This window comes from Alexandromys fortis, unplaced genomic scaffold (assembly GCF_014885135.2).
Source record: "Alexandromys fortis isolate MF-2015 unplaced genomic scaffold, M_Fortis_MF-2015_v1.1 scaffold_70, whole genome shotgun sequence".
NCBI lineage: Eukaryota > Metazoa > Chordata > Mammalia > Rodentia > Cricetidae > Alexandromys > Alexandromys fortis.
Window position 1 is genome coordinate 1,432,063 of NW_026067955.1, and position 126,613 is coordinate 1,558,675.

At 50.2% G+C, this 126,613-nt stretch overlaps 3 protein-coding genes across 10 annotated transcripts; 1 reads left to right on the forward strand and 2 right to left on the reverse strand.

The window, feature by feature from the left end:
* Nucleotides 1-34,997: 34,997 nt before the first annotated feature.
* Nucleotides 34,998-35,972, reverse strand: LOC126507508 (collagen alpha-1(X) chain-like). Its single transcript, XM_050152014.1, has 2 exons — nt 35,234-35,972; nt 34,998-35,104 (listed from the first exon to the last, which is right to left on the reverse strand). Exon 1 carries the CDS (start codon nt 35,970-35,972, stop codon nt 35,298-35,300), a length of 675 nt encoding a protein of 224 aa, XP_050007971.1. The 3' UTR covers nt 34,998-35,104; nt 35,234-35,297.
* Insyn1 (inhibitory synaptic factor 1) lies at nt 35,654-47,465 on the forward strand. The gene is made up of 3 exons (XM_050152013.1): nt 35,654-36,757; nt 37,180-37,897; nt 46,659-47,465. Exons 2-3 carry the CDS (start codon nt 37,742-37,744, stop codon nt 47,376-47,378), a joined length of 876 nt encoding a protein of 291 aa, XP_050007970.1. The 5' UTR covers nt 35,654-36,757; nt 37,180-37,741; the 3' UTR covers nt 47,379-47,465.
* Nucleotides 47,466-70,331: 22,866 nt separating this feature from the next.
* Cd276 (CD276 molecule) lies at nt 70,332-111,596 on the reverse strand. Of its 8 annotated transcripts, none has more exons than XM_050151880.1 (8): nt 111,146-111,553; nt 96,241-96,373; nt 92,235-92,573; nt 90,489-90,785; nt 76,525-76,659; nt 74,442-74,483; nt 73,071-73,106; nt 70,332-71,792 (listed from the first exon to the last, which is right to left on the reverse strand). In XM_050151880.1, the coding sequence occupies exons 2-8, from the start codon at nt 96,317-96,319 to the stop codon at nt 71,770-71,772; spliced, it is 951 nt and encodes a 316-aa protein (XP_050007837.1). In that variant the 5' UTR covers nt 96,320-96,373; nt 111,146-111,553; the 3' UTR covers nt 70,332-71,769. The 8 variants fall into 8 exon arrangements, with proteins under 8 accessions (XP_050007837.1, XP_050007834.1, XP_050007833.1 ...); XM_050151877.1 differs by lacking the exons at nt 90,489-90,785; nt 92,235-92,573 and adding exons at nt 80,769-81,065; nt 82,515-82,853 and having other exon boundaries at nt 96,241-96,529; nt 111,146-111,294; XM_050151876.1 differs by lacking the exon at nt 76,525-76,659 and adding an exon at nt 86,245-86,379 and having other exon boundaries at nt 96,241-96,529; nt 111,146-111,294.
* Between the last annotated feature and the right edge of the window lie 15,017 nt (nt 111,597-126,613).

Consider the following 126,613-nt stretch of genomic DNA (forward strand, 5'->3'; position numbering starts at 1 on the left):
ATCCTTGCTCTCTGACAGGATAACCTCTATGCCACTCAATATTAACGGCCTTGCCCCTCATCCCCAGCCTCTCCCTGACACCCACAGCCCTCCCCATCCTTATCATGACCACTGCGATGTCAGGTATTTGTTTTCAGTTCTCCCCGAAAAGGTGGAGAACAGGTGCTCATCTTGTTGGACGGGGCAGGGAGGCCAGGTTGGTGCTTGGAATTCCACGCTCTTGAAAAGCATGTAAATTAGGAAGAGCAGCTGGCTGGAGAATGCCAAAGTCAATTACAGAATCCCAAAGCCGAGGGATTGGAGGGACCTCTGGGAAAGCCTGACACCTGCCTCTGTGGAGTCAGGGCCACGGAGCTGCAAAAGACACTTAAATCTGGGTATTCTCTTCTACTCCTAGCCCTCCTGCCTCCAGCTAAGGTCTCTCAGGACCTGCCAGCATGCAGAGGAAGTGGCCCTCTGGCCATTACTGCAGTGAGCAAGGGCAGCCTTGAGGCTGCGTGACAAGTGGTCAGGCCCAGGGTCTTCCAGCATCTCCTGGACTCCTGCTAGGTATGCACTGGAGCTGGGGTTGAACCCCAGCTTTTCACCTTCATATGCCCTTCCAACCTTCAGGCGCTGCTGTGGTTTATGCAAGCATCTACATAAGCCTTTGTCAGAAGCTTAATCCCCAAGCAGCAATGCTAAGAATGAGGCCTAATGAGAAGTGGTGGGGAGGTGGAAAATCCCGTGTTCATGTAGAAATTAGGCTCTGTCACCGCAGCAGGACTTCCAAGGGAATGGGTTCTTTTTATTACTCTTTTTTTTCTTTCTCCATTTTCCTGTGTGTGTGTGTGTGTGTGTGTGAGAGAGAGATGTGCATGTGTGTGTGTGTATGTTTAATATGTGTGAGTACATGTTAATGTTGACCATGAATCTTCCATAACTCTCCCTTTTTATTCACGAAGGCAGAATCTCTCGACCTAGAGCTCACTGGCATGGCTAGTTTTACTACCAGCTTGTCCTGGGCTTTCTCCACCTCTGCCTTCCAAAGCTGGCATAACCAGCAGGCAGACCCCCATACCACATGACAATTATGTGTGTTTCAGGAGAACCCAGTCCTCACTTGCATGGCCAGGGCTCTAACTGCCGAGCCATCTCTCCAGCTCCTACTGGGTTCCTTTTAAAAGGATAAAATGGGGGCTAGAGTGATGGCTAAGTGGTTAAGAGCAGTGGATGCCATTACGAGGACCTAGGTTCTACTCTCAGCACTCACACAGTGGCTTAAAATAGTCTGTAGCTCTAATAACGGGATCAGTCTCTTCTTCCAGCCTCTCGGGGTACCTGGAATGCATGTACGCAGACATGCATGCAAGTAAAACACTCATACACATAAAATAAAAGAGCAAAATAGATCTTTCTGTCCTCTCCCTCCCTCTCACTTACTGAAATGGGCTATTAATGTAGCTGGAAAAGTCTTGGAGATATCAGACCCTCACTTTTGGATATCACAGCCTTCCAAACTGTTCAAAATTAGTCTCAGAGCAGCACAAAGTAGATCAAGGAAATACATCATCTTCACTTACAGGGAAGCAACTCAAGGTGTGGACTAAGGCTCAGGACACTGCTTATGGTGAAGGCTGGCAAGTGTGAGCCAGGGTCAGTACCCAGTCTGGGCTGCTCCACAGCCCGTGCCCTTGATCAGTGGTTCTCAACCTTCCCGACACTGCGGCCCTTTAATACAGCTCCTCATGCTGTGATGACTTCTAACCATAGAGTTATTTTGTTGCTACTTCATAGCTGTAATTTTGCTAATCTTATGAACACAATGTAAGTGTCTGATACACAGGATATCTGATATGTGACCCCTTTGGGGTCACAACTCATAGGTTGAGAACCACTGTTCTTGAGGACTACTTCCCCATGCTCCAGCAGGCCGTGCTCAAAGCCCTGTAATCTGGCTTTAAGGAAAGTCAGCTCCCTAAAAATGTCAGCTGCTGGTGACAGCTGTGGGCTGACCCCTTACTCTGGGCACACACCGAGCCCTGACAATGGTCTCACAGCAAGCCCTGAACCTGATCACTCACTAAGCCCTGATACTAGTCACATGCTGAGTCCTGATCCTAGTTATATACTGAGCCCTGGTCTCTTACTGAGCCCTAGTTGCCCTGAACCTGATCCTAACCACACATCAAGCAAATATAGTTACCCACTGAGACCTGACCCTGGTCAGTCAGCTGCTGAACCCTGACCCTGGTCACACACTGAGCCCTGACTCTAGCCACACACCGAGCCCTGATCTTGACCACATCCTAAGCCTTGGCATTGGTCACAGAGTGAGTCCCAACAGACTCCCATAGAGAGTCTGAGTCCTGATGAAGTCTACAAGTGAGTCCCAACAGATTCCCATACAGAGTCTGAGTCCTGATGAAGTCTACATTCAAAACCAAGGCATTTCAGTCCCACCATTTGTTGACCAAATAGTTGTCATTAGCCTTCCGAGACAGGCTTAGACCATGACTTCTCCAGTAAAGACTTGGAAAGTTTAGATTACTATGAGATGCTGAGTAGGGGCCATTCAGAGTTTGGATGGAGGCCCAGAATCCATAGGTGCCTCTTCAAGCAGTCAAGCTGTTATTGAGAATACAGGCCCTGGGAACCAAAACGGCATAGCCAGGTTTAGGCTTCTAGCGAGGCTTTTGGCACAGCACAGGAATAGGCAGAAAAAACTGTGTCTACCTGCCATTCTGCCGCCCACCAACTGGACACCCCATTGCATTGGCATAAAGGCAGTGCTGACCCCATGGTTTCTTACCTGGGAGTAAAAAACATAGGTGGGAAGGGGAGGACTATTATACTGAATGCAAGACTCAACCCCGTTCCCTGGAGACTCAGTCACCTTTATAGTTGTTTGTTTTCTTCAGCCATGGCCTCCTTTGTCATCCCAAGGTGGGACCAGCTCTTGGTGGCAGAGGTGACATCCAAGAGGCCCAGTCGGGGGTCCCAACATACTTCTCCAGGAAGTATCTCTTGTTCCTCTGGTCCTCTGAGAGCCCTATCTGGAGAATAGGACTCTGGACTTCTCCCTGAACTGGGTTACATTCTGTCTACTCAGTCAGGCAAATGGATACAGGGAAGTTGTGGGACCCATGAACCTGCTCACACATTTACTCCTGGGTGGCCGGCTAACTGCACAGATGGGGCTTACATCAGTATATCAGGGCTACCTAAAAGGCTTCTCCATCATCCCTAGTGGCCTGGCCTCAGCTGTCCTCTCCATATTCACTGCAGAAGTCAGGCTCAACTCTCTGGACTATGTGCAGCTGTTAATTCACTGTGTGTCCTTGGGAAAGGCGTGTCCATTTCTGTACAGGTCTCTCATGGGAAACTGGAGTAGCTATAGTGTCCACCTCGACGATTTGCTTCAAGGTTTCCAAAGACTACCATGCACATGAGGAGGTCCAGCTGAAGGCCTACCACTTAATAGACTCTGCAGAGACCTTGCTCTTCATCCTAACTACCACCTTCCCTAGGCCCAACTGGCAAGAGTTGGGTGGAGAGGCCGGTTCGGTGGATAAAGCACTGACTTGAGTTCTAATTCCTGTATCCATATAAATGCTGGGCCGGAACGTTAGCCTACCTGTTTAAGCCCAGTTCTCTACCGGGTGTTGGGAAGCAGACAGAGGCTCCCCAGAGCAAGATGGAAAGCTAGACTAACCAAATCCTAACTAAGAAGCTCTGGGTACAAATGAGAGAGACCTTGCCTCAATACATGAGGTAGAGAATAACCAAGATAACTAACACCAACCTCTACCTTCAATACACCTACACTTAAACATACATTCACTCACATGCAAACATGCATGCACACATACATACACACCACATATACATGCAAAAATGAAATTTTAAATATGAAAGAGTTGGGTGGCGACATCCTTGCCTGGCCCAGAGGTCCTTAAAGCCCAACCGCTCATCCCAAATGAGTCTGGGACACCTCCCCACCCCAGCTCCTCCCCTGCAAACTCCTTCCAGCACTTTCTCTACTCTGCCTTCACTCTCATAGTTTCTGGTTTAATGTGCACAATACAATTAAGGCAAAATGAGTTTCCCATCAAACGCCAATGACTTTCTTCTCCTCATCCTACCCCAGCACCACCAGCCAGGCAGTGAGCCCTCCTTCTCCTGGGCTATGAAGATGAATTTCAGAACATGACTCCCTGCAAAAGTCTCCTCCCCTAGAGCCCCTCTCATAACCCAGAGACCCCTCAGAAGCCAGGAACGGGGTGGAAATTTCAGGAAAGGGCTGAGAGAGTATGCATTCTAGCAACTGGCCAAGGTGGAGTGGAAAATGCATTCAGAAGCCCTCTGAGGAGCGTTAGGTTTTAGGCAGAAAGAGAAGAAAGGGAGGAGAAGGGAGGCGCTGACCCAAACTGTCCTACAGGTTAGAAGTTTATTAATGCTGCAGGTGGCAGTGGGGGACAGGGTCTGAAGAATCTCAGTCCCATCAGCCGAGCAGCAGGACTCCTTTTAAAGGTTGCTGGGGGAATGGAAGGTCTCAAGGAAGCAGGCTCGGTTAACACCTCTGTGTTATGTGACAGAGGTAGGGGGAGCAGGGTGTTTGTGACTGAGGCTAGGTGAGGAGAGTCACTCTTTCCCTAGGGAAGGGCATGATGCCTGGCTAATGCGTGACTCACAGTGAAGTGACAATAGTCAGGCTGCCACCGGGATGCTGGATGTGCCGCTGCTTAGAGCCCGATTTGCTACAGGGCTGGAGCTCTCTGACAGGAAGGACACACACTCTGCTCTGTCCCATCCCACCCCACCCCCAAAGGCAGGAGGCTGCAATGATGCCTGCAGTCACGTTCCCCACTCCTTCCCTAGAAGGGAGGGGAGGGCAGGCAAATGCAATGCTGGTGCCCTGCACAGCCAGGCTGCAATTACTTTTGAGTCAGTGCTTCCCTGGCCTTAGACAAGGCCCTGAGGCCTGACGTGACCTGTCTTAAGGTGTGCTTAAGGAGACACTGCCAGCACAAATGGGGCAGTGAAGTCAGGTACAGAGCTTTGTGCTGCTGAGAGCTCACAATGACACGTATACTACAGTGCCTCCCCACTTTGTTGAAGTGGAGATCACAGCCTTCTCCATTGGGACCGTCCTCCTCAGTCAGCGGCTCATCCTTCAAACATTTCCTGAAGCAGGCTGAGTGCTAGGCCCTATGCTGGCCATTGGCCTTGTGAATCAGGCAGGGACTGTTCCTCAAGCACTTTCTAGCCTAGGGAAGAAGACAGAGCCACAACTGAGGGATAGAGTAGAGATTTGTACAAGAAGAGAGAATGGAGTTTAGGGGGGTTGGGGACAGCTTTATGTAGCAGAGAAACAAGCACTATAAGCCTGGGAGGGTGGGTTTACTGAACTAAAACAGGGGTTGTTTAGGTCCGGGTGAAAGGTCAGGCATTAATAAAATAGGTCTTCAGTAGGGCATTTTCATAAGCCCAGAAATGTCCAACTCCTGGTCACAGGGTGATGTAAACTGGTGCCCCAGAGTTTAAAGGCCTATTGGTACAGCTGTAGTCCTGAGTACACACATCTGTATTTGGAGCCCGGCATCACAGTGGCAAGGCCTGGGCAATTTGCTGTCCTTTCTGGCTCTTGTTTCTGCAGACTGAACGATGAGGGTTGCAGGAAATAGCTATGGTGCTCGGTGCACACTTCCAAACACCAGGACTGGGGAGGGCTATGTGAATAGCAGCTATCACTGTCCAATGAATTGTTGTTTCCATTCAAAAGGGACTGTCCAGTTCATCGACCCCGAACAATGCAGGTCACCCAGCCAGGGGACTCACAGAACTACAGGGGCGCTGTGGGTAGACCTGGAGCTGGGCACGAGGAGGTTGTGCTGAAAATTATCCTGGAGGTCTCAGCCTTGGCAAAGAGAGAAGCGGGACAGGCTGGGCTGGGTTCCTATGTTGGCAATTTCCCCTTCAAAACCTCCCGAACTCCGACTCCGTTCATTAGCATGAGAATAGCGCGCCGGCTGGGAGCTGAGGGTCCAAAGGTATTTGTATTCGGTAGCGCTTCCTCCTTTCTGGCTCAAAGTCACCGCTTCCCCTAGCTGGAAGGCTGGGCAGGGATCCAACAGACATTGCGGGCAGCTGAGAAGAGGGGAGCCCGACCCAAGTGGCCGTTCAGTGCACGCCGAGGGGACCACACTCAGAAATGCTGCTAGAAAACCCAGCCCACTGTGAGCCATGGTTATTTGCGGGAGGCTTTCTCCAGTAAGTTCTTAGGTTCCCCCCCCCGCCCCCCCCCAGCCCCCTACAACCCTTGGTTTCTTTGACATTTCCAATCCTGTACGGTAGAAGACAGGAGTCTGACTGAGGCTTGTGGGCTTCTCGCAAAGGAACCTGGAATTTTCAAAGGTGGAAAAAACGCTGCCCAATAGTATTAATAATAATAACCATCATTATAGCTAGCAGTTGGGAGTGCTGCCCCTTGCCAGGCATTATGGTAGGCATTTTACATACATTATCTTTCTCTCTGTCTCTCCTTTTTAAATTCATGCCACAATCCTCAGACACTGTTTCAAGCCTCACTTTATAGATCAAGAAACTATGACTTGGGAGATAAGAGTTAACTTGTCTAGGAATAAGAAAAAGAAAAGAAACAATTCCCTCCTGGCAGTAAGGGCTGCAGTGTTAAGTGTCTGGTCACCTGATTGCCCCCCCCCAGCTGCCCCTTTGGGAAGGAGCAGCATGCTGAAAATGAATGGATAGTTTGAGGAAGTGTGAAGAGGCCCAGGTGTGTGAAGAGAACCACCATCAGGCCCTTCTCCACCGTCCTTCTCCAGGGTGCCCAGGCTTACCCATCCCCTTGGGAATCCGGCGTATAGCCGTGGAACCCAGTACGCCGGCATTTCTAAGGGAAAGGTAGAAAACTCAGGGAGCAGAAAGACACCCTGTGTCACCCTCAAGGAAGAACGCAGAAGCCAGGATGGACCCCACAAGAATGTTCTTCACTGTCTGCCCAAACTTTCCCCCAGCCTCTTCATTGTCAAGCGGACACCTTCTTCTGTCCCTCCCAGCTCCCCTCTTCCTCTTCATCCTTGCCAATAAGAATCTAAGAACACCCCAGTGGCTAACCACTCTGTGAAGTTCCCAAGTCTAGTGATAACGTACTGGAAACTTTGGGGAGCCTCAGTGGGTCTACCAGGGAAATTGGTCCTCTCTCAGGATTCCTAGTCTTATTAATATAAGAACTTAGGAGCAGACTCAGAGCAAAGCTCCAGGGCAATTCCATAAGAGCCTAAAAGAACGCACTGGGTTGAGCAAGCTGGGACTCTGCAACCGCTTGTCCGAGGCAGAGATGCCCTCCTAGGGTGAGAGTGGCAAGCCTCACCACACCCCCTGCAGGATCTCCTCCACAATCTCTGTTCTTAACTTCCCATTCCATCAGTATTTCCAGGTCTCACACAATCCAGAAGGCCTGCTGTCTGCATCTGTCTCTTCGCTTCCCATCTGTCCCAGGACTCCAAGCTGCTGCAGAAGACTCTGACCATCCCTCTACCTTGGGTGGGATTACTCTATGCCGACTCAGTCTCAGACGTGGCGGCATCACACAAGGGCCACAGCTGCCTGGGAGTCCAGAGTCTTGCTCACCCTAAATCCCCAGAGGCTGGATGTAGGGGTGGGAAGGCCAAGTGCTTAGGGCCACAGGGAGAACTGCCTTGCCAAGCTTTCCATTGGCTCCTCATTATCCTCGCCCTCTGCCTGAGAAGGTAATTAAATCTTTCTCCCATCAAAAGCCGGGCCTGGCGTTACCCCAAGGCCTGGCTGGCGTGGCAGGGAAATAATGAGAACTCTCGCCCGGCCTGGAGATGGGGCGGGGCCTATTTGGCTCCACCCTCTGGGAGCTAACATTCAGTTTCCCTGGGCCTAAGAGAGATTCCCAGCCTTCCAGGGCGTGCAGGTGGTGTAGAATAGGGCCCTGGTGTCCTGGCCCTAGGGCTCAGGGCGTCCGGATCCACAACGGGGAAGCTCAAAGAAAGAGTATGGGCCACGAGCTCCTCTTTCAATTAACAGAACACAGGACTGGGATCGGGCTTGCTTTGGGAGCTGGAAAGAAGGTTCCCTTTCTTCTTTCCTTTATTTCGACAAAAGGATGTGAAGATGAAGATGAGGGTTAAGAAGCCGGTGCAGCTCTCTGCGACATGCCCCACTTACAAAATGAACACAGGAAGGCTTCGTGCAAAGGGAACTGTAAAGGACCAGAGAGTGGCAGGAAGTCGCAGAAGAGGAGAGGCAAGGATATGATGGGAAAACAGGGAAGGTGAGGCTGGTGAAGTGGGAGGAGGGCAGCAGGGAGACCTGCAGTGGGTCCCGGAGGTAGTGCGAGCTATTGAAAGCTTAGGAGCCCGTGTTGTAGGGCTAGAGAGAGGGCTCAGTGGCTAAGAGTGCTCGCTGTTGCTACAGAGGACCAGTGTTAGTAGCACCCACACTGGGCCGCTCATAACCTCCTGAAACTCCAGCTCCAGATCCAGCGCCCTCTTCAGGCCTCTGCAGGTACCTGCAAGAATAGTAGACTAGGATGGAGAAAAAAAGGGGGGGGGGTGATATGCAGCCTGGCCAGAACCTTCAAGCCCGTATTCCTGGCTCTGTTTGATTCAAACAAGGAAGGTGATTCCTAGAGCCAAGCAAGGGGAACTCTGCCCAGAGTCATTTGGCTATGGCACTTGACCTCAATAGGCTGCCCTGACTCAGGGATTCAGGAGTACCTCTGTGAGCCTCCACTTTCTTCCCCTGTGAGATGGCAAAGGTGATGATAGTGATGGTGAAGGGTCCTCCACAGACTGGTGAGCATCAAGAGTCATAGCTGTGCCAGAAGAGACTTGCTCTGGTCGCCACAGGTCTCCCCCAACTGCAGGATGCCTGGATGCTCTCCTGCCTTTTGATGGGAACTCTCACAACCCTGGCATGAGCTCACTTTAGTAGGCAGGTTTTGGGCCAACCTCCAGCTTTCAAGTCGCCTGTGAGAGCCCTACTCAATTACCCTTAATCTTCTTGATGAGGTGGAGTCCAGCCAGCCATTGCAAGCCCCAAAACAAGTCCCCAAGCCCTGGTCACAGATTACTTTTCCCTAGCCCTCCGTGTGGCCATCCGTCTAGATGGCCAAGTAGTGGCGTGGACAGCCCAGGAAGATGTGTCCTTCCTACCCCACTGCCTCCTGGGGTGAGGGTGGTGATCAGATCCAAAGTGTGGAAGAGATATTCTGAATCTCAGAGACCTGGCTTGAAATTCCACCATTAGCATTTGGCGAGTGGCCTGAAAGGCCCTTCTTAATCTGCATGTGTCTTCTAGGTGCCCCTGCAAGTCAAGAACCACTTTCTGGAAGAGGGGGTTCCTTAGATCCAAGGGAGCCAGCAGATCTCTGGAAGGAGCAGATCTGCACAGCAGGATTGTGAGGTGGAGGGCACAGAGTGCTGCCAACTAAGCAGGCCAGGCTGTCATCCCAAAGTCAGTGGAGGGTGCTCCTCCCAGCTGCAGCCAGGGTTTAAGTTCTCACTGTAGGAACACCAAGAAGAGGTTCCCTATGAGAAGTCACACACATGGGCACACAGCATGGCACACACCAAAGCAAACAGGGAACCCTTCCTGGGTAGCCGCAATGTCACAGAAATAGACAGACCAGGCCAGGCCTTGCTTGAGTGTACACACTCTCTTTCTTCATATTTTCAGATGTCGCATGGTCACATATGTCCTCCATGTCCTGGTAAGAGGACCAAGTAGGATTAAGCCCTAAGACTGGAAGGCAGATGTGTAATCCTGGCCTTGGGGTGATCTCTTACCACCTACAATAACTAGTACTTTAAAGTCAGTGGACAGGAAGGCTGTCTTTTGTAACATGAGGGCCTGCTTGTTGGGGTCCCATACCACTTTTGTGTTGCAGGGAGATAGGTGTGGGCATGGTGGAAGGGAAGCTGTGTGTGTGTGTGTGTGTGTGTGTGTGTGTGTGTGTGTGTGTAACCTGAGCACTTTGGTTTCAAGCAGTTACTGCCACAAGTTGTCACTAAAGGCCCAGAGAGGTTGACTGACTTGCCCAAGGTCACACTGACTTTCTAAAGTTCCATTCTTGAGCATTTCCTCCTGGACAAAGAAAGGATCTGCTAGGCTTCTGAAATTGGACGGGAGAGTCACAGGCAAGTTCAGAAGAACCTTAACAGCCTTGCTCAGTGACAGGATGGGAAGATAATCACTGGGACCCAAGCCTGGAAGTGGAAGGGTGTGTCCAATGACATCAGTGAAGAGAAAGAGGAGGGCTTAGAGGGGACAAGAGGGACAGGCGTAGTTCTCAGACACTGTGAGGCTAACACAGTTCAGTTCAGCCTATGTGCCCAAGGCCTTCCCAAGTGGCTGCCCACAAACATCTACACACCTCCCTCCAGCCCCTAGAGGAGGCCACTTCAGACATTGGCCTCACAAAGTGGCCAGACCCCCAGTAGCCCTGGTTACAGTCCTTTTCCACCAAGTCAGGAGCAGCACTTGGCACAGCCAGGCCTCTCAGCTGTGTCTACCCAAGGGTCTCTCTGCTCTGGTCTCACTTTCCTCTGCCCGTCTCCAGGGCCCAGTTCATTAATATCTGTTCCATGCCAGATGGAGAGAGGCCTTGGCAGCATGGTAGCCCAGGATTGTCCACCCCGAAGTCAGAGTTATCCTGTTTACTCATGCACATTGGGGGACTTTTTTTAAACACAGACTGAACTCATGGACCATGTGGTCCCCTCCTCCTCTTCAGAAGTGCCTAACTTCTGGCCTAACTCTGTGGACCCTTCAAGACCCAACCCAGAAAGTCGCTTCTATCTTTCACCCCATGGCCAGAATGGGTTAGATACTTTTCTTTTGTGCACCATTTGTTGACCATTTACAGCACTGCTGATGACCAAAGACACAGTGCCAACTGTGTGTCCACCTCTGTCACAAGACGAGCCCCTACCGTATACACTGGAGGGTTAGCATGCTGTCATTGGTCCGCACACCTTTCTCTGGGGTGTGTGAGGGGTTTCCTAGACTTCCCAGTTCGAGGTAGGGTGGCGGGCCTACCTTGACTACCTTGACTCATGGGTCTTCAGAAACGGTCCCCAAAAAGTTGATCTCAGGGTTGAGTTCTATAGCCACATGTCTAGCATGAGGCAGCTTCATGGAGCAGGGGTGAGGATGCGAGCCCCGAGGTTCTCATCTTTACAGTCTGTCTCCTCCCTGTACCTGGCTTGGCCAGTGGCCCATGTCTAGATGGAGTTGATGAAGGTTCCAAGGAGCCAAGGCTTAGCAGCTGCAGAAGTCATCATGAAATTCATGGAGAGCTCCTACAAGACTCAAATATGGGAGCTGTAGACTAAAGGGGAGGCAAGACTAGAGGACGCCCCTCTGGTTGTACCCGGTCAGAGGGCTACTGACCAGAGATTAAACTTCATTGCCAACTTGTCTAGATATAAAACCACTTAGGAGACACCTCTCTGAGTGTGTGAGTGAAGGCATTTCCAAAGAGGTTTGAGTAACTGGGAAGACCCACCCTGAATGTGGGTGACACCATCCCGTGGATGGGGGTCCCAGACTGAATAGAGAACACCAATATCCATCCTTTTGCTGCTGCTGCTGCTGCCTACAGATGCCCTGTGGCCTGCTGCCTCATGCGCCTGTGACCCAAACAGAGCCCCTTTTGCAACACTCCTGCCACTATGAAACAAGACAAGTTCTTCCTTCCTTAAGTTGATTCTGCCAGAGTTGCTGAGCCCAGGAATGTGATTTGGCTTGTCTTACCTACTTCCTGGCTCTCAGAGGTTATATGAGCATGCCCCACCCCCTTATCACAGCATATGGATAGCGATCTGCAGATTTCATTCAGATCTCCTAGGGGCTTTAGAAAGTTTAGGCCTTAAATTCATTAGTGTTTTAGTCAGTCCAGGTTGACATAGCAAAAATGCCATGGATCAAGTTTCCTAAACAAAGACCATAAGTATCTCCCAGTTTGGGGGCAGGGGCAGGAGTTCCTGGTTTGTGTAACAGATGTCTTCATTTGTGGTCACATGACAAAAGCGTCAGGAGAAGGCTCTAGGGTTTCTTTTTCTAACATTCAGTGTGTGTGTTCTGGCATTTGAACACATACGTGATACAGCACATTAGATCCGAAGACAAACGGCAGGAGATGGCTCTCATTTTCCACCATGAGGGACCCAGGAGGAATTGGGTCCTCAGGCTCTGTGATAGGTACCTTTACCCACTGAGCCATCTTGTCATCTCCAAGATTTGAAGTAGGCACTGATCACATTCATTGAGGCCCATGTGTAGAGCTCCCAAAACCCAATCACCTTCCAAAGGCCCCACCTTCTGACACCATCAAAATAGGGCTTAGTAATTCTTAAATTTTTATTTTTAATCATATGTATATGTATGTCTGCCTATGGGTTTATGCATGTGAGTGTGTGTTCCTCCAGAGGTGAAATTATAAGCAGTGGTGAACCACCTGATGAGGGCTCTAGGAATAGAACTTAGGTCCTCTGGAAGAACAGGTCAGTCCTTAATCACTAAGTCACCTCTCCAGCCCCAGGATGAGCATTTTAAAATGTGAATTTTGTAGGGAACACAGACTTCTAGTCTATAACAAATGAGGCTCCGGCTTGCATCCTGGCCCTCTTCAGCTCCAAGGGAGAGAAGTGGCCCTAGGCACCCACGGTGTTCCAGGCACAGAGCAGCTGACCCTATCAACACACAGAGTAAGTACGAATGGTGCCCCCAGTGTCTCTACCCAGTGACACCGCTGGGTAGGAATTCTCACCTTCATGAGAGAAGGAACTTACCAAACAGAAAGAAGAAATAGAAAACAGGAATTACCCCAAAACATGTGAACAGATTAATTTGGGGATTTTTTCATTATTATTATTATTATTGTTGTTGATGTTGTTGTTGTTGTTGTTACTAGTGGTGGTGTTGGTTTTGTTTTGTTTTGCTTTGCTTTGAGAAAGGGTTTCTCTGTGTAGTCTTGGCTGTCCTGGAACTCACACTGCAGAACAGACTGGCCCCAAACTTAGAGCATTCCCTGTTTCAGCCTCCAGGGCACTGGGATTAAAGATGTGTGCCACCACACCCAGCTTCAGATTGAATTAATAAAAAGTCTGCTATTAGGAAATTCTCCAGACTTAGAGGCTTTATCTGACCAATTTTAATTTACAGGAAAAGGAAAGAAAGAAGAAGAAAAAGAAAAGGAAGAAAGACATTTTTGCTAGGAAAGGAGGGAAACTCTAAGTCACCTTGTGAGGCCTGTGACACATTAATCTCCACATCTCACATCTGCACAGTGGGGAAAATAATGGGGTGGCATTGGCACCCTGAGTATATAGCATTTAACATGACTCCTGTGTGTTCCCCATGTGACGTTGTTTCTACACAGCCAAGCCAGGATCAGGCTGAAGCCTCTGCCGCACTGAACCAGGCACCTAGAATGGCGTGCCTAGGACAAAGAAGAGGAAGAAAGAAAAAATTAACTGTGGTGCTTGAATAGAGTCCCCCAACTCCCAGGGGCCACCAGGCAAACTGGATCTCACTGGACCCTCACGAAGACCCTTCAAGGCAGCTGTGCCCATGCAGTTTGCAAACAGGAAAACCGAAGCTCCGAGAGCCTGGGACTGACTGTGGTAAGTCACAACCAGGACCAGCAGAAGACAAAGCTCAAGAAGGGTCTCTGCATTTGCTCATTAGGCAGGCGCAGGAACCAGCTAAACCACAGCCATGGGATGCTTAACCCCAGACACAGGCTGTCTTTTTTTTTCTTTCCTTTTTTTTTTTTAAAAAAAAAATATTTATTTATTTTACATCCTGACCACAACCTCCCCTCCATCTTCTCCTTCCACTCCCTACACTCTCCCCTCTGTCCCTCCAATCCACCCCTCCTCCATATTAGCTCAGAAAAGGGCAGGCCTCCCATCCCCATCAGCAAAGCAGAGCAAATGAAACCAAGCACCTCCCCTTGTATTCAGGCTGAACAAGGCAATCCAGCATGAGGAATAGGTTCCCAAGAGTCAACCAAAGCACCAGGTACAGCCCTGCTCCCATTACCAGGAGTCCCACAAACAGAGCAAGCGACACGACTGTCACATATATGCAAAGGGCTAGGTTCATCTCAGGTAGACTCCCTGGCTGTTGGTTCAGACTCCGCGAGTTTCCATGAGCCAGGCTAGCTGTTTCTGTGGGGTTTCCTCCAATGTCCCTGACACCCCCAGTCCCTCCCTCCCACTCACCCCACCCCCACCCCGGCTCCTTCAGTCCCTCCTCTCTCTCTCCTCAGCAGGAACTCCCCAAGCTCGGCCCAATGTTTGGCCCTGGGTCTCTGAATCTGCCTCTGTCTGAATCTGCCAGTCAGTCACTGGATGAAGGCTCTCCAATGACAACCAGAGTAGTCATCAATCTGAGCACAGGGATGGCCCGTACAGGCTATGTATCCACTGTCACCAGGAGTCTTAGCTGGGGCCAGGCTGTCTTTGGATGTAAGAGTTCCCATCTTTAAAATGGGTAGGGAAACTGCTCTGTGGATCATTGAAGGACAGAGGAAGTACTTGAAGTGACCTGGCCCATAACAGTAACATCTGTCTGAAGAATTTCCCCCTCTGAAGATCACTGCCTACCAAGCCCTACCTGGTACTCATAGAGCCTGGAATCCACCGCCTGTGTATGTTGCTTTCACTGTTTAAGTAAAACACAGATACAGTCTTTTCTAATTGACAAGTTGCCCAAACCCACCTGGGGTAAATCTGCACCCTGACTCACCATATCAGCATCATCTTGAGTTGTTTTGAATGCATGTTCTCCTGCAGATATGGCCCTACAGGCTGCTTACAGTTCACAATCACATACATACTATTCTCTGTGCGTGACATGGTGTGATTCATGTAGGTGTGCTCATAAGTGTAGTCGTCAGAGGTCATTGCCAAGCACCTTCCTCAATCACTCTTCACTTTGTTTTTTGAGACAGGGTCTCTCACTGAATCAGAAGTTTACCGATTAGGTTAGGCTCACCGGGTGGAAACCCCCGGGGATCTTCTGTCTTTGCCTCCCCACAGTCAGGATTATAGGCGTAGGCTGTCACGCCTGGTTTTTATGGGGACTCTGGGGTTCCCAACTCAGGTCCCTGTGCTTGTGCAGCCATCACTGTTCATCATGGTGTCAGGGTGCTGCAGAGAGGCATAAAGGGTCACCGATGACCTGGACTGAAGTCTTGACCCTGGCCTTGGATCTGTGTGACCTGGGACCAGATTCTCAGCCCTCTGAGTCTCGGATTCCCCATCTGGAAATAGCAATGGAAATTCCACATCAGCTTGGTGCAGTGGTTCTCAACCTTCCTAATGCTGTGACCTTTTAATAAAATTATTTCTGTTGTTACTTCATAACTGTAATTTTGCTACTGTTATAAACTGCAGTGTTTATATCTGTATTTCCTGACAGTCTTAGGCGACTCCTGTAAAAGGCTCATGGGAACTACTGGCTTAATTAGCTGGATGTCTCTATGAGCTAGCAAAGAGATACTCAGTGGTGTCAGATACTCAGGCCCCGAGGGAATCTGAGAACTGAGATTTAAGTGGCCTGGAGACTAGGAGTTGACCAGATAGTCCTCACATCTCTGAGCTGTTTCTCCCCTCTTGAGGCAGAAGAGTAGGGAGGAGGACAGCACAGTGTGGCTGCTGGCTTTGGGGCTGCTCAGTCTCTGGAGGAGCTCCAGGGAAAGGATGGTATCCTCAGAGGTGACAGCTGGGGTCCGGCCCCTGCTTTCCCTAAAGCTGGAAGAAACGAGTTGCTTCCAACAACAATGGCTATTGACAGTGTGAGTCCAGCTCCCCGAACTTTTCCCTCCTGTTAGAAGCTGCTTCTTACTGTTTTGAACATGGGGAAACTGCAGGCAGAGAAAGCATCTACATACCATCTAGTCCCGCTCCGTCGTTTGACCTGAAGGGAAGAAGAAGGGCACATAAAGACAGTCCTGACCTCTCTTTACTACAATAATATTCAGGTCCTTGGGAGCAGAGACCAACCAGGTAGGTGTCATCTTCCCCATTCACAAGTCAGAAAACTAGGCAGCTTCCTCAAGGGTGGCCCCGGTTAGAGCCAGACTTAGAACTTCAGGTGTCTCTCACTCATCCGCCCCATACTCAATACTGCATCCCCCCAACCTGGTGGACCCCATCCTCCAGACATACGCCATGGGCTTCAGGCTCCCGGAAGTCACCCTCTCATGCCCACTGCTCTGCTCTACCCACATCTCCAGGACTCCCAAGAATCATTCAAGAAACTGCCTTGTCTACAAGCCAGTGGTCCGCAAGGAGGAATGACCCAGTGTCACTGGGAGCATGCACCCAGCACAGCGCCAGGCACAAACACAGTTGAGTGTGAATGAGACAATTCATGGAGGAATCAATGGAAGGAAGAAGGGAGGGAGGGGTGGGAAAGAGGAAAGATTAGAAGCCCATACTCTCTTCCATAGCTTCTCTCAACAGAGAAACAAGGCTCCAAGTGTCTACCCCACACTAATAAACCTCAACTTTCACCACCACTGCTACACCTGATCCCCAGCTCCCCTGCCACAGGGCCCACAACATTCATGAGCTGCCCTGCCACCCTCAATTCCATTAGGGTACAGAACACTCATCTTAGGCAAGTGACCATACCTTGACCACAGACCAGCAAATGAAGGACTTGGAGGCCAGGCTGGAACCTACAAAACCCTGGAGCAAATGTCACTCTTCCTCAGTCCCATCCCTTGCTAACCGGGAACTGGTGAGGTGCATGCTCCTTCCCTGAGGTGGGGAGGGGGCTGGGGGGGACTCCCAGTGTTTGTCAGCAGAGTATGGTATTGGGGAGGACTGTGTTTCCATGGTTACTAGCCATGGGAGCTGCAGGGAGATGGGGCCATGGTGTACACAGACACAGATCCACACGGACCTGCAAGAAAAATAGCAACAGATTTGCTGAGTCATTGGCCCCACATATTTATAGTCTCTGGCGAAGGCAGACCTGCCTATCAGAGGCTAATAATACTGCAGCAGTGTGTTAATTGCAAAGACGGAGTCTTCAAGCATCCATTCAGACACCCGAGACTGCTCCTTGAATAAAGAGTAAGGCCTCACAATGAGCCAGGCTTCCTTCTGCTTGGTAGTGTGTATAGTTAGGTATAGTTAGGAGAGAGAGAGAAAGAGAGAGAGAGAGAGAGAGAGAGAGAGAGAGAGAGAGAGAGAGAGAGAGATGGCGAGAGAGCAGGTATAAGAAACTGATTCTGGCTTGGCAAAAAAAAGCCGGTGTTACATCAAGCAGACTGAAACCAGCCCACGGCATGGTGTAACAGCACACTCTTCAACCCCCCCCCCCCCCCCCCCCCCCCCCCCCCCGCAAGGGTGTCTAGGATTCACCCACTCTACAGATGGCCAGGGCATGGAAGGGTCCAAAACAGAAGAGATGAGGCTGCCTGGCTACATCCCAGGGATGAGAGGAGAGGCAGGATGTTAACAACCCTTTCCCTGGGGACAGCTATTGTCCTCTAGCTCTATAGCCGGGTAAGTCAAAAGAGAGAGTGAAGGACCTTTATCTTTCAGCAGGACAACTAGCAGGCCAGCTGGTATAGCCAAGATCACACTAGAGCTAGAATATGGCAGGCTGCTGCGAGTCAGGTTCAAATTGTATGAGAGCTGGTATGCCACCTTAATGAGTATGAATTGGCCAAGCTCAGCCCTGGGGAAGAATCTCTGCTTGGACCTCGTGTCTATCCAGACACAGTGACTCTGCCTCAACACTGCCCTATGGTGGCAGCAATTGTGTTTCGCCTCCAAGGAGCTCCGCACGTTCCCAGCACCTGCACACTGAATGGAGCCGAGTAAGCGGTGCTGTAGGTGAAATGGACAGATCCCCCACTCTCTAGTGGCATTAGTCTTAGTGCCCCTGAGTCTTCCGACTGCTGGGCCAAGTATTTGCCTGTCTTGGGTTCAGTTCTAAAGACCCTGTCCCACTTTGGACACATTCCTTCTTATACTAGGCCCCACGAGGCCCCACAGGACAGTTTGGGAACTCATTTAGAGTGTGAGTTCCCAAAAGAACCCCAGCCACTTTGATCCTCCGCCTGCCTGTGGCCTCTGAGCACATACCAACTCTCAGCCTCAGGAGGGCAAGGGTTGCTGACAGCAGCCTTCTCTCATTTTCAGCTGTAAAATCACTTCCAGATCAGACGGTAACCTTCCTGCTCAGCCTACAAGACAGACATGCCCCCCTCAGCTAATACATCTGACCACAGAAAGGCGATGGCCTCCAAAGAAACCAGAGAAAGCAACAGAGCAAGTTCTACAGGAGGAGGGAAGCTGGGCTGGCTGTGTCAGCTGGGCCTCCATCTCACCCACACCAACCCCCAAACAGCTCATGCTCTCGTGACTGAGTCCACAGTATTCCGTGAAAAGAAGGGAGGAGGCGTGGGAAGAGAGGGACATCTCTCCCCTTCTCACATCTTAAGAGAAGGTTGACCGGAGAGCTGTTATTAATAGTAAATTAAATAGTGAGGCTATTCTGAATAATAAAGGACTCTTCTGCTCCGAGTTTCCACAGTCCTCTCTCCAGGGAAACACTTGTGATGGCCTGAGACGTGGCCTCCGTGATTGGCATTTGTAGGGCGAAGCCGGGATGGAACTGTAGCTCAGAAGAGAGTTTTCTTAATACACTGAAGTCCCGTGTTTGACCCACAGTACCACGTAAACCAGGACAGTGAGTCCTGTCAGTCATGCCCATCATTGCAGCATCTGGAATGTGGAGGCAGGAGGATCAGAAGTTCAAGGCCGTCTTCAGCTATACAGCAAGTTTAAGGGCAGCCTGGGCCATAAAAGACCCTTAAAAAAAAAAAAAGATGAAGTTGATGTTCCACTCTTCCCATTCCCAGGCTACCAAGAACTCCCAAAAATGTCTCCAGTGACCCACGTTACCACTGAAAGGTTTGGGTGCTTGTCACTTGCTATGATCCCATCACAGAGCCTGATCTGGGTACATCCAAAGGTACCTCATCAGTGAGGTACCTACCCACAGGGACCCTCATACTCACCCACTGTGTGACCTTGGGAAAACTATGGAGCTACTCCAGTTCCTCATCTCTAAGACGGAATAATGATTGCATCTCCCTGTGCGTTTGTCAGAAGAGTTGAAATTAATACATACTGAATGTTATTGATCATATAAAGTTATTATAATGCAAAGGGCACGTAACTGTGATGGACACTTGCGGGGCACAGGGTAAAGGTTTATTAGACAAATTATCCATGGCTAGCCTGTGCAGAAGAAGAAGCTAAAGACCCAAGGTCTTACGGAGCTGGGGCTTTGAGTCCAATGCTCTTACTCCCAGTGGATGCTCTCTCTGACTTAGGGCCTCACATGGAGGAAAGTACACAGCAACTTCCGCTCCTGCCTCTCCCTAGGCCTCAGTTTCTTCCGTGGAAAGGAGGATGTATGATAAAGCCTGCCTCCCGTGGCCTATATTACAGACCAACAACTAAAGTTAACTGAGCTCCTACTATGTGTCAGGCCCCGTAGTAGGTGCTTTACTGTCACCCGGCCACCTCATGAAACCCTCACAACCTTAGTGGTGGACACCCTGTTCTATAGACGAAGAGACAAGTTCAGGGAGGTAGAAGAAAAGACAAAAGTCCTGCCCAACGTCACATAATGAGGGGTGGGGCTAGAACTGTAACTAAGGTCTAAGTCCATGATCAAAGTTGGTGCCCTTGATGCCATTAAACTTGAGGGTGGGGTCAACAAAGAAGAGGGAGCTGGCCTGAGCTGTGCCTACCCACTCCAGGTTTAGCCACCCAACAGTCCTCCGCTGGTTATCAGCTTGTCCCAAGAACTGAACATGCTCCAGCTAGCTTCTGAGTGATGGCAAAGACAGAAAAGTCTCCATCTGCCTGAAGCTGGATGGAGAAGAAAGGAAACAGGGTGGACCAGACACCAGTCTCTAGAATGTACTGCAAACCTAAAAATTCAGACACAGCCATTATACCCCCTCCTGCTCCTTCCGACATGATCCAGAATCATCTGGTTCCTCCTGGGCCCACTTGCCCCTCCCCCCCGCATCTCCAATGGCAGCAGCTTTGGGGGAACAGTCTCCCCTGGGGCCTGATGCTGTGCTCAGTCGCTGTTTATGAGGAGGAAACAAGGCCGGCTGCGTTTTCTAAAGAGGCTCTAGGGAGCTGCAGCTGCCTGCCAGGGCTTCAGGCCTCCCAGGATCCTCTGCTGCTGTAGCCAAGATAGAGAGCATGGCCAGTCACTGCCCTGTGTACGGGAGGCGAGCAGGATGTGAACAGGATTGGAAACAGTGTGCTCCACTTGGGGCTGGTTGAGCATCTGTCCTGGAGCTGGTTCTGAGCTCAGCAACAGAATTGAGGGATTAGGATAATCCTCAGCTCCCTGGGGTTCCTGAAATACAGGGCCCACCCTACCCAGGGAGACACCAAAGAGGCCTGTGGCACAGGGACTTCGATTCTCTAGGTTGTCCCCTCCTTGCAGTGACAGGAATGAGGGAGGGAAGATATTTCAGCGGGAAGCTTCTCCATAAAAAGGTCAGAGCCTTGGGAGGAGGCTCAGATTTGCCACCTGCCGGGAGGTACTTGGGGGGTGAGATGAGTGAAAAGGCTGTGTGTAAAGGGCCTAGGTAGTGACCAAGAGCTTGGGTCTTCTGTTCAAGGCAGCAAAGAGTCTCTGAAGGAAGTTGCCTGGCCTGGTGAGACTTTAGAAAGATCACTCTGGGACTAACTCTCCCAATCCTGCCCCCCGAGCCCCAAGTCAACGCCATGGGCATTGCAGTGTGCTTTCCTGAGATTCCACTCTGGACCCAGAGGACAGTGCAGCCCCAGGGACTCAGGCATAGCACAGATCCCACCTGAATTCCCTGCCCTGACCCTGGGTCGATGGCTCTCCTCTCCACTGAACAGACATGTGCCAGAAACAATGAGAAAGACATATCAGAAAACAGAGCCGTGTTATTAGTCACATTAATTATCAGAAAGGGAAAGATTATGTGATCATTTTAACAGACACCAGAAATGAATGTAATAGAACTGGCCATCCACTTGGCTAAAACTCAGTAAATACAAATAAAAATTTCCTTGACACAATAAAAAAAATACAACTGCAGCCAACATCAGCATCATTCTTAGTAATAAAACACTATTGGGGGGCCTCATATTTAAGTCACAGTGGGACAAGGAAGCCTGCTATTACCATAATTATGTTACATTGTTCTGGAAGTTTAAGCCAATACATTATTGCATTAAAAGAGAAAAAGAAGCGTAACATTTGAAAAGGAAGAGAAATTGCTATCATTATTTGTACATGATAGGATTGTTTATTCAGAAAACTCATGAGAATCAACCGAAAAACTAATAACAGTAGAGAAGAGGTCAGGAAGATGGCCAGTGTCAAAATAATACACCAGCAAAACCCAGTTGGAAAATGTTAAGAAACGAGAAGAAAGAAGTTCCAGAATGAATAAAGATGTGACTAAAGGGGCATTCAAGGCTCAAGAATAAGCCCTCGGGGCGGGGGTATGGCTCGATGGTGTAGGCTGGAGTACGGCTCAGTGGTGGGGGCTGGGGTACAGCTCAGTGGTGGAGGCTAGGGTACGGCTCAGTGGTGGAGGCTGGGGTATAGCTCAGTGGTGGAGGCTGGGGTACAGTTCAGTGGTGGAGGCTGGGGTACAGCTCAGTGGTGGGAAGCTGGGGTATGGCTCAGTGTCAGAGCCCAGCCTTAGCACAAGCAAGGCCTTGTATTCATCCCAGCACCAAGAGAAAAACGGGAAGAATAAGGACATGGCTCAGTAAGTGAGGTACCTGCCTAGCTTCATGAAGCCCTGAGTTTGAATCCCAACACCCTGTTAAACTGGCATGTTGGCTGAGGAGATAGTTTAGTCAGTGAGGTGCTTGCCTTTTAAGTATGAGGACATGAATTTGATCCCTAGACCCAGTACTATGAGAGAGAGAGAGAGAGAGAGAGAGAGAGAGAGAGAGAGAGAGAGAGAGAGAGAGAGAGAGAATGCTGTGATGGCCCATGTGTTTCTAATCCAGCAGTGAAGAATAGCTAGGTCCCTGGGTCTCGCTACCTAGCCTACTCAGTGAGTTCCACGTAATGAAAAGACCCTGTTTCAAAAAATGTAGATGGTACCTGGGGAACATCACAGGTAAGTGCACACAGAAACATGTAGACGCACAATGGGCATAGGGACACAAACTTGTAATCCCACTGCTCAGAGGACAGAGGCATGAGAAGCAGAAATCCAGGGTCATCCTCAGTTACACTGTGAGTTGGGGCCAGCCTGAGCTACATATGACTTTGTCTAAAATCCGAAAAGAAAGAAAAGAAAGGAGAAGAAGGGTGTCTTGGACCATCTTCCCTGGTCTGACCTGGAGCTACCCTGAGGGAAGGACCTGGGCCTGGTTCCTAGCAGTCCTGACAAACAGCATCTCGGTCCTTGAGACATGGGCAGCAGTTCCAGAAGGTCCATTGAGCCTGGAATCACTGAGGGACAGTTTATACTACTGGGGGCTCTGGTCTATAGGCTGTGATAGGAACTTGTCATCCCCTGCATGGCTCAGACCCCCCAATAACTGAGGTTCCAGCAAAAAAAAAAAAAAAAAGCTGCTTAGAACATTCAGGTGTCAGCCATGAATCCAGAACTTGCTCCCTGGATTCATAGAAGCAGATTTTCCCAAGAGGTCTTTTCCTCTGTAAAGACACATTCAGCCAACATCCAGGCTTCTCTGATGGCAGACACTCACGCCCGGTCCTCTGCCTCCGGGTCCTGGCGGAGGACCCTGATTGGGCAGCATGCCTCTCCTGCCATCAGGGCTGCAAAGAAGCAGCTGCCCAGATCTTAGGGCCCGACTTAGAAAATGAAGTTTGCAGACCTTAACTCACACACAGCCTGCGGCGTGTGACCTGACATGGGCACAAGGCTCTCGCAAGCTGACTGATCCTGGTTTCTATCACTTACCCTCAGAGAGCCCGCAACCTAAGCCATTTCAGCCTGAAAGCTACAAAACACTGAGGAGCAGAAGGGGGCTTCAGAAGCCATCAGGAGGTCATGGCCACCGAGTGGTGTGGAGAGGAGGGAAGGAAAGAAGGGAGGGGTATATTACATCAGGCACTGCCAATGTCCTTATCATGTCCTCATCGCTGTCCTTGCTGACCATGTCCCAGGTAACCCACAACCTCGGGGTGCAGGCAGTGTGCACATCTGGATCAAACCTGGTCACGGGGATGCCACTGCTCAGGTTCCCAAGCTGTTCTTTAGAAAACCCAGCCTGGATAGCCAGTCCCAACCCAAGCAGAGGCCACCCTCCTTGGCTTTTCACACCCCTTCTCTGCTGTTTCCTGCTAGCCTTGCCTTCTCATCTAAGAACCAGCCACTCGTGTTTCTTCCTCTTGGGAGTTGCCCTCTGTAGGTGTCCTGTGGCAGTCAGCTGTTCCTAGGAGGGGCCGCACTCAGCTCCATGACACCACCACAGGGAGTCTTCTGAGAGCATCAGATGGGCACAGTAACAAAGGTGGGCACAGGACTCTTCTGCAGGCCTTTCTCTGAGCCCCAGCCTAGCATGCTCTTATCCCTCTCCTTTTCCCTCAGGCTCCATGATTACAGAGTTCTCCCCAATCCCAGTGTGTAGGATAATACTCCAAAGGCGGTTATTTGACCTATTTCACCAAGTCCCCCTGGATTCTTGGTCTTGTCACCATGGAAACCTTCTGAGGTCACTAGCATCATTAAATGGGAGGGGAAAGACTCTCCCCACCCCAAAATGAACCCCCACTTGGCTCCAGTGGCTTCTGCATGGGAGCAGGGGGGTCTGAGAGGAGCTCCTGAGCTCCATCGCTGGGCACAGAGTAACCCCTTGGTGCCTAGGATGCTGGCCACTCAGACATGTGCCTTCCACATCCTAAAGTTTTCCAGACGTCCTTGCCCGAGGAGGGAGTCCTAGAGCTTTGTGAACACGCGTAGCACACAGCAGGCTTCCTGCTGTACCTGGGGATTCAGAGAAAGAGCTCTTACCAGGCAACGCCATTAAGTGAAGAGACGCAGGGAACTGCTGAGAGGCAGGAGCAGGAGAAGACAGAGGAAGCCAGAGTCTGGACCATGTGCAAGCCCTGGTTCATAGCCACTTTTATACTTCCACAGCATCCCAACACTACCCTCAGGAAGTCTCCCGAGCACCACTGTGCAATGCCCGCCTCCCCACCCCTTTCTCTCTGCCATGGTGACCAGGCAGGCACCATGATTTCTACCTCTTGCTTCTCACTGCATCTCACACCATGGCTAATGGTCCACAGTTGTATCAACACCTCTATCTCTGGCTCCACCTGGTCCACCACCACTGTCACCACTAACAACCTCAACATCTCCATAATTTACCCTCACCAGCATGGCTACATCATAACTGCTAGCTTACCAAGACCACACCTCCTCTCCTTTAGCAATGCCACATTCACCCTTACCATGTCACCATTCAGACTCCATGACCTTGATCATGGTTAGCAACACCACCACCATCACTATCAATGACAATGTTCTTGAGAACTCCACCATGGCTACCTGCTCCTATCTGCCACAGTTAACACCACTATCACCATCATAAATGTCACAACTTCACGAGACCCTGCATCCTTAGGGAATCTCTTACCACTCGCCACTGTTCTATCACAATGGTCATAATGTTCTTCCTTAAAACCTCAGAGTCTGGGCTGAGGCATAGCTAGAGTACATATGTTAGAAGCTGCTCATAAGGGTATACGTTGCCATGGACTTTCTGAGGGAAAAAAAAAAACAATATGGCAAAGCCTCCAGAAAGTGCATTCTTAGAACCTGTACTTCTAAGAACCAAGGAAATAATTAGATAAATGTGCAAAGATGATATGTGGGTGTTACAATAGCAATAATTGGAAACAGCCTAAATGTACAGCAACAAAAGTTTAAAGAAACCACGTGGATTAATATGCAGCCATTAAAACAGAAAGCATAGGTCTATCTATTGACACAGAAGCAAGCTGACTTGATAGTGCTAATGAATACAGGTGCATTTCCCGTGCAAAACATCTATTCCGAAAAATATATACACTCACAAAATAAGGTTAAAATATCTTATCTTAAGAGCTGGCATTAAAATTTCTGCTCCATCTAGAAACTCTTTGGGGGAAAAATAATTCTTGGGTCAACTGTTTAGACGAGATAAGAGGGACTTCTCTTTGCTCCCGAGGAAGGTGGCAGAGAGAGGCAACACCATCGGAGAAGAGAGAAGAGAAACCAAGGTGGATGTCAGGAAACTCCTGGTGGGCTGGGGAGTACAGAGAAGCTTCCAACCCACAGACACCTTCTCGTTCTCAAAAGTTGATTGTGGCCCAGCAGTTGTGGCACACACCTTTAATCCCAGCACTTGGGAGGCAGAGGCAGGCAGATCTCTGTGAGTTCAATACCAGCCTGATCTACATAGCAAGCTCCATCAGGGCCAGTCTGGGCTACACAGTGAGACCCTGTCTTTAATAAAGAAAAGTTAATTGTGTAGCTGAGTATGGCCCATCTCTTGCCCCACACCAAGTTTTAGGTCTATTGAATGCTGAGGTTTTTTTCTTTCTTTCTTTCCCTTCTTTGAGACAGGGCATAGCTGTCCTTCTCTTGCTGTAGCTGAGAATGATCTTGAATTTCCAATCCTCCTACCTCCTTACATACATAAGTATGTACCATCAGGTTCTGGACTTCAAACATGCTAAGTAAGCAACTCTACCAACTAAGCTAAGTCTCCAGCCCCAAGTTCCTGAATGAATGATTTTCCCAAGAGAACTGAGGCATGAGTAGAGTTTCAGATTTAACCCTAAAACTGGCTCCATTAAAACACAATGGAGGAAATTATGGGTTAGATATATATTTTGTATATATGTTAGTTTTATATATTTATAATATATATTAGTTTTACTTATATTTTCTTATTTTCTAAAATAATCATAACACAAGAAGCAAAATCCACGGCCTACTAATTGGACCTTGGTTACAGCATCAGAATACAGAATCTGAATCACAAAGTATGTCTTTTCCTCCCCCACAGACCCCGAAGTCTGCATATTGTGGGTGCCTGCTTTGTTCCCACCACCCAGAAGCACCCAGATAGGTGTCTTAGTCCCTGAAGCCTGAGAAGAATGTTTTGGAAAGACACAGGACTGTCCCTGCTCTGATACTTAATCATGGCCCCGGCTCTGACCTCTCTTCTTGGCATGGCAGCCCCATGCCTCTCGGTGTGGATGACTCTAGGAGAGATGCCCCTTTGAGGTCTTGCCACTCAGAACTTCCACTTGTGAATTCCCACCAGAGAATCATAAGCTAACACTGAAGTGATTGGATCATCATCGTAAAAAAGAGGTGCGAGGTCAAAGTGGTGGTCATTGATGGGACACATCACCCCGGGTCCTCCACTCTGGGTTACCTTCAGATGCTCCCAAAAGGATACAAAGAATAGGAAAGCAGGAGGGGACTGTTTGGGTCCCCTCTCCTGTCACATCCCCCATCTCACAACCCCTGCCTGGTTCATTCACTTGATATTCAATTGAATAATATAGTCAGTAATGAATTTGTTTTGCATTCAGTGGGATAACACTGTTAGTTATGAATTTATAATTTGCAGAGGGATAAGCTTTTTTTTCTTCAAGGCGTCAGAGAAGCTGTTGCTTACAAACTCGTAATTCACCGCTGCAAATCCATCTGTAAATGACACTATTGCAAGCTAGAAAATCTCCCAGGCACAAGGACTACAGCCTCAGAATTAAACTGTGTGTTTGACAAGAACCTGCTGTTCCATCCGGAGGCTCCGGCCCTGATTCCCAGAGTTCTCTTCAGTCTCACTCCTTCCCCCTTTCGATTCATCCCCCGAAACCCCGGCTCCCCAGCAAGCTGGCCCGAAGCCCCTGCTCTTCGTCTTCTCCACCAGAAGGTATAAAGGGCCAGGTGGTCGAGCCCTCTGAGGAAGTGCAAAAGCACAGCCAGGCTCTGCCAGCCCCGGAATAAGCAGACCGTGGTTATCATTTTGAACTCTCACTTGCCCTTTGTTTCCCCATCACGGCTAAGACTTCAGCCCCCTTGGGACTGTTTCCTAGATATGCAACTATGATTTGAGTGAGAACTCTGTTTTTGTGGAGGCAGTGTCTTACGTAGCCCTGCTTGGCCTAAAACTCGCCGTGCAGCAGGGGATGATCTTGACCTGCTGCCCCTCTGGCATCTACCTTTCCGGAGCTGGGATTGCTGGTGCTCGCCTCTCCCTTGGTCTATGCAGTGCTGGACAGTCCATCCCAGCTTCCCCACACCAGGGAAGCACTCTACCAACCGAGGGAGAGCTCCACCTTTACAAGCTCCACCTTAGAAAGGAGGCTTTTTAAGGAGTGGGGTGCCCCAGCCAGGATCCCACAGTGGGAGAGTGGCGAGAACAAGAGTGACTGAAGAGACCAAAGGGCAGAATTGGGTAGGAGCAATAGCCATGGTGACAGAGCCAATCATCTTTGCCTCAATTATTTCTAGCCTCTTAGTTTTTGTTGTTGTTGTTTATTTATTTTGACTTTTCAAGACAGGATTTCTCTGTGAAGCCTTGGCTGTCCTAGAACTCGACCTATAGGCCAGGCTGGACTTGAACTCAGAGAGCTGTCTGCTTCTGCCTGCCAAGTACTGGTATTAAAAGTGTGTGCCACCATAGCCAAGCTTATTTTTTATTAGCATGATTCTTCCTAAGACTTAAGGTGAAATGAAAATTAAAGGAGACATAATTCATAGCTGAGCTAAGGAATTTTATTGGTGTTTGGTAAGAAATTAGATTTGGAAAAGAAGTTGATAGCCTCGTTAACTAAAAGTCAATCAGCACACACCCATGGTCCTCCTTCCCCATTCAGTGCTGATTTCCAAAATGGTACCAAAAGAATGAATAAGACAGTATGGTCCTTGCCTTAACAGGGAAGATGCATCATTGGACAGGCAGCTACAATAAGGAGTAATTACTGTTAATAAAGATACATGCATGTGTGTTAAGAGAGGCACCAAAACTAAAGGTATTTGAAATGAGCCTGCTACAGATGAGCTGTGTGACCTGACCTCAAGCAAGTTGCTTAACCATCCTGAACTTTATCAGTCAGGATCTGTCAGTTCAGCAGGGAAGGTGGTGTCCTTCGTTACAACAGTTAAGACACATGAAGCTGAGAAGAACCAAGGCTGGAGATGTGGGTTTGGAAGGAGCCACACTGCTATCACCAGAGAAGAGGGTGTGGAGGGGAAAAAGAAAGGCGAAGAGAAAAAAATGCAGAGCTGAGCCCTAAACAACCCTAGAGTTCAAAGATGAGCAGGCAGAGAGCCAATTACCTGTGCGCCTGTAGCCAGGGAAACCCAGTAGGTCCAGATGTCCTCCAGCAGATGAAAAGGTGATGGATGACAAGAGCCGTGGGGCCGATTGTCCAAATGCAGCAGGAAGAAAAGTCAAGTGTGGACTCGATGTGTCCTGTGGATGGAGCGCCTTGGAGGTCAAGGTGACCTTAACTTTTCACGTGGTGGAGGTGAGTGGGGACTGCAGAAGGAAGAGGAGCCAGGATAGCAGGGGGAAGGAGAGGCAGAGAAGCAGTGACTCCCTGGCAAGTCTGACTACACAGGAAGCCAAGGACCCCTGGAGAGGCGGTGAGGCTGCAGCTCTAAGATGAAGAGTCTGGAGAGCAGGTTCAAATGCAGATGGAACAGAGCCAGGACCGAGAGACAGACAGACAGAGTGGGAGGTTTAAGTGACAGAACAGTGGAGACAGGAAATAAAGCAGGGAACGAGGGCCCCAGAAGGAGCAAGGATGACAACTCCCCAGCTCCCAGGGCTGCTGGCAGACCGATGGGGCGATGTGTGTGGTTGTGATCCACAGAATACCTTTCCCTTGGAGCATCTGAACATCCCATCTGCAGATGAAGCTGGGGCACAGCAATGTGGAAGAGTTCAGCCCCGGGCTCCCCTAGGATAGGATTCGAACTACAGGATAGGGAAGAGGGGGTCCTCTGAGCTATATACCATGCTTCTGCCTTCCAGCTTTTTCCATCTTAGCTCATCTCAAAAATATATTGTTTAATAAAGATTTAAAACAAACAAATGGGTTAATGGTTCATTCAGTATTCACAAAACATACCTTAAAACTGGCAATAGCCAGCTCAGATCAATTGAGCAATTTGTCTCTCAGATATATTGGATGGAAAAAAGTTGTCTCTAGATATTTGTACATAAACATATTAAAATCAAAAGTCAAAATGTTGTCACAGTTAACAGGAAACTGTGAAAAACTGTGAAAGAGAATGAAAGCGTAGACTTCCCAGGTGCTCATGTCATGTAACTCAGCCAAACAGCCGAGTCCCACGCAAGACCGTGAACTCTGAGGAAAAGTCCTCCAGGAGCATTTGAGGCTTGGGCACAAACACCAATGGGTGACATGAAAAAGAGGTTGGGATCACTATGGCTAATCTGGGGGTTTGGAGAAAGTGGCAGAACCTGACTGAACTATTCATAAAAGCAGGCAGCAAAGCTAGGGTGAAACATTTATCAAATGCTCCCTAGCTGGTTGGTAGGTATCAACCATGATACCCAACCCTTGTATCTCCCTCTCTGGGGAATGAAGGCTAAAACAAGACTCACATGTAGGCAACAGCCTGGACCTACTTGACCAAGAAACAGTAGGTGGCGCACACCTTTAATCCCAGCATTCAGGAGGCAGAGGCAGGTGAATCTCTGTGAGACTGGAGTCAACCTGATCTATATATCAAGTTCCAGACAAACCAGGGCTACATAGCACCCTGTCTCAAACAAGCAAGCAAGCAAACAAACAAACAAACAAAAAGTGAAAAAGGAAATAAGAAAGACAACCAGGTCACACCATGTACTAAGAAGCTAAACTTCTAGGCACTGCAGCGGTCCCTCTCTCTGTGACTTTTCATAAATCAGAAGATAAAGCCGCATTTCCAGGAAAATTCTGATTTTTTTTTCCTACAGAGATTTGACTCACAGCTGCAGAATGTTCAATTGAAGGCCTTGGCTCATGGGGCAAACTGTTCAATGCATCTGCCAACACTGCTGGCCTTTGGGGGAACAGGTGAGCACAATCCAGTACCTGCTTGCAGCAGCTTATGGTCTTGTGGACAGAGTGGATTTGCTGTGCCAGTATGTGACCAACACTGAACTTGTAGTTCCAGGAGGTCCTGATGTATGACCTGGAGAAGAGGGCTGAATTTCAGGCAGAGAGTGAGCAGGGAGCAAGTAGCTCAGTCCTCAGTAGCATGGAGCAAAGGGTGACAGAGGAGTGCCAGCCGAGGGGAAACTCCTGCAGGGCACAGTAGCACACACCTTAATCTCAACACCCAGGAGGCACAAACAGGCAAGTCTCTGTGAGTTTGATGTCTGCCTGGTTCACATAGTAAGGTCCAGGCCAGGAGTACACATGAAATCTTGTCTTTCTTTCTTTCTTTTTTTTTTTTTTTAAATCAAACTCCTGAAAAGACATTGATGCTACCCTAAGGAGATGAACTTACCTTGGATGGACAGGAAAGCCCTGATGTAATAATAAAAGGGCGGGACAGAAAGCTGATGCCAGGAGAATGTAACTCAGCTAATGCTTGACTAACATGCATGAGTCCTGGGTCCAAGTCCCTATATTGCAGACACCAGAGATGGTGGCACACACCTATGATCCCAGGACTAAGGAGGTAAAAACAGAAGAATCATACGTTTAAGGTCATCATTGGCTACATGGGAAGTTCAAGGATAGCCTGGGATATATGAGAGCCTCAGGGGCTAACAGACACAAGACCTGGTCTGCCATCCACAGAGAGACAATGAAAGCAGCTCCAATGCCAAGCACCATTACTAGAGTAGCAGCAACAGGACGGAGTGACTCCATAGATATGAGAAATTGAAGAATAGAAACATCTCAAGTTTGTGGTGCTCATGGAGCAGGAGACATTCTCTGAGATGGTAAGACAGAGAAGGACACATCTAATAGAGAAATAATGGGTTCAGACACGGGCACATTGAGTTGGAAGCAGCCGCAAGTCATCACTACGGAAATGTCCAGTGGGCAGAGACAGCCTCACTGAAAATGCAGTCAAAATCCTGGCTTGGTGGTGCATGCCCTTAATCCCAGCACTCTTGAGGCAGAGGCAGGAAGATCTCTGTGAGTTCAAGGCCAGCCTGATCTACAAGAGCTACTTCCAGGACAGCTAGGGCTGTTGCATAGAGAAACCCTGTCTAGAAAACGGCCTGGATGATTCAGCCCTGAGAAAAATGAGTGGCATGAGAAGAGGACTCAGGGAGAATGCAAAAACCATTGACCTTTGGAGAAGCAGGATGAATGAACAGTAGAGAGGCAGGATGGGAATCAGGAAGGCAGAGCCGTGCCTCTTCCACGGAAGACACGGCTCGGGGAGCAAGCAGAATCTCCAGGCTCAGGAACCACAATGCCATCACCTTGAACAAAAGAAGAAAAATACCTGCTGGTCTTGGCAAGAACAAAATTCTGCTGGGTGAGGCTGACTCCAGTTCTGCAATGCTACAGATGGGTCAGAAGGGCTCGGGAGCAAGCGGGGTGTACAGAGCCAGGGTAGTGGGCTGGGAACTCTTGAGAAGCTAGTTGGGGAGATTATGACGGACAGTAAATGGCGGGAATGTCTTGGGGTGTGCATTTCCCAAAATGAGCCTCACTGTTGTTTAGCCAAAGAGGGCTAGATGGGACCCTGTCAGTCTGAAGACTCATACGTGCCTCTCTCTAAACATTTACCGTAAGTTTGGCGTGGATCCTTTCATTCCCAACATTGTTTTCAGGAAAATTTCCAGATCCCAGTACCAACACCACTAATATGTACTGACTGCACGCTAAGGGCTGTGCTGAGTACTATCCGTGGACTATCTTACTTATTCTCAGAGAGGTTATCAGGAAACTATTGACAAAGAGGGAAACTGGGGCTTGGGAACTGTGATTTGGTCGCACAGTTAATAGAAAGTGGACATTTGGAATGTCATTCCCCTACTTAGAGACGGGGTGCCCACTGGCCTGGCAACCACCCGGTTACACTAGGCTGGCTGCCCAGTGGGCAAATCTCTGCCACTGCAGCATTGGGATTACACATACGAGCCACCATGTCTGGCTTTCGGGTCCTCATGCTCGCATTACAAGCATTTTCAGTACTCTGAGCCATTTCCCCATCCCTACTTTGCCCATTTTATAGACAAAGAAAACCCAGGTCACACAGCTAGCAAATGGAATACCTGGACCCAAACCCAAGGTGGCCTGATACAGTAACTTCCCAAGTCCTCATGCTTCCAGCCATGGCCATAGGCAGCTGCTCCTCGTCCTTTGACCTCAGGAACTTTGGGTGATCCACTAGGTGGGATGAATAATAGAAGTGTTGTAGGAGGGTAAGATGTAGCTTGCAGGAATAAAGAAGAGGGACAAAAGCCAAGGTCATGAGGACCATAGCTTGGAGTCAAGGCTGCCAACACCCTCTCTACACTCCTCTCTCTCGCTCTGCCTGGCTTTCTACAGTGGGTAGGAAAGATGCCCACAGCATCTAGCATGCATCTAAACAGGAAGAAACACTCTTCCTCCTATCATTAACACATACGTGGGAAGGAGTCTGGTTGGTACTATGCCCACACCTTGGACCAATCATTGTGGCTGGAGGATGGAGGTCTATGGTTGGTGTCATCTGAGTCCCATGTCTGCCTGATGGCAGTAGAGCAGGGATGGATAAAATTTTAACTGACAACCTACCATGAATATGTGACAATAGAGAGACATTTCCCAAAGGAAGAGGATGTCAGAAGTGAGGTGATGGAAATCAGGGAAGAGCAGAAGGAGCCACTAGCTGTCACCGTCCATTTGAGAGCCAGGAAGGACACACACAAACATCCCCACGTGGAGTTCACAGCCTTCAAGAGAAACACAGTTACAGACATGACGACATTAATAAGAGCTGATATTATCTACCATCTCTGAGCATCTACAGGGGCCTGGCGCTATCCCGGAAAGTGGGTACTGCTGTTACTCCACTTTTGTCTAAGAGACAGTAAAACAAACAACAATCTCCCCACCCCTCTGCCCTATACTAGGCAATTCAGAAAAATATAAAAATGTTTATGGGTCCCTTATCCCCACTCACAAAGGATAAATGACTTGCTTGGGGTCACACAGCTAGCACACAAAAACATACTGGGAAGTATTTGGTTAAGGGCAAAACAAAGCTACTGTAGACTAAGGATTAGAGAAGACTACCTAGAAGTGGAGGAGGTAGTGGGGGGACCAACGCTGAGCCTGGAGGATGGAACATCTGGCTGAGTATACAGGGAAGTGAGAGCGGTCATCCCCCCAAACTCAGGGAAGCAAGTCTGAACACTCGCACATCTGTCTGGTCCCTCCGTGCTATGGCGGATCTTTCAAGACTTCCACTCAGAAACACCTTCTCTGAGTCTGCTCTTCTCAGTTGACTCCAGTCAGCCCAACCATCTTCACGGGATTTGTACACTGGCCCCTGCATATTCTGTCCTGGTGCCTCCTGTTGAGCCCGGCTATGGATGGGTGCTAGGCATAGTTTGAGCCACAGCAAAGACAAAAGAAATATCACCTCCCCTTTCCCATGCACTGAATTTCCTAATGAGAGCCAAGATCAGTTAGTAGGTATTAATCTGAAACCTCACAGGCTCTCGACACTCCCAAGTCCAGTGCATCACCCCTACTGTGGCCGAATGCAGATAGTTCCAAGCCTAAGATGAGACTCATTTCACTGTTTCGAGCTTAGTTCATCCTTGGTACTGGCTGTCCCCCAGCATCATAGCTTCTGTAGACGCAGGGTTGGGACTGTGTGACTTCCATGCCATGGTCTTGATGTATTGACTCTGGACTCAATGGACTCTAGATAAAATGTCCTTGTGCTACTGAGTGCAGTTTGTCACAAATTTAAGCTTACCTCTTGGGTGAACCTGTCCCCAGCCCAGACAGCTAGGTACCATCAAAAGGCAATAGAGGAGGAACTTCTTGGTGCTTTTTTATATGGGAACATAATATAATCTCTGAGAGGACTCAGAGGCCAAGTTAAACTATTAATACCTATACCACCATAACTGTACTGAAACCTGGATCCCTTGAACCACCTTAAAATTCCATCCAGTTCCCAGCCCTCCCTGCCTCTTTGATTAAGGGCCTCGACTTCCTGTCTGTCCACCTTTTGAAATGTCTTCCTCACCAGCCATTCAGTCTTAAATCCCAACAATTTGGATCTTGTCATTCCCTACTCACCCACCTACACACAGAGCAAATTGTCCCTGCCAGTCACCAATTGCCTCCTAACTGTGAAGGCCAAACAACACTTTCCTTCCTGCCTTCTCATCTTTGACACTGTTGTGTCCAGCCTCTCTGTGCTGGGGAGCTCAGAGCCTCTCTATGAAGGGTCCACAACTCCATTCCCTGGGCTCTGTTCCTACCTCCCTGATTGCTACTTCCCTTTCTCACTCCTGGGCTCTTCCAAGCCACCAGCCTGGTTCTGAAGCTGCTAACGTTTCTTCTGCACAGCTAACCTTCTCTGAGGATGAGCCAAACCCACGACCACAAGCCCAGCACTGTCAAGCCCCAGCCCTTCTAAGAACAGAGATCTATTTTCCTTCTCTGCATGGCCTAAACTTCTGCTCTTCATGCCAGACCACCCAGATATACAACAACCATTGACTCAGCCTCTCCTGAGCCCTTTTTTCCACCCACCTTCCCCCTTGGGTAGCTGATGCCCTCTTCTCCCAGGTCACAGTCACCCAGACTCCTACTTCTCTGTTAAGATTCAGCTCAAGGACTGCTTTCCTGGGAAAACCCTTTAGGGGTGGGGGACGAGGGGCTGGCCTGTGCTTCTTACTCAGCACCCCATACCTGCCACGTTACCAAAGCTTCTAGAACTTGCCTGTGTTCTGCATGCACCACCCTTCGGTTTGCTCAAGAATGCCCTCTTGGGTTACTTTTCTTCCTCAGCAGAGCTAGTAGGGATCAAGGCCCGCTGAAGGCCCTGAAAGAAACAACAACAAAACCAACAAAACAAAACAAATAAACAAAAAACTGTTGAGAACTTGGATGAAGAACAAGGGGAACCGAACCACCAAAAACAAACAAACAAACAAAAACAGTATTTACCAACCCCTTCCTCTCAACCAGGGTGTGACACACAAATAGGCGTTCAGTAAAGGTTGGTTGGATTCTATTTACTGAACTGACACAAGATTTGGGGCAGTTTGCGGTGAGGAATGATGGCAGAGGAGGGAAAGAGACTGAAGGGGAAGCCCGGGGCGCACCGCAGTGGGCGAAGGAGGGCCAAGAGATTGTGTGAAAGAGAGGAGAGGGAACTTGGAGTCAAGTCCCGGGCTCCGTGTGCCCCAGGCTGCGGGCGGCAACCAGGCTAAGCCCTCCTCCAGCCCCGCCAGCGCCCAGTTCTTCCGGCACCCTGGGGTGGCGAGACCCCCCGGCTCGCGCGCTCGGCTCCGGGCGCTGGGAGGCGTGTGTGTCGCTTTAAAAGCTCCCTCCCGGCGCGCGGGGCCGGCCCCTTCCCTGCCAGCGCCGAAGCGAGCGGAGCCGCGCGAGCCCGGCGGCCTTTGAGGGAGCCAGCGCCCGCCCGGGCGGCCAGTCCGGCGGGGCGCGGCGGCGCTCGGGGGAAACCCGCCAGGCCCGCGGAGCCGGGAGGGTAGCGCAGAGTAGGGCGAAAGCGAGGCAGCCCGGGAGAGAGGCCCGAGCCGCCTCGGTCCCTCCTTTGCCCCATCGGCAGCCACCGGGCGCTCGGGGCCGCGAGGCGCGGAGCCGTGAGCGAGCGCGCAGGAGGCGGTGGAGCCTAGCGGAGGCTGCGCGCCCCGTGTGCCCGGCCGGGCCCGCCGCGCCTCCTCCATCGCCTCCCTGGTGCCTCGCTCACCCCCTCTGCTTCCCTTTGCTTCTTCTGCTCAGCCCCGCCGTGCCGAGATCCCTAGACCTCGTGCGCTCATCTCGGCAGTGCTGGACACCGGTCCCCCAGACCACCGCCGCCGCCCCTCCCCCGGGACTCGAAGGAATCCGGACTTTCCTCATCGTGGATCGAGACGACTGCCGGCTAGGCTGAGCGGGTTCTCCGGCCGCTCCGGACGCCGCCCGGGCCGGAGCACAGACATTCTGGGTCCTGACTGAGTGCACCTCGGACGCCTGTCAGTGCCAGCTCGAAAAGGGCAAGGCAAGCCAGGGGCAGGACAGACCCCGGAGGGGCCCCAGACCCGCCGAACTGGACTGGACAGAGAGAATCGAGAACCCTGCGGAGCCCGGGGAATGCCGGGCGTGGGCTGAGGGGATCCCGGCGCCCTCCCCAGCCCTCCGACTTTGGCTCAGTCGCCCGGACCGGACCGGCGTCTCCTCGGCCCGGGTCACCTGTGGCCTCGGGGCCCCCGAGCCCACCGGACCCTTGCAACCCGGAGCCTGGCGGGCGTGGTGGGAGATTTTTCCTGCCCCCTTCCCCGGAGTGCAGAGGCCCCGCCCCCTCCCACCGCCCAGATGTCTCCGGTCACAGCTCGTAGGACCTTCCTGAGGCCAGGAGCCGAAGGGTCCAGAGAGAGAAGTCCGCCCTAGGGGAGCCTTGGGGGCCCCCAACCTCGTCTTGGGGCTCGGCCCCCGACGCTGCTTGGAGGAAAGACCGGTGCCCCCATCCTCTGTAAGTCGGGGAGTCCAGCTTCCGAGGGAAGGCGGGGCTGGGGGAGGAAGAGTCCGCTGGGAAGGAGGGCACCCTGTGGGCATTGAAAGAAGGATGGAGGACTGGAGAGGCCCTGTGCTGAACCAGTCTGGCTAAGCTTGGTTGGTGGCTTGGGGGGGGGGGGGGGTAGAAACGATCATAGCTAGAGTGCCCCAGAGGAGGCTGAAGACTTATGCCTCTAAACCAGGGGCTCCTCCGCTCTTCCTATAGAAGAGGGGTGCGCTAGAAACCATCTGCCTCCACCATCCCTCCCCACAAACAAAAATAAATAAATAAATCTCCAGCGAGGAAGGAGGGTGCAGGCAAGGGAGAAGAGGGAGGCAGCAGCAGCAGGCTGGTGCAGCAGCCTGGGAGGGCTGACGCCAGGCTCGCTCTTTCTGCAGGGGGCTGCCCTCCTCCAATCCAGGTCCCTCTCCAGCGCTGTTCACATCTGGAGCCCCCTCCACATCTGGAAGACCCTGACCACCGTCCCTTTGCAGGTTCAGCTGCGTCTAGAGACCTCTGCCTTTATAACTGCCTAGGAGTTGCGAGGGGATTGCTGCCTTCCCCCATCCCAAGGGCATCTCTTACCCTAGTCCTTGCAGAATCATCCCCCTGCCTCCACACCCAGATTCAGGCAAAGATCAGCTTTGTACACCACAGGCTCTTCAAGTCCTGGAAGCTGTTCTTGGGCCCTAAGGTCCCTCCCCTTGCCCTCTTGTGTCCTCACCTTGACCCCCCCCCATCAGACTCTGTCTCCCTCTGGGTGCTCCATCCCCCACCCAGAGGCAGAGTAGGTCGAGTGGCAGGCTGCAGGGGCTGGGTGAGGGCCGCCCAAGGCCAGGGTAGGCTGGGGGGCCGTTAAAATGTGGAGCTCTGCCCGGCCGAGGGAGGCTCCGTGGAGGCAGGCAAAGCGTGTGCCCCGCTGGGGCGAGTATGGGCAGGCTTGCGGCCACGTGGTGAAGGATGAACATTCGGGGTGCCCCAGACCTCGGGCAGCCCAGTGACAACCCCAACAGTGGTGGAGAGAGAGAGCGGATTCGACAGCGTATGAAGATGGTCATCGGGCAACTTGAAGGCATCCTGAAGGAACTCAAAGAAGTGGCTAAGGAGCTGAGGGAGGTGAGTGAGAGGCAGGGGTGGGGAGGGATGGGGGCACACAGACCTCAGCCCTGTCTGGCTGGGCTCAGCATCAAAACATGTATGTGTGTTTGCGTGTGCAATGCTATGTGCACATGGCATATTCCACAGAGGCCCACCCTTCTCATTCTTTCTTCAAGTCTGTTTTGCTAAAAATCACTGTCCCCAGAGCTGGTGGGGCCTTCGTGTGGTGGTGACTGTTTGAGCAGGTGCCAATGGGCCCAGCTCCATAGTTAGCACTCAGGGTGCCCAATGAGGACTAAATCTGCCCCTCTCCACTCTTAGTGGGACACATTCTTCTAAAACCCAAACTGTCCTTTGACCCCACTACTTACCTCCCAGACTCTAAGCAAGGGCTCTAGGAGCATGTGGATGGCTCACCTTAACTGATCCCCGCTGCTTGAGGCCCAGCTCGAAAAGTATTGCTTCCAGGGCCACACAGATACTCCAAACCTTAATTTCCAAAAGGGGAGAGGGGTTACAAGCAGTTGTGGCCTCCCTGTCTTAGGATGAGGATATGGCTGGAAAATGTGGGGGGATCAGAGGTCCTGTACACTGAAGAAGAGCTCTTTTATGCATATGTGACCCCCCCCCCAAGGCATGCTTCTGGATGGTTTTTGCAAAGACCAGAAAGTCACCAAGAAGCCCTCTCTGGCTTTCTAATCGGAGCCCAGTTTAATTACTGCTTCCCACATTGCTGGAGTAATGAGGTACACATGTCTTCCACCCTGCCCCCTGGGCAGTGTTCAAGTCCAAAATGCATGACCAGCGTTCTGAGCCGCTGGCCTGAATTTGCCCGCTGGGTCCCATTTCAACAGCCAGGTGGGCTTTAGGCAACTTCCAACTCCTTGTAACCAGGGCCCCTGCAGAGACAGAAGCAGAATGGATCATTCTGAGTTATGAGCCCCAGCTTCCCCACCAGCTGCGTATCCCGGGAGAGAGGGCTGTAGAAGGCTATGGAGATGGGGCAGGCTGTGAGCAGTGTGGCTTTCCACCCTGGCCTGAATTCAAGGCATGGAGAGGGGCTCCTTCTTTGAAGAGAGCTGTGACTTGGAGGGTGACAGAGATGCCAGGCCTGTTAGAGTAGACCTTGAGGGTCCAAGGTCTGCCTCATGAGACCTGCCAGGGGGTCCTGTCTCCAGATGTGGGGATGGTGGACGTTTCAGGCAGGCAGAGGTGGTGGTGCTCCTGCCCGTATGCTAGGCTGGTATGGTCTGGACTCCATAATACAATTTGGAAACCAAAGGCCACAGGTCCCTGAACACCCCTTCCTCTGACCTCATGAGTCCAAAGTATTAGGTTGTCCTCTCCTGCCCTGTCTTATTCTGGATCCTCTGTGGTTTAATAGGGGCCTTGAGAACTATCCAAAGTCTTGGCCTCAGGCAGGATCATGGGACCCAACCAGAGCTGGTATTGTGCATAATCCTGGAAGTCAGCCTTGGTACAACTCCCAGTGGGGCAGGCCTTTGCCTCTTCTCCCTTGGCATAATGATCCAGAACTTAAAGGGATCTCACAAGTAGTCCACGCAAACCCTGTCCACTTCCTGTGGAAGAAACTGGGGTCCGGAGAGGAATAGGGGCTTACCCAAGGCTACACAACCCACCCATGACAGAATTGAGTCTGGAACTCAAGATTCCCAGTGCCTATTTGAAGCTTCAGCAGGTGGGCTATTGTGTAATCTCAGCATTTTGACAGGAGCTTCCAAAGATGCTTGATGCTTGTGATTTGACGCCCAAGTGCCAGGGTTAATTTGTGGAGCTTTTAAATGCCCCCATCTTTTCTTTCATACTCACTGATTCCCGCGCCTCTCACCCCAGAGCTCCAGGTGACAGTCTGCACACACCAGAGGTCTGAACCAGGAGAAAGTGATGAGTCCCCTCCCCCACATCTGTAGGCCATGTGTCTCCACCCAAGACTTTGGCAGGTTGCTATGGAAACCAGAGTCTACCCCGTATGCCACTGCCTGCCCGCTGCCAATGGTACCCAGCTGGGTGGGGGGTTGAGCCTCAGAGCTCCCTAGTCCCCCAGAAAGGGGATGTGTACATAGGGTGATAGACAGAGAGGAAGGGAGACCCGAGCAGAAGAGCTGTCATAACCAACTTTCTCTGGGCTGGGGTTTGTTGGGGACAGGAGTATCTGTGGATATCAGGTCCTCGCTTCAAACTTGTGATGTAGCTCTAGGTCCTTCAGAAGGACATAAAGCTGATCTGTCTCTCTCCACTCAGGCCCTTTGTGGTGTTTCGCCATCAGGGCTATGGGGAGGCCCATGGTAAAGTGAACAAGCCCCTATTCCCGCATCATACCCGACTCCCTGGGCAGCACCTGCTCGGTCCCGCCAGCTCAGACCAAATTCTTTAGTATGGAGACTAGAGTTACACACAGGGTTGGCAGGGATGCTGTTCAGGAACCTTGTTGAAGGAGCTAGGCAGCAAAGAGCAGGCTCTGCCATTCTCTGTCCTCCCTTCACCATCCTCCCCCTGCCTGACACCTCTGATCCCAGAAGACACCCCAAACACACACACACACACACACACACACACACACACACTCCTGAGCTCAAAGCCTGAAACTAACCAGAAAATGAAAACCACCAAAGCCTAGGGCTCCCTGAGTCTCCCTTTGCTCCTCTCTGAATGGGGCTGTGGATGGGGAGGATGAGGAGGAGTTATCCCTTCCAGTGATGCTGCAATGTTTTTGGAAGCTTCGCATGAAGGAGGAGGGCCGATACTTTCTCACACTTCCAGAGGATTTGGAGTTCCCTCTCCCCATCCTCCCAGCCCGCACTTCAGCTCCCTGGGTCGGGGGTGGGGACAAAGGGAGGTAAGGATGGCAAACACACTGTGAAAGCTGAAGCTGAGCTGCCCAGGGATGCGGCATGACAGTCAGACATTAATTAGCCCTCATTTCTCCCAGGCTCCCCAATACCACAGGATGCCAGGCCAATCACAGCAGGCTCCCTAAGCTCCCCGGATTCCATGGATCTCAGTTAGAGACATAGACCATCCCAAGGGAAAGGAGCACATGCCAGGCAGCCAGAGATTTCTGGTTCAGTCCTTAGTACAGCTGTCTCCCGAGCTGTGTGAACTTAGGAAAGTTACTTTGCTTCTCTGTGCTTCAGTTGGCTCATCTGTAAGAGGAAGATACCAACTCATTCTATGCTCTCTTTTATACACAAAGCCAGCTCCATATCCTTTTTGTTTTGTTTTTGCTTTGCAAACCTAGGTCCTAATACATGTGAGGCAACCGTTCTCCCATAGAGCTCGGGCTCTGCCACCCACGAGGTATTGTTACTGAATGAGTCTAGCACTTCCCTGCACAGCCTTGTTTTCTAGAGTCACATAAGCTTTTTAGCCAAAAGCATGGGGATGGGGGCCAGATCCTGGCTGCTTGGTAGAAATCTCTAATAGGTCGCCTGCAGAAAGGTAGTCCGTCCCCTGCCCAGAGAGTACTGCAGGGATGGAGGTAGCACTAAGGGGCTCCTCTAGAGTGGTTTTAGAGCCGAGATGCATAGAAATGAGGGACGAGGTCAGCACGCATCTGGGGGGAAGAGCATTGCAGGCGGTGGGAGCTGTGATACCAGGGTCTTGAGGAGGAAGTGTGCCGGATCATCAGGAAGCCAGTAGAAAGTGGAGCAGAGAGGGACAGGGGTCTAGGGGTGGGGCAAGGGAGGGTGTCCCATGGAGCCTGTGCATCCGAGTGTGGAACTCAAGTTTGCTGAAAGTGAGAAGCCCACACACTTTTAATACATCTTGGTTACGTTTCTGACGAAACTGCCTTCCTACCGTTCCCACTGCTGCCCACAGACTCAGCTCCCACAGGCATGGTGAAGGTTCCTCATCCTTGGCCCATCAGATTTTGAGCTCCCCTTGAACATGTACTTGTTTCTTCCTGGTCCATAGGGGTTCAGAAGTGATCCTTTATTGAACCTCTGTACCCCCGCATCATCAGTGAGTCTCGACTAGAATCTAACTTAAAGACGCTGTCACCTCTATATGCCAAAAACCTCAGGAGAAAGGGGTAGGCACAGCCTGTTCACGGACTGAGGTGGCGGTGGAGGGTCCTGCAACCTGGTTTGCATAGAAATCAGGCTCTGTGGCAGCCTGTTTCCCAGCTGTCCATCAGCCAGGTTCCATGTGTAAAGGTGGCAGGGAAAGCCACAGACCTTGCTAGTAAGAGCTAAGTAAGTGTGGCCTACCAGGAAGCAGCTGGAGCAGGAAAATCTGGGGACCACAGGGTTGCACCAAAGTGGGTCAGCTCGGTACCCGCAGCTCAGTACAACTTGGGTGGATTTTTTTCCTTATTATTTTTTTTTCATGCCTTCCTTTCCTCCCTTTTCCCTTTGCCTTCTCCTCCTCTGGACAGATTCATAGAGGCTCCCTAGCCAATTAGGCCAAATTGCAGGATGAGAGCCATGAATCATGGTCAGCTCACTCCCCATCTCCCCAATGCCACAGCCCCCCAGGAAGATAATAAACAATGTAATCACAGAATTAAAAAATAATCAGTGGTCATAAATAATGCAGGATCCCCAGTTATGTAACCAGCTGCCCAGGGAGTTAAGAAAGAGGGAAGGAAGGAGAGGGAACACTGGATCTGGGACTCTGGGTCCCTCAGCACTGGCTGTTGGGCCTCAGGGGATGTGCACCCATTCATGCACACACGCACATATGCACACATGTGCTCATGTATACACGCACGCACTCGACACAAGCATGTATGCATGCATTCATCTGAATGGAGTTCAGCCAGTGTTGGTGGTCCAGGTCTGTAACAAAGAGGCCTCCCAGGCTTCTTTCAGGTGATCTGTAGCTGTGTTTATAGAGTGGGCCAGAATCTGGGCCACAATAGTAGATGAAACAGACCCAGCCTTGCCCTCTCTTAGGGTGACTGTCTAGTAGGGAGGCTGACATCAACTGCATCACAACATACATGCATAGAAGTATAGCTGTGACCAACATCGCCCTCAGCTGGGTTCTTCGAGGAAGTGAGGATGGATGGTGGGAGGGAGGGCACACCAGGTGAGCCCAGTGGCAGCTGGAGCTCCAGCTCTGTAAAATGTGCAGAGAGATGAGGGGGAGGCCACTTGCTGGAGGGGAAAGGGGGTGGCGTTTGGAAGGCTCAGAAGTTTGGGAAACAGGGAAGGGTTGGAGGCAGAGGGGTGATGTGGTCCTGATGCTGATCGGGAAATCTGTTGCAGAGCATGGAGCAGGCACTGGTGGGAAGTTCCTGTTGGTGGGCAAGGCTGAGATCAAGACAGAGGCTGGCGACACTCTTGGAACAGGAGTTAGGTTCTGGCTCAGCCCTGCCCTCCCTCCCAGGCACTCACTCTTGGCCCCTCTGAAACAGATTAGTCTTGTTTATAAGACGCCAGTCCCAGGAGTCAGGACTCCACTTCAGGCTTTAACTCAGCTCTTTCCAGGTGCTGGGCCTCAGTTTCCCTGTCTGCAAGCGCAATAGCACAGGTAGTGTCTCTCTAGTTACCCCCCCCATCTTAGAGATTTTCCTGGTTCTTTCTCCTTTCTCCCCCTCTTTTCTTCTGTGTATATAATTATTTCTCTGCACTCCAAGACAATCCCAAATTACATGTAGGCAAAATGATTATTAAATCTCGGAGAGAAATCACAGATTTCAAGACAGCCAGAGCAGAGAGGCAGGTAGCACGGGCCTGTACCATACTTGCTCTGCACATTGACCTGTGAAACTAGACACCAGGGAAGGATTAGCGGGTTTATGAGCTGATCACGGCCCTACACAGAAGCTGGACACTGTGGGCACATGGCTTCTCTTTCTCGCTCTCACTTCTGTCATTTATCAAGTCACTGGGAAACCAGAGCTGCCTGTGAGCCTCACAGCCTCAGGCCTCATGGGGCCCCTTCAAGTTCTGTTCTGAATGGACACACCCACACTTCAGGCAAAATGGGCAGTATTGGCACATGGGGCCACGGAAGGCACACCTACCATATCCTGGCATCATTTTGAACAGGTATCGAAAGCTGCCCATCAGTGCGGCATTCCTTAGGTGAAAACCTGTCTCCCATCTGCTCTTGGGCCTGGGTGTGTGCTTACGCTCACTGGTGTGAGATAGATGCTGCTCTTCTCACTGTTCTGCGTGCTTTCCTGGGGGCATTAGGTTCAGTCATCACCGTGGCTCTCAAGCAGAGAGAATTCTCTGATGAAGAAGCAGAGGCTAAAGGCAGAGTAACTTGGTTAAGGCTGCACAGCCCATAAGTAGTGAAGTCAGGGTTGGAGTCCAGCATCGGCTTCAGAGCCCAGGTATGGACAGGTTTGGCTGTCCTGACACTGTAGTTTAAAATACAGTGATATCTCTTCCATCTTCATCTCCCTGGACAAGGAGAGGGGTGTCAGAGTTAGAGACCACAGCTGGGAAGTGAATTATCACCTGCCTTCAGTTCCACTGCCAGGAGGGGGCAGACGTGAGACCCAGAAACCCGCTCCTTCGCTCTTCCTCCACATCCTGTGCAGAACCAAAGGAGGATGCTAAAGAAGAAGGGAAGGGACCCAATGAGAAGGCCTCTAGAACAGGCTAGCCAGGGCTTCCTCAGTGGAAGGAACACGTCTGGCCTCCCAAGCTTCTAGGCTCCTGTTGGGCATGCCTGGGATATCCCTGCTATCTATCCCTTAGGCCTGGGGCCTGACAGTGCTCATTCCTACTGAGCTTTTGGAAGCCAGAAAGCTCTGCTCAGCCTGGTCTCTGCTGAGTCTGTGAGATCTCAACTCCAGCTTCCTCCTGGCGCCCCTAGCCTGGGGCTGTAGCAGCTGAGGACAGTTTTTCCCCTTCTTAGGTTGCCCCAGCACCCAGGCTACCAGGCTAGTGCCTCTGAAAACAAGAGGCAGCCACTGGGAACATTATGATCTCATGAGTGTAGAGTAGAAAGCCTGATATGTCGTCGTAGGTCATCCGAGGTATGAAATGTCACTTTGACCCCCGGGCTCCTGAGTCCTCCTACCATCAGTACTGCTGCCTGCAAAGCTCTAATGATTTTGGCCAGGCACTCAGTGACAAATGATTTTGAGTTCCAGCAATCTTATGTGACTTGCCCAATTTCTGTCCCCGTGTGTCCTGACTCCTCCAGTTTGCTGCAGACCTCAGCAAAGAATTTCTTCGATCCCTGACTTAGGGCAGCCACCACCTAAACACTTTCCCATGCTGACTCTTACAGACACAGATTCCTAGAATCTCCCTTAGAAGTAAACCAATTCACCCACTCAGAGGTAGAGAAACAGACCTTAAGAGGGATAGGGACAGGTCACTTGCAACTAGAGCCCAGCTCCCACTGACCCAGAAGCTGTTGCAGGCAGCGTCTTTCTCTTTTACCTCAGGGCACTTGCCACCTACCCTTCCCCATGCATGGAATAACGGCTCTTGCTAGCAGTTCCCGGAAATGAGATCAGGTTAAGGCTTGCTTAGTTACCTTATTGACTGACTGACCGCCCTGAGCCCAGGCAGATAATGCCAGCCAGATGCAGGGAGCTGAATACAGTTCCTGATATCTTTGTCCCCGAGTCTCTGTGTCTTAGACACTTGTCCCCCCTCTGCTTTTTATTGTTTTATGTTTGAGTCTTGGCCTGACTCCGCTCTCTTCATCCTCATGTCTGTCCTCCACGTAGGCCTCCACCTAGTCTGCCTCCCTCTCTCGCAGCGTTCTACCCTGATATATGTGCAGATAGCCACAGGCAAGTGTATATCTGCAGGCAGAGCCACCTGCTCAGAGGCCAAGGGCTTCCCTTTGGGTCACTGGGAGGCGGGCAGGCAGAGAAGGGTACAGTGACCTCCACAGATGAGCTGCCTGCCCCATGGAGTGGTTTTTAATAATCATCCCCGGGCCAGGGCGGATGGTCTCTTTATTGCTTCCCAAAGAATTCTGGCTTTTTTTCCTTTTCCCAACAAGCTGAGATTGCTCTCCATTCATCAGTAGGCAGGGAAGGCAAGGCAGGCAGGTGGGGGTTCCAGAGCTTGAGGGTAGCCGGGGAGGGTGACTCAGCCAGTGCCGCACACCTGTTGTTCCAGTCCCCGGGGTTGGAAAGAGATCCCTGAGTGAGTCACTCACTGATGGGTCTGGAAGGCTTTAGTGAGGCTGGGCAGGGTCTTCTTTCTCTCCTGGCTTCCGGTCCAGCTACCACGTTATAGAGTCAGCAGCCGGGAGGCCCCCCGGGCTTGCTGGAGTCCCTCTACCCCTTCTATCCGACCCCCTCTCAATCAGTACAAGCATAAGCCCTGTTCATGACACTGTCCTCCCTACAAACGGCAGCTGTGTTGAGAGAGAAGAATGTGTGAATGAACAGGGTGCCTGGGGGGAGGCAGTGCCCCTCCCTCCAGGGGACAGCACAAGCTGTCCATCCTCGTCCAACCTGGCCTTGTGTGTTTGAGACTGAGTCTCTCACAGGCCTGGAACTTGCCAAGTAGGCTTGGCTGGCTGGCCAGAAAGCCCCAGGGATCCTCCTGTCTCCACTTCCCTGGGGCTAGGGTTATAAGCATGCACCACCATATCCAGCTTTGGATGGGTTCTAGGACTCGAACCCAAGTCCTCATGCTTACACAGCAAGCTCTTTACCAACCGAGCTGTCTTCTCAGCCCTAATTTGGGCTCTTAACAGTGCAAACAAACCTGTGATTTCTGTTCAGCCACCGTCTTCCAGAGTCACCTGCCAGGAGGTCTCCAGGGCAGGGGCAGAGGCACACACGCACCCAGCCGCTCTCACCTCCTCTCCCTTCCCTGGCCAGGTGGTGAGTCAGATCGACAAGCTCACCTCTGACTTTGACTTTGAACTGGAGCCAGACGACTGGACCACGGCCACTGTGAGCAGCACCTCCAGCAGTGACAAGGCGGGTGTGGGCGGCCCCTTTGACACGGGCCACCTGGACTTCATGACAGCCGATATCCTCTCAGACAGCTGGGAGTTCTGTTCCTTCCTGGACGTCTCCACCCCATCGGACTCCGTGGATGGCCCTGAGGCACCACGGCCAGGCACCGGCCCTGACTACCAGCTCATGAATGGTGGTTTGCCCATCCCCAACGGGCCGCGAGTGGAGACGCCAGATTCCTCCAGCGAAGAGGCCTTCAGTGCTGGCCCTGCGAAGGGTCAGGGACCCCAGCGGACCCCAGGGACGAGGGAAAGGGTGCGGTTCAGTGACAAAGTGCTCTACCACGCTCTGTGCTGTGATGATGAAGAGGGCGATGGGGAGGAGGAGGCGGAGGAGGAGGCAGGCCTGACCCCAGAGCTGCCCCACGTGGAGCCACACACAGGCCCCCTCAAGCCCTCCCCAGCCCCCCAAAAAACCAGGCGCTCTCCGTTGACTACCCGACGCCTGGGCCCCACGTTGGCTCCAGAACAGACCCGGAGGGTCACAAGGAACAGCAGCACCCAGACAGTATCAGACAAGAGCACGCAGACAGTGCTGCCCTATACGGCCACCAAACAGAAAACCAAGGGCAAGAACTAGGGGCTGGGGAGGGGGGAATGCATAGAGCTATAAATATATATATATATATATTTAAACAAACAGTCATAATAAAATTCATAAATACTAAGGATCCGGGCCCACAGGCCCCAAAGCCTCAAGAAAGCTCATCGTAAAACAATCAGATGTCCAGAGTTTACCCTCTCCTTCAGATGGCAGGGTCCTAAGGGAGCTGAACCCTGCTGTGCCCACTGCAAGCCCCCAGCACCACAGAGGTCTCTGACTGCTGGCCTGGGCCGTGTCCTAGAGACAAGCTAAGAGAAGAGTATCCCAGGGCAGGGATATAAGGACTTAAAACCCCCAAAGGACTCCATCCTCCTGCTCAGAGCTCCGTGGAGAGACAGCCCCACCTCACACCCCTCCCCCACCGTGCATTTTAGGATTGCCCGCAACACTGAGAGGGATACCCTGCCCTGGGAGAGGCTGGCAGCCACAGAGCAAATCTGAGAGCCCAATCCTCTCTGGTTCAGCTCCCAGTCTCAGCTCTGGAGTTCAGAATTCTCTGAGTGGTTCCAAGGTTTGTGGATTGTGATGGCAGCCATCACAGAGCTGGGAACCAAGATACAGATGTACTTGATCATCCACACTAGGCAGGCGGTAGGGAGGGGGACCCAGTGTATCCACCTGACTCCTACTTCTTCACACCCAGCCCCTTAGCTCACCTTAATACATCCTGAATAACAACAGAGCTTCCTCTGTAACTGCTCCCCCCAGTAACAGCACCCAAAAGTCCTGAGGGTGATAATGTTAGTCACTGTTCCCTTTATTGCAGGCCACTGTGCTGAATACACCGTATAGCATTATCTTACTGCCCCACTTTTCAGATGAGAAGGCTGAGGTTCAGAGAAGTGAAATAAGTGGCCCAAGGTCACTGCGCCTCTGCTTTCCTGCCCCCAAGAACAAAGAGTTTCCAGGCTACGCCCGTCCCTGTTATACAGCAGCCATATCACCTTGGGCAAATCCATTTGCCTTTTTGAACCTTTCTACTTCAGCTGTAAAATGGGTCTGGTAGTCTTTACCACCTCCGTAGCTGGCACAGGGATCCAGTAATTGGTGAGTGTACACACTGGAGATGATTTGGAGGCACTACATGCCTACTGTGGTCTGTGGGCCAGCCCACATCTCCGGTGACTTCCAGGGTAGAGGGGCCGAGTGGAAGCGATTTCCACGGGGTCAAGAGCCATCCTGAATTAAAAGTATCACATGGTTTTGCCCCTACAAACAACTTGAGGCCAGAAGATGGCCACATCGTGACTTACCCCGCCTGGAGCAGAGGGGTAAGGTTGGTTCACTGCGGAGAGCCTTGGTCCTGAGGCCTTCCTGGGACACATTTCTGTTAATGCAAAACCACCCCACCAGGAGGGGCCTTAGAATCTGATAGCACCTGCTGCTCCTGCAGAGTGGGGACTAACCAGCTAGTTTAGGGGGAATACCAGGGCATGGTTGGAGACTCTGGCAGACCTACAGTATCACAGGATGAAACCTGTCCCACCTGAGGTGAGGTCAGAGCCCTTCCAAGTCAGTGTGGTGCAGCCACCAGCGTCGAAGTCCAGTGGTGGGTGGCCAGCTGGGGCTAGCTCATGCCAGTGGGCCAGCAAGGTCCTGGCCTTCCTGAGCGGAACATTTCCTATACATCCCGTTCTCCCTCTGAGACTGGTTTTTCCCTCAGCAGTGGTAAGACCGTTTTTTCTCATCTTTGCAACCATTGTGGAGATTAAATCTACAGAACAGTTCTCATTTCACAGGGGAAGAAAGAGGCCCAGGGCCAGGGTCTCTGAGAGCCCTGAGTGAGGGATTTTTCCCCCTTCTTAAATCCCTCCTGTGACCCAGGTTCATATGACTACTTTAGGTCACAGATAACCTCCACCACTTGTGCCCAGGTGGGTGTATAGAGTGAGTGTGTCCTGGCTTTAGATATAGGTTCACCGTGGTGAAGGTCCACAAAGCTTTTGGCCTGCTCACCAGATCCGGACCTCATTGACAGAGGGATAGGATTGCCAAGGGCTTAAGACTTGAAACCCCCCCCCCCCCCGACCCTGCGCACCCAGGGAGAAAAGGCATCCTTAGAGTACACAAAGCCATCCTGGGCCCCTCCTCCACCAATCAGCTGTGTCTCCTGCTCCTCCCTGCCTCCAGGCCTGGCTGGTGTCTGGCTCTCTCCTGGGGAGAGGTCTGCTCCAGCAAGTAGGATTTCGCCTGGTAGCTGCTGTGTGCACTTTCTTGTGCTGTGGGTGCTCTGGCTGAAGTGGGAGGGATCCAAGCCAGAGAGGAGGCTAAGCATGATAAATAACTCCATTTAATGAGCACATACTATGCACTGGGATTGTGTAAGCATGTGCCTTTTATCATTCCTTGCTCACAGAAATTCCAAAGTATGTCATTTTAACTTGTGCCTGTTTCCATACTGGGAAACTGAGGTTCCGAGAAATCAAGTCACCTACTAAAGGACATGCAATTTGAGTTAGGGACCCAGTATTCAACCCCAGACGCAGCTTCTTAGCACTCAGATATGTGCTGGCATAAGGATATACATTAGGAGGCCCAAGAACACTGTGAGTCTCGGAGGGTAAGAAATGTGTTGGAAGGAGGAAGCTGATGAACCTTCTGTTTGGGGAGAACTTGGCTGCTGTCAACCTGTATGTCAGAGGCCCTGTCTCAGCCTGAAACTGAATGGATCATAGATTTGATAAATATTTGTCAAGTGTATTAATGAGCCCCCCCCCCTTTTGCAGCAGGGACATCCACTGTGTATTCATTCAGTCAGCCCACATTGAAGATGTTGCCAGATCTCATGTTGCTTGTGTGTGTGTGCATGTACAGTCATGCACCTGCATACACTCCCACGTTAACTCTCTCTCTCTCTCTCTCTCTCTCTGCCCTATAAGAGTCTCCCCTGTGGGGTGTCTGGAAGTTGGACAGGAATGAAGAATGTGAAGCTTCAGCCTTGACAAGTCACAGGTGTATGCCAGGATGCATAGGGGGAGAAAATGTCAGAAGCCAGGGGAGCCAGTTTGGTGAGGAAACCATTCAGAACCACGTCCTCAGGGCTGGAGGCTCCTCCAGCGGACACCACCTCAGTGGATAGGCACACCACAGTGTCCTTGAGTGCCTGTGGATAAGGAAGATCCTTGTCTCTGTTGTTGTGGGAACAGGGAGTCAACTATGGAGCTGGCAAGAGGTGGTTTGAAGAAACCAGGGGCAGAAAGCTGGGCACACCATTCAGAGACAACAACAGACAGAGCCGGGCCATGTTAACACAGGGGAAGGGGCTAAGGGTGGGAATCCAAGAAGCAGCAGGTCTAGCCCTCCACACCCCCTCTTGAATCCCCACCTCGGTCCTCCACCTCTCCCACCTCCACCTATTACCCGTTTCTCCTTACAGAACCGAGACTTGTGTAAGAAAACCGGCATTTATTGACAAGCTGGTGCATGCCAGGCACCAGGCCATGTCTGTTAACCAACACTAAATAACAGATCCAGTTGGGCCCTGTACGGAACAGGTTGTTCAATACGTATTTATTGAGCAAATGGATTAACTACAACCATCATTTTACAGGTCAGGCAGGAAACGAATGAACAAAGGACCTTTCAAAGCTACAAAGCAGGAACTTGGTGTTACTATAGTTTGTGAAACCTATGAGAACAGTGTTTATGGCCCTTCCTTTGGAATGGGGTACCCCTGGGCACCTAGAAAGGGGGATGACGGTCATTTGGAGCTGCTGGGACTTGAAAACAAAGATGGCTGGAGTGACCACATGCTAGGTAACAGAGTAAGGTCTTACTGAAACAGAGAGTAAATGTTGGAGCAAAAATGGGGCAAAATGCAAAAGCTGAGGGGCACAAAATGGAAAAACTGTTAGGAACTTCAGACCCCCCCCAAGCTCTCACCAATCTTCTCCATCCTCTTGGCAAGGGTTCAGGCAGGGAGGGAGAGCACCTGCTTAGTCTGAGATGGAGAGGCCATCTTTAAGACAAGTGTCCAGCAGATTATCGTGATAGTCTGGATTCATTCAATGCATAAATGGAAACGGCACAGTTAGTGCCTTGGAATTGTGGGTATACCAAAGCCCTGGAAAACCACTGCATTCTATCTTTCTGCCACACAGGCCAGCTAGGCAGGATGCTGAGCTGTGTTCTTGTGATACACATGAGCCAGCTGGGATTTTCATGGGGCCTGACTCCGCCCACCTGCCTGCCCTGCACCTCAGCCACCGTTCCTTTTACCTCTCCTCCTTCTCTGGTCACCAGTGAGGAGGTGGTGGGGTCTTGGTTGACCTCAGGCCAACACTGCTTAAGGCCTGGGCCCCATGCTGATTGGATCTGACTCCCTGCCAGGAATATTTAAGCTCACATACCTGCCTGAAGCTCTGCTGTCACTCCTGGCTCTGCTGGGACCTGCAAGGGTCAGGAGTTCTGTGCTCACCTTGTGACAGGGACTCACCATCTGTCCTTCCTGCAGTCATCTCAGACATGCCACAGAAACCCAATCTCAAGGGCTGCTCCGCCACCTTCTGCTTCCCGGAAGAAAGGGCCCATGGGGCTCAGGACAAGGTACAACCCACGGAAGAGGTTTGGACGGAGGTCTGGGGCCTGGTGCCTTTTGGTTCTTTCTCATTTCGTTTTTTAAAAAATTCTTATTAACATGTTAATTATACATAATAGTGGATTCCATTATGACATTGTATACATATATAATGTATTTTGATTAATATATATAATGTATTAAGCCCTTGGTACCCTCTATTGGCCCCTCCTCCTGCTAATCCCCTTACCCATCTCAACTAATCCTCCTTCTGTCGTGCCTTTTCTTTTCTTCCTTCCTTCCTTCCTTCCTTCCTTCCTTCCTTCCTTCCTTCCTTCCTTCCTTCCGTGTGTGTGTGTGTGCATGTGTGACTTCGTTTAATTAGGTCTGTTTACAGGAGCAAGGAAAATTTACCAATGACTACATCACTGAAAAAAAATGTTCCTTCCCCACCAACCATTAGCTGCTTTTAGATCCTAGGAAAATGTTGGGGCTCCATGAACCCCTCTGGGAGCCCCAACCTCCGTGGGGGTTTTCTAGACTCATCCTAGTCAGGAATGCTCCTGTGAGAATGGGGAAATTTCCCAGGCAAATGGTAGTAGCAGAGACTGAGCCCACTGCGGAGGTTGATGGCGTCTTTGTGGGTGTGACTGTCGCCTCCTGAAACAAACACGTAAGGGAGGGAGGGTTACCCCTGCTCACAGTTTCAGAGGAGCCAGTTCATAGTTTCCACCTGAGGCAAACAGACAGCAGAGTGCCATGGAGCAGGGCTGCTCACCTCATGGCAGCTGGGGAGCAGAGACAAATGGGAAAGGGCCACATACAAGGTATACCCTTCAAAAGCAACACACACACACCCCGCCCAGAGCCTACTTCCTCCAATCAGGTCCCACTTCCTAGCTTCCAGCAGCCTCTGGTAATGTCATCAGAACATATGTCTATCCGCACCTTGATCCATTGATTATGTCAGAACCCTCATGCTTCAGTCATGTCTCAATGATTGGATTTACCAGCTGTGGGCCAAACCTTCTCCACATGAGCTATCTTAGCCATGTGCTGTGGAAGCAAGTACAACACATGAGCCGCTTGAGGGGATGTATCATATCCAAACTGTAATGAGAAGGTGACCCAGGAGCTCGAGAAGAGTTCCCAAACCCTGGTGAACCCCTTTCCCAGAGTCAGCAATCTAGGTACCATCTCTGTTCCTTGTCCCCTAAAAACTAACGATGCCTGGCATCATAGCTAGGAAGAGGTCCATTTGCCCCAAGCCTCAGGGTTGTAGAGGGAAAGTCACCAGCAAGGATGGGTGAGTCTGCAGAGTGTCACAAAGCAGCCTGCAGGAGCTGATGGATGCCATTGACCTAAAGTCCCAGAAGCACCTGGAGGAACATGGTCAGGAGCAAGGCAGAAGCTCAGCTTGGGAACTCCCACGTGGCTCCAAGACTGTTCCCAGGGGCGCTCAGCCTGTACACTAACAAGAGGACCTGCTGAGTTGTTCCCAGAGCCTGAGACAACAGCCCCTGGCAATCGATACTTCCCTCCAGGCCTGGGATAAGCCTGGTAAAAGAGTAGATCCCCAAACATGGAGTCCTCAGTGCCCACTCAGAGTGTGCATCTGCCCTAGGGGCTCAGCTTCGCCAGGAGGCCCTTCCCTCAGGCTTCCTGACACACTTAAGAGCCCCTGGTGCTCCCTGGAGCCTGGAAGCAGCCTGAGGATGATGGTCTTCCCCTGCCCCATGACCAGAGGACCCGAGAGCCCCTAGAACTCAGACACTCCATGGCCAAGCTAACCATGATAACTCTCCTGCCCCCTGAGCACATCTCTGCCCCTCGGTCAGAGTTCACACTCTAGAAGCCTGCATACCTGTTTTACATCCTGGTGGGTTTTGTTTTAAAGGATAATTTTTACAACGGTTTGTATTTCCTGGGGTGGGGGCGCGAATTAGTAGATGTGCCAACACTGGCGTGTCATTTTCTTACCTAACCAGTCAGCAGTGCATTCTGGGAACTCGACAGGTTTCCGGGGAGCCCACATGAAACAAGCTCCCAGGTTGCCTTGACTCCAGCTCTCTCTGCAAGGTCATGAGGCCTTTCTAATTCTGGGAGACTTCCTGAAAGGAAGGAAATGCCATGCTGAGGCTTGAGGGGAGTGGAGCACATGAGGCCATGTTGCCTGAATCCCTGCCCTGACAGGTAGAAATTTCAGAGGGCCACATCCAGTTTGAAGTTTTGATTGGCTAGGTTGTTTTGTTTTGTTTTCACTTTTTCCTTATTCGGCTTCTTAAATTTTTCTTTTTAATTTAGAGTATCATCTCAGGGCTGAGAAATGATTTTACACTTTATAACAACAATAATAATTTCAATAATAACAAAAAATTCACTTCAAACTTTTGTAACTCTGCCAGCCACTAGAATACCAGCCATGTAGACGACTCATTCCCCAAGCAATTGCCAGTCATCAGGGAGTGGTGGGATGCAGTGAAGTGAATGTGAGCTGAATCTGGTGCTTTTGCCCCATGAAATGTCTGTTCTGAAACTGCAGACAAGCAAGGGCTAGTTACATATGTCCACATAGCATCTTTCTGCTAGCCAAATACATCCACATACCATTCTTTTGCTAGTTAAATACATCCACATAGCATTCTCCTGTTAGTTAAATACATCCACATGGCATTCTTCTGTTAGTTAAATACATCCACATAGCATCCTTCTGTTAGTTAAATATGTTCACATAGCATCCATCCGCTAGTTAAATGTGTCCCCATAGCATCTTACCGCTAGTTAAATATGTCCATGTCCACATAGCATCTTTTCATTCCCACAATGCTGATGACCTGGAAGATTGTTCCCAAAGCCCTCTGAGACACCTCACTGGCAAATCTATACCCCTTCCCCTATGCCCCTGCCCCAACCCTATCAGAACTTCCTTCACTGGAAGTGTTAAGGGTCCTATGTGAATGGCCCTCAGCACAATACCCCATGGGTGTCACATAATGATGTCCCCAGGAGCTGGGAAGCTCAGGGATCCTAACACCCACAAAGATCCAGTCCCAACTCTAAGGAGACTGCCAGAATACCCTGGATGTGAGATTAGGGTGTCCTCATACCGAATCCTTCTGTGGTTCAGGTGCCTTTAGCATCCTCACCCTACGCATGGAGGTTGGGAGACATTCTAACAGAAAATAGAGAGGGAAGAGGGTTGTTGCTCTTGTCAAGTCTGTTGCTGTGATAAAATACTCTGGTAAAAACAACGGAGGACAGAAAGGATGTATGTTAGCTTAAAATTCCAGGTTACAGCCCATCATTGTAGGTCAGATAGAGGAGGGATTCAAACCATCGAATCCACAGTCAGAGGCAAAGGGAGACTAAACGGACCTTTGCTTGTTTGCTTTCTTGCTATGCACCCAATTAGCTTTCTCTACTCAGATAACTGAGGGCCCCACGTAGGAGATGGTGTCACCCACACTCAGGGTGAGTCTTCTCAAACCAGCAAACAATCAAAACAATCCCCCCACAGACATACAGGCCAACCTGATTTGGATAATTCCTCACTGAGACGTTGCAGAAGAGTCTGTGTTGTAGCAAATTGGCAGCCTAATTAACCACCACAGAAGGGCCTACTGACAAGGTCCATACTCTCACCTCAGACTTGTCCCAAGAGGACCGTAATATCCTCCCCACTCCTTCACCCCTAGACTTTGACTAAAACTCATGCCAATTTTTCAGATGCGGAGAGCAGGTGCCGTGTTAATTCAGGTCCAGCAGATAGCTATCCCAGATCGCAAAGCTCACAATCACTGATTCCCAATGGCCAGAGTCAGAATCTGCCTGTAGCCTGGACTAGGAGGTAAGACAGCTATAGCCGACATGTGACCCACACAGCCGACATGTGACCCACTGCTAAAGTCCAGATACTGGATTCAGAGAGACCCAAGTCTGAAGTGGGACCAGACTGACAGAGACATCTCGCTTTAGCCAATAAGAAATTAGAGCTAATGGGCCAAGCAGTGTTTTAATGAATACAATTTCTGTGTGATTATTTCGGGGCAGGCTAGCGGGATGGCCAGGACGAACAAGCGGGCCCTCCTCCTACACCAGTCTCCTGCTAACCTCTTGGAGCTTTGATTCCTTCCTTCCTTCCTTCCTTCCTTCCTTCCTTCCTTCCTTCCTTTTCTTTCTTTTCCCTTTGGTTTTTCGAGACAAGATTTCCCTGTAGCTTTGGAACCTGTCCTGAAACTAGCTCTTGTAGACTAGGCTGGCCTCAAACTCACAGAAATTCACCTGCCGCTGCCTCCCGAGTGCTGGGATTAAAGGCGTGCGATACCACCACCCGTCATGGAGCTTTGATTTCTTAATGTCGCAAGATCTGGCAGCAGCTCTACTGTGGAGGCTCAATGACAAGCTCCATGCGAAGACCCTTGGAGGCACTTTCAGTTCACAGCCTCACTGCCTCCCTGCCACATCAGCCCCAGGAAATGTCCTGAGCTCGGACCCCAGAGGAACTTTCTATGGCTGCTGTCAGGGCGGTGAGCTGAGCTCAGAGGGGGACGGTTGTCACAGCAAAGTGAAGGAAGGTAAGGCGGGAGCAGAGTCTCCCAGGACAGCTGGGCTTTGCTGAAGATGGACTCCAGGGAACTGTAACTAACTGTCGGTTAGAAAGGGTTCATCCCCCTGTAGGGGATCACACCTAGTATTGGGTGGAACCTTTTCTTATCCCTGAAGGCTTTAGGAACTGAACAGAAACCTCCTAGACTTGTGATTGACAGGCATCTTCCCAGAGGTGGGCAGCCATGGCCCAAGTGAGCCAGGCTGTAAGAGAAAGTAGATGGGACCCAGAAAGCCAAGGACATCTCAAGCGCCTACAACTCCAAACGCTTCCACTGCCCCAGCTTTGTGAACGTCTTACCCACCTGCCATTAGACAGGCTAATTTCCAGTCAGAAGGTCTAGCTCTATCTGCAGCTTCTTCTGACAGGAAGAATCCTACTGTTTTGTGGAGCTTCTTAGGGCCTGGCCAGTAGATGCCAGCACAGGCTTGGTTTACCCTATTGAGCCAGCGCCTTAGCCCCGCCCTCATTGAGACCCCATAGGCCTGGGGTGAGGTCCTGGAGCAAGACTCTTCTGGAGGCCCTGCAGGTAAAAGGCCAGAGTGCATATCACCAAGGCTGCTAGTACATTCTCCCCAATATGCACCTGGTTATTGGGGAGCTCTAATGCCCCATCCCAGTGGAAAGAGAAGCTGACTATTCTAGGAACTCACCTTCATTTCCTCTCCTTCCTCAGCCATGCTCCTCCTACTTCTGTTCCGCCTCCATTTATCAAATGCTAAGCAAGCATTGGCTAGTCATCCTTCACCTTCTAGAAGCTGACACTGTTTAAACTGTTTAAAGACGTGCGCTCTGGGCTGCAGACACAGCAAGAGCAAAGGCAGCACTGCACGAATCATTCTTTTGCCTGACGGCCTCCGTCATTAGAGGGCCATCGGGGCCGCCCAGGATGGTTGCAAGAGTTCAGTTCCAGGAAAGGCTTGGGTACGGCCAGAGTGATCAGGGTCAGGCCAAGGGTGGGACTCAGTGGAGGGTAAAGGCCAGGCTCAGTGTGGGACAGTCAGGGCACAGTGTATGGGAAGTTCAGGCTTAATGTTTGGTGGGGTTGGAGCTTAGCGTGTAACTAGGCTCAGAACTCAGTGTGTGACCATGTCACACACGTGCCAGAGTGAGAGGAGGACTGGGGGTCAGGGTGTGAACAGGAGCAAGGGGCAGTGTGTGACCTGGATCAGTATGTGATCAGAATCAGGGCTCACTGCATGGCTACAGAGAGTTAGGTGTGTCATGAGGGCCAGGGCTTAATATTCTGTCAGACTCAGCTCTCCAGTTTCTATTTTAAACCGTTCTTCACGTATGAAATGCAAAACAGCTGTTTCTCTCCTCCCTTCAAAAGATCCCGTGGAAGCAAAGCATGAAAGGATGTTCAATGTCCCCTGTGGCCTTTACTGTAGCACCTTGCAGATCACCGTTACTTTCCATAACCCGGTCTCTGCTGGTCTCTGTTCTTCTTTTCACCTCCATCACAGCCTCTGGGCTTCTGACTGTTCCCAAAGTGACCAGCTGTTCTCGTGGGACTGCCCCTTGGCCCCTCTGCTGTGATGTGTGGCAGTTAGAAGCTGAAACTAAAAAGCTAACCCAAACTGGATCCTAACTCTGTCCCCACCACTCTCTTGCTAAGGGACTTTGGATAAACAGTTTAACCTGTCTCTACACAGGGGACTCTGCACAGCTGCGGCTGGGTTGCTGCAGGTCTTCACACTGAGTCCCTAGGGCAGCGGTTCTCAACCTTCCAAACGCTGTGACCCTTTAATATACCTCATGTTGTGGTAACTCCCAACCACAAAATTATTTTTATTGCTACTTCATAACTGTACTTTTGATACTGTTATGAATTATAACGTAAATATCCGATATACAGGGTATCTGATATGTGATCCCTGTAAAAAGGTCATTCGATCCCCAAAGGAGTCTTGACCCGCAGGTTGAGAACCACTGCCCTAGATGGTTAGACAGAAGCTCCCTTGTAGCTGAGGTTGTGTGTGTGAATTGGGTTCCAGCAACTAGATACATAATGATGAAGTTTGGAAGATGGAGCTGGAGGTTGCCCATGGCTGCTTTGGGCTGCTTTCAGCCAGCAAAACTGACCATGGAAATGAAACAGTGTTTCTCAGTTCCCTGGGTGTGGGGAAGCAGGGGCAACAGATCTCTGATGTTTGACAGGCTAAAGCTCTATTTGTCTTCAGCCTCTCCAGTGCTGGGAATTGAGGTGGGTGCTACTCTTCCTGGTTGGAAGCATATTCTGATCATTTAACCTGGGATAGCATGTGCCACCATGCCTGGTTTGATGTGATGTTGGGGGACTGACCCAAGAGCTTTCTGCACGGTAGGTTCTCTACCATCCGAGCTACACCCACGCCCGGGAAGCATGCTCTTAAACTCAGCAGTTCCAGTGATTTCTCCCACATAGGCATATTCCTTTGGCTACTGTAACGAGTCACCATGAACCCTTGCAGTTCTGCAGACCAGAAGCTCAGAACCCTTCTGCTAATGTCAAGGGCTAAGCAGAGGTCTGCTCCTTCTAGAATGTTTTAAAATTCCTTTAATTCCCTTTAATTCTCAGGGGAATTTTTTAAAAAATCCACGTTGATAACCTTCTGCAGGCTCTAGATGCCACCTACACTCCTTGGCTAATGGCCTTTTCCTCCAGCTTCAGCCCAGCTCTCCTTTCAGTCCCTGCTGCCCTGCCTCCCTCTTCCAGGAAGACTTATGATGAGATTGGGCGCATGCTGGATGATCCAGACAGGGTCTTAAGACTTCTTACCTACCAGACAGGCACACCTTCTGACATCACAATATTGACGATAAAGTCCTCTATGAAGTTTTCATTCAAGTACAAAAAAAATATTTCAAAAATATCCCATCATGTTTTAAGTAAGTCTGTGATTCCTGTGCTAGCCACATTCATAGTTATCTTGGGGCATAATAGCTTGTGTTTCACTTTGGACAAACTCGAATCTCTTTTGCCCTATGAAGTGGTTCCACAGGCTCCAATACTTCCAACATGTATGCCTTAGGGGACTGGTACTCAACCTACTACATCACCAAGGTAGCAGTCTTCTAACTGGTTCGTCCTGTGGTATTCTGTGCTCTGGAAGGCATTGCTGGAGACCCAGCCTCAAGCTCCTTAAGACCTAACAATCTTCCTTTTCCTTCCTAATTCCTCCTCCTCCTCTTCTTTTGGGGGAACAGGGTCTCGTGTAGCCCAGGCTGGCCGCAAGCCTGGTATGTAGACAAGCGTGGCTATAAACTTATGACTCCCCCCCCCCCCCAGCCTTCACCTGTCAAGTGCTGGAGTCATCATGTTAGGAACTGAACTCAGAGCTTTGGACATAGACAAGCACTTTACCAACCACGCTACATATTTAATCTCCTCTAAGACTTTTGAAAGCATCCAACACCCTATAGTTAAATCCTTTTTATTTGAAATTCAGTGGCTTCTATTCTGAAATTTTGTTTTCGTTTTTGTTTTTTAAGACAGGGTTTTTCTCTGTGTAGCTTTGGAGCCTATCCTGGAACTCTACTCTGTAGGCCAAGTTAACCTTGAACTCACAGACTTCCCAATGCTGGGATTAAAGGCGTGCACCACTACCACCCAGCTCTTCTTAAATTCTTTGTTCCTCCCTTGGGGCCCAACCTTAATCAGATTAGAATAAAGGTGCAGTTCACCTACTGGCTCATGGCTTACCCTCTACAATAGCATAGAACCTGAGTGAAGAAAGGCTGCGTGGAGAAATTAGGTAGGAGGGGCAATAGCTTGGAACAAGTTATCTTGGGCTGAGTATGAAGCTCTTGGTGCAGCAGAAGCAGGGAATTGGCCTGGGATAGGAAAGCCATCACAGCCTCACTAAGTACCCCCAAGGCTGGACACATGCCAAATCATGTGTTCTTCAGCATCTAGGCTTGTACCCAAAATGTACAAACAGCACGCAACCGACCCAGTATACAGAAGATTATCAGAGGTCGAGTCTAGTAAACAACCAATCAGCAGAAGGTCAGCTTTCTTCTTCAAAGCTTGTGTGTGTGTGTGTGTGTGTGCCTGTGAGCATGTGAGCATGTGTGTATGTATATGCATGTATGTGAGCATGTGTTCTAAAGCCCAGAGGAAACCTCAGGTATTATCCTCAGAAATGCTGTCTATCTTCAATGAAACAAGGTCACTTTAGATTAGATTAGCCTAGCTACTCAGAGAGCCCCAGGGATCTACCTGTCCCTGGTTCCCCAGGACTGGGATTATAACTACAAGTCTCATGTTATTAGGTGGGGATTGAACTCAGGTCCTCAGACTTGGAAGGCAAGCACATTACCAAATGAGCTGTCTCCCCAGCCCCAGGATGAACATCTTTTGACTGAGGGCAGGAGAAGAAACTGATAAGATGTCCTTAGTCCTTTATATCACTGTATGCCTGAATGTATGTCAACTGAAACAAGTGTGTGACCCCCAGAACCCAGAAGGACATGCCCAAGCCTGGGGGTAAATAGAACAAAGAAACTGCTCCCTCTGTGTACCAGATGGAGCTGGGGAAATGGCTCCCTAGGTGAAATGCTTGTCTTGCAAGCATAAAGAGTTATGGTTCCCCTGAACCCATGGACTGTCAGTGCTGAGGAAGTTGAGGCAGGAGGATTCCTGGGCCTCGCTGGCCATCCAGTCTAGTCCTCTAGGTGAACCCTAGGCCATTGAGAGACACTGTCAGAAAAGGTGAGCAGCACTTGAGGAATGGCAGCCTCCCTGTCACACACACACACACATACACACATACACATACACACACGCACACACAGGGGACATACACACCTGGACATCCACAGTCACACATATAAATGCACACTCACAGAGGTGTCAGATGTATTCAGCAAACTGAAGAAACGTTGTCACTTTAGATAACATGGATGACTAGATGGCACTCAATAGGTGAGCCACACTTCTCTCAAAGGCCACCTCCTCTGACGGACAAGCACTGAAGGAAGACCCCCAAATCAGAAAGCCTGAAGGTTCTGCTCATGTACACTGTGACATCAAGCGGACCTCTGCCCTCCTTCGGCCTCAGCCTTCCTCATCCATCCAACGTCCTCATGTGCATGGTAAAATGAGGAAAGAATGGTGCACAGTGAGAGATGAGGAAGGTCAAGGGAGTGGGGTGATAGAATCTGGGGCTGGGGCAGGAAAGGGGCTCCGGCTGGGGAGGGGAGATGGGAGGTCAGATGTGTCAGTAACGAGGTCCCAGCAGCCAGGCCTGGGCACGGAGAACCGACCCTCCTCCTTCCCAGTATCAGTACACTTCAAATTAATAATTAAAACGCTTCCTGTCAGATTCCAGCCGACACATAATTAGAGCAACTCTGGGCTTCAGGCGACAGAGGTGAAAACAGCTCTCATTAGAAAGGGACTTTCCTGAGGATCAGGAAGGTGAAGGTGGAACCCTCCTCCCAGATTCTTCACCAGGGCCTCCCTTCTGTTGACACAGGGATGAGGTTTCCTTTCTGGCTGCGGAGAGGCGGTGGACCTTGATGTCTCCACCTGTCCCTGGAGGGCAGATGAGATGCCATCCTAGACAGATCTGAAAGGGGAATCTCCAAGAGCTAGGCAAGAAAGCGGGCACCTAGGAACTGCATACAGCTTCCAAAGGCCAGCGAGTCGCGTCTGTGGCCATGTGCAGATCCCCAGCCAACACCACGACCCGTAACTCAGGAGTTGCTACTTTGACCCTTCCAGCCAGGGCTACTGGAGATAGCTGAGCCCAGCCACCAACTCTTCAGGATTAAGACCACCCAAACCTCTCCCCACCAAGTCATAGCACCCATGACTTCCTTCTAGAATATAGTCTTTCTCCAGTCCTAACCTCCAAAGCTGTGGGTTCCAACCTATCTCAGCCCCTAAGGATCATGGCCAGGACTTGCTGTCCATGGCTCTAAAGTCCAATCTTCAGTTCTTCCAGAAGCCTGGCTTGTCTCCCCACCCCCTCAACCACTAGCTCCCGAATCATACTGTCTTGAGTCACACTGTCCGCACTCCAGGCCTAGATACCTATCCCCACTGCAGGTTGGGTAATGGAGAGACCTGAGTGCCTACCACACAGGGCTTCACCAAGTGGGGCCACCTTCTAGAGCTGAGTAATGGGAGGGAGTCTGTGCTCAAACTACCTATTAGAAAAAAAATCATTTTAAAGCGATGTTGTGCGACTTCATTGAAGTTGCCTTCATAAATATTTCAGAGGTGTTTATTAAGAAAACCACAGGAGCGGAGAGGAGGTTGGGGAGGCTGGGAGGGGAGACGGCTGATGGGATTTCAACTGTTGCTGCCACCAAGTGACACCAAGACCTGGCCCTGGTGGCTGCCAAGGGGAAAAACCCTACTTAGAGAGGGCATTGGCAGCTCAGACGTCCCTACTTTCGTTCTTTGGGTAGAGCAGAGTCGCAAGGACACAGTATTGAGCTGGGGCAGGTACCCGCTGGGTCCTTCTCAGCTTTGTCTCCAGTGACGGGATAATCCCATCCTTCCTCTGAGCTGAACCACACACACAGCAGAGATGGGGACAGTCCTTTCAGACTAGCTGATGTTCCCAGAATGTTTTATGCTCTCCTTGGTCCTTCTCTCTCACACTCCTACACAGTCCACGCACCTATCAAAGACCACCACCGCATGAACCAGGAGCAGCAGAGAAGCCTTACAGGACCCAACAGAGTACCATCCCTAAAAGACCCTCAGCCCAGGGCCTGCCTCATTCCACACACAGGCAGGGAGGATCCTCCTGGGGCCTGGAGAGGTCAGTAGCCTGCTGGAGAGGTCAGTAGCTCCTCCTTAGAGGAACGACAGGAATGGAAGTCCAAAGACCATCTTTGATGATGCTCCACTCCTCAAGAAAGCTTTCTTCCCCGAGGCAGAGCCAACAAGGCAATTAAACTCCAAGAGTGTAGAATCGATCTGCAGGTCAAGAAATGACATTGATTCGTGTGCTGATTCTCCCGGGGCCATGGCTGCTTCTCTCAGGTGCTCAGATCTCTGACTGTCACCTTTGGCTGAGCAGTGGGCTTTCTGCTCCCTCCAGCCACTCTACAGCTCCCACTATCTTGACTGTGCGTGCATGTTACCTCTATCAAGTTCCCTAATGTCTCCTGTTTGCCCTGACTTTGCCTGACTCTATCAGGGCAGATCTGCCCATTCATACTGGAATGTGCCGGTCATGTGGCCCCAGGAAGGCTCTGCCCATTTCAGTCCTTGGGGAAGAGGGGTGCTTGCTGACCCCATTTTCCAGCAGCAGCCTACAAGGACACAGAATAATCAGTACTCAGCTCCAGCGGGAACAGCGCAGGTAATCCCATCACAGGAAATGGGAGTGGGCCATCAGCCTTCTGGCTCCTTCTCTGGTAAACAATAATAATAATAATAAAAAGAATTATTTGCAATTACCATGTCAGTTGTTTCTGGGTAAATAAAGGGCTTCTAAAAGATTTCTCAAGCAGCTTATTCCTTTAAGTAGGTTAAGGGCCCTTCGTAGTCTCATTTGCATTATTCATTGCTGGGAAATCCTTTTTTTCATGGAGATTGCAGAAGTAAACTCCAGCCACAGTCAGTCGGTTCAGAGAACTGAATTAATGTGGTCTGGGTCCATCTGGAGAAGGGTGGAGCTGGGGGTGGTGCACAGTCTAGACCAGCTGCTGGGGCGGGGACGGGGTGTCTCTGGGAAAACAATAGGCAGCCCTTTGTGTGACTGGGAAACACTGAGTGCAGAGCTGGGTTGGGAAGGATGGGAGGAGAGTATAGAACCAGAACAAGCAGAGAAGGGAGGGCAGGTGCTGGATGAGCCTGGGTGAATGCTGAGAGACACAGTTCTGTGAATAAGAGACTTATGAATCCGAGCCACGCTGCTTCAGCCACGCTGCCCTCTTGTCCTTCATGATCACCCCTCCATTCCCTCGGTATTGCCCCCCAGATGGAAGGAATACGGTCTCTCTATACACTGCTCCAAGGTCTGAGTGCTCAACCCAGGCCACTAACACACTCTCTTGCCAGGCTGACCCAGATCTTCCTGGACACAGCCCACAGGACCCGCAGAAGAACAGAAGACAGACACCAAGGAAATCTACATTCTGGCCATGCCTCCCAGGTCACTAAGGCCCTGAGCCTAATCTCCTAAGGAGGCCAAGCCACCTCTACAAGCTGGCCAACATCATTAGCAGTGACAAGGACCTGGATGCAGTTGCAAAAAGCATAGAGACATGGGACTGGAGAGATGGCTTTGCCATTAAGAGCACTTGCTGCTCTTTCGGAAGATTGAGTTCAATTCCCAGCACCATCCCTTTTCTGGACTGTGTGGGCATCAGGCACAACAGTGGTACACAGACATACGTGCCAGAGGAACAAGAAACAGTGCATCCACTGGGCTGGAGAGATGGTTCGATGGGTAAAGTCCCTGCTGTGCAAGAAGAGGACCTAAGTTCAGATACCCAGAACTCACATAAGAAGCTGGACATGGGAACGCATGCCTATAACCCCAGCGCTGGGAGAGGCAGAGACAAGTAGATCCCAGGAGCTTGCAGTCTAGCCCCAAAGAGCAAGCTCCAGGTTCAGTGAGAGATCCTGCCTCAAAAAATAAGGTGGAGAACAATTAAGGAAACTACTCTAAAACCACCCTCTGCCGCTTGTGCATGCATGGCTAAACACACCTACATGCACACAAGTACATACATACATATAGTTCAGACACACACACACACACACACACACACGAACACATTGTTTCATTAGTAGCAATTCCACTGCACTGCTTTAGCAAATAAGGCTTTGTAAACAGGTAGGCCTCTCCTCCTTACCTCCAACAGTAGGAGCAACACAGTACAGGGACTTTCATGGCAGGGATATAGTAACACAGGGCCTGGATATAATTAGGCCAAACACCTAGAAGCATACTGACCTTGAACCATGAACCTTTATGGCAAGTCTGGAGCCTGAGGAGGAACTAGGCCTGCAGGAAGTTGAAGGGGCGGAGGCCAGTTGGAGTGGTAAGAGCCAGAGAAGAGAGACACTAAGCTTAGTCAGTCTGGCTAGTGTGGGTCTATAGTACAGTGGGGACCCCAAGATACTCTGGAGTAGGACCACCTCTATGATAAGGGTCAGGAAGAGAGAGAAGGCTACTTCCCTAATAGTATCGGCACAGGCTCATAGACTGACAGTTGCTTACAGGAGGGAGGCAGATGGTTCCTCCCCATGCTGAGCATACAGTGCTGGAGAGAGGAGGGAGCCAAAATCAGTCACGTGACTGTGCACATCTGGAGGCCCAGGAGGGTGACAAGAGAGAGACCCAGAGGGAGGAAGTAGAAGTGGGAAGGAGACCCCCATCTGCTATCAGAACGCTGAAGAGACTTGGCCATCATGCATGGCACCACATCCCTCTTCTCTCCAGGGCCTGAATCTGACTGGTGACAGGAACGTGGGGTTTCTGCTAACCTCCTGGGCCCCACAATGCATTTGACCACTTCTGCTGGTCTTCCTTACTCCAGTTTTCTGAGCTTCTGGCTACTGGAAAACAAGGATCCCTTGGTCAGCTACTGTGGCAACGGAACAGCTGGCTTGCCTTGGTGCCTCCTCTCAAAGCTCAGGGGTCTCTCTCAGAATTCCATTTTGCATTAACTTGCGAAGTCTGGTTAGAGCCCCAAGAGAACACGCATCAGCTGTTCAGCAGTGACCTCAACCAATTACATCAGAACTTCTGGGGACGGAGCCCAAGCACCAGTGTTACTAAAAGTGATTTCAGTGAGCAGCCAGAGTCCGCTGGACTAAATGGGGCCTGGAGCTTTGTCGCTGGCGCATCGTGTGCAGGATCAAGAAGGTTGCTCTCTTAGGAGTGGATACATATGAGCTCAGCCAGGGCTTCAGTCTGGAAAGGACAATAATAAAACGTGTTTCGCGGAGGTCAAAGGGAAGTTTGGGGGTGGGGATGTTTTGCAGCACAGATGTTTGGGAAAGGTAGGAGGCAAAGATCACAACCTTTCCATCTAAGGGTTAGGGTCTATCTACCCCATGAGACCTTGATTTCCCCCTGCTCCAAAACGCCCTGCCTCATTAGTGATGAAATAATGTCATCGGAAGACCCTGGAGCTGGTGGAGCCAAATGGCAGGTTATGAATGCCTTGGGATTCAGTGTGGGCAGATGATTGCACTTCCCCCAGGCACCTGAATCCAAGATGCTGATAAGCCTTCCCATCAATTATGGCCAAGAGTTCTGCACTCAAGAGCCCAGCCTGATATATTCAGGCCACAGGTCTGCATCCACATATCTAGTGGGTGGGTAGACGTATTTGCCCAGGTTCAAGAGCCCAGAAATGGACACAGCTCCCCCCAAAATGCTGAAGAGTCCAGAGCAATAACAGAAAGAGGCGGCCACAAGTCCTGGACACTGATTTAGAATCTACTTTGCTAGTGACCCTGTATTCTCCTCTTGCAAGGGCCCAGCTGGAAAGGCAGCTCAGACAGCAGGCAGCTCAGACAGCAGGCAGCTCCACCAGCGTTTCAGATGAACGCAGAGAACCAGGAATGTAGCTCCTTGACAGTGCTTCTTTGGCATGCGTGGAGCCCTGGGTGCTATTCCTAGCATGTATATGGTGGTTACAGTGGCGCACACTGTAATGCCAGCGCCTGGAGGGTAGAAGCAAATTCAGAAGTTTGAGGTCATCCTTGGCTATATAGTGAACTTGAGACCAGTTGAGGATACAAAATGTTCTGCCCCTGCAACCCAAATAAAATAAAAGGTGCCTAGCAATCCCACATGCAGAACCTCATGGTATGGAAACCTGTATTAGTTGTGTCCCAAGTACAGGAACTGACAAGACACTTCTAGATCAGATACTAAGAGCTACTACCTCTCTGCTTATAAGGAAGGAAGTGTTTGCTAGAAGCTAGATACAAAATAGCATCACTGTCTATTCAGCTACTAAGTTCAAGAAGTAGGGCTAATTCACCCAGAACGCAGCCAGATGGTACCCCTGGGTGGGGCTGTTGCCTGCGGAAGGACATAAGGGAACTTTGTGGGGTTCCAACATTGTTCTAGATCTTGATCAAAGTAACAGTGACACTTGTGTAAAAAAAATCATGAACCCACATACTGAGGAATAGCAAAATTTAGATGCCGGATGTGTCGAATATCAGTGGAAAGAGAAAAGAGGAAGAAGGAAGAGACTTGGGAAATGGTAAAGAAAGTCAGGAAATGTTGCAGAATAACTATGTCACCTGGAGAAAAGTCTGGAAGAAAAGCAAATTGTAGCAGGACAGTGGTGGCACATGCCTTTAATCCCAGTACTCAGGAGGCAGAGGCAGGTGGATCTACGTAGACCACCGTGGTCTACAGAGCAAGTTCCAAGACAGGCTCCAAAGTTACACAGAGAAACCCTGTCTCAAAAAAACAAAACAACAACAACAAAAAAAAAAAAAAAACAAAAAAAAAAGAAAGAAAGAAAAGAAAAAAGAAATAAAAAATCAACCATTTGCCGGAGTGGAGGTCAGTGGGAGAACAGCCCAGTTCTCCACCTCTGTGTTTGCCTCTGTGCCTATCAGCGCCCAGCACGCCTACGAGGCACCCCAGCCTGGCTCCTGCTTCTCTACAGAGCCCCTTGAGGAGTTTTGGTTTCTCAGGACAACACTGACTTCGTGGCGCAGCTTAAGACTTGGCTTCACTGGCTGGGGAGGTGGCTCAGTGGGTAGAGTGCCGTACAAGAACAAAGGCCAGAGTTCAGATCCCCAGAACCCTCATAGAAGGGTCGCCTATAATCAATCTCCTGGGGCAAACTTCCTAGAAAGCCTGGCTGAAATGGTGAGCTGTTACCCTGCCTCAGAATATAAGGTGGAGCGTGATGGAGGACGGCAGCAGATGCCAGCCTCGGGCCTCCACATGTGAGCGTGCACAGGTGTGAACACACATAGACACACACGTAAGGGGGGGAGGGGCTTTGCATCTGGAGCTCTAGAAATGGCTCCGCTCGGAATCTCCAGAGTCTCTGCTCATGGACTCCCAGGTTCCCATTCAGTATCCACATCCTGGAACTGAACAAGGCCAAGTACTACTCTGGGAACAGCCCATCCCGAGCCATCATTCAACTATACATGCAAGCAGAACCATCTGTAACAAGCCATTAGGAGAGCCAGGGACTCAGGGCCCTGTCCACACCATTCCGACTCTTCCTGTTCCCTCGCCATGCGTGACTGAGTGGCCAGATCCAGGTTACAAATGGTGCGAGGGGCGAATTCCGGTCACACCTCTAGCCAGGCAAGCGAACCCTTGCTCTGTCCTCTCTTTAATATGAATGTGACACCTGCAGGCTACAGCTTGTCGCACTGTGAGAATTATTTCTCCATTAAAATGCAGGAATTGGAGCTGTGCCCAGGAAGGGCAGCTAAAAATACTGCTCTCCAAGGCACCTGCCATCAGGGGCCTCAGTGGCCACTTCCCTCACCCTCAGCTTCCAGGCCCATCCCACACCCGCTAAGTCTCTCCTCAAGCACAGGATATCATCACGTCTGACCCTCACCTCAGCCTGACAAGAAGAAAAGACACCACCTTTCTCTCTTCATGCAGATGGGAAAACAGGGGCGGATCCCTGGCCCAGGGTCACTGCACAACCCACCAAGTCAGCAGTAGTGTGGCAGGGAAGTCTCAGTCAGCCCTCATAGGTGCCCAGCTACTTTCTCTACCGCTCTCGTCCGAACCTCACAATGAACCTCCGAACCTCCGAAGCTGTTGTCCAACCCCGGGTGAGACTGAGGTCCAGGGAGGGGAGCAAGTTCACAAATGCACCGAGAGTCAGGGGAGGCAGAGCTTTGAGATTCCGAAACCCACCCAAGAGCACCCAGTGTAAGACATCAAACAAGGCAGATCTTTTCGTTACCGGAGCCTTCAATTTTATAACAAATCCTCCAGTTTGGGTTGTTACTGTTTTAAGACAGGATTGCAGGTAGCCCAGGCTGGTCTTGAACTCAGAACGTAGGTCAGATGACCTTGAACTCTGATCTCCCTGTTTCCAGCTCCTGAGAATGTACATGTGCACTACCATGTCCCATTTACACAGTGCTGGGCATCAGGACTACGGCTTTATACACGTTAGGTAAGCACCCTGCCAACAGAGCTATACATCCTCGGCCCCAAATCACCGAGTTTGTAAAGAAAGTCACCCGCTTTTCGTGCAGGACTCTTCACCCCATCCAGTAAAGAAATCCTCAGTGTTGAGGTTTGAGGGATACGGTCATGTTAGTTGTGGAGCGGGAGTAAGAAAAGCTCGGTAGCCCGAGCCCCACGCAGCGCAGCCGCCTGTCCATGGCTCGGGATGCTCTGACAAGGCCTCGTGCTGAAGCTATTTCCCAAGGGAAAAGGATGCAGGACATTTTGCAGGCTCCCTTGTCCCTGAACCTGGTTCCCTGGAAACTAGTTTGTCCTCCAAGTTCACTATCCCCTCAGACCTCCTAAGTGGAAGGTCTCTAGAAGTGAGCCCAAAGGCCAATGTCCTGCTCCGAGTCACAAAGCAGAGCCAGGTCCTGGGCTATTCCTCATTCCACTGGGGTTAGCCAGGAACGGTGTGCACCCTCATTCCTCTAGCATCTGCTTCCTCCTGCCTCTCTGCCTCTTAGGGTTCTTTTGTTTGTTTGGTTTTTGTTTGTTTTTGTTTTTCTCCTCAACTTGACAGAAGCATGAGAAGAGGAACCACAGTGGAGAAAAAGCCTTCATGGTGAGGTAGGTAGCCCTATTCCAGCCTGAATGCCCAGGACGGATTCCTCCCCTCTAGCACCAAGCCGCCCCACTGTTCACAAACATCACAGGCAAGAAGCTATCGAAAGACAAAGGCATTTATTTCTCCCACAGTGCACCCCGTTAACAGAGTCCCAGATTTATTTCTTATTTTATTTTTGCTTTGTCTTTTGAGATGGTTTCTCTGTGTTGCCCCAGTTATTCTGGAACACGCTCTGTAGACCAGTCTAGCCTCAAACTCAGAGATCCTCCTGCCTTTGCCTTCCGAGTGCACCATGACACCATGTAGATTATCCTCACATTCTCTAGTACTGGGGTGGGAGAGATGCCTTCAAGGGGACACCAGAAGTTCTGCTCTGCAAGAAGCCAGGGCTGTCAGAGACAAGCCAGGTACAAGCCCCAGCTCCAGAATAGCACCACGGTAAGGAGCAGTCCTTTCTTGTCCTCGGGGGCTCCAGCTGTTGAGACGGTCCCAGTATGACATAGGCTGCTGCTTCCATCCAGGTGCGCATGGCTGTGGCCACCTGCCTTTCAGTCCACATCTAGAAACACCCAGTTCTCCAAGTATGGCAAAGGGCTCTGCTCTCTCCTGGTTTCTGCCCCTACTCAGAGACAGTGTGGGCTGAGAGTGAGGTATCGAGAAACTGTGGGCACAGATGGGTACAATAAGGAGCCATTTCCCAGCTAGAAGCTGAGGTCTTGAGGGAAGGGACTCTGATTTTGCTGCAGGACCTTGGCACCCAGTTCAGCACTGATCCCTATGGTGGCCCTACAGACGTTAATTTAACTAAGAAAGTAAAAGTAACAAAGATTTCAAACTTGGGAAAGCAGAGGGATGAAGGCTGACCCTCTGAGGGGCTGTGAGAACCAGGGCAACCAGTACCTGCTTCCTGGGGGGAGAATGGGCACAGCCCAGGGCAGCCAAGGACACCATGCAAGGCAAGTCTGTACGTGTCCAGCACGTACAGCTGCAAGTATCACTGTACCTGTGTGTGTTGAGGAGCGATAAGTGAGCTGTATCAGGGCCTTGGGAAAAACCAAGAGATGACTGTGCAGCTGGCTTCAGATAAAGATGGCAGGGGTTCATCTGAATCGTTAGTTATGTGCCTTGGAGACCAACAGCAGTTACACAGTCTGTGTGACTTTGGAGGAGCAAGGAGGTGGGGTGGTTTGTGTGTGTCCATAAGACATAAGGCCGAAGGAAGGCTCACGTGTGGTGTAACTGGAGAAACAAGGCCACCAGATGACTCTAGAGGAACAACGAGGTGGAGCGGTCTGTGTGTAGCGTCCTTAAGAAATAAGGCCGCAGGATGGTTGCGTATCGTGTCACTGGAAAAATAAGGCTGCAGGCTGATGGGAATCGAGTCCATCAGAGAAATAAGGCTGTGGGTGGCCTAGGTACCACATCCTTTGAGGAATGGCGTGGAGCAGAACCCATGCGTTGGGGGTGGGGCTCACACTGAGGCTCAACACAGCCAGAGAGTAGGTTCCCCACCTGGGAAAGGCAGCAGCTCCCAGTCAGGCTATTTCTTGTCCATCATCTGCATTTCATGGTAGGATGGAAGAAAAAGGGGAAATGCATTAGAAGCTGGAAGTTCTATTCCTGGGAATACATCCAAAGTCACTTACCCAGGTCAGGGGTGTGTGCCCCTAACCTGAGCACAGGACAGATAGAGTAAGGCGTGTGTCTTCTTACACCGCTACGCTGGAGGCCAGTATGCACACAGGAGCCAGGTAAGACAGTCGCTCCACACACTCCCTCCTGCTGGCCTGCTTGGTCCATCTGACTCACCCTTCAAGGCCTGGCCCAATTCCCTCCCCTGGCAGGGCGCCTCTTCCCATCCTAATGACCTGGAGAGTAATATTGCAGGGAGCCTTCTCCCTCTGACCTTGCCTCCCTATTGAAGAGCATTCAAATCTGACACCCCTGGCCCCGCTCCACATCCCAGCTTGCACCAGCAGTTTAGAAGGCCTTGGGTATGTGTGGCCCTGCTCTTCTCCCTTCCTTTGGGTTCTGTCTGTGTCCTCGGGAAAGGAACTGTCATATCCTGTGTCCGCAGTCATCCATCTTGGACACAGACTAAAGTCAAGGTTCCTGTGGGGAGCAGGGAAGCCCATTGTTTCACCTATGGGGTTACTTTGGGCAGCAACTCTCTTCGGCTGATATTCTCATTAGCAGAGCTTCACTCTTCTGCGCTCACTGTTTCCCAACGACAGGGGGATCTCTCATTTCCTAGGCTTCCTAATAAACCTGCGGATGTGAGTAATGATGACTGTTGTACCGAATGCCCACCTCCTATGCACCAGAAACATGGCCGCCCAGACGAAAGCTACGTTTCTAGGCTCACCTGAGAAACAGGTCATGTGACTAGGTTCTGCCCAATGGGATGTATCTAAAGTGACAGCAGCTATTTTTGGCCAAGCCCTAGAAAGATGTTCCCTGCCCTCCTTCTCATCCCTTGCCTCTGGAGGGGGCATAGCAGCCACGGCAGCAACCCCTTGGACCCAGGGATGGAGGCTTCATGTTGCAGGGGACAGAATCCAGGCCCCAGGCTACCTGCAGCTTTCAGACCGTCAGACAGGAGAGGCAGAACTGCCTGGTATAGGTAAGCCTGTGTCTGACATCTGAGTCCTACTGGAGCAGCTGGGATCGGGATTCCTCTACCCTCCACTATCTCAGCTGGAGGTGAGTGAGTGCTGTTCTTCTTGGGGGGACACAGGTCAGCAGCAGAAGGGTGATGATGGCTGCCCCACACCCCAGCTTCCTACACAGACACACAAACACACACATTCCATTTCAGGTAATAATATAGCTTTACCTTCTTTGTTTTCAGAGTGTTTCAGAGGCCGCAGAGCTGAAAAAAAAAAAAAAAAGGAAGGAGCATGTGATGAGAGAGGAACCCCAGGGAGGCAGGCAAAGGAAGAAGTAAAGGTGAGGACGCAGAAGGAATGGGATGGGATGGACAGGCTGGGGGCACCATCACAGTGCCAGGGGAGGGGCCCCAGACAGCCATCCCAAGCCTCAGTCCCACCTCCACTGTCTCTGAATAAGTCCCGTGTGTCTTTTCTCTCTGAGCCTCTGCTTCCTGTTACTACAGACAAGCACCTGTGCCCAGACAAGCTGGAGATGGGGCAGCACATAGAGCCCAGATCATAAATGAGGTGAAATGAGGACCAAGGGAGGCCGGCATGGTTACAGGTGCCTCCAGAGGCCCAGGGTCACGTGGCCTAGAGGCTGACGAACTCTCCAGCCCATCCTTCCTCCCTCCCTCCCTCCCTCCCTCCCTCCCTCCCTCCCTCCCTCCCTCCCTCTGCCAACATCTGTCACTAAGCATGAGACATGGGGCCCGAGCCCATGTCTGCCGCACAGGCGCCAACAGGTGAGTGGAGAATTAATTGGTGTGATTTACAGCAGCCCCCAGGCATCGTTCCCGCCCTTCCTTCTACTGGGTAGGGAGGGCGCTAGTGTCAACTGGAGCAGGCCAAGAAGGCTCATGGGAAACCTGCCTTTCTCAGCCTGGTGACTCCTGGTCCTGCAGCTCTGGGGCACCAGGACCTCAGTACCCACCCTAGGACCAGATCTCAGCCAAGGACGCCCTGCAAAGCACCTGCCTCTCTGGGCTCTGGAGAGAGCTTCGGAACAGCTCTCAGGCGCCATTAGAACAGGGCCAAGATGGTGGCTTTACAGGTGAGACCTAGAAGCCCAGAGCGAAGCACCTCATCCAAGTTGCACAGCCTAAGAACAGGGCAGCTGTTTGCTGGATCACGACAGGGCGCCACTGTAAGCTCCGAACAAGACAGCAGCCGTGGTACTGCTTTCTATAGAGATTATCTCATTTAACCCAACCCAGAAAAGCCTAGAGACCTGTTCTCATGCCCACTTTTTTTTTTTTACATATGGGAAAAATAGGCCAAAGAGACAGTTATTTGCCGAAGGCTCCTTTGTTTATTATAAGAGACTGCCTCTCTTTTGAAGCCCTCCTCTCCTCCCACCCCTGGGAAGCTCTCAGTTGGTGTAGTCCTGAAGGACAGGTTAGGGTAGGCAGGAGACTCCTGTGGCAGTCCGGTACTCTACCTCCAGACCCTTTCTGATTTGGGGGCTCCATCAGAGGGTATTTCATTCAAACCTCGGGGCATGAAGTCCTGTTCTCCTGTCCCTGGTGCCTCCCAGTGAAGAAGGCCAGACTCACCTGTCTTGGAGCCTTCTCCATCCCCGTCCTGGTCCTCAGCGCCTAGAAGGATGAATAACACTTTCTCAGTGTTTGCATTGCCACACTTCCACACCTGGCTGAGCAAATGTGACTTCTGGTCGGAACGCTTGAGACCAGAGCAGAGCTGAACCTAGGACAGAACGGAAGGGCCCAGCAGAAAGCCCAGCACTCGTCTGGCCAGGGACCATTTATCCGGCCCTCTACCCACCAAGCCTAGCGCTTCGCATACCCACTCACTTGCCACCCAGTCGAATCACCCCATTTGCACCCCACTTCTGTCATGCTTTGTATGTGTATGGTGTGCGTGTGTGCACGTGTGTGTACATGCGCACGAAAGTCAGAGGTTGGCATCAGGTGTCTTCCTCAATCACTCTCCACCTTATCTGAAACGGGGTTCCTCACTGAACATGGAGCGTGCTGACTGAGCTAGACTGGCTGCCCGGAGAATGTCAGCGGGCCTCCTGTCCCCCTAACCCCAGTGTTACAGAAGCAAGCTGCCACGCCAGAGTTACGAGGGTGCTGGGGACCCAAACTCAAGTCCTTTACTGATAGTCATCTCCCCAGTCTCTTGGTACCCCACTTCTGTCTGCGCATCCTCTACCAGCCTCGCACAGCCCAATTAACCATCCAAGTCACAAGCATCACTTACCCACATCTGACCAAACTCCCCCCACTTCCTCCTCAAGCCTACTCTCCTTCCAGCCTCTACTACCGTCGGCTCCCACACCCCGTCGGCTCCCACACCCCGTCTACTCATGTGCCACCCACCAATGTCCACCCACTAATACCAATTCGTAACCCCCTCCCCCAGCAGATAGTAGTATCCGAGGAAGACACACACTCTCGTGACACACAAGCTAAATGCTCACAAGGCCCTGAACCTTTTCTCACTCACAGACACACTCATCCCTTGTCACACCGCATGCAGCCTTACACACTACCATCTTCATGACACGTCACACTCTTGTTTACACCCATCTGCCGTGTTCACGCACGGACAGGCAGTTTATACTGATTCAGAGAGGACAGTTAGCCACGAGGACTCAGGCTATGGTCCTCTGTGTACCCCCTTCCTGTTCATCCTGTCACGGACACAGCAACTGCTGTGTTTGAACGTCTGTTCCCTCCCAAATGCACACTGAAATCAGCTGCCACCCAACAGTGTCAAGGGGCGTGACTTCTGGGCTGGAGAGTTGGCTCAATAGTTAATATTTAGTTAACTATTTAGTTAATAAATAGTTAAGAGCATTGTCTGCTTTTGCAGAGAACAAGATTCTGTTCTCAGCACCCACATGGCGAGTGTAATAATAATCTGTAACCACAGTTCCGTGCATACATGCAGGCAAAACATACATACGCAAAAACTTTAAATTTAAATTTTAGATTAATTTTATTTTAAAGAGGTGACACTTCTAAGGGGTGATTAGGCTCTGACAGCTCTACCCTTGCAGATGGCACTGCCACTGTGACCTTTGCCCTCTCATTTTCCACCATCTAACGATCAGCAAGGCCCCAGCAGATGCTGGTGCCTGGAGATGGTATTGACTTTCTTACTTTGTGCCTGTGTCTGAGTGTGTTGTATTCGTGCATGCCTGTTCAGATGTGTGTGGTTGTCCATGTGGGCGTGCATGTATGTGGGGGCCCAAGGCTGACAGAAGGAGGCTTTCTTAATCATGCTCCCTGTTATATCCATTAAAGCAGGGTCTTTCAATCGAATCCAGAGCTTACTGATTTGGCTAGTCTAGCTGATCAGTTTCTCCTTCTAAATGCTGGAATTACAGACAAGCTGCCATGCTCACTAGATATTTAGGTGGGTGCTAGGGCTCCAAACTCCAGCCTTCCTTCTTCTATGGCAAGTGATTTCTCTGCTCTCCCTGGATGCAATACTCCCAGCTTGAGAAACTCAAGCCAGTAAATTTCTGCTTTTTATTCGATCCTGTCTCAAGTATTCTCTTACAGCTGCACCCGAGAAACTAAAACAGTGTCATGCCTCAAGACATGTGGCCATGTATGCACATGTGCATACCTGCATGTACACATACACACACACGCACACGCTTACCTTCATTCTCCTCTTCGCAGCTCTGCTTGATCTTTCTCCAGCACACAAAGGCCAGGGCCACCAGCAGTACCACAAGGCAGACAGAGAGCCCCACAGTCACCCACAGAGCCTCAGGGGGGAATGTCATAGGCTGCCCTGGAAGAAGACAGAAGGATGAGACCATCTTGTTCCGAGGTGTGAACAGGGGCTCCTAGACACTGTGCCCCACTGAGATGAATGAAACTCACTCAGGCTCCCGCAGCCATAGCTCCATTCACCCTACCAAACCCTGCCACTGTGGCTATGGGTGATGGAAACATGCCTCAGAAGGGAGGGGGTGGAGCCAACAAGCCTGAAGGTGACTAGTGATCACGGATAGGGCCCCACTGACCAAGGATAAGCTTTCTGTCTTCTAGGAGTGGCTTAAGGATCTCTAAGCTGACCAAGCGTCCAGTCTCCCAGCTTTTCTGTGTGATGTCACCAAAGGAAGTCCCACTTCAGCCATTCTCTGCAGAGACCCTGACACCTTCTGGCCTCTGCCCGTCCCCTGTCATTTTCCCTTCCTAGCAGGGGCTCCCAAATTCCCCGTCTGGCTTAGGAATCATCTCTCCAGCGGCCTCCCTGAGGGTTGCAGTTCCACCTAGCTAACATCATCCTGAGGGTCTGACATCAGCCAGCTACAGCCCTGGGAGCCAGGGTGTGGCCTGTTTTTGACAATCCATGAGCTACTATTAGCTTTTATTTTGTAAAAAGTTACAAAAAGAAAGGAGAAAGAAAGAAAAGGAAAGAAAGGAGAAAGAAGAACAGAAAGAAAAACTCCAGGGCTCTGGAGAGGCCGCTCAGCTGGCAGACTGCCTGCTGGAATACATGAAGCCTGGGGTTCAGTTCCCAGCATGACATAAACTAGCCATGGATTCCCATGCCACCTGTGCCCCAGAACTAAGGAGGTAGAGATGGGAGAATAAGAAACTCAAGGTCATCCTCATTGCATACTGAATGCTAAGTCCACTAAGACAATGAGATGCTGACAATAACAAATAAACAGACTAATAAACAAACAAAATCAGCAGCTTTCAGAAAAGCGGCACGTGGCCCACAAAGTGGGCACATGGCCCATAAGGTATTCATTCTGTCTCTTTACAGAAAGTGTGACTAGTTCTAAACACAGATGAGGGCCTGGAGTGAGTGGCTACGCCACTCAAGGACTCGTACAGATCTGGGGGAGCCTTACCAAGGGAACGTTCACGTGCGGCTCTGAGGCTGCCCCCATTAGATACCTAAGGTCAAGAGAATGAGTAAGGCCGAGGAGCTCAAGGTAGGGCTGAGGCCAGCAGCTGCTCTAAGCACAGCCCACAGGACTCCAACATAGATTCCACTCTCGCCTAGAGCCACACTGGCTGCTGGGCAGAACCTTGGAGGGGAAAAAAACCTCTAACAAAGACAGCTGGTTCCTTTTGCCCTCTGGGGGCAGCATGCAGCCAGGGCATCAGCAGCCTCTGGAGTACACAGGCAGCGGGGCCCTGCACCTGAACCTGCAGAGGCCCAGGCCCAGAGGAATTGGGGTAAGTCCTTGCAGCAAATACGCTTTCCACAAGTATGGGCTGGGGGCAGGCATGCTGCTGCTCTGGACCCTGGAATCTGAAGAAGCCATCACCCAGGAGAGCAGGAACAGGAGCGAAGGCCACAGCTAAGGCTGACAGCTAGAAGGCCAGCCTAGAGCACTTGTGAGAGACCTCTGGAAATTTCAAGATAGGGTTCCTGTAGCAGTGGACAGGGCAGAGGAGGAGAAATACTCAAGAGACTCCCCGCCTCCCTGAAGAACCACAGGCAGCTAGTGGTTGCTAGGGGAGGGAGAGACATTTTCTTCAGCGATAGAGCCCCATGATAAAGTGCCCAAGCTCCTCTAACCGATCCCGCACTTGGGCTCCTGTAAGCAATCCTAACCAAAGTCACTGTGTCACAAAGAATAGACAGTAAAATGGGAGGGGGCCACCAAGATGGGTCAGCTGGTAAAGAGTCTTCTGGGACTGCCTGACGACCTACGTGCTAGCCCAGAGCCTTTGGGGAAGGGAAAAACCGATTCCCGAAAGTTGTCCTCTGACCTTTGTATACACACACAGTAAATAAGGCTTTAAAAGAATGAGAGTAGGAGGGGACTAGCTGGGCAGAGGAAGGGGATCAGCAGGAAAGAAAGCGGGGCGTGAAGTGGTATTAAAGGTGACTATCATCAAAATCATACACACGCACGAGATATCACAAGGAATCTACTCAATATCTAATTAGTATAAGCTAATTACTCAAAGGGAAAATCGCCCCGTGCTCGCCCCTAAACTGCCTGAAATACTGTCAGACTTCCTTCGTGCCTCTAGCGAAGGACACAGTCAGCTGGGGCTCAGACCTATATCTCCAGTTCTCGCTCCAGAAAGCCCTCTCCAGAGAGGCCTGGCACAGCACTCAATGTCACTCAGCCCCATCAGGTGGAGGGAGAGCAGCTAGAGGACTGAGCATCGAAATCCCAGAATGCCGTACAAGGCAGAGCTGCCCGAAGCAAAATGCAGGCCAAGGGCTCCAAGGCAAGCCAGATCTGTTCTAATGAAAACAGGAGGCCAGCCGCGGGGAGGAAGGGAAACTGGGCTAAGAGGCCAATGCTGGATTCAGATCCCGGCTTGTCTCTTGCTGCAGAATGTGGGAAGCAGGATGCAAAGCGGTCCCCGAATAGTTTGGAGAGGCTGGGGACCCTCCAAGCTATGGGCAAATCATGGCCTCTATCACTTGTCCAATTTTCAAAGTGGTGTCTGGCCCCCCAAAATGTATGGAGCCGCTGTGCTAGTCTCTGGTCTTGGGGAGAGTCCCCTTTCACTGGGTCTTGTCTGAATTGTGCTTGGCAACACAAGCCCAGATGAAATTCTTTCCGTGCTAACTACAGAGGTGTAAAGAATGTTCTCTGAGGTGGGGCGAATGCTCTTTCCACATGCAAGTCCTTGCTTCACAGGGTCAGTGCAGAGTCCAGCCCACCTGGTGCAAGATGCCATGAGTCCTCTGTCCTCCCTGTCTCACGCCACAGTTCTTGGTCTCTCTTGTGAACAAAGTGATTTAGTGTGTGTGTGTTCACACGTGTGTGTGACTGTACCCACAGAGGCCAGAAAACAGCATGTGACCACTCAGAGCTCTAAGCATTTGAGAGCCACCTGATCTGGGTGCTAGGATGTGAATTCTTGTCTTCACAATAGAACAGTCAGTGTTCTTAATCACCGAGCCATCTCTCCAGCACCAGTGAAATATTTTTTTCCTATGGTGTTCTCTACAAGGTCAACGTGGTACTTAGGACATGAGGGAACACAGGAAGTGACTCCCTTAGATGACGCATAGACTGGCTCCCTACAGGGAAGCCTAAGGTTTACCCAGACACCGGCAACCATTGGAAGTAAAGAGCTGGGTGGGCTGGAGGTGTCGGGCAGAAATTGTGGGATGAGAAAAGACAAGAACCAGGGATGGACAACCTGCTCTACTGATCTCAGAGATGTAGGCGGTCCCTGGGAAAGCTCACACGCCCCTGAGGTAGGACCTAGGGAGCTAGACCTAGCACACAGACCTACCAAAGCACTGAACTGGGACACGTCAGGGACAAATACAGACGATGACTGCCTACCTTGGCAAGAAGATGAGCCTAAGTCCTCTTTACAGCCTAAAGCACTGGAGGTGCCGACCTGGGCTAGAGCTGACCTGGAAACCAGAGATGAAGTGACTTCTCCAATATTAGAGGGTCAATCTGGCATTGACCACATAGGGGCAGTAGAGACAACTCTGGCTACGTAAGGGCCCAGTCTACAGGGAGGGCTGCCCTTGACCCAGGTGAGTAGGCTCCACCTGGGAGGCCCCACAGTCTCCCAGGGCTTCACAGTTGCAATTCCTTCACACACCAAAGAAGTGTGCACTGGAAGCAAGACAAACACACCCTCTTGTCTCTAAGCAAGCCTTGCGGCTGCTCCAAAATTCTACCCACACTCTAGATTCCAGGCAGGTACTTTGCAGTCCATGTAGTAAGAGGCGTAAGAGCTGTGGGAAGCATGTTCAGGAGAGCAAACACTAGAAATGATTTCCATCAGCTCAAGGAAACAAGGACCTTAAAGATGTCTCACCGGGGAAGCTCTGGGAATGTTGAAATCGACACCCTAATAAGTGTTTTTATACTGATATTCAGGTTAAGGCCTAGAGAGGAGGTAGCTGTTCCCTTAGTCCTTCCCTAGCTAACCTTCTCCCCTTACCTGTGATGGTGACTGAGCCATGAGCATCTTGCTGCAACACGGGGTTGCGTACCAAGCAGCTATAGGTACCATTAGCACCCAGCACCACCCTCAGCACGCTGTGGACATCAAACAAGCCCCGCTCATTGGCCATCTGGGATGTGGTCACATTGTCAGTCAAGGGCAGTCCCTGCCCATCCTTCCAGAACACCTCAGCCTCGGGATAGCCCTGGTAGCTGGAGCACGTGATGGTCACCATGTTCCCCGGACGCAGGATCTTGTTGGGTTCCAGGGTCATGCTGGGCTTCGAGTAGGGGGCTGGAGGGTGGCAGAGGGGAGAGATCAATAACGGTCAGGTCAAGAGACAGTGGAGCAAGGACACACGGGCTGTTAGCTAGGACAGTCTGGGGTCTGATGGTGGGGTCAGCAGGGGACAAGCGGGTGGGCTGCATGCAGACTGGGTAAGGGACGGACAATGCTCCCTCCTGGTACTGAACTGCCACCTGCAGGCTAGCAGCAGCACTGACAAGGTCCCGGATGTTCACAAAGCTGCCCTCATCGGCTACATACGTGTGCGCAGTATCCTCAAGAACACACGGCCCTAAGCCAGCAGGTCAGGGGAAAGTGCTGCACCCTGGGATAGGCCCAGCCCGTGGGGAAGCGGCACACCAGCTAGTTAGTGCCCATCAGTTACCCAATGAGGTTAAACTGTGCCAGGCTGGAGCCAGGCTGGGGGAGGAACGGCCTAGGGTGGTGTCACTGTCCAGCAGGGCCACCACGGATCTTCAGAACCTGGACCTCCAGAATCGTGGAGACAAAGCAGTAAGAAAGGACAGGGCCTCTCCAGCTGTTCCGCAGCCTCTTTGACCATCAAAATCCAGGTTTTGTTCCTTCCCATTCTCTAGGCAGATCTTTTCAGATCTGACTTCCACAGCAGGTTGGCCTCGTCTGACAAGAGCCATCCCCGGGATCCAGACTTGGGGCAATGACATTGTCAAGCGCTCCAGCAAGAGCAAACCCCTTCCCCAGCAGAAGTTCTGTGGCTCTCCTATTCCATGGCTTTCTGCTGACCCAGATGCATCTCCATCCTTTCCAGAAATTTCTATAGCCTTGGAGCTGGGGGTGAGGTGGTCAAGAAGGCCTTTGCTCAGTGACTCCACACTACTTGGAGTCCCCGCCCATCATTCTCCTATCACTCTCAGCTGTCTCCGTAATCTGGGAGACTAAGGATAGGGAACTAACTTCCTTTAACTTCAAATGCAATCGACAGAACTATAACCTCCCTCTGAGGTGCCACTTAAAACCAAAAAAATAAAAATCCATGGGTCTTCTAGGGGTTGTCATGGTGACTGAGCTGTGCACATGTTACTGCACCACCAGGTTGCGTACCAGGCATCTGTAGGTGCCATTAACACCCTGCACCAGCCTAAGAATGCTGTGCAAGTCAAACCAGCCACGGTCCTTGGCAAGTCAAAAGGTGGTCACGTGACCAATCAAGGTGATCCCTGTCAGAACACTGTGGCCTCAAGGCACACAGGACTGCCACCTCGTCCCCAGGTCGTTGTGGGGCTCCAGAGTCATGCTGGACTTTGAGCAGAAGGCAGGAGGGTAGCAGAGGGCAGGGGTTAGCAACATCATCAGTGCAGGAGATACAGTGGGAGAGAGGCTGTTAGGACACGAATGAGATCTGTGGGGAGCAGTGTATGAGAGGCCGCGTGCAGAAGAACGGAGCGTGGACGTGGAAGGCGACCCCCTCGCCACACTCACCTGCCACCTGCAGGCTAACAGCAGCGCTGTCAAAGTCCCGAATGCTCACGAAGCACGTGTAGCTGCCTTCGTCGGTGACTCGGACTCGCTGCAGCCGCAAGGATGCGTTGCCCTGTACCAACAAGTCAGGGAAGAGCGCTGTGCGGTTGGCATAGGCACTGCCTCGGTCCTGGCCCTCAGTGAAGCTGTGTACCAGCTGTTTGGTGTCTGTCAGCTGCCAGATGAGGTTGAGCTGTGCCAGACTGAAGCCAGGCTCCAGGGTAAAGGAGCAGCGGAGGGTGGCATCAGTGTCCACCAGGGCCACCACAGGGTCTTCAGAGACCTGGACCTCCACAGCTCCTGGGGGTGAGTCAGAGGGCGGTTAGGGTGGGGTTTTCAGGGTCTCTCTCCTTCCCCAGCTATCTCTAGGCTTTGCACAACATTCCTTTTAGGTCTGTGACTCAAAGAAAGTTCCGCATCGGGCTGGAGAGATGGCTCAGCGCTTAAGAACGTTGCCTGCTTTTCCAAAGGTCCTGAGTTCAATTCCCAGCAACCACATGGTGGCTCACAACCATCTGTAATGAAGTCTGGTGACCTCTTCTGGCCTGCAGGCATACACGCAGACAGAATATTGTATATATAATAAATAAATATTTTTTTAAAAAAAGAAAGTTCCACATCTATGCTCCTCACCGTAAGCAGCTAATCCATCAACAGGAATTAGGAATGTAACAAGGACCGAGACCAGGTCACACCCTTGAGCCTGTTTACATCCTAATAGAAGAGAGAGGCAGTTTGTGACGAACACAGATAATTATCANGGGCCCGAGCCCATGTCTGCCGCACAGGCGCCAACAGGTGAGTGGAGAATTAATTGGTGTGATTTACAGCAGCCCCCAGGCATCGTTCCCGCCCTTCCTTCTACTGGGTAGGGAGGGCGCTAGTGTCAACTGGAGCAGGCCAAGAAGGCTCATGGGAAACCTGCCTTTCTCAGCCTGGTGACTCCTGGTCCTGCAGCTCTGGGGCACCAGGACCTCAGTACCCACCCTAGGACCAGATCTCAGCCAAGGACGCCCTGCAAAGCACCTGCCTCTCTGGGCTCTGGAGAGAGCTTCGGAACAGCTCTCAGGCGCCATTAGAACAGGGCCAAGATGGTGGCTTTACAGGTGAGACCTAGAAGCCCAGAGCGAAGCACCTCATCCAAGTTGCACAGCCTAAGAACAGGGCAGCTGTTTGCTGGATCACGACAGGGCGCCACTGTAAGCTCCGAACAAGACAGCAGCCGTGGTACTGCTTTCTATAGAGATTATCTCATTTAACCCAACCCAGAAAAGCCTAGAGACCTGTTCTCATGCCCACTTTTTTTTTTTTACATATGGGAAAAATAGGCCAAAGAGACAGTTATTTGCCGAAGGCTCCTTTGTTTATTATAAGAGACTGCCTCTCTTTTGAAGCCCTCCTCTCCTCCCACCCCTGGGAAGCTCTCAGTTGGTGTAGTCCTGAAGGACAGGTTAGGGTAGGCAGGAGACTCCTGTGGCAGTCCGGTACTCTACCTCCAGACCCTTTCTGATTTGGGGGCTCCATCAGAGGGTATTTCATTCAAACCTCGGGGCATGAAGTCCTGTTCTCCTGTCCCTGGTGCCTCCCAGTGAAGAAGGCCAGACTCACCTGTCTTGGAGCCTTCTCCATCCCCGTCCTGGTCCTCAGCGCCTAGAAGGATGAATAACACTTTCTCAGTGTTTGCATTGCCACACTTCCACACCTGGCTGAGCAAATGTGACTTCTGGTCGGAACGCTTGAGACCAGAGCAGAGCTGAACCTAGGACAGAACGGAAGGGCCCAGCAGAAAGCCCAGCACTCGTCTGGCCAGGGACCATTTATCCGGCCCTCTACCCACCAAGCCTAGCGCTTCGCATACCCACTCACTTGCCACCCAGTCGAATCACCCCATTTGCACCCCACTTCTGTCATGCTTTGTATGTGTATGGTGTGCGTGTGTGCACGTGTGTGTACATGCGCACGAAAGTCAGAGGTTGGCATCAGGTGTCTTCCTCAATCACTCTCCACCTTATCTGAAACGGGGTTCCTCACTGAACATGGAGCGTGCTGACTGAGCTAGACTGGCTGCCCGGAGAATGTCAGCGGGCCTCCTGTCCCCCTAACCCCAGTGTTACAGAAGCAAGCTGCCACGCCAGAGTTACGAGGGTGCTGGGGACCCAAACTCAAGTCCTTTACTGATAGTCATCTCCCCAGTCTCTTGGTACCCCACTTCTGTCTGCGCATCCTCTACCAGCCTCGCACAGCCCAATTAACCATCCAAGTCACAAGCATCACTTACCCACATCTGACCAAACTCCCCCCACTTCCTCCTCAAGCCTACTCTCCTTCCAGCCTCTACTACCGTCGGCTCCCACACCCCGTCGGCTCCCACACCCCGTCTACTCATGTGCCACCCACCAATGTCCACCCACTAATACCAATTCGTAACCCCCTCCCCCAGCAGATAGTAGTATCCGAGGAAGACACACACTCTCGTGACACACAAGCTAAATGCTCACAAGGCCCTGAACCTTTTCTCACTCACAGACACACTCATCCCTTGTCACACCGCATGCAGCCTTACACACTACCATCTTCATGACACGTCACACTCTTGTTTACACCCATCTGCCGTGTTCACGCACGGACAGGCAGTTTATACTGATTCAGAGAGGACAGTTAGCCACGAGGACTCAGGCTATGGTCCTCTGTGTACCCCCTTCCTGTTCATCCTGTCACGGACACAGCAACTGCTGTGTTTGAACGTCTGTTCCCTCCCAAATGCACACTGAAATCAGCTGCCACCCAACAGTGTCAAGGGGCGTGACTTCTGGGCTGGAGAGTTGGCTCAATAGTTAATATTTAGTTAACTATTTAGTTAATAAATAGTTAAGAGCATTGTCTGCTTTTGCAGAGAACAAGATTCTGTTCTCAGCACCCACATGGCGAGTGTAATAATAATCTGTAACCACAGTTCCGTGCATACATGCAGGCAAAACATACATACGCAAAAACTTTAAATTTAAATTTTAGATTAATTTTATTTTAAAGAGGTGACACTTCTAAGGGGTGATTAGGCTCTGACAGCTCTACCCTTGCAGATGGCACTGCCACTGTGACCTTTGCCCTCTCATTTTCCACCATCTAACGATCAGCAAGGCCCCAGCAGATGCTGGTGCCTGGAGATGGTATTGACTTTCTTACTTTGTGCCTGTGTCTGAGTGTGTTGTATTCGTGCATGCCTGTTCAGATGTGTGTGGTTGTCCATGTGGGCGTGCATGTATGTGGGGGCCCAAGGCTGACAGAAGGAGGCTTTCTTAATCATGCTCCCTGTTATATCCATTAAAGCAGGGTCTTTCAATCGAATCCAGAGCTTACTGATTTGGCTAGTCTAGCTGATCAGTTTCTCCTTCTAAATGCTGGAATTACAGACAAGCTGCCATGCTCACTAGATATTTAGGTGGGTGCTAGGGCTCCAAACTCCAGCCTTCCTTCTTCTATGGCAAGTGATTTCTCTGCTCTCCCTGGATGCAATACTCCCAGCTTGAGAAACTCAAGCCAGTAAATTTCTGCTTTTTATTCGATCCTGTCTCAAGTATTCTCTTACAGCTGCACCCGAGAAACTAAAACAGTGTCATGCCTCAAGACATGTGGCCATGTATGCACATGTGCATACCTGCATGTACACATACACACACACGCACACGCTTACCTTCATTCTCCTCTTCGCAGCTCTGCTTGATCTTTCTCCAGCACACAAAGGCCAGGGCCACCAGCAGTACCACAAGGCAGACAGAGAGCCCCACAGTCACCCACAGAGCCTCAGGGGGGAATGTCATAGGCTGCCCTGGAAGAAGACAGAAGGATGAGACCATCTTGTTCCGAGGTGTGAACAGGGGCTCCTAGACACTGTGCCCCACTGAGATGAATGAAACTCACTCAGGCTCCCGCAGCCATAGCTCCATTCACCCTACCAAACCCTGCCACTGTGGCTATGGGTGATGGAAACATGCCTCAGAAGGGAGGGGGTGGAGCCAACAAGCCTGAAGGTGACTAGTGATCACGGATAGGGCCCCACTGACCAAGGATAAGCTTTCTGTCTTCTAGGAGTGGCTTAAGGATCTCTAAGCTGACCAAGCGTCCAGTCTCCCAGCTTTTCTGTGTGATGTCACCAAAGGAAGTCCCACTTCAGCCATTCTCTGCAGAGACCCTGACACCTTCTGGCCTCTGCCCGTCCCCTGTCATTTTCCCTTCCTAGCAGGGGCTCCCAAATTCCCCGTCTGGCTTAGGAATCATCTCTCCAGCGGCCTCCCTGAGGGTTGCAGTTCCACCTAGCTAACATCATCCTGAGGGTCTGACATCAGCCAGCTACAGCCCTGGGAGCCAGGGTGTGGCCTGTTTTTGACAATCCATGAGCTACTATTAGCTTTTATTTTGTAAAAAGTTACAAAAAGAAAGGAGAAAGAAAGAAAAGGAAAGAAAGGAGAAAGAAGAACAGAAAGAAAAACTCCAGGGCTCTGGAGAGGCCGCTCAGCTGGCAGACTGCCTGCTGGAATACATGAAGCCTGGGGTTCAGTTCCCAGCATGACATAAACTAGCCATGGATTCCCATGCCACCTGTGCCCCAGAACTAAGGAGGTAGAGATGGGAGAATAAGAAACTCAAGGTCATCCTCATTGCATACTGAATGCTAAGTCCACTAAGACAATGAGATGCTGACAATAACAAATAAACAGACTAATAAACAAACAAAATCAGCAGCTTTCAGAAAAGCGGCACGTGGCCCACAAAGTGGGCACATGGCCCATAAGGTATTCATTCTGTCTCTTTACAGAAAGTGTGACTAGTTCTAAACACAGATGAGGGCCTGGAGTGAGTGGCTACGCCACTCAAGGACTCGTACAGATCTGGGGGAGCCTTACCAAGGGAACGTTCACGTGCGGCTCTGAGGCTGCCCCCATTAGATACCTAAGGTCAAGAGAATGAGTAAGGCCGAGGAGCTCAAGGTAGGGCTGAGGCCAGCAGCTGCTCTAAGCACAGCCCACAGGACTCCAACATAGATTCCACTCTCGCCTAGAGCCACACTGGCTGCTGGGCAGAACCTTGGAGGGGAAAAAAACCTCTAACAAAGACAGCTGGTTCCTTTTGCCCTCTGGGGGCAGCATGCAGCCAGGGCATCAGCAGCCTCTGGAGTACACAGGCAGCGGGGCCCTGCACCTGAACCTGCAGAGGCCCAGGCCCAGAGGAATTGGGGTAAGTCCTTGCAGCAAATACGCTTTCCACAAGTATGGGCTGGGGGCAGGCATGCTGCTGCTCTGGACCCTGGAATCTGAAGAAGCCATCACCCAGGAGAGCAGGAACAGGAGCGAAGGCCACAGCTAAGGCTGACAGCTAGAAGGCCAGCCTAGAGCACTTGTGAGAGACCTCTGGAAATTTCAAGATAGGGTTCCTGTAGCAGTGGACAGGGCAGAGGAGGAGAAATACTCAAGAGACTCCCCGCCTCCCTGAAGAACCACAGGCAGCTAGTGGTTGCTAGGGGAGGGAGAGACATTTTCTTCAGCGATAGAGCCCCATGATAAAGTGCCCAAGCTCCTCTAACCGATCCCGCACTTGGGCTCCTGTAAGCAATCCTAACCAAAGTCACTGTGTCACAAAGAATAGACAGTAAAATGGGAGGGGGCCACCAAGATGGGTCAGCTGGTAAAGAGTCTTCTGGGACTGCCTGACGACCTACGTGCTAGCCCAGAGCCTTTGGGGAAGGGAAAAACCGATTCCCGAAAGTTGTCCTCTGACCTTTGTATACACACACAGTAAATAAGGCTTTAAAAGAATGAGAGTAGGAGGGGACTAGCTGGGCAGAGGAAGGGGATCAGCAGGAAAGAAAGCGGGGCGTGAAGTGGTATTAAAGGTGACTATCATCAAAATCATACACACGCACGAGATATCACAAGGAATCTACTCAATATCTAATTAGTATAAGCTAATTACTCAAAGGGAAAATCGCCCCGTGCTCGCCCCTAAACTGCCTGAAATACTGTCAGACTTCCTTCGTGCCTCTAGCGAAGGACACAGTCAGCTGGGGCTCAGACCTATATCTCCAGTTCTCGCTCCAGAAAGCCCTCTCCAGAGAGGCCTGGCACAGCACTCAATGTCACTCAGCCCCATCAGGTGGAGGGAGAGCAGCTAGAGGACTGAGCATCGAAATCCCAGAATGCCGTACAAGGCAGAGCTGCCCGAAGCAAAATGCAGGCCAAGGGCTCCAAGGCAAGCCAGATCTGTTCTAATGAAAACAGGAGGCCAGCCGCGGGGAGGAAGGGAAACTGGGCTAAGAGGCCAATGCTGGATTCAGATCCCGGCTTGTCTCTTGCTGCAGAATGTGGGAAGCAGGATGCAAAGCGGTCCCCGAATAGTTTGGAGAGGCTGGGGACCCTCCAAGCTATGGGCAAATCATGGCCTCTATCACTTGTCCAATTTTCAAAGTGGTGTCTGGCCCCCCAAAATGTATGGAGCCGCTGTGCTAGTCTCTGGTCTTGGGGAGAGTCCCCTTTCACTGGGTCTTGTCTGAATTGTGCTTGGCAACACAAGCCCAGATGAAATTCTTTCCGTGCTAACTACAGAGGTGTAAAGAATGTTCTCTGAGGTGGGGCGAATGCTCTTTCCACATGCAAGTCCTTGCTTCACAGGGTCAGTGCAGAGTCCAGCCCACCTGGTGCAAGATGCCATGAGTCCTCTGTCCTCCCTGTCTCACGCCACAGTTCTTGGTCTCTCTTGTGAACAAAGTGATTTAGTGTGTGTGTGTTCACACGTGTGTGTGACTGTACCCACAGAGGCCAGAAAACAGCATGTGACCACTCAGAGCTCTAAGCATTTGAGAGCCACCTGATCTGGGTGCTAGGATGTGAATTCTTGTCTTCACAATAGAACAGTCAGTGTTCTTAATCACCGAGCCATCTCTCCAGCACCAGTGAAATATTTTTTTCCTATGGTGTTCTCTACAAGGTCAACGTGGTACTTAGGACATGAGGGAACACAGGAAGTGACTCCCTTAGATGACGCATAGACTGGCTCCCTACAGGGAAGCCTAAGGTTTACCCAGACACCGGCAACCATTGGAAGTAAAGAGCTGGGTGGGCTGGAGGTGTCGGGCAGAAATTGTGGGATGAGAAAAGACAAGAACCAGGGATGGACAACCTGCTCTACTGATCTCAGAGATGTAGGCGGTCCCTGGGAAAGCTCACACGCCCCTGAGGTAGGACCTAGGGAGCTAGACCTAGCACACAGACCTACCAAAGCACTGAACTGGGACACGTCAGGGACAAATACAGACGATGACTGCCTACCTTGGCAAGAAGATGAGCCTAAGTCCTCTTTACAGCCTAAAGCACTGGAGGTGCCGACCTGGGCTAGAGCTGACCTGGAAACCAGAGATGAAGTGACTTCTCCAATATTAGAGGGTCAATCTGGCATTGACCACATAGGGGCAGTAGAGACAACTCTGGCTACGTAAGGGCCCAGTCTACAGGGAGGGCTGCCCTTGACCCAGGTGAGTAGGCTCCACCTGGGAGGCCCCACAGTCTCCCAGGGCTTCACAGTTGCAATTCCTTCACACACCAAAGAAGTGTGCACTGGAAGCAAGACAAACACACCCTCTTGTCTCTAAGCAAGCCTTGCGGCTGCTCCAAAATTCTACCCACACTCTAGATTCCAGGCAGGTACTTTGCAGTCCATGTAGTAAGAGGCGTAAGAGCTGTGGGAAGCATGTTCAGGAGAGCAAACACTAGAAATGATTTCCATCAGCTCAAGGAAACAAGGACCTTAAAGATGTCTCACCGGGGAAGCTCTGGGAATGTTGAAATCGACACCCTAATAAGTGTTTTTATACTGATATTCAGGTTAAGGCCTAGAGAGGAGGTAGCTGTTCCCTTAGTCCTTCCCTAGCTAACCTTCTCCCCTTACCTGTGATGGTGACTGAGCCATGAGCATCTTGCTGCAACACGGGGTTGCGTACCAAGCAGCTATAGGTACCATTAGCACCCAGCACCACCCTCAGCACGCTGTGGACATCAAACAAGCCCCGCTCATTGGCCATCTGGGATGTGGTCACATTGTCAGTCAAGGGCAGTCCCTGCCCATCCTTCCAGAACACCTCAGCCTCGGGATAGCCCTGGTAGCTGGAGCACGTGATGGTCACCATGTTCCCCGGACGCAGGATCTTGTTGGGTTCCAGGGTCATGCTGGGCTTCGAGTAGGGGGCTGGAGGGTGGCAGAGGGGAGAGATCAATAACGGTCAGGTCAAGAGACAGTGGAGCAAGGACACACGGGCTGTTAGCTAGGACAGTCTGGGGTCTGATGGTGGGGTCAGCAGGGGACAAGCGGGTGGGCTGCATGCAGACTGGGTAAGGGACGGACAATGCTCCCTCCTGGTACTGAACTGCCACCTGCAGGCTAGCAGCAGCACTGACAAGGTCCCGGATGTTCACAAAGCTGCCCTCATCGGCTACATACGTGTGCGCAGTATCCTCAAGAACACACGGCCCTAAGCCAGCAGGTCAGGGGAAAGTGCTGCACCCTGGGATAGGCCCAGCCCGTGGGGAAGCGGCACACCAGCTAGTTAGTGCCCATCAGTTACCCAATGAGGTTAAACTGTGCCAGGCTGGAGCCAGGCTGGGGGAGGAACGGCCTAGGGTGGTGTCACTGTCCAGCAGGGCCACCACGGATCTTCAGAACCTGGACCTCCAGAATCGTGGAGACAAAGCAGTAAGAAAGGACAGGGCCTCTCCAGCTGTTCCGCAGCCTCTTTGACCATCAAAATCCAGGTTTTGTTCCTTCCCATTCTCTAGGCAGATCTTTTCAGATCTGACTTCCACAGCAGGTTGGCCTCGTCTGACAAGAGCCATCCCCGGGATCCAGACTTGGGGCAATGACATTGTCAAGCGCTCCAGCAAGAGCAAACCCCTTCCCCAGCAGAAGTTCTGTGGCTCTCCTATTCCATGGCTTTCTGCTGACCCAGATGCATCTCCATCCTTTCCAGAAATTTCTATAGCCTTGGAGCTGGGGGTGAGGTGGTCAAGAAGGCCTTTGCTCAGTGACTCCACACTACTTGGAGTCCCCGCCCATCATTCTCCTATCACTCTCAGCTGTCTCCGTAATCTGGGAGACTAAGGATAGGGAACTAACTTCCTTTAACTTCAAATGCAATCGACAGAACTATAACCTCCCTCTGAGGTGCCACTTAAAACCAAAAAAATAAAAATCCATGGGTCTTCTAGGGGTTGTCATGGTGACTGAGCTGTGCACATGTTACTGCACCACCAGGTTGCGTACCAGGCATCTGTAGGTGCCATTAACACCCTGCACCAGCCTAAGAATGCTGTGCAAGTCAAACCAGCCACGGTCCTTGGCAAGTCAAAAGGTGGTCACGTGACCAATCAAGGTGATCCCTGTCAGAACACTGTGGCCTCAAGGCACACAGGACTGCCACCTCGTCCCCAGGTCGTTGTGGGGCTCCAGAGTCATGCTGGACTTTGAGCAGAAGGCAGGAGGGTAGCAGAGGGCAGGGGTTAGCAACATCATCAGTGCAGGAGATACAGTGGGAGAGAGGCTGTTAGGACACGAATGAGATCTGTGGGGAGCAGTGTATGAGAGGCCGCGTGCAGAAGAACGGAGCGTGGACGTGGAAGGCGACCCCCTCGCCACACTCACCTGCCACCTGCAGGCTAACAGCAGCGCTGTCAAAGTCCCGAATGCTCACGAAGCACGTGTAGCTGCCTTCGTCGGTGACTCGGACTCGCTGCAGCCGCAAGGATGCGTTGCCCTGTACCAACAAGTCAGGGAAGAGCGCTGTGCGGTTGGCATAGGCACTGCCTCGGTCCTGGCCCTCAGTGAAGCTGTGTACCAGCTGTTTGGTGTCTGTCAGCTGCCAGATGAGGTTGAGCTGTGCCAGACTGAAGCCAGGCTCCAGGGTAAAGGAGCAGCGGAGGGTGGCATCAGTGTCCACCAGGGCCACCACAGGGTCTTCAGAGACCTGGACCTCCACAGCTCCTGGGGGTGAGTCAGAGGGCGGTTAGGGTGGGGTTTTCAGGGTCTCTCTCCTTCCCCAGCTATCTCTAGGCTTTGCACAACATTCCTTTTAGGTCTGTGACTCAAAGAAAGTTCCGCATCGGGCTGGAGAGATGGCTCAGCGCTTAAGAACGTTGCCTGCTTTTCCAAAGGTCCTGAGTTCAATTCCCAGCAACCACATGGTGGCTCACAACCATCTGTAATGAAGTCTGGTGACCTCTTCTGGCCTGCAGGCATACACGCAGACAGAATATTGTATATATAATAAATAAATATTTTTTTAAAAAAAGAAAGTTCCACATCTATGCTCCTCACCGTAAGCAGCTAATCCATCAACAGGAATTAGGAATGTAACAAGGACCGAGACCAGGTCACACCCTTGAGCCTGTTTACATCCTAATAGAAGAGAGAGGCAGTTTGTGACGAACACAGATAATTATCAGCTTCCGATTAGACTATGGGGGGGGGGGGTGGTTGGAGAAGTGAGGCTGTGGCCGCGCCTCAGTGTTGGAACTCTTGCCCAGTTTGGGATCCACTCTGTCCCAAAAAAGGAGAGAGAGAAGAGAGGAAGAGAGAGGAGAGAAGGGGGGGAGAGAAAAGAAAAACAAAAAGAGGAAGTACTATAAAAGAGAGAGAACAAAAGAAGCCAGGGACTTGGCGCCAGGTCCTCTCCACCTGCCGGGTCATTTGCATTTCCCACAATTACATACTATTTGGATAACTAGGCAGGGGTGCCTACAAAAAGTGAACACCTAATGTCCTCAGTGATTTTCTTTGGGTGAGAGAACTTCATGGGTGCTTTTCCTTTGCTTCACTTCCTAAACAGACATACAAGAAAGAACACCCCTGTCTTTAAATAAAGTGCAAAGCACGCGCTCTGTGAAACACTGAGCCTATATAAGTGGGCGCCAGGAAGGGGAGTCAGCAGACAGAAAGACCCTGAGGTAGGGGTCAGTGAGAGCCTAAGGGAAGGCAACCCATCGGGAAAGCCCTCTGAGGAGGCAAGACAGACTTTTGAGAGACTGCAAGAAGCCTGGGGTTTCTGCCTTTGAGGAAATAGCATTAAGGAGGACAGTAGTTATTAAATGTTATGTGGGTAGCAAAGCCCCAAGCTTGCCCTGGCTCCTCTACACAGGGAGACTATATTGTATATAGAAGGGTAAAAGGGAGAGTAGTCAGGGACCACCTCAGAGGTCCTCACAAGAAGTGATAGCGAGGGCTGGAGAGATGGCTCAGCAGTTAAGAGCTGCTCTTCCAGAGGTCCTGAGTTCAATTCCCAGCAACCACATGGTGGCTCACAACCACCTGTAATGAGATCTGATGCTCTCTTCAGTCCTGCAGGCACATGTGCAGACAGAACACTGTATACATAATAAATAAATAAAAATGTTTAAAAAAAAAAAAAAAACAAGTGATAGTAAAACCTGCCAATGATGGCGCACGCCTTTAACCCAGCACTCGGAAGGCAGAGACAGGTGGATCTCTGTGCGTTCGAGGCCAGCCCGGTCTACAAAGTGAGTTCCAAGAGAGCCAGAACTGTTACTCAGAGAAACTCTGTCTCGACAAACAAAAAAATAAAATAAAACTGTGGTAGTGATCCAGTAGAAGAAAGGGCACGTGAGGTGGTTAGCACAGGAGACAGCTACAAGCATGACTCCTTTACTCCCAGCACCATGAGGCAGAGGCAAGAGATCTCTGTCAATTCAAGCCTGCCTGGACTATATAGCAAGTTCTAGGCCAGTCAGGACTCCATACTGAAACCCTGTCTTAAAAAAAAAAAAAAAACCCAAAAACTGAAGAGTGGCCATAGAATCAGCCAGATCTGAGATGCAGTCAGAACTATCAATCAATATTTGCTGACTGATGACGGGTGAGAAGGAAGGAATGTGTGGTGGTTTGGATGAGAATGGCTCCCACAGGCTCGTGTGTTTAAAATGCTCCGTTCCCAGCTGGTGGAACAGTCTGGGAAGGGTTAGGAGGTGTGGCCTTGTCAGAGGAGGTATCACTGGAAGTGGACTTTGAGGTCTCTAAAGCCCATGCCATCCCTCACTCTGCTGTGTGCTTGTGGATTAGATGTAAGCTCTCAGCGGCTGCCCAGTGCCTGCCTGCCTTCCTGCTGCCACATTCCCCGCCATGATGTCCATGGACTCCCCACCCCCGACACTGTAAGCAAGCCCCCAGATGGAATGCTTTTAAAGCTGCCTTGGCCATGGCGGCTTTGTCACAGCTATAGAAAAGTAACTATGTAACAGAATGTAAGTCATCCTGCAGGAAACCCCGAGTTCCCAGAGAAAAGGGCCCTGGGGCAGGCGTCTCTGTGGTCACCTGTGCCCTCTGTCCCGTGGGCTTCCCGGCGGCTTCCCTGCCAGGAACCTCTGTTTGCCCATCATCTCTGCTTCTGCAGCTCTGAGAAGTCAGGAAGGGTCTGGGGAATGTGCTGTGCTCGGACGGAGGGATTAGGTGAAAACTATGCCCACAGGAAGTAGGCACACTCAAAATATGTGAAGCGCAGCCTTCAAAGGAAGCTAACTGAATGTAGCACCCACAGAGGGCTATTGTATTCGTTCTGTGGTTAGTGTTCTATTAGGCTATTCCACACTTTCTTAGTACATGATGTCTAGAGGTTGAAGCTGGGCCTGGCTATTTTTCAGAAATTCCATGAAATCTTAGGCCAGTTCCCATCCTTGCCAACTAGACACCAAGGTGTCCCTTGCAGAGGACATCTGGGACATGGAAATTAAATCACCTAAAACCCTTTCTTTCTATCAAGAAGTGAGAATCAGGCTGGGTGTGGTGGTGGTGCACGCCTTTAATCTCAGCACTCATGAGGCAGAGGCAAGTGGATTTCTGTGAGTAGAGATCAGCCTGTTTACATAGTGAGTTTCGGGATAGACAGCCAGGGATACATAGTGAGACTCTGTTTCAAACAAACAAATAAAAACAAATCAAAAAAGAAGTCAACCCTTAGTGGCAGAGATGGGTATTGCCTCCTGTGACCACTAGATGGCACCAGACACTCGGCTTTGTTTTCTCTATGGGTTGCCGGACTATACAAGTAGGGCATTTACACAGCCAAGTACTATCGGGGAAGTACCTTCCTTGATTTGTTCATCATGGTGACTGAGCACTGACTATATAGCAAGCATCCATCCACTCCCTGAGGACAGACCCTACCTTCTGAGCAGGAGGACAACAAGAAATAAACAAAGGAACCATACGTCAAGTGGAGGCAAAAGCTAGGAAGAAAGTGATGAAGCACAGGGACAGGGAGGGAGAGAGGGCTATGCTTTTATGCAAAGCAGCCAAGGAAGCATGCTGAAGATCTGCCATCTGAGCAAAGGCTTACAACAGAATACAGAGCGGAATCACGCCTCTGTCTGAGGGTAGAAAGTTCTGGGCAGAGGAAGCCCTAGGCACAAGGGTCCTGAAGAGAATTTAAACAGTGCGTTCAGGAACCTGAATTACCATAGTACACAGTGCTCAAGTCCCTCTTCCCAGATGGAAAAGTACAGACTAAGGTGAAGAAGGTTGCCTGTGGATCCCAGAGGTGGAAATCAGTGTGATTCTTCAAGACAGAGCCAGCCTGGCAGTAGCCCAGGAAGGAGTAGGCATGGTCACACACCATCATGACAATGATCTTTCCCCTCACCTGTGAGGCAGATGTACAGCACTCCCAGGGCTGTGCGCATACACACACCCACGCTGGGGCCGCCCCATCCACGCAGCATCTTCCTGTCAGGCAGCTGACAGCTGGGCGCTCCGTGGCGGATGGCTGCTCCTGCCTGTGGAAGAGGAAGAGAGGCCTCTGTCTCCAAAGTTCCTCCCTAACACCTTCCTAATTCCTCAGGACCATCCAAATCCAAGAGGGAAGAAGTCAGGTAGCCAGCAAGACAAGGTTGATGAAGCTTGGGGTCCGGGCTGTGCCCAGGTCACTTTGGCTGGTGGGAGAGTAAAAGAGAAGGTTTTAGAGAAACTTGGGGTTTAATCTGAAAAGTACACTCTACCCTAAAGGTAGCCAGGAGCCACTGAAGGTTCTGGGATAGATAAACAGCCTTGCGAGGGCTAACTTGATAGCATCTGCAGAATAAATGCGAGAAGCCAACCGAGGGGCAAAGCAGGCGTGGACAGAAACGACAGCATTTAAGAGTGTGGGAAATGACGGAGGCAGCAGTCAGCACAGTCGGTTCTGAGCCCTGGTCCCTGGGACAGGAAGTGTGGAACATTTGGTCTAGGGTGTGCTAGGATAGGAGCATGTGAGCAGAAAGCCCAGGGCAGAGCTCTAGGAGCAGCTGGATGTATGGATGTGGAGTTTGGGAGGGACACCTGCCAATTTAATACATGTACCAAGCAACCAAGACCCAGCAGAAATGAAGGGGGTGGCAGAGCTGTGTCAGTCGGACCTGAGCCAGGGCTGGATCTGTTGCAATAGATCGGGCCTGGGTCAGAGGGGTCCCAGACTTCCCTGGGTTCAGCATATACCCCGGCTTCCCTCAGGTGCCTGACTCAAGCAGGCTGCATGCACCACTTCTTATGTCCCTCACTGTTGCCTGCTCAAGCCATGTGACCCATGTCCATCTGTCCCACCTAACGATGATTAGCAAGAATATGAACATTTTATACACCCACCCCCTGGCCACCCCTAGTGTCAGATTGCATCCTTGGTCACATTTTTTTGTAGGAGAAACAAAAAAATACATACATAAACCCAAACACATGCGTTTCTTAATGTCAAATCATCTGTCACTGAGCAGAGCTGAAAGGAGCCCAATCCTGCAGCAGTTTTTTTCTGACCCTTCATGCAGTAAATCCTACCTACAGCCAAGCATCTTGTCTAGCCTCGGGTCCCTGGGGACAATCCTTCCATCCTGTTCTAGCCTATTGTGCACCCCTTCCCCCACTCCCGATGCCAGGAAGCTGCACAGAGGGAGTCCCTCAGCCAAACCCAGCATCCTGGCTAGCCCCGCACTTCCCTGGCTGTCGACAGCCCATTGCGGAGAAGCCCTGGGCAGCCACTTCCTTTCCAGGTGCTTCCAGTCCAAAGTCCGGTGGCCTCAAAGCCTCCCTGTCTGGGTGCTGAGTCAGCAGCTCCGATTCATGGCGGCATCCTTGGGGACACCACTTCCTGCCTGACAAATGGGCCACAGTCAGCCTGCAGGAAAACCTAGCAGGCAGCTGCCTGGACTACTGGCTGTGTGCCATAGGAAGCTAAAGCCCACAGAGTTGCCAGCTTCTATGTCTTCTGTCCTCTTTTACTCCCTAGATGGAAGCAAAGCCTGGGAGCTGGGACGTGGCTCAGTCGGTTGAGGGCTTCTGAAGCTCTGGCTTCAACCTCCAGCCTCTCACAAGCCAGGTGTGATGGTACATGCCTGTAATCTTGGCACTCTGAGGTGGGGGCAGGAAGATCAGGAGTTCCGGGCCATCCTTAGCTACATAGTGAGTGCAAGGCCAGCCTGGACAATAAGAGACCCTGTCTTAAAACAAAAACAAACCCTGAGTCGGTCAGTGGTTCTCGGGCCCCGTGTCTTTCAGTCCTTCTCACTGCTGCTTGTGCCCGTCGTCCAGGGCCACCTCGGCCCTCGTCACTGACCTGTAAGCCCCACATATCATCCCCACCTACCACATTCTCTCAGGTGCCTTCTCCTCAGTCCTAAAACAGGAATCAGGCTCATGCCCTCCCCCGCTGACAAATCCCCCACAGCCCCCCAGTACGCACAAGAAAAGTCCTACATTCCTCTACCTGATACTCAAGGGTCTTCTTGGGATGTCTTCCCATGCTTCAAGCTACTTTCTGTTACTGGGGTTTACCCTAAGGATCACTTGTGAATGTCTGCTGAATATGTGGGGAGCCAGGAGTTCCCTCCTGATCAGACTAATCATGTGTCCCCAGAGCACAGCTGTCCCTCACTCCAGAGGGTCCATGAGAGGCTTCCAGAGTAGACGCCAAGCTTGCTCCCTTTTGTTCCTTTTCTTCATTCTGGACCCAGGAAGTCCACCACTGTAATTTCAGCCTAGAAACTCCATGGAGCCCCTGCCAGAAAGACTACAGAGTGTCCTGGCCTCTTGGAGACACTGTAAGGACCAGCCACCCTCACCTTGAAGCTACTGCAAGCTTATCGAAACCCAGCAGAATCAGGACCCAAGGATACTCTCAAGACATCACCCAAGACTCATTACCCTGTACATTCAGAACAGCAAACCTAACTGCTAATGAGCTCTGGGCCAAGATGCCTTGGACCCACGGGTACTCGATAGGGATTCTTCTCCCACCATATCCACTGGCATCACTCCAGTCTCTTTTCAAAAGATGTTTTATTATTATTATTATTATTATTATTATTATTATTATTATTATTATTACTAAAAGAGTGCTGGATCCCCTGAAACTGAACTCAGGTCCTCTGCAAGAGCAGCAACCCTTAACCACAGAACCATCTCTCCAGCCTGATTTGTTTGTATGTGTAGCTGCATGTTTGTTTACAAAGTCTAGAAGAGGGTATCAGCTCCCCTGAAATGGGGCTTACAGAGAGCTGTGCACCACCATGTGAGTTCTGGGAACCGAAGTCAAGGTTACCTGCAAGAGCAATACATGCCCTCAACTACAGAACCATCTCTTTAGTCCCACCCTATAGTCCACTCCACACCCCACTAACCTCCCACAGAGAGGACAGAAGGGAGAGGCTCAGAACTCTAAAAATATCAGCTAAGTTCCTAGATGCAGATATGCCTGAAACAAGCTGCAGACCTAGATGGGCCTATCTTCATCCAGTTCCAGCTAAGTTTCTATCCTATGCAACTGAAGGACAAAGGTGACTCATCTGTGTATGCTCTCAAGTAGCAGACCCTGGGACAGCAGGTGGGTATGCCTTTCAGTAGAGCCCACTTTAAGATACCACGAGGGCTGCTCAGTGGCACCTGAGAGCCATCACAGTGTCCACGTGCATCCTGAGGGCCTGGAGCAGCTCTCCAGGTAAGGCTGGGAAAGGTGAGACTCAGCCCCATCTGCTGCCTTTCAAGCAGACCTCCTTGATATGAAAGCAAATGAAGACCAAGGCCTCGAAAGCGGGAGGAACTGAGTTTGATCTTCAGAACCCAGGGGGAGTAGCAGGCATGGTGAAAGCTGCTTGTAATCCCAGGGCTGAGGAGATGAAGACAGGAAGATTCCTAGGCTCACTGGTGAACCAACCCAGCCTATGTGGTGAGTTGTGGGCCAGTGAGAGCCTGTCTCAAAACAAAAACAAACAAAAACCAAGGTGGATGACAACTGAGGAACAACAGCCAAGGCTGTCATTTGGCTTCCACAGATAGCAACCACACAGGCACACAAGCCTGCACACACATACACAATGGCAGAAAGTAAGGCCAGGGTTTGGGGTTCGTAGCTCTACCACTTCACTGCAGTCTTAATAAGGTCTCCCACTGTGGTGGTTTGCATGAAGATGTCCCCCACAGATCACATATTTGAACAGTTGGTAGTTGTTTGGGAAGGATTAAGAGGTGTAGCCCAGGAGGGCTGGAGAGATGACTCAGTGGTTAAGAGCACTGACTGCTCTTCCAGAGGATCAGGGTCCAATTCCCAGCACCCAAATGGCAGCTCACAACTGTTCTGGAACTCCGACACCCTCACACAGACATACATGCAGGCAAAACACCAATGCATGCACATACACACAAAGACACACAGAGACACACAAAAAGAGGTGTGGCCCTGTTGGGGGAGGTGTTTCACTAGGGGCAGGCTTGAGGTTTCAAAAGATTGGCACCATCCCCAATGTGCTCTCTGCAACCTGCTTGTAGCTCAAGATGTAAGCTCTCAGCTGTTCCTGCTACCACACCTTCACTCTGCCTCTGCCTCTGCTTCCCAAGTGCTGGGATCAAAGGTGCACACCACCATACCCGGCTCTTATGCCCTTCCTTTTATAGGCTGCTTTGGTCATGGTGTTTTTATCACAATAGAAAAACAATGACTACACTCACCTTTCTTTAACAACAACAACATGAACAAAAAGTACAGGGCTGGAGAAGGCTCAGTGGTGAAAGCACTGGCTGCTCTTGCAGAGGACCCTGATTCCCAGCACCCACATGGCAGGCCACAACCATCCAGTTCCAGATGTGACCTCCTCTGGTACCAGGCACACATATGGTGCACACACATACATGTAGACAAAACATTCATACACATAAAATAGCTAAATCCTTTTTAAAATTCTGTAATTGTTTACACACATTTATGGCGTGCAGAAGTGCATGCCAGAGCATGTGTACAGAGGTGAGGGGACAACTTGTGGGGGTCAGTTCTCTTCCTTCACCGTGGGGATGCTGGGGACTGAACTCAGATCCTCAGGTTTTGAAATAAGCGCCTTACCACGCTGAGCCATCTTGTTGGCCCAGCTTCCTCTCTCTGAGGTCCATGTTTATAAAAGAAACTTTGCCAAACCTGATGGATCTTCTTCAATATTTTAATCCTTATGGTGTACTAACTATCATGCAACTCACAATGAAATTCATGCAGCCATGTTACCATAGAAGCCACCAATTATTTCCTTAAATCTGTTCTCCACTTCTGTAGCATTTAGTCAGGCATAGGACTACTCAGCTAAAGACTACAGATCCCAGACTCCTTTTCAGCTGGGTGTGGCCACATGACCCTTTTCTGGCTAATCAGATCTCAGAGGAACTAATATGTACAGTTTCTGGGTCGTGTCCTTAAAGATGAGGGCACCCTCTTTTTCTCCTCCCCCTTCCAATGCATGGAATAGAGAAGTGGCAAGCCTTGTAGGCACACACCGCCAGGGCAACACCCCAAGCATTACAAAGCAGCAGGACAGAGGGTCCCTGGGGCTATGGCTTCAGCCCTGGATATAGCCAGATGGTCACATGGGTGAGAAATAAGCATCTGTTCTAGCATAAGTCACTGTTATTTTGGTCTTTCTTACGGCATCTGAATGAACTAATTTAAGGAGCCCTCGTTTGTCTCTTCTTTCTCTCTCCACCCGAGGAAAATTGCTAGTGCTCAGAGCCACAAAAGAAACCATCCAAAGTCGCTGTCTCAAAATTTGAGCTGCAGTCTCAACAATTGCCGACGGATGTCAGAACCCAGTTGAGAGATATTTCAAGGATGGAAGTGACCCAGGGATTGTACAGAAGGAGAGAAGAGGAACGCTTGGGACAAGTGGGTGAATGCGGGCCCGCAGACTAGGATGTAGAGGAGACGGAGAAGCATGCTTCAGGGGAAGAAGGAAATCAGATTGAAATTAAACTAGGTTCATCCACAGCACAGTGAGAAGCAGGGGAAGTCATTCACACACTGGCTGGGATCCCTGAGGGAGGCCAATAGAATGAGAAGAACAGGGGACCTTTCCCTGGCCACCCTTCCAGCTTGTATGCTCTCTCTGGAGATGGGAACCAGCTGTCCCCAACCCGAGGCAATCTGCTTGCTTTGAGGCAACTCTTATTGGTGGAAAATGCTTCCTTACTCTGAGCCAAAATCTGTCTCCCAGGACAGCCTATGTCAGTTCTCAAGAAGTCCCTACGACCACACAGAACAAGCATGTGCCCTTTCTCATGGCCCTGCAAGTATTTGTTCTTCCTTGACAAGGTCACCACTGGGCAGCTGTGCCACAGAATTTGCCAAAACAATAGATTATCAAATGTGCAGCTCAAAACCATAAGTCCTTGAACTCAGGGCCACCTTCCCATGTCCAGCTACCCGCTTCTGATGAAGCTGGAGAGGACTGGAACTTTCAGGTTCTCGGTATTGCTCTGTTAGTTCACTGGGTCCACCCAAGTCTACCCCTCTTCCCAACTTCCACAACTGACTAAGTTGGCTGGTCAGTAAGCCTCTGAAATCAGCAAACCTGCCTTTTACTTGGGTTCTGGGGATCAAAACTCAGGTCATCATGTTTGTAAGGCAAGCATCATCTCCTCTGCCCCTAAAATACCACATTTTCATAAAAAATATAGGGCAAAGGTTTGGGGGAAAAATGGATAATATGACCAGTTCTTTGGTACAGGTGTATACAGGTGATATTGGCATGCTGGACTAGCAATTCCTTGACAGCTTTCAGGGAGGCTTAGGAAGGACTGCTCAAGAGAAGGGGACATTCCTGTCTGGGAAAGGAGGTGGCAGAGAAGGTGATGGAGGAGTGAAGGAGTGAACGTCACGGCATATTCTGGGAAGACGGTGCTCTGGAAGAGGCTGTGGGAAGATGAGGCAGAGGTCACTTAAGGATTCCAGGTTGCTTCTGTGCAGTGGGGAGCTGGGATGCTGTGGCCCACACCTCCGCCCCCTCTCCCCATGTTCTACCCCAGACTGTCTTGAAATATCCCTGACAGCTTCTTGGAGATAGTGATTTTAAGTTTGTTCAGCATGGGGGACAGCCAATCCCAGGGGCCAGATACAATTCAAACAACAAACCACCCCTTTTTCACCTGACTTGCTCAGATCCTCCTGGGTATCTGTGCTTCCCTTCTTTGGCAACGGAGTAACACACACACACACACACACACACACACACACACACACCAGATACAACTCAAACAGACCACCCCCTTTTCACCTGACTTGCTCAGTTCCTTCTTCTGGGCATCTGTGCTTTCCTTCTTTGGCAACAGAGTAACACACACGCACACGCACACACACACACACACACACACACGCAAGATACATTTCAAACGGACCATTCTTCCTCACCTGACTTGTTCAATTCCTCCTGGGCATCTGTGCTTTCCCTCTTTGGCAATGGAGTAACACACACACACACACACACGCACGCACGCACACACACGCACACACACACGCACACGCACGCACACACACACGCGCACACACACACGCACACACACACCTCTGAAGGGCGGATGCTTATTTTCTCCACAGGCCTTAATGAGTTCCTCTTTTATTCTCAATGGCTTCTTCTGATACCAGGGATCAACCCCCTTGTAGGGAATCCAGCCTGTATGATACTGGAAGGATGTGGCCCCAACCTCAAGCCTGGGCTTGTGACCTGATCTGACTCAGGGAAGAACCCTTGCCCCACCCCTATTTCAGGGAAGGGACGTGAGCCAAGCCATAACCAATCAGAGTCTTTCCTCAGCTTTTCTGCAGGAACCCTCAGTAAAGATTTTCTTACTGAAGTTGCTAGGAAGAATATGGTTTAGGCTGCTAGCAATCAAGTTATTATCTATCACCAATCTGAGGGAACTGATCCAGGGGCTGTGGAGATGGCTCAATGGATAAAGTGATCGTCACACAAGCATACGGATCTCAGCTTGACACCTCCTTGAAAGCAGGATGTGGTGGGGAAGCTACAATTCCAGAGCTGGGAAAGGCCCCCTGGCCAGTCAGGTTTACCAAATTGGTGAGCTCCAGGTGAAGCAAGAGACCCTGTCTCAGAAAGCAAGGTCGGTAACAACCGAGGAAGACACCAAGGTTGACTGCTGGCTTCCACTTACACACATGTGTGTGCCTATACACACACTTGCACTTACATGAACACACTCATATACATAGACACGGACTCATAAAACATGCACCAATCCACCCCCTTCCACGGGGAACCCAGGCTTGCTCATCCATTGGAGATAATGGTTCAGCTCCAAGGGAGCCCTAACTGACCCAGCTCTGCCCACCTCCCCACGTTCACTTCCTGGGCTGCTTCCAGCGTCTACAGTACACGACCCTCTTTCCTATCACATAAGAGATTGTTTTTATCGCTGCAGTCCCTTCTTCTGAGATGACACGGCTAATACCTCTTTACCCTGAAGGTGCCCTTGACAGCAAAGCCAGAACAAAGTCTGCTGCTCGATCGTGCCTGATCAGCACCCCAGAACCTCCCATGTGTGCTTCCATTTAACTTTAGCATCCATAATCCCAGCAAAGGCTTGGCCCATAGGGAGCTCAGTGCTCTCTGCTCAATGGTGGATGAATGGACAAACACACCTGTGCTTAGATGGACAGACAGATGGACAGACAGATGCTTACAAATGAAGAAGGGATTTAGAAGCCTGATGGTGAACCCACGCCCCGAATGTGGGAATGAGGGTCAAATCCACTTTGGTTTTTTACTTGATCACATTCCGTTTTTGTTTGTTTTTACAATGACTGTGTAATTCTTCTGCCATAAGCAAATGGAAAAGAGAAAACAGCAATATCAAAGATGTATAAGGCTTTAAGTCCTGGCTCTACTGCTTACTTGCTAGGCTCTCATTCTTATTCCCTAAGAAGAGTCCGGGTCACTGATCCCTGCTGAGATTACAATTGCATGCTGGACTGGAGACGTCACTGAAGGTCTGGTGGAAGGGAGCCTTAGTGTGGCTTTGGAGTTGGAGGTTCAAATGCATACTCTGCCATTCCCAAAGTCATGTGACTTTAGGGATAGAGGCTGGTCCTCAGTGTGCTCATTCATAAAATAGGAGTAACATCCTCTGTCCTCACAGGGCATGGCTGAGTAAGACGATGTAAGCTGTCCTAAGAAACACCAGATGCTCTGTAAGGGGGTGAGGGACCTGGGCAAGGGAAGAAGGGTCTCTAGAGTTCCCTGGGGAGATGCTTCCAAGATGGCTTTGTTTTCCTGACAGTGAGTCATTTCAGGCCTTTTGTGTCCATGACTACCCACTGGATACAATGCCCCAGCACTGTGATTCCACCCAACAGAACAACCCGACTTCCTCTCAAAATGAGTGTGTGAGTCAAGACTGTGGCCAGCCATCAGAACTGCCTACAGAGCGGCCCAAGGTCTTTCCAGCATCCTCAACCCATTTCCCCCTGGGCCTGCAGGAAGCACACAGAAAGAGGAGACAGAACCCAGGATGGGGTGACTGGCCTCCCCAACCACATGATCGCTACCACACAGACATCAAGGCTCCAAACCCAGAGAAGGCAAACCACAGGCCTTGGTAGATAGTGTATTCATGGCAAGGCATGCGCCACAGCGCTGGCCCACAGTTCTCACTCTTCTGCTCAGGGAGAGGCCCACGAGTGATGAGCATCTTCTAGGACCCAGCAGTCACTTAAAGCAGTATGATGCCACCTGCAGAGGTGGGAAGCTGACCTGGGCACTCACAAGGGGGCACATATGTGCACAAACACACACCACCAGAGGCTCAGAGCTCAGAAAAAAATTTGAAAGTCATGCTGGGTTCAGGGACCAGCCAGAATGGGGGAGGAAAGAAGAGATAGGAGCATAGGAGCCCAAATCAGAGGGCAGATCCTAGGCCAGATGCTGGCAAGCCATGAAACATACACCTGAATTCACGCAACGTCTGTCGAGCCTTGCCAGGTGTCTATCTAAACATGTCTGGCAATGCCAGCCCAGACAGAAGTCAGGCCAGACTCCAGTAAGGGTCCACTTGTAGTCTATTCAATGCTTTTCTGCCTCCAGATCCTTTCTGTTTCTGCCCTGAAAGAGGCCCTGGCTAGCAGAAAACTCCCTCTCTCTGAGCATGCCCCATTGCCTCTACCAGGGACAGGTCTCAGCAGTGTAACAGGCTCTGCCAGTCCTGAGGCGGAAGACCTTTGGAAATAGATGTGGCCTGGGGCCCATGGTCAGGTTCCTATGAGAATGTGAGCCCAGAAGGGAGGCTGCTGCCAGCAAGGGTGACTAATGAGTGTTGAACTAGCTCATGAATGCCCTCAGGTCTCCATTCCTCACCTGTTAGCGGGAATTCCCAGGCCGCTTTAACTGCCCAGGGCACAGCATAGGCTCAGGAGTAACCCTGGGTTTAAATCCTGACACAGAAGCCCTGCTACAATCACAACGAAATGTCAATGACAGTGACTACCTATTGAGACTCATCTATAAAATAGGACTGACAATTCCTAACCCACAAAGCTGCTATGGGAATAAATACAACAGGGAAAGACGGGTTAAAGTATTTAATACCAAATCAGTGGTACATTTTATTGTGTGTGTGCGAGTACTGTGTGTGCATACGTGATGCAGACACACTGGTGTCACGGCACACGTGTGGAGATCAGAGAACAACCTTGGGTTTCCGTCCTTGCCTTTGACCTTGTTGGAGACAAGGCTAGCTTCTGGTAGTTATTCAGTCTCCACCCCCCCATCTCACCACAGCAACTCTGGAACTGCAAACAAGGCCAGCTTTAGTGGCTTGTGAGAATGCAGACTCAGGTAGGTCCTCAGGTTTCTGGGGCAAGCATTTCCCACTGAGCAATCTCTTCAGTCTGCTTATTGCTTTTTGAGTCAGAGTCTCCTATATCCAGGTCTGACTTCAAATTCGTTACATAGCTGAGGCTGGCCTTGAACTCCTGATGTTCCTGCCTCTATTTCCCAAGTGCTGGGATCATAGGTACACATCCTCTGCCCAGCTTCACAGAGGTAATTATTGTCATTACTGCTATTACAGCCACAGGCATGAGCTTCTGCACCTCTTCCCAGCCAAGATCTCCTCTATAGGGCTATCTCTCTAGGCACTGGAGACTGTTAGTCCTTCTGACTGCTCTCCTTTGCACCGAGACCCCACCATCGCCAGATTCCAGAGGAGCCAACAGGCAGTTTGACTTCACCTCTCGATCTGGCTCATTCTATTTTCCTTTCCCTGTGCTCCTCCCAGAAACTGAGTTGTAGCTCTGTGCATCAAGAGTTCCAGTCCCAAACTGGGTAATGGTGGTGCAGACTCGGGAGGCAGAGGCAGGCAGATCTCTGTGAGTTCAAGGCCAACCAGGTCTACAAAGTGAGTTCCAGGACAGCCAGGGCTTTTACACAGAGATAGCCTGTCTCAAATAAATGAATGAATGAATGAATGAATGAATGAATAAATACAAAAAAACCTGCTATCACCCCAAGGTCAGAGCCTCTTCATAAGCAAATATTCCAGTATTCCCCAGGAAGGGCTAATGACAAAGTTACGAGGGGTGTGGGGGCATCTTTCCCAAGACCACAGAGAAACTGAGAGGGAGAATGGGCGCTGCCAGCTGGAAGAACTAGTCAGAACTGGAGGGCATAGGCAGGTCTCTTCTCCAGGAGTTGCGAGCACCAGTGTGACAAAGATTAGGTCTCTGACAGCACAAGAATATTCTATCAGGGTCCACAAGTCTCTGTGGTCAGGTCTGTTCTCTCCCTGGCTCACCAGATGAGTTCTCTCCGCCCCAGAGGACCCCTGGCACATTTGCCGGGGTCTAAAATGAGTCAAACTTGAAGCTGCCTCTGGAGTGGCAGAAAGAGCCATTTCTGAAGGCAGACAACAGATTGCCCTCACCATTTGCCCATTGTCCGTCTGTGGGTGTGTGACTTGCTAGGCTTGCGTTTCTTCTTCTCATGTTAAGATAATCACATGATGTTCATTCTGCATAGTCCCACCCCTAAATCCTGAAAATCCAATGCTCCTGCCCTGAACACTGCAAAAATGGACGTACAGGTAGTGGCAAGGGCTGTATATGTGGCCCTCTCCCATTGTGTGGCCATGCTGAGTCCCTCTCCCCAACCAAGGCCCTCCTCCTTTTGCTGGTAGATTTCCCTGACACTCCTGTCCCAGGGTGTGGAGAAGAGGACAGCAAGCAAAAGTCCCCACCCACTCAGAGGATAAGCTCCTGGGCAGTGACATCATCCTCCCTACCCTCTTCCTCCTTTTCCAACCCTATGACTCATATTCACAGCTCAATAGTCCCCATGTGGTCATAATCTCAGAGGATTTGGGTTGTTTTCTGCCCATGGCTCAACCCAGAAGCATCGGGCTACAGGTCAGTCACTTAACACTTTCTAGGATCTGGGTGGTGGAGGTGCACGCCTTTAATCCCAGCACTCAGGAAGCAGGGACAGGTGGATCTCTGTGAGTTCGAGGCCAGCCTGGTCTACAAGAGCTAGCTCCAGGACAGGCTCCAAAGCTACAGAGAGAAACCCTGTCTCAAAAGAGAGATGGCTCAGAGGTTAAGAGCATGGACTGCTCTTCCGTAGGTCCTGAGTTCAATTCCCAGCAACCACATGGTGGCTCACAACCATCTGTAATGAGGTCTGGTGCCCTCTTCTGGCACCTGCATGGAGACTGAACACTGTGTACTTAATAAATAAATAAATCTTTAAAAAAAAAAAAGCAAAAACAAAAAAAACCACTTTCTAGGAGTCTCTCTGAGGATGTGGAATGGCCAACTCATAGTCACACTGCATCCCAAACTGGATTTTTCATCTTGGTGTCCAACCCTAATCCAGCCAAAAAGAATCGAGGCTTCCACCTAGAGGTCAGCTTTGGAGGAGGGTGACTCCTGCAGAAAGCGTAAGGTGTGGCCTCTCCAGAGTAAGGATGCCGGCCCCCCAGAGGGCTGTTCTGAAAAGCCACCACTTCTACAATGTTCTGAAGGTAAACATTAAAGCACCCAGCCTAGCTGCCAGGCACCCAGCTGCCAGGCCGCTGAGCATCTTGGACATTCAGGTGTCCTGTTCCTATCAGGTGCCTGGACAGAGCTTAAGGGGGACAGGGATGGAAAAGAAAACTGGGACAAGAATTCCAGCTCTCCGCTGACACTGAGGCCGGCAGGAGACCAGGATGCTTCCTTCCCAAGGCGCAGGGCCCACCTCTGGCAGCACAAGTCTGGAGTGCATACAACACTCTGCACGCAGGAGGAAGCCACCATGGATGCCAGGGCCAGTCATGGGACCAATGAAATCATCACCAGGGCTACTCCACACATGGACAAATGCCCTCTCTTTTCTGTCCCTTTGCCTCATGACACTTGGTGGCAAAACTGATGTTCTCAGGACTAACCTAAAGCGATGATGTAATGAAAAACTTTCTTTCGGACACAAGTCTCACGTATCCCAGAAGAGCTTTGAACAATGTACCCTAGGATGACTTCTGAGCCTCCTGCCCCCAAGCACTGAGATTTCGGGTATGAGCCACAACAACCAGTTTATGGGTTGCTGGTTGCTGGGGATCTAACACAGGCTTCATGCATGTTAGGCAAGCATTCTATACACTGAGCTACTTTCCCAGTCACATGAAGAAAATGTCAGTGACATCAGGACACACTGTGTCAGCTAAGTGTGATGTATTTGTAATACCAGGAGAGAAGACATCCATGGGCCACAACTAGCCAAGAGCTAGTCTTTGGAACTCCAGCTACCAAGAAAATGCACACATCCAAAATAGTCTCATTCCCAAGCAAGCTGGAAATATAGGCCACCACTCCATAGCGCTTAGCTCCCCAGCCCTCCACACTTGCCTGTCATTCAATCAGCCCAGGTTTCAATTCAAGTACACGAATTCAACTTCCCTATCTGCAGGTCCCCAAACTACAAGGAATGCTGTTGCTCAGCAGCAGCCCTGGGGACTTCTGGGCAGTCAGAGGGGATGAGAAAGGAGGCTCAGCTAAATAAATAACTCTCATACAGGTCAAATGGCTCTATTAGTTTCTCAAACTGAAGAGCTACTGCACACACTTAAAGGAAAAGGACTCGAGCCCAGCACTTGGGGGGCGGAGGCAGGTGGGCTTCTGTGAGTCAAGGTCAGCCAGGTCTACACAGTGAGACCCTATCTAAAAAAAAAAAAATAAAAAGGACTTGGATTTTAATTTAATCAATATTCATTTAAAGATCATCCGCAGTCTGAAAAGAAATCGTTTTCACAATTAAGTCAGTGCAGTCCCAACACATACACAAAAACCCCAGATGCACATATACAAACTTCTGATTTAGTATTTGCTTAATAGTTCCCTTCGATGATAAGCTCTCAGGCCTGAGTCATCCATCATGCATTTCTCATTAAGGCAGGTTTGGCTTGAGGGGGGAAAGAAAAAGAACCTTTTCTGCCAGTTCACTGCCTTGAGTTCCCAAATCTGGAAGTGGTTGGCTCAGCCCTAGTGAGGAAGGGCCTCGAGGAACTGGATTCAATCCTGTCCTCTTTGTCCCATCCTGGACCTTCAGCTTCTTTCCACCTTCCTCCGGATCTCCCCTCCATCCATCTCCGTTTACCTAAGACGTCCCAAACTGCCCCATCCCTATTTGCACTTGAATCTTTAGTTCTGGGGGAGCCTTCCCTGAACCTGTTCCCGATTGCTCTTCTGCAGCATGTATAAGCCCGCCAGTTATCGCCACCTTCACCCTTCAGAACCAAGCACAGGGGGCCACCCAACCTCGTGCTCCCCTCCCGCTCAGCTTCCCTTCTCGGAGCAGGCATTCGTGGTGTTTTCCTCCTCAAAGTCGGGGGAATGCTTCCCTCCTAGTCTTGGCTAGCAGCTTCCTTAAGCTTCCAGAACCATCAACCCAGTGACCTACCTGCCTTCATGCCCACTCCACACCCAGGGCCTGAACATTCACCCAACCCAGTCCTGGGCCCCACAAGTCCCAGACTCCGGGAGTCTTCAGATCCCACAAGTCCCAGCGGGTCTCAGCCCCAAGGAGGGAGCGGCCAGGCAAGGGTGCTCTTAGCTCCTCGGGGCCCTAGAGCCCTAGCGGTGTCCTCGGATCAGGGTACTGGTGCCTTATGGGAAAGGGCCGCGGGCTCCCAGCTCCAAGCACCCGGCGCCCCCAGCGCGCGCAGTGCAGGCGCGGCCGCACACAAAGGCAACCCCAGCCCTCGCCGCCCCGCGCCACGCAAGCACTCACCGCGCAGCGCCGACTCCCGGGATTCGGGGACACGGCGGGGCGCAGCCCAATCGCCGCTCCCGTCGGTGTCGCCGCCGCCGTGAGGCCCGGCCAGACTAGGGCCGAGGGAGGGGGGCGGGAGCGCGAGGGGCTGGACTGCAGGAGGAAGCTGCGGACCCGGAAAGGCCACCCGGGTGCGCCCCAGAGGCAGAATTGGCCCCGAGGAGGAGATCCTACGACGTTGAGGCCTGAGCCCGCCTGCTGGGCAGGGCCCCGGGCCTGGGCCCGCCTCCAACCCGGACCCCAGCTCGACCCCGACCGGGGAAGACCTGGTGCTCCAAGAAGGGGTTGTTGGACTACGCACTGCCCATCCCCCACGCGGATCTTCACACTTCCAAGAGCCAAAGTTTCTTTTTCGGTGAGAGAGGACAGGTGACTGACCATTGACCACTCCCATCCTCCAAGCTCCTGGCTCCAAGCCCTGTTGCAATCCAGCTGTCCCATCTCAGTCCTGTATTTCTCCCCCTCCGCACCAGGCTGGCACCGCGGCTCGGAAAGGGTTAACTCGACAGTGAAGAATTCCAGAATTGCCGGGAGCTCTCTATAAATACAGTGCTGTGGGCGCCTGAGCCAACCGCAGGGCAATTTCCACTGAGAAGGTTTTCCTCTTTTTCTTACTCCCACAGACACCGGACCAACCCTGCCCCCAAGCCCCCAACCATGCTCCCAGCCTTATGACAGCTGTTGGCCAGACCAGGTTCCAAGGGAAGAGTAAGCCTGGCTGGCCCCCACGCTCCATCTTTGCCACCTATCCTTTCCCACCCCCTTGGACCAAGTCCTTAAAAGATCTAGCTCCAGCCTGCTACAATAGGAAGGCAGAAGTGTGTATAATCCTGCCCGGAATTTGCCAACATCACTACACCTGTGCTTGGATCACAGACAGGAAGTAGCGGCAGTGTAGAGGGTTTTCTAAGGACTCAAGTCTAGGCAGAGAGCTTTCCGTGCTGGGCTCTATAGATCTTCCCAAGGGTCCTGCCAGGTAGATATTTCCATTTTACAGATGGAAAAACTGAGACTTGAGGGATGAAGAGACACTAACCTTGTGCCCCTGCCAGTCTTAGCACCAAGTGACGGCAGCCCTCAGAGAGGGCTTAGGGAATATGCATGAATCCATGTGAGTCTCCTTGTGTCTGCTACTATTTTAAGTTCTTCACGATTTATCTCATTTAATCTTCAAAATTCAGTGAAGGGGATGCTGTTATCCACATTTTTCAGATAAGAAGACTTAGACACAAAGAGACTTTATAGTAATTTATCTGAGGACACCCACCTATTAAGGGAAGAGTCAGAATTATTTTACGTCTCAGAATTTATGTGCTGAGGTCAGGCATAGCTTCTCTGTGCTCCTGAATATAAATTTGGTATTTCAAAAAAATGCATGTGCATGTTCCAACCTGTCTGCCACAGCTCTCATGTGGAAGTCAGAGGATGATCTTGGGTATCAGTCCTTGATTTCCACCTTGCTTAAGACAAGATATCTTTGTTTTTCTGCTGTGTGCACCAGACTAGCTGGTCCATGAGCTTCCCAACTCAGCCATGAGAGGTGATGAAGGAACAATTTATACTGAGGAGGCTTTTCTCAGCCTTGCTCCAGAACACAGTCCAAGAGGGAAGAAAATAATGAACACTGGTTCTCAGTTCAAGGGGCTCTGACACCCGGGAAAGGCAAACAGCTTGAGCAAGGTGTAGATGGTCTCAAGGACCGTTGGCCACAGACAGAGACACCTAGGGTGACCATTCTAGCGCCCAAGAGTCTCTCAGTTCAGAAGACGTGGCTTTGGTATTTCCGGGAGGGTGAAGTTGAGAATGTTTCCTACAGTGTCCAACCTAAAGCAGAGGCATCCAGGATAGAGGGTTTTCTCCATACATTCTGTCTGCACAGGCGTCCTCCACTCCTCACCTCTGTTTCCTGGGCTAGCACTGCGATGATTCGAATGAGAATGGCCCCATTGCTCATATGTTTGAATGTTTGGTCCCCAGTTGTGTAATTGTTTGGGAAGGATTTGGAGGTGTGGATCTGTTGAAGGAGCTGTGTCACTGGAAGTGGGTTTTGATGGAATGCAGGTAATCCTCAGGAATGGATGAAGCCTGAGACTCCCTTCCACTATTGCTGTGTGAACTGTCTCAGTTTTTCCCAGGCCTCCACACTGGTCCAGAGAGGGAAAAGTAGTTTATGTTGGGGCATCGGACCCCAACAGCCATGGTGTCTCTTCACCACTGTAGAAAAGTAACTAAAACAAACACAGAAACGGGTGATCCAAAAAACCTCCAGTTTTGCCTTAAAGTCCCTAAGGAAGTCAGAAACCAATTCTGAAAGACCCAGATTGAGACAGATAGTCCTTCAACACCTTAGCTACCTATACAGCCTGCAGGCTCCCTAGACTCAACAGTACAAAAGTGAGCTATCATATGTCCTTGAAACCTGTCCCTTAGAAAACCGAGAAGGACCCGAGACTCAAACTAGGACTCAGTCAACACTGTTCTTATATCGCCTTGCAGTCAGAACCCAGACAGGCATTAAAGAGTGTCCCCCCCCAAACATTTCCAGAGTCTATCCCTCCTCCAAATACCTTCTTCCCTGTTCACCCTCTTCTGGGTCCCCAGTGTTCCTCACTGGATTGTTGTAGGGTGGGATCTGTTCACTGATTCTCCTGACTCTGATCATCAATTCTCATTTGCCAGAGATTTTTCTAAAATATAAGTTCTCCTACAATGTTCCTCTTCAACCTGCAGCCCTTCCTTCTGTTCTTATTTTCCCTTAGGCTGCTAATTGGCACCTAATATTTATTCTCCTCTTCTTCCTTAAAACAGGGTACAGTTTTTGTTCTCCGAAGTTCTAAGTCAAGCTTGTGGATGTAGCTAGGTTGGCACAGTGCTTGCTTACTGCACACAGAATCCTGGGTTTAACCCCCAACATTGTATAAAAACCAAATGCCAGCACTGGTGTGAGGGGAGGATCAGAAGTTCAAGGACGTCCTATGCTAGGTATCAAGTTTGATTCCCACCCTGGAATACATGAGATCAGGAAAAGAAGAGGAGGAGGAAGAGGAGGAGAAAAGAAGAAAAGAAAAAAGGTTCTATGCTTAGTTATAAATGGTTCTTTTCTCAGACTCCCTTGCAGCTAGGAGTGAGCATGTGACCCAATGCAGCCAATAAGATGAAAGTGAAACTCTCTGATTAGGATTAAGGGGGGAAAAGTTTATTAAAGTAGTAGGCTTGTACTGCGGGGGGGGGGGGGAAGTTTCTAAATAATTGAAATAGGATTATACCATAGAATCCAGAAATTCCACTTCTGAGTTTATTCCCCCCCCCAAAAAAAATTGAAAGCAGAGTCTCAAATCAATGCCTACATATTTATGTTTTTAATAGCATGATTCACAGTTGCCAAAAGCAAACCAAATTTCCACTGATGGTTAAATGGGCAAGCTAAATGTCATTCCATACTATGAAACCCACTCTCGTTACTTTTCTCAGATACTTTCCTTGAGAGCTCAAATGTCCTACCTTGGCGCTACTGAAAGGTGATGAAAGCTTTCAGAAATAGATCACGTGGGATGTTTACACTCTTTAGAGGCAAGCCTTTGAAAGTGATAATGGGATCTCCTTCATGTACTTACCACCATGATGTGCTGTGCCCCACAGGCTCAAAAGCAATGGGCCAATTGACTATGGACAGAAACCTCCAAGACTGTTAGCCAAAATTAACTATATATCCCAGACTGGCCTCAAACCCCAATCCTTCTGTCTCAGCCTCCTAATTGCATGTTCCACCACACCTGACGAACCTTTTCTCTTTATAAATGTCTCAGATGTTTCTCATGGTAACAGAAAGATAACACACCAAGACAGATATTATGAGCTAATGGAAGAACTAAGAAATAGCTTCCCTTGGCATCACATTCTTCAAAAGGACAAATATCTCCCCTATCTATTTAAATTTGCTTAAACCAAATGATTTTCTTTACTTAGCTTTAAAGTGAAGGCTATGAAGATGTTTCTGGCTCTTTATAATAGCTAAGCATCCCAACTTTGTTTGGCTGTTTGGCCTCAAACTTGCTATGTAGCCAGAGATAACTGTTAATTTCTGATCCTTCTGCCTTTACCTCCTGAGTGATAGGATCACAGATTTGTGCCATCAGTTTTATGCAGAGCTGGAGATCAAACCCAAGGCTTTGTGCATGCTGTGCAAACACTCTACTGCTGAGCTACATCCCAACCTGGAAGTAGCCCATCTTTAAAAGCCTCAGTACTCAAAATATATTTGTTTTTTTTTTCTGCTTATATAAGAAAGAAAAATCAAGCCTTTGCAGTGCCAGAGCCCTAGGCTTTTTCTAGAGAGTCACTGTGACACTTAGCCAATACCTTGGCCCTGGCCTCCAAGCTCAGACTGAAGTTGTTTACATTTTCAGGCCCCACATCCTCGGAGTTTTGTCAAGGGCCACCACTCCACCCTGTCAACTCAAGTAGGGATCACAGGACTGCCCTCCGACATCCAACCCAGACCGAGGCAACCACACTTCCCCAAATGACCAAGACCAATGCAGGGCTGGAAAGAGTAAGTGGCAACCACTGCAGGCTCCTTTCTGGCTTCCTATTCCTGGGAACTGAATCTTGGAACAGGCTTCAAGTTTCTAGGTCCAAATGCTTCCAGATGGCAGCAGCTGTGCTGAAGGCAAACTAGCAGAAGCAACCCCATGAAAGAACTGATCACCCAGAGGGGATCATCTGAGACACTCCACTCCGCCGCAGTACATACACTCAAAACAACAAACTAGAACCCAGCTTGTATAACTATCTGTCGCCTTGTGACTCACTATCCCCTCTCCTTTCTTGTTCATCCTGTTCTATATCTGTCCTCCTTCCCCATCCTCAGTGAAATCATTCATTCAATCCTCTCTTGCTTTCCCCAAGAGTTTTTCCAGAGCCCAGACTGATAACACTCCCCCTACCAGGAATCCATTTTAGACTCTCTTAGAGGTTCTATTGCTGGAGGTTTAGGGCACCCTCCAAATCAGAGGCCTAGGACAGTGTTTAAAACACACAAGGACAGGGGCTGAAGAGACGACTCAGCTGGCTAAGAGTTTGCTGTGCAAGCGTGAGGGCTTGAGCTCAATCCCCAGGTCCTGCCTGAAATGCTGGGGACAACATTGTGCAGCTGTAATCCCAATGCTGGGGAGATGGAGGCATAATGGCCCGTGGGGTTTGCTGGACAGCCAATCAAGCCTAAGCACTGAGCTCCAGGTTAAACAGGACACCTAGTCTCAAAATATAAGGTTGGAAGCCAAACATCATAACCGGAGGCTTTTCTATCCCACCCAACCCTCTAGCCATTTCTAAATAATTATTCAAAGACTTAATATTAACTATAAAGGTTTGGCCCATGGCTTAGGCTTATTATTAGCTAGCTCTTACATTTAAACTAACCCATTCTATTAATCTGTATATCGTCACATGGCCCATGGCTTACGGGTGGTGCTCTGGCGTGTTGCTCCTTGGAAGGCTGCTGACATCTCTCAGACTCAGCTCTTTCTTCTCCTGTATCTATGCTTGGATTTCCTGTCAGGCTCTATCCTGCCTAGCCAAGTAGCTTTATTTATCAATCAATGAGAGCAACACGTATTCACAGTGTACAGAAAGACATCTCAGATCAAGACATGGTGGCACACACCTTTAAACCTAGCACTGGAGAAGCAAAGGCAAACAGATCTCTGTGAGATCAAGGCCAGCTTGGTCTACATAGAATCCTAGGCCAGCTAAGGCTACAGAATAAATCCATATTCAACAAAACAAAAAAAACAAAAACAAACAGTTAGAATTTCTATTTCTGTGAAGAGACACCATGGCAACTCTTATAAAGAAAAATATTCGATAGGGGCTGACTTACAATTTCAGAGGTTTAGTCCATTATCGTCATGGCAGGAAACATGGTAACAGGCAGCCAGACACGGTGCTGGAGAAGGAGCTGAAAGTTCTACATCTTGATCCTCAGGCAACAGAAGTGAAAGTGACACTAGGCCTTATACGCAGATGTTTCTTATACCGACTGCCTGTTCCCAACTACCCGGCAGCCATTTCCTAAATTACCACACAGAGGCTTATATTAATTGTAAATGCTTGGCTGATAGCTTAGGCTTATTTCTAACTAGCTCTTACATTTTAAATTAACCCATATGCCTTATTTATACTCTGCCACGTGGCAGTAGCTTTATTAGCATGGTATGTTCATCTCCCGTTCCTTCTGTGTCTGTCTGGCTGGCTACTCCTGATTCAGCCCTTCTTCCCATCATCCTTAGTTTGGTCACCCCACCTATACTTTCTGCCTGGCTACTGGCCAATTAGCATTTTGTTATACCAATTCGAATGACAAATCTTTACAGCAAGGCCTAACTTGAGCATCTGAGACCTCAAAGCCCACCCCCACGGTGACACACTTCCTCTTACAAGGCCACACCTTCTAACAGTGCCACCCCCTATTAGTCAATCATTCAAATACATGGGTCTATGCAGGCCACTCCTATTCAAACCACCACACAAACAAAAAAAAAAAGTAATAAAACGAGGTTGGAAAGTGATTGTAGAAGATAACTGATATTGATCCCTGGCCTCCATAGGCATTGCACACATGTATGTGTAACAACCCCAAGCAAAAACATACATATATAAGCCTTGCACACGCAAATACAATCAGACCAAAATGAAGTCCATATTATAGTCCAGAGGTAAGCTTCCATTTTATAGCTGTCAGTTTCTAGCAACGTCAGTGTATGAATCCTGAGTTTCTCAAATAGGCTCCTCATTTGACCTGAAAGTGAGAAACTTCCTTGATTTCGAATTCTAAGGGGGTCTCGCTTACTTCACAGTAGTCTTTCCCTTTCTCTGAGGTTTGGTCCATGACAGGATCAAGAAAGACAGCACAGAACAGAACAAGACTAAGACCAAGTGTCTTGGAGAACAGAGGTCTAGTATATGAAGCTGACAATGATGATCCTCTTACAGAAGTGGGTAAGCCACAGGAAATCCAGAGATCCTGACTTAAAGCCTGGTGCTGGACCTCCAGGGCTAATACCGGTGTGTGTAGAGTCACAGGGTCCCTTTGAGTTAGTTGTTTCCAGATAGGCGTGAGAAACCGTGCTGGAGCATCTTTAGACATCTTAGCACAGCCCTGACCCTCAAAGGGAGGCACCAGGCTATCCCAGTAGGAAGACTATTCCTAGCCCTCCCTAATGGACCCCTCCTAACCTGCCAGTCCCCGCACACTTTTCCTCCTGCCCTCGTCTGCCACCAGAAGTGGGGCTCTCTGCCCACTCGAAGTTACCACAATAGACGCGGGGCATTATTGCTTAACTGCACCTCCCACTGTTGTGGTTAGCAGTTGATGAATACAATCTTATGCTTGTTTTCTTAAAACATAACTCTTAGCACATTAGTGGATTTGGCATTTCTTCCTCTTTCCTCATTTCCCACAAGATCATCACAAGCATGCCTTCTAAAATTCTCACAGTCATTCTTTCAGAGGAAGCACAGCACTCTCCCAGGCAAGCATCGGGCCTCTACCCTCCCGAGGGAACTTTAACTGTGGTGGACCATTCTCTCCTAGCTCTAAAAGTCTCCCAGTTGGAGCACTGCTTGCATGAAGGTTTCAGTTCAGTCCCAAGTGCTGTGTAAACCAGATCGCTAGCATTTGGCATTTGGCAGGAGGATAAGAAGTTCAAGGTCATTTTTGGCTACATAGCAAGTTCAAGGACAACCCCTTTCACAAAAATGTCCCTACTCAGTCTCTCAATACACTCTTGGGGTCTGTATTGCTGTCACAATGTGGTTTCTCATGATTCCTCAACACTCCTACCCCACTGTGAATAACACAGCCTGTTTCCTCTCCCCTCAGGAAGGAAGTCTGTCATTGACAGTTGATAATCTCACTAGCTGGATAAATTCACTGTCTCCAGGTGCTGTCTTAGTTTACTTTTCTATTGCTGTGACAAAACACCATGACCATTGGAGCTAGTAAAAGAAAGCATTTAATTGGGTGTACAGCTTCAGAGGGTAGAGTCCACAGTGGCTCTGTAAAGGCATGGTGGCTGGAACAGCGGAGAAAGCCAAAGGCAGCAGTGCAGGGAGGAGCACCTCAAAGCCCACCCCCAGTGACACCTCCTCCAACAAGGCCACACCTCCTAGTCCTTCCCAAACAGCTTCACCAACTCCTGACTACATAGTCAAACACATGAGTCAAAGGTGGTCATTCTCATGCAAACTGCCGCAACTCCCAAATTTAGCCCTTTTCTGTTCAAATATGTATTTCCCAGGGTTCTCAGTTCTGTATTATTCATGTGGCTTACATTTCAGCATTTTAAATTTGTTTATTTATTTGATAGGGGTCTAGATATATAGCTCTAGTCGATCTTGAACTCATGTAGCCCAAGCTGGCCTCAAACTCACAGTGATCTTACTCCCTCTGACTCTTGAGTAGTGGGATTACAGGTGTGTTCCAATATGCCTTTTGGCATTTTAATCATCTCCTGTGGGTACTGGGGTTGGCAAGATGGTTAGGTGGGGGGCTGGAGAGATGGCTCAGAGGTTAAGAGCACTGACTGCTATTCTAGAGGTCCTGAGTTCAATTCCCAGCAACCACATGGTGGCTCACAGTCATCTATAATGAGATGACTGTGCCCTCTTCTGACAAGCATACATGGAAGGAATGTTGTATACATAATAAATAAATAAATCTAAAAAAAAAAAAAAGATGGTTCGGTGGGTAAAAGCCTGACCACCTGGGTCTGATATCCTAGACCCACATGGTGGGAGGAAAAAACCGACTCTGGAAAGTTGTCTTCTGAGTTCCATGTATCATGGCACTAGTGCACGCACTCTGATCCAAACACACACACACACACACCACTAAACAACTAAATAAATACATAAATGTATAAAGAAAAAAAGAATTCCCAGAAGGCAGGGACCCTAGTTCACCTCCTCCATTCCCCATATTCCACCCACCCTTCCCTTCCCCCACGCTAATGCCGGAGCTACCCAAAAGCTCACACTCTGGAGGGAATGCCCTACCCTTTACAGGTGGAGGATAGGGGGTTCAGCAAACTGGAGACCAGGGTACTAGGCTGTAGCGTGAATCTAATTGGTCTTAATAATAAAAACCCTGAGTCAGCTATCAGGATAAATGCTGAAAGACCAAAGTAAAGAAGTTGGCCACTAGAGAGACCTTTCCTGAATCCTCAGACCAAATAGGTGTGATCCCATGTCCACCTCTCTAGTGCTGGAACTAAAGGTGTATCCCTCCCAAGTACTGGCATCAAAGGCATGAGATCCCAAGTGCTGGACTCAAAGGTGTGTGCCACTACTGCCTGGCTTCTATGGAGAAGCTAGGTCCACCCTCTGATCTTCAGGCAAGCTTTATTTGTTAGAGCACAAACAAAACATCACCACACTAGGCTCACCTCTCAGGCCTGCTATGGAAGAGCTACGTGGCCAGGGTAAAGAAGTGGATTGACTGTGCTGGACCCCTGTCTCCTTTTCTTTTTTGCTTTCTCCCCAGACTTGCCTACAGACTGTTAAGCCACTGGCCTTTTCTCACCAAGAGCACCAGGAGGGTCTTTTCCTTGGCCCTAAAGCATGAGACCCAAGAAGCAGGGCCACACAGCGGGCAGGCAGCCTATAAGGCCAGGAATAGACAAAATTTATTTCCAACTTTCCCTCCAAGTTCTTGCCAAGATTGACCAGTGTGCTTGCTCGTGTGAGTCCCCTAGTGGTGATAGGTGAAAATGCAACGGAAGAGGGTTTTACTCACTCAAACTGAGGCTGCTAGGTCAACCTCTCAAGCCACTGGAGATTTCCGCACCTAGAACACCGCACTCCCTTGCTTTCTCCTCAGTAGGGGCTCCTTCTAGTTCCTATGCTGGGCTCTTCTCTCCATAGCCCCCTAATGTTGGGGAATCCCGGGACTGAGTACTCAGATTTCTTTTCTTTGGGGGTTTTCGCCCACTCCTTTGTTGTCCTGTCTGATGACTTCGACTGAAATTACAGAGGTTTCTCTAAGGAGAATCTCTAGCTAAGACCGAGTCCCTGAGATTTGCATATGCAAAGGCTTACTTACATCTTCACTTAACTTCTGTCTCCCAGAACTTTCGCTGTGCCAACCATGGTTCAAAGACAGAAGAAGCCATTTGCGATGAGTCTTCCCTGCCTGGCGATGGCAACTCCATTTTTCCAACAGCTCAGACTAAATACTTTGCCGTCATTCTTGCTTTTTCTCTTTCTTGGCAAATCCACGTTTACCACTCTTACTGTAAGACTCTTAATGGTGAAGGTGTGTGATGATCAGCATACAGGTCATGACCCAGAGCCAATGAGAACCTCCTTACATGGGCTAGAGGGGATGGAAGAAGATGGGTAATAGAATGTGAAAAGGGACATTGATGGACCAACTGGTAGCTTCTTTTCTTTCTTCTCCTCTGTTACATATAAGGCAAGACCATCATCTATTGAGAGCAAATAAAATGTAGGTTCAGAAGGGCAAGACATGAAGATTTTGGGTAACGGCTCTAAGAAGTGGAAGAAATTGATATCCCGCTATACATTGCATGTTTGTTTTATTTTTTTTTTCTGAGACAGGATCTTGCAGTTCAGCTAAAGCTGGCCTCAAACTTATTATCCTCCCTCCTAAGTTTTCCAACTAGCAAAGTTGATAGGCGTGTGTCACCATCCCATCTCATGGCATGCGTGGTTAAAAAACGTTTTATATGTGTGGGTATTTTTCATCATGTCTTGTGCCCAGGATGGCCTGATCACTTGCCTAGCATTCAAAATACATAATGCCTTGGATGCAATCTCAGCACTAAAGAAAGTAGCACGGGTGGGGGACACTCTGTAATATATAAAGACAAAATTGGGCAGTGGTGGCACACACCTTTAATCCCAGCACTTGGGGAGGGAGAGGCAAGCAGATCTCTTGGAGTTCGAGGCTAACCTTGTCTACAGAGCAAGTTCCAGGACAGAGAAGCACCCACCTCTCTCTCTCTCTCTCTCTACATATATATATATATATATATATAATGATAATGAAAATAGAGCCTTATAGGCTGACACTTGACTAGAACAAATCGAAGATTAATTGAATCCAGTGCAGCAGCTGTCCACAAAAGCAAAAATCAATGAATAGAGACGGCATTAATGAAGATGCAGTCACATGCTAAATAGATATCACAGAGATTTAAATAAGTTAGTGACTTTTTCTTTGTTTTTAGATTTATTTTATGTGGCAGTGTGAATGTAATTGGTCCCCATAGGCTCATAGTGAGTGGCACTATTGAGAAGTATAGTTTTGTTGGACTAGGTATGGCCTTGTTGAAGGAAGTATGTCACTGTGGGGGTGGGTTTTGAGGCTTCCCTATGCTCAAGTTTTACTCAGATTACTTTCTGTTGCTGGAGGATCAAAGATTAGAACTCTCAGCTCCGTCTCCAGCACTGTGTCTGCCTGCACGCTGCCATGTCCCACCATGATGATAATGACCTGAACCTCTGAACTGTAAGTCACCCAATTAAATGTTTTCCTTTATCAGAGTTGCTGTGGTCATCATGTCTCTTCACAGCAATAGAAACCCTAAGACATTTGATATGTTTTAATGTTTTGTCTGCATGTATGCATGTGTCTGGTGCCCATGGAGATAAGAAAATGTTATTAGATTCTCTGGCACTAGGGTTATGGATGGTTGTAAGCCACCATGTGGGTGCTGGGAACCTAACCTGGGTCCTCTACTTTTAACCACTGAGCTATTCCCCCAGCCCAGGTTTTTCTCCCCAAAGATCTTCACGGGTCAGTAAGAGCCAGAAAGAGGAGTAGAACCTGGAGTTATTCATTAGAGCTCCGCTCCAAAGAGCTGGCCAGGCCTTCTCTCTCCTGCCCCTCTCTCAATATTGCAGTCACCAGTCACAGACCTGGAGCTTAAACTGTCGAGAATGAATGAATGGAAATGAACCATCAGCCCAGTCTGGCAAGTATGAAATATAAAAAGCAAGGACCAGTAGATAACTGGGTGTCATGCCTGTCATCTCAGCACCGCAGAAGCCAAGAAGAATAGAGTGACCCAAGTGCAAGTCCACCGAACTATATTGTGGGTTCCAAGGTGGCCTGAGCTACAGTGTAAGGTCCTGTCTGACAACAGCAAAGCCAGAAGAGCAACAGACAGGTGACCAATAGTATAAATGAGAAGAAGAACTGGGTGAATGAATAGGTCTTCAACCTGGAAAGAGCCATAGCTAATTCAGTGAACAGAAGACCAATTTTTTTTTTTTTTGCAAGGCAGTGTTTCTCTGCAGCTTTGGATCCTGCCCTAGAACCAGCTCTTGTAAACCAGCCTGTCCTCAAACTCACAGAGATCTGCCTGCCTCTGCTTCCCAAGTGCTGGGATTAAAGGTGTGTGTCACCACTGCCTGGTCTGAGCAAAAGAACTTATTAAAAAAAATGTTTTCAAGTTGGAGTTGGAAATATAATTCAGTTTGCAGAGCACCCGGTTGTCCTGCATGAAGCTCTAGGCTTAGTGCCTAGCAGTAAATAAACCATATGTATTGGTAGATGCCCCTAATCCCAGTAGTCAGTGGGTAGTTACAGGAACATGAAAAGTTCAAGGTCCTCCTCAGCTGCGTATCAGGTTTTAGGTGATATACATGAGACTCTGACTCCAAAAAAGCATTTTGAAGTGAATTAATGTCTTGAGAGAGAGTTAAGAGGAGCTTGGTAGTAATGGGAAAACAGAGGAAACATTGATGTTTATAAAATGAATTACCTATCTGGCCTAGATCTGTAATATCAGAACGTGGGAGGCAGAGGCAGAAAGAGGACCAGTTAGTTCACATAGAAAGCTCCAGATCAGCCACGGAGGTACGTGTCTACAATCCCATCCAGAACTAGAGAGTTGGAGGCAGTAGATCAGAAATTCCCAGCCAAAACCAACAGACAATAAACAAACAAGCAAAACATCTGGGCATGGTTGAAGACCAGTTAAACGTCTGATGGTAAATCAAAGACATCTCTCAGAATGCAGATCATAAGGGACTAGGGAGATGGCTGGGAGGGTTAAGAGCTCCTTTTCCAAGCGCCTCTCACAGGCCCACATTCTGTTGTTTGTCTGTTTTACATAAAAACAATGGGATTTTATCCAAACAGAATAAAGAACTAAATTAGGTTATTTTGGGGAGATAGATGAAACTGGAGATCATCTTATCAAATGAAATAAAATGACCTCAGATAGCACATGTTTTTTCTAATCTGTGGAGCCTAGATTATATATATGCAAACAAAAACCAAAAAAAAAAGAAAGAAAAAAAAGAGAGAAAAGAAAGACAAAGACAAAAAAAAAAGAAAGCCTGGGGCTGGAGAGATGGCTCAGTGGTTAAGAGCATTGCCTGCTCTTCCAAATGTCCTGAGTTCAATTCCTGGCAACCACATGGTGGCTCACAACCATCTGTAAAGAGGTCTGGTGCCCTCTTCTGGCTGCAGACATGCACACAGACAGAATATTATATACATAATAAATAAATAAATATTAAAAAAGAAAGCCTATAGGGCATTTTCATTTTAAGAGATGCATATAAAATAGTAACAAATGAGGCTGGAGAGATGGTTCAGTGAGTAAGAACTCTTGATGCTCCTGCAGAGAAACAGTTCAATTCCCAGCACCCACAATGCCAGTAATTCCAGTTCCAGGTGATCCTATACCCTCTTCTGGTCTCTTCAGGAACCTTCACTCAGGTGCAAACACACACATAGTTGAGAAATAAAAATAAGTCTGTAGTTGGGAGTAGTGGCATATGCTTTTGATGCCAGCATCGGGAGGTAGAGGCAGGTGGGTCTGTGAGTTCGAGTCTAGCCTGGTGTTCATAGTGAGTTCCAGAATAGCCAGAGCTACACAATGAGACCCTGTCTCAAAAAAATAAAATAAATAAATAAAATAATAAAAAGAAATCTTTAAAAAAAATAGAAACAATTGGTAAAGAAGGCACACACGTTTGTCTTTTCTTTCTGCTGAAACTGCATTAGGGTGATAATACAGTGAACGAACCTTGTGCCACAAAGAGGAGAGTGAAATGAGTCCAGAGAGCTGAAGAGGAAGCCGGCACTCCCAGTGTAGCCCGCACATTCGCGGGTAGAGAAGAGGTGAGGTGGACATCTTTCCTTAAACAACTTCCCGGTGACTGCTGTCCCTTGCCCCCTCTTCTCACACAGAGTTCAAACAGATGGGATTCAGAAAGGAAATAAAGGTTTCTAGGTGGATGTCCTGGTTTCATTTCTGTTGCTGTGATACAATATTCAGTCAAACAGCAACTTATGTAAGGAAGGGTTTCTCTGTCTTCCAATCCTAGATAATATTGTTCATCATTGTAGGAAGTCAAGGCAGAAACTCGGGATAGCTAGTCCCATCATCTCCAAGAGCAGAGAGAGAATAAATACACGTATGCCTTCTTGTTCTCAGCTAGATTTCTCCGCGTGTGTACAATTCGGGACATGTTGCCTAGGGTGCTGCTCACACTGGGCTGGGTCCTTCCACATCAGTTAACTTCTCCTACCCCTCAATAGGCTAGCCCACCACAAACAATTCATAGTACCCATCACGATGGATACCTGTATTTCAGAATAAAGCTTCTCCTTTTGGAGGCATTCCCTGTGTAAGCAGAGTATAGTCTTTTCTGTCAAAGGATTAAACTAGACAAAGTTCCATTTTAAACAGTTGTAGCAGGCCAGAGAGGTAGCTCAGAAGTTAATAACCCTTGTTGGGCTTGCCAAGGACCTGATTCAGTTCCCAGCACCCACATGGCAATTCACAGCTATCTGCAACTCCAATTTTAGAGGATCAGATGCCCTCTTCTGACCTCCATAGACACCAGGCACACATGTGGTGCACCTACATACATATAAAATTAAAATAAATAAATCTTCAAAAATTTGTGAAGAAGTTACTTTGCAGAAATTCCTATCTCACCAGGGTCACCTCTTCTTGGAATCAAAACATGCTTGCTTGATTTCTTCCTAGAAATGGCACTGTGTTGTTGTACTAAGTCAATCACATAAGAATACAAGGCAGAGTTCTGACTACGCAGGCAGGCACAGGACATTTCTCCTTAGGAATAAAACCCTGAGGGCCCCCTACTGTGTGTGCTCACTCAGCTGAGTATGGCTAGAACCTTTCTGCAGAAATAAAACATTTTTCCTTGTCAAAATACTTTGGACTGCTGGGTGATGGTGGCACACGCCTTTAATCCCAGCACTCGGGAGGCAGAGGCAGGCGGATCTCTGTGAGTTCGAGACCAGCCTGGTCTACAGAGCTAGTTCCAGGACAGGCTCCAAAACCACAGAGAAACCCTGTCTCGAAAAACCAAAAAATAAAATAAAATAAAATAAAATAAGAAAAAATAAGAAAAAAT

What these genes read in the sequence shown, in the direction of transcription:
- LOC126507508 (XM_050152014.1), bottom strand. Translation starts at nt 35,972, where the DNA reads ATGGAGGAGGCGCGGCGGGCCCGGCCGGGCACACGGGGCGCGCAGCCT.
- Insyn1 (XM_050152013.1), top strand. Translation starts at nt 37,742, where the DNA reads ATGAACATTCGGGGTGCCCCAGACCTCGGGCAGCCCAGTGACAACCCC. An exon ending in TGGCTAAGGAGCTGAGGGAG is followed by an intron (nt 37,898 to 46,658) that starts GTGAGTGAGAGG and finishes TTCCCTGGCCAG; the next exon opens with GTGGTGAGTCAGATCGACAA.
- Cd276 (XM_050151872.1), bottom strand. Translation starts at nt 111,581, where the DNA reads ATGGGAGTGGTCAATGGTCAGTCACCTGTCCTCTCTCACCGAAAAAGA. An exon ending in TGTTAGCCTGCAGGTGGCAG is followed by an intron (nt 81,066 to 82,514) that starts GTGAGTGTGGCG and finishes GCCACCCTCCAG; the next exon opens with CCCCCTACTCGAAGCCCAGC. An exon ending in TGGAGAAGGCTCCAAGACAG is followed by an intron (nt 73,107 to 74,441) that starts GTGAGTCTGGCC and finishes TTTTTTTTTCAG; the next exon opens with CTCTGCGGCCTCTGAAACAC.